Source organism: Astatotilapia calliptera, chromosome 15 (genome assembly GCF_900246225.1).
Source record: "Astatotilapia calliptera chromosome 15, fAstCal1.2, whole genome shotgun sequence".
Classification (NCBI taxonomy): Eukaryota; Metazoa; Chordata; class Actinopteri; order Cichliformes; family Cichlidae; genus Astatotilapia; species Astatotilapia calliptera.
This window is the reverse complement of record NC_039316.1, coordinates 33,117,852-33,240,888: the sequence shown is the minus strand read 5'-3', so window position 1 is coordinate 33,240,888 and position 123,037 is coordinate 33,117,852. Positions and strand designations below refer to the sequence as shown.

Genomic DNA, 123,037 nt, shown 5'->3' with positions numbered 1-123,037 from the left:
GAGGAGCAGCGGAGAGGGGGTCTCTGTCAGCAGGCGACCTTAAAAGACAAAACAAAACACCTCTCTGAGAGGTAAACTGCTGCTGCCCATGCCTGCTCATGCAGACAGAAAGGAGCTGGCAGACTGGAAAAACAAAGACACTTAAGAGATGCCAAAGCCTGGAAACTCCAAGAGCAGATGCAATGTTGCTCAGTCTACAGTGAATCACGGGATATTTAAGACGTCAGTGGTTTATAGACTTCTCGAATGCTGTAAAGTTAATGCATTTATTGTAAATGCACTTAAAATGTATTATCTCTGTCTGTGGTCTCAGCTGTGGTCTGGCGCTATAAAAGTGTCTGTGACTTCACCGTGTAAGGAAACAGCACAAAAAAATCCAGCCTTGTGCAAAAGTCTTGAGCCACCACACATTTGTTCATATTTTGCTTCCAACTTTCTTGTATTTAAGAAAAAATAAGACTTTCTGAAGGGTCTTCAAGCTTTTTCTTTGGACATTGGCTGCTTTTTCACTCATTTTCAGTCCAGTCGGTAAGCATGACCATTTCAGAGGAATCACTGTGTTTTTTTAAGCCACTTAATACTGACCTATGAATCATTCCAGCATAAAAAGTCACCTACACTACACACAACACTGGCATGAGGCAGTGTTGTGTCTACAATAACAGAAAAATTAACAAAGAACTAGTTGAAATTATATCTTTAGGCACTTTGTTATTAGTAGTCCGTCACGTATGCCTGTTTCTTTTGTCGAATCTACAAAAACAAAGATAAGTGTGACAGGAATGAAAATGGTACTTTTATTTCTACAGTGTTGTTCAGGAATATTTCAGCAAGCTTTGGAGTGTGTCCATAAAAGAATGCCCAAAAGCTAGAACAGATGAACAGTATCTTAAAGTTATCTTCTGTTCACCGAAGCTTTGACTTCATCAGGTATGCCAGATTAAAAACACACCCCAAACGCAATAAAACAGAACAAAAGGCAGCCAACATCCAAAGAACAGCTTTGAAAGTAAAGAACTATTCCTGAAGACTACATCACAAGAAACTGCGAGAAAGCTTGTCTGAGAGAGTTCAGGCTGTGCTGAAGAATAGAGGTGGTGCTGTAATTTCATGTGTGTTTGCACGTTTCATTAAATCGCTGCATTGATTCTTGCTAGCAAAATATAAAGAAATGAGGGTTGGTTCAAGACTTGCACTGTACATAAAAGTCATTATGAAGACATTTTCATGAGATTTTTAGCAGTTTATCAAACACTGAACTTGTGTGGTGGTCATTTGTTGCCATGTTGGTGACATCTGCACATCTACAGCAATACAGGTGTTGATGCACCGAGGACAAACTTAAAGAATCCCAGTCACCTTCTAAGATTACCTATGACCGATGACCTACGCAGACACACAGGACAGGTGTTTTCTTTTTTAATAAATACTCCCTTGAATATGCAAAATAATCAGATTTTAGTATGAACATGTCTCCAAAGTCTGTATTAAAGTCTTGAAATTTTATTCAGTCCACTCAACGGACTAAAGAATAATCCAGAATTAGGCGTCTTTGAGTTCTTTGGATCTTCCTGTTACCGGAATCTGTGTGTTGGATTCAAAACTAGCTTCTAACTAACTTTTTTTTTTTTACATAAGAAAGGTTTTATCCCAAGGTTTTCTTTATTTAAAATTTTTTTTGTTTTTTTTTTTCTTTTTTTCTCACTTTAGGAGCAGACAGGAAGTGTGCATCTAACTTCAAATTGTTGTTGTCTTATATCTGTTTAGTCTGACCCTTTCTAAATCTGGACCCTCCTCACTCCTACTCCTTTGTGGAGTTTAACAGGCATGAGAACACAGCACTCACCCCACTGTGCCACAGTTATAAATATGTAGATTTAAGGCAAAAGTTACAGCTGATTATTTGAGATGCCAGCGAGTCTAAACACGACCCACGGGACATTGTGGCTGGTAAACTCACTAACAGCAACAAATGAATTCCAAGTGATAGTTTCATCAAGCCCCACAAAGTATTTGGTGTAAAAGGCGTTTGGGGATTTTATAGGGGAGGGAAACTGAGGAGAATTGGACTCTGCTGTTTCCTGGAAGTGAGTCAAGATTATCTCCTGGGTCCCCGAAAGCACAAAGGAATTCAGAGTTAAGGTCAAGCCTTGCATAAGCATGAGCATAACATAAGCATTAGATTAAGTTAGCCACGGTAACAAAAATAAAAAAAATAAAATAAATATCAGGGAATCAAGGAAAACAAAATCACAGCCCCCACGGACATATGAAGTTAGCTGAAGTATTGTGTTCTAAATAAACGATGGAAGAATAACAGGAAAGCAAAGGCATTCATACTCCTAATATGAGCTCATGCAGTGGTGATGTTTAAGCGACCGCCGAGGTATGGCTGTCAGTCTCTACAGGATGTAGGATAAAAAGGAGAGCATTTATTAATATAATATAAAATTCTGTGACTGTAACTGGGGGAAAGCTGCCCATAACGTGGACAGAGTGGTTATCCAGATAGTTACAGTTAGTTTTTTCATTTTCATCTTCGTGCACCGCTGCAGTGCATTTTCAGTGAATTAGAAAAAAATAATACAGATGTGACTGAAGTGCAGACTTTCAGCTTTAATTAGAGGGTTTAATAAAAGCATTGCAATACCTTTTTAGGAACATTACATCCAGTTTTTATACACGCTTTCCTGTTTGCAGAGGCTCAGTAAGTAAATTCGACTCTTGACCGGCTACATGAAACATGTTCCTTTGTTATTGCCTGACAAGTTAAGGAGTAAAAAGGAGGGTCTGGCATTGTGTTGAACCTGAATTTGATAGCATTTTACTGAAATTGCCCAAAATAAGGTCCACAGAGATTTTGAAGGATGGTGATAATATTAGGCTGGAAAAACAAAATAAACGTATCAGAGAAACAGAAAACACTTTAGGAGAGCCTCAGCAATCTGAGATGAGTGCACAATGGTGGAACATCCCCGAGCAGATTCGTCCGATCAGACAGCGCTTCACACCGTAAACTGATATTGACCCCAAGAGTACTGATAAGAGTTTCTCAGGGCAAAGAAATAGTCAGTCACCTGATCTGAATCCAATGGAGCAGATTTTCAGTTATTAAATACAAAGCTGGAGGCAGAGAGACCCACAAGCAAGCGGCAACTGAAACCAGCTCCAGTGGAGGACTCGCAGAGCTTGTCAAGGGAGGAAACACAACATGTCCAGGGGTGATGTCATGTGCAGAGTCACTGACTGCAAAGGATTTTCATCAAAGTATTAAGAACAGTCATTATATTTTAAATGATCTTAGCTTATTACGTTTCATCCTCTGAAAACGTCAGACTTTGTATAAGAATGGTTGTAGCTGCTAAACTGTTAGTTAAACACCCTCTGGTGCAGAAAATACATTTTCCAAAAACGTATTAACCTAACCTTCTAGTCTGAGAGCTGAAATCAGAGCTGAAAGCTGAGCTGAAATCAGATCTCGCAATAGGATAACAATCCCAACAATACAAGTGCACCAGAGCGGAGAGGGGGGGAAACAAATCAAGACGTTGTAATAACCTATTCAAATGAAATGCTGTGCATAAATGAACGTCCCCAATTCTCATGAACTGGAGCGGCTTTATAAAGTCGGTGAAAATTCCTCCACATAGATGTAAGAGACTGCTCAAGTCATACAGAAAACAGTTACTTCAGGTTATTTCCTAGCTTTATAGTGTACACACTTTGTATTACTGCAGTTTGCACTGTTCTCTTACACAATGTCAGTTTTACCTTTACAGTTTGCTTGAAACTAACTTCACTTTTACTTTTTAGCTAAATCCCACAAAACCTGAAACTGCAGTTTTTTCTGTTTTTGTTTCTTTTTAATCAATTAATCAATTATACTATTATATTATTACTTGTTTGCTTGTTAGTGTGAAGTTTCAAAGAAAAAAAGAAAACCTGTAAGAAATTATGAAAGAAAAAAATCTTCAGAAGAAGAATAGGGGGGTCGTGTTTCTGGGATATATAGTCTTTTGTTTCATTCTCTGTCAGGATGATTCCAGACTTCTTCAACAATGGGGAAGTTTGAGGTCTGGGGAGGCCAATCCACTGCACTGGAAGTGTGTTTGAGATCTTTGTCATGTTGAAAAATGAAGCTGTTGCCAATCACTTGTTTTCCAGATGGTATTGCATCGCGGATCAAAATCTGAAGGTACTTTTTCAGCATTTATAATTCCATAAATTTTGACAAGCTCTGAAACAGCAGTGCCTGAAATACAGCTCCAAACCTCCACCATGTTTTACAGATGGATGTAAACACTCGCTGTTGTACCTCTCTTGACGTCCTTACCTTGTAAGGACACCGTTGCACCTCTCTTGGCGACAGTGAACAGTGGATGGATCAACTGAGGGTCCAGATGAAGGTCTTAACTCCTGTGTCAGGTCTTTGCTGAATTTCTCCCTATTATTAAGAAACATTTAGTCCATCATTTCTTCTTCATACATGATGTGCTATTGTGACAAGGTGCTAGTAACAAAGTGCTTAAAAATATAACTTAAAATGGGCTCTTTGAATAGTAGTGTAGAAGTGTTACGTGGCTTGAATGGTCAGGTACAAGAACTGGACTGAAATGATTAAATAAGCAGAAACAGATCTTCAGAAATCCCGGAGAATGTACTTAATTATTAATTATTAATTAATTATTAATTAATTTAATTATTTATTTCCAAAGACCAATTTTTGAAAAATACTACAAAGTCTGACTCGTTGAAAGCAAAATACACAGAAATGAGGGCAAACTCAGAACTTTTGCACAATACTATAACATTGCAACCAAACGTGTACTTTATCCTGATATGTGCACACCAAATCTATTCAGCTTATCCCCTTAATGCTCATGATTGCTGCAGTGACAGGGGCTGGGTATGTGACCCAGCTTTTTGAGTTTATTTTAGATTTGTGATTTCTTATATTATATTGAAAATATGTTAAGTTCTTGTGTTGTTATTAGTAGTTAGGATTTAGTTGAGTTTTGTTTTAGTTTTCTTTCACCTGTGTCTCCTGGTTTATGAGTCTTTTCCCTGTCCTCTATGTAGTTTGTCTTGTCCTCAGTGTTTTTTCTTTTAGTTATGCCCGTGCCTTCCCTTATCTGTTCTCATGTGTCCCTCCTTGTGTTTCGTGTCTCCCCAGTCTGTCATGTGTTCCATCATTAGCCGTTTCCGGGTCCAAACTAGGCTTCGGGTCCCAAATTCAAACGAACACTGCAGCATCAATGAGAGTTACAAACTGTCTAAATTCCTTCCATCCATCCATCTTCTTCCGCTTATCTGGGCTTCACACTCGGCTTCACACTCAGCTGCGAACCGTTCCAGTGCGAGCTTCATCATCTGATGAAACCAACAGAACCACTTCATCCTCAAAAAGCAGAGATGACATTCTGAGACCACCCAAGTGAAAGCCTTCTGCCACTTGGCCATGCCTAGAATAAATTCTTTCATTTTTAATAAAATGATCAGCGTTGCTGCTCTACCAGGTGTAACAATTAAGTCTAACATCCAGGCATACACGAAAAAGAATTTATGAAGTTTAATTAGCAGGGAGTTAGCTCGCTAGTTTTTATTTAAATATAATATACCATGTTCTGACTGAGAGATTTCTAAAAAAAAATAAAATAAAAATTAACTACAGCTTTGCTATCACTTCTGACATAAATGAAGACATAAAACTAAACAGCAGTGACATTTGTCGGGTTACTGCAGTTGGGCTAGCTGGTATATAATGATGGCTACCTACAGCTATGGTTACCATAATATAACCAAAGTGAAGCTAGAGGGTGAACGACAACTTTTTCCACTTGAAAAAAGTTAACGTGAGGGTTCCCGATGGTTAGGAGGTTAGGAACAAATGCAATTGCGTGGCAGGATGCTGTAAATGTACAATCAATCAATTAATCAATATGAGGTTAGTCATTAATATACTGCTGCATGGGCTGGGCTGTAGTTACAGCATAAGGTTTTAAAAACTAAGCTTTAAAACTTGCTGCAGATGAATAGTGGTAACAAAAACCAGGAGAGCTTGAGAGTGATCACTGACTTTTTTAGGGGCTTGTTCAGATGTGTATTTAAGTCCTGTGTCTCCTTCTGTTCCTTGTCGGGTCGTCTTTTTGTTTTCATGTCAAGTCCGAGTTTTTGATTCCCACTGTTCAAGTTTGAATTATTTCATTTTACGTTGTTGCACGTTCCTGTTCAGTTTCATGTTCTTGTCTCTTTTCATTGTCTTCATAGATAGTCATGGTTTTTCCCAGTGTAGATTTCAGTTTAGTTTCACCGCACCTTGTTTTTCTGGGTTTTTTGTATCAGACTCGCTTTTTGTTAAAAACACCAGTTCATTTCTCCTGTGTGTCCTTTTTGGGTCCGTTTCACAAACACACCGGCGTAACCTTGCCGTGACATGGAGTCTATCAAAGCAAGCCATTAAGTATACATACTTAATGACATATACATATAATTCTTTATTTATTCATTAAATAAAGACTTATGACACCAAACTGACCGCAAACATTACTCCTCTATTCATCAATTCCAATGAAAAACCACCTTGACCCACATGCGAAGCAATTTCAACTGAAAAAAAAAACAACTTTTGCAAAACCACATGTTGTTTCTGTAGCTTTACTCCATCTCGCTTACATTTATATAACAAAGAAAACTCCCTTTTAATCTCTCTGCAGCTCATATTTCTGTCAGCCTCTCTGTGACACATCATCCAGTTGTAACCATTATGATGTATTTAATGAACATGATTAATTTCTTCCTTAATCTTTGCATGCTCCGATGAGAGCGACACCACATGAAGACATTCATGATGAACAATGTAGTTAGGAAACATCCACCATAGAGCAGCAGATGAGGATGAGAACATCCGCTGAATCCATAAATGTGGTTCTATTTAATTCTTGTTGGGCTGTTTGAAAGATATTTTTTGAGATGATAGCTTAATCAAAAAAGCAAATCCCTGTTGTCTTTCAATCTCCAGAAAACCCCAGCCAGTTTTCCAGCACATTTCTACTGATGTGATCAACTTTAAAGAATACCACAGAGGTTTTACTGTGTCACTTCCCAGCAATGAGCCAAACAAATGTTTTTTGTGTTTTATTTTTATATAAAGGTCAAGACACAATTCAGAGTATATAAGTCATACCGTGCTCAGTTGGGCATTGTAGCTATGTAATGCGTAACTGTGGCTTGTAATTTAGGCGCCAACACACTTTTGTCAATGGAGGGCAGCTCCTACGTCTGTTGAAAAATTTAGACGTCTTCTTTTAATATATGAGATTAAAAACTGTGATCCAGTAGCGAACAAACATGAAGTGATGCAGTCTGCAAGACATAATTACTTAGAGAAACTTTTGTGCTGTCAGACTACTAAGTGTGTTGTTAAGCAGAGCACTGCTTGGTAAAGTCAACATGGCAACACTTTGGCTTTCAGCAGTTATGAATTTGTCTTGTTCTCCACATCGGCTTAGTGCGTTTGGTCAAGAAATAGACTGTAGATAAAAAGTGGCAGTAGCCACTGTATTAGTACCCATGGTGTAGACTTGATTCTGAAGTTCATCCTCATGTCAATTTACTGGAACCAAAACAGCAAAACCAGAACTTAACTTCCCAAAAATGGAGTAAAAACCTCTGAGGTGTTACACTGTTATGTTGTGTATGTTTTATAGTGCACTGTCAAAAGTGTAAAGAACCTACAATAATACAGAGAAAACTCCCTATGAGCAAACACTTGGCGACAGTGGGAAGGAAAACCTCCTTTTTAACAGGAAACCTCCAGCAGAACCAGGCTCAGAGGAGGGTTAGCCATTTCCCTCAAACTATCATCATTTCTCGTATGCACAGTGTCACCGATGTTTAACGTGCTGTTGTATTTTTGGAGGACTACAATCACGACTGTATAATGTAAATTCTGCACAGCGTGCAGGTATCGGCATCCTGTGTTAGTAAACTGGTTCCCTGAAGCAGCCACTCCCCTGAAAACTTTATGCCTAAATATAATTTTGCATAAGTGCCTACAGAGACTAAAATTTCACCACACCAAACAGGTGTTAAACAGATGTTTTGATAAATCTCAGTCATATGGCATCATTTTGATTTTGTTATTTTATCAAAGACTCCATTATTAAAATACAGACCCAACTCATTGGATTTTTGCAAATCGGTTGGGAGAAAAAATGCTGGAACTGCTGTTTTTCCGTTCCCTGACAGAGTAACACTGTGCTGTGTCTGGAATTCATTATTCTGACTTTTGTGATAACAAGATTAAGTGTTGGGGAAATAACACTGACTTTAATAGGGCTGCGGTGGTGTGAATAGCAACACTCCTGCAGTATTATGACGTATTTCTGTGCATGCCTTAAGTAAACCAGGTAAGAATGGAGTAATAGAAGGTTTAAGGGAACTTAACCTATATTCATCAGTCCAGCCGCTGACCTTTAATCTGGGAGAGACCATGGCTGTGAGCCAGCAGGAGGTGTAAATCTTTTTGAATTGCACGCACTACCAATTTGGTCACACCTTCTCATTTAATGGATTGTCTTAATTTTTCTGCTGTCTATATTGTAGATACAAACTGAAGACATCAAATATATGAAGCAAGAGGTATGGAATTATGTAGCAAAGAAAAAAATGATGAATAAATCTAAATATGTTTTATATTTTAGATTCCTCAAAGTAGCCACCCTTTGCTTTGGTGACAGCGCTGCAAACCCCTGGCTTTCTCTCAGTGAGCTTCATAATGTAGTCAATTGAAAGTAGTTTTCCCTTCACAGGTGTGCCTCGTCAGGGTTCATTTGGGGAATTTCTTGCCTTCTCAATGGGGTTGGGACCATGAGTTGTGCTGTACAGAAGTCAGGTTGGCACACACCTGACAGCCCAATTAGACTGTTAGAATTCATGTTATAGCAAGAATCAACCAGCTAAGTAAAGAGAAATGACAGTCCATCATTACTTTAAGTACTGACGGTCCATCAGTCAAAAAAAGAAAAAGAAAAAAAAAAAAGAACTGAAGGTCAGTCAGTCTGGATAATTGCTTTCAATGTATTCCCAAGTTCAGGCACAAAAACCATCAACCACTGAGCTGGCTCACATGAGGACCACCCCAGGAAAAGAACACCAAGAGTCCCCTCTGCTGCTGAGGATAAATTCATCCGAGTCACCAGCCTCAGAAATTGCACCTCAGATTAGAGCCCAGACAAATGCCACACAGAGTTCCAGTAGCAGACACATCTCTACATCAACTGTTTAGAGGAGATTGATCAGGCATTTATGGTCAAATAGCTGCTAAGAAGCCATGACTAAGGAAAAGAAACAACCGGAGAAGATTTGTTTGGGCCAAGAAACACAAGGAATGGACATTACACCAGTGGAAATCTGTGCTTTGGTCTGATGAGTCCAAATTTGAGATCTTTGGTTCCACCCAATGTGTCTTTGTGCGATGCAGAAAAGGTGAACGGATGGTCTCTCAGTGCATGGTTCCCACCGTGAAGCATGGAAAAGGAGGTGTGATGGTGTGGGGGGCTTTACTGTTGACACTGTTGGGGATTTCTTCAGAATTGAAGGCACATGGAATCAGCATGGCTACCACAGCATCCTCCAGTAATATGTAATCCCATTCTGTTTGCGTTTAGTTGGAACATCATTTATTTTTCAACAGGACAATGACCCCAAACACACCACCAGGCTGTGTAAGGGCTCGTTGACCAAGAAGGAGACTGATGGACTGCTGTACCATGGCCTGGCCTCCACAGTCACCTGACCTAAACCCAATGGAGATGGTTTGAGATGAGATGGACCACAGAGTGAAGGCAAAAGGTCCAACAAGTGCTCAGGAACTCTGGGAACTCCTTCAAGACTGTTGGAAAACCATTTCAGGTGACAACCTCATGAAGCTCAGAGAGAGAATGCTAAGAGTGTGCAAAGCAGTAATCAAAGCAAAGGATGGCTATTTTGAAGAACCTAAAACATTAAACATGTTCACTTTTTGTTTACTACATAATTCCAAATGTGTTTATTAATGGTTTTGATGCATTCAGTGAGAATCTACAATGTAAATAGTTATGAAAATAAATAAATATACATGATTTACAAATTTCATAAACCCATATTTTGGTCACGATAGAAAACAGAAAACATATCAAAAAAACAAAATCTCCTGGATCACCTGTTGAGAGAAGAAGAATAGAAAACAAGCAAAAAAAACCCCCCAAAAAAACCAAAGCAACATACTAAACACAACACCGTCGCATTAATCTAGCTAAGTGTAAACAGCAGTAAATACTAAATATTCAATGTTGTTGTGCAGCACGCAGGACAGACAGCGCACAATGTGCTTTGAAGTAGCAGCCAAGAAAGGTGTAATTTAAGTCTACGAGCAGTGAACACCCGTGTGCATACCTGTGTGGATCAGCGCGCTTGTATTCAAATGGTTTCCACATGTAATGGTCTGCAAGAGGATGTAGCGAGCCATAGCCCCGTCCCCCAGGGCATGAAGCAGGCATGGAGGAGATCCAGGCCCCAGACATCCAGAGGCCCCAGAGTGCAAGAGCCCAAGGAGGACCACCGGAGGGGCATCCGTGCCACCCTCATGGGAAGGGCTGAGGATCCCCAGACAAGGCGTCACCCAGTAGCCACCGAGCAGAAGCTAGAGGTGGCTGCACCGGCGTGCCCGCCGGCTCTGCCGGCAGCCAGCTGTGCCAGAGTGAACCGAGCCACAGGCCCAGAGGCCGGAGGCCCGAGGGCCCCCCGCACCCTGGAGGAGGCCTAACCGAGCAACAGCCCCGCCAGGTAGCCACCGGGAGTGAGCTGGTACATACCTGAGCGCCCAGCCCCGGACACCAAGAACCACCAATGCACCGACCCCTGAGGGCATCAGTCACCGGCAGGGAGTGTGGTGAGGGGAGATAGGCCTTGGAGGGCCTGGGAGTTCCCAGAGAGGTGGAGTCTAAGACCCGACCTGACATATAGACACAGACAAACAGGCACACACAGACACACACACACATGTATTCCCACCCTCATGCACACATATACAAACACTCAGCACTCACCCAACGTAAGGATTGACATAAATGGACATGTACACACAATCACACTCCCCAAACATACTCTATACCCCGGGTCCAGGTACCCTCGCCCCCAGAGGGGGAAACAGAACCCAGAATAATGTTCCTAAATGTAAAATAGCAAAGACTGAATATCTCCTCATCTACAATAATACCTGATGATATTACAGTTTTTCTCGATTGCTAAAACACATTTCTTGAAACTACGCCTCATATTCTCACAACAGTAAACACAAATCCATAACATCTCACTCAATTTCCCAAACATCCTATTTCCAGGTCAAAATGAAGCTCTACACTCAAAACTATTCAGTCTTGCTGAAAAACCAAACTTTGCCCTCAGACATCAAACACAAGCCCTCAAAAACACACACACTACAACAGAGTTTTGCACACTGGTACAATTAATTCAAAACAATAGTTCCAAAACAAATAGGTTGCTTATGGTTCTCCCCTTCAAAACCCTTGTCACATGATAAACACAAAAGACGCAACCAATGTATGTACAGTGGCACATTGTCATTCATGTACTATACAGTACAACACACACCAGAAACATTATCCCACCTCAGCATCTTGTCTTTGGTCTGGGTCAGGCCAGAGAATCTCATCCACATCACAGGCTATATTGGCCCCAGCCAGGCAGTGGGGGTAAAATCCTCTTGCATGCCTGATCCACCCCTGGCATGCATCTACTGATATGTCTAGGCAGGCCTCTTCCATGGCCTGAAGGAGGTGAACACGGACATAAGGTTCTCGGTCATACACTTTCCACCGCCATGCCGAAAATAACTCCTCTATCGGGTTTAGAAAGGGAGAGTATGCAGGCAGAAAGATATTAGAAAACCTTGGGTTATTGGTAAACCAGTCACGAACCAGAGCAGCGCGATGGAAGCTGACGTTATCCCACACAACAACGTAGTGAGGCTGCTCTGGCTGTGCTGGTTCCCTGTAGTGCAGCTGGAACATATGTTGTCTTAAACCATCAAGAAAAGCAAGGAGAAGCATAGTGTTATAGGGTCCTAGTACGGCATGGCGGTGGAGTACCCCTCGTTGGCTGATGGCTGCGCACATAGTGACATTCCCCCCACGCTGACCAGGGACATTTACAATAGCCCGATGGCCAATTATGTTCCTCCCCCTTTTCCTTCTTTTGGTCAGGTTAAAACCTGCCTCATCCACAAAGATTATTTCATGGGGAACAGGCCGTCCTTCAATCTCAAAGATTCTCTGCAAAACACATAACACAGTAGAGTCTATCGGTACCCTGAACCACAGTTCAAGAGTGCTGAAATGGCAGCATAAACTGCCATGCTGTGATGGTACACAATACTTTATACAGTATCAAAACTCATACCTGAACATATTCCACACGTTGGTTTTTCACTCTGTCAGAGTTTCGTTCGAAAGGGACTCGGTATGCCTGTTTCATCCGGAATTGATTCTTTCGGAGGATGCGGTCAATTGTGGAGAGGCTGATGGCATTTATGCCTCGAAAAAGATGATCATCCTCAATCACTCTCCTTTGAATCTCTCGCAGGCGGATTACATTATTTGCAATTACCATGTTTACAAGTTCCCTCTCTTGCTCCTCCGACAAAAGCCTTAACCTGCCTCCACCAGGTGGTCGTCTCTGTGTCCTACAAAAATAGAAGCACTCATTACTGTAACTGTCACACATTCATTTTACAGGCAAATAATGGAAACATACTGAAACTCAAGACACATAAGTTCAGTAACTTAAACGTTACTGTACAAAGCAGTCTTACTGCAAGTACACCTACCTGTTTTCCTCCCTGAAGGTTCTGATGATGGAGGCAACAGTGAAGCGACTCAAATTTGGTTGTACTCGTTGCCCAGCCTCCCTCATAGTCATCCCATGGACAAGGACATGGTCAACTAAAGTGGCTCGAATTTCATCCGAGACTGACTGTCTTCTTGCCCTTGCTCTTCCCCTTCCTTGTCGCCGTCGTTCTCCACCTCCACCTCCTTCACCACGTCCTCCTCCTCCTCCACCTCTCCCTCCTCCTCCACCACCTTCCTGTTGTCCTAGACCACCTCCTCCTCCTCCACCACGTCCTCCTCCTCCACCACGTCCTCCTCCTCCACCACGTCCTCCTCCTCCACCACGTCCTCCTCCTCCACCACGTCCTCTTCCTTTGCATCTCTTTGGATCCATTGTTTCAAACCTGAATGAGCTGACTTTGGCCCTTTTATCTATCCATCGCAGGTTCTGATTGGTGTGTGCTAAATTTTGACTCCTAGTGTTTCCACCTGGTTAATTGTGTGCTAATTGAGCTCAAGCTGTGCTGACTTAAGTTAACATTATTGCATGCTAGTGCTTTCTAAATGACTACATGGTGTAAGCACTGTAAAATGTAGGGATTTGTGTGTAGAGTTTTGCAGTAACAGTTCACCAAATTTGAGTCATGTGTCAAAGCAGGGAATAGTGTTTATAGTTCAGGGAAATGGGTGAGCTTTTTGGACAATAGCGTTACGGTTTTGAAATTTTAGTTTAGAGGCCTGGTTACAGTGTTTAAGCAATCGAGAAAAACTGTAAGAGAATCTGGAGAAATCTGTGCAATACTGGATGTCCGTGACCTTCAGGCCCTCTGGCAGCACTGCATTAAAAACACGCATGATTCTGTCATTCGTGGGCACAGAAACACTTCCAGAACTCCCTTTCTGTGAACAGATCACAGGTTAAAGCTCTATATTCCACCACTATAGTCTCTGGACCAAAGTTCATTTAAAATGGACTGAAGCAAAGAGGAAAAGTGTTCTGTGGTCAGACAATTTGAAATCTGAAATTCTTTGTGAAAAACATGAACACCCTGCCCTCTGGACTATAAAAGGATAGGGACAAACACAGGTTGTTAACTGAGATTTTGGAGAGTTCAAATTCCTGCATCTCTGATAGTATGGGTGTGCAGTAATACCCGTTACACATCTGGAAACACATAATCAGGTTTTAGAGCAACATATAGTCCCATCTAGATTAAATCTTTTTCATTGAAGACCTGACATATTTCAGCAAGACACTCCTAAACCACAATTTAGCTATCACAGCAGCATGGTTCCATAGTGGAAGAGTCCAGGTGCTGAAGTGAACTTCTTGCAGTCCAGACCTTTGACAAATTGAAACCCTTGGTGGATCATGACATGAAAAATACAAAAAAGAAGACCTAGCACTGTCGAACAGCTGGAATCCTGTATAAGGCAACATTCCTCTCCTAGAAGTTCAGCAGCTGGTGTCCTCAGTTCCCAGACTGTTGCTACAAGAAGAGAGAATGTGCTTTCCCAACGTTTATGAGACATGTTGCTGACATCAAGTTCAAAGTGGGCTAATACTATTCTTAAAATGGTACATTTAAACATACAATCTGTTTGCAGAGTTATATTGCAAATAAAATATGAGTTTTCTAATCATTCCATTTTGATTTTATTTACGTTTTACACAGCGTCCCAGCTGTTTTTTTTTTTTTTTCAGATTGAGGTTGTGATACTTGTTGTGCTTGTATGGGCTAAAACTTCACCAAACCTCTGATAATCCACTAAAAAAGCTCTAATCTAATTACTCGACTTTTTTTTTTAGTTCATCCGGTGAGGTTTTGAATCCATTTCATCTGCTCAAAGGGTCACACTGTTTCCACAAGACACAGAAGAACATGTAATCCTTCAAAGTTTAAGCATGAAACGCACAACTACAGCTGATTTGTGGGATGTGGGAAACACTTGATCGCATTGATCGCAGTAATATGATGGAGACTTATTGAGATCCAGATATCAAAGCTGCTGATGTATTTGCACCATCATTGCTGGCTTATGACGTCACTCTCCATTAATCGGAATGTAATGTTCCTGAATTTGCACTGTACATATGACCATCACCTCAGAGGACAAGCTGAATAAAGAGGACGTAAGTCCCAGCTGACTTTCTTAACCCCTGTGACTCTTGTTGAGGTTTGATGCACTTTTAGCACAGCGATATCAACTGCAAGAAACTTTGGCCTATATATAAAGTTACAATCACATGTGGTCTCAGTTTGGATGAGAATCAGCTCCAGTTAGCAGCACTTAGCCTAAATTAATGACTCACAGGTCTGGCATGACATCAACACCTTGGCATTTTGGTAGCCACTGAAATCATGTCCTCTTTATTTTATTTTAGCTGTTTTATGTGACTTTTGGAAGCTAAAGTAATGATACATTTAATCAACTAATTTGCTAGGTTTTTTTTTTTTTAGATTGGGTATGCTTAAATATTGCTACTTCTTCTTTAAAACAAGTTCCTCTGTTTAGGTGAGTATAAAGAGCAAAATAGGAAATTAACTTCAAATCAGGCCAAAAAAAACCAACACATTAATAAAACCGTCCCACCCCAAGGTTGAGAATTTGGCAGAGCCCAGCCCAGCATGTGTGTATGTGTGTGTGTACAAATGTTGGGAAATGTCAGCATATGTTATCCCACACTTGTTCTTATTAAAAGGAAACTTGAAACCCCCTCGGTGCTTTGATGACAGCAGTCCATGTGACCTTTTTCCTGCTTTTGGTGCTTTCTGCAGAAAGCCTAAATCCTATTAAATCGGGCACTGAATATCCTCCGGTTACTAAAGTCTCTAACATGATGCCAGATCTGCCAGTCCGATCTGAATATTCTGGCCTTTGTTTATGATTTCGGCTTTAAATAAACCCCTCTCATTTAGAAGAGATCTTGGGAAAGACATGTCTAATCTGATATAAAACTCATCCTGTTTTGGGTGGTTTTCAACAAATCAGTCTTGCTCCCTGAGAAAATGTCTGTAGTTGGATTAAAACCTCTTTGCTAACCTAAATATAATAATAAAAGTGCACTAGTTCATAAATATTTATTCAAGAAAGTGCATCACTTGCATTTTGAACCCTTATAAGAGGCAGAGCTTTCGCTAGAAGAAAAAGCATCATGATTTTTAAAGAATGAAACTGACAGGATGACACAGACTTGTTAAAGCATTGAAGTAAAATCAAATTAATGTTTAATACTGAGGGAATGTTTTCATTTTGAGGAATGATCCCCGCCCTTCGCAGGTCAGCACCTGTTTCTTTTTAAAATGAAATGAAAACTAGAATACCCAGAACTGCTGACTCGCATTCCCGTAGTCTTTCAGACTATTTTCCTCTTTATAAATTTAATTTCAGAAGCATGTGTGAAAGTCGGTGTGTCATCTCCTGATAAACTCGCCCACGAGGGAGTCTGCAGTCAGAGGGGCTTTAACGTAGGACACCGGATATTCAGGTTACTCATCAGGAGCGGTACTCAGCTTTAACAACATTTGAGTAATGAGTGTGACTGAAGGGAGGTCCTCAGTCTGACAAAATAAATATGATGATGATGTCATTGTGATGTCATCACATTTCATACTGAATGCTTAATGAATGAGTTGAGGGGCCACAGTGTACGTTACATAGTACTGTCACCCCTCGCTGGGTTATATTTGGCTTCCAGGAAGCCAGACTTCCTCTTCTCTTTTAAAGCGGTCTTTAGGAACAGCTCTCTGTGCTTTCTGAAGGACATTGGCCACTTTTTCATACATTTTCTGTTTACTCCATCTATCTGACCTTTTTCAGAAGAATTTGTGGAAATCATCAATCATTCAATTAAAAAATAAGAAGTTTGTGTGTGTGACACAAGTTTTATTTGTGTGTGTGACAAATAAAATTTGAATTTGAATTTGAATTTGAAAGAAGAAGAAGAAGAAGAAGAAGAAGAAGAAGAAGAAGAAGAAGAAGAAGAAAGTGCTCCTAGCTCAAGAGATGAATCTGTGCTGTCTACTTATAATAGACAACTTAGCAAATAATTACACAAGAACTGGACTGAAAATTAATGCTAACAGTTCACCGACTCCAAATTTGAAATTTTATGATTTGAATGGTTTTTAATATGTATGGCAAAGGTAAGGTGAGAGGTACAACAGGTATCTGTAAAATACAGTCAAGAGCAGTGGGCGAAGAGGACTCAATGGCAGAGCTCGGAGAGGTCAACTTAAGTGCATTTATTTACAGTGAAACACCCAGGTGATGTTACAAGTTGTGATGGGGAAACAGGGGCTCCTGGGATGCAAGGATCAGGGGCATCCAAATAATCCAAACTCTCCTCACTCAGCTCAGGCACTCTCTCCAAGCAATCCAGGGAGGGGGAATTCCAGGGAATGTCTGTATACAAAGGAAAGAACAGGGGGCAGGCAAAGAGCACACGCCACACTAAAGAGCTGAGGCTTTACTAACAGCATAGTTGAACAGTCTAGCAAAGAACAAAGCTCAGCCACTCGCCTCCTGATGAGCTCATCTGGAGCAGGTGATTGACTGTTGCAGGTGTGTTCAGCCAGAGGTGGGAACCCGTGATAAGTCCCACCCATGAACACAGACACACAAGCACAGAGAGAGGAGAGGGAGACAGAGAGTAAACAAAGCCTGCAGCAGGCAGCTCAGGAGGACTGAGGGACGATGACACGGTGAGACTGTTTGGTTTAGGGCTACATTTCAGCCGGAGCTGTTGGGGATCTTGTCAAAATCCATCTTTACAGAAAACTGAGCAAAAGGCAGCCAACATGGAAAGAAGAGCTTTGAATGTCCTCCAAGGAGTCTGGAGAAATATTTACTTCACCTGCTACCCTCCTGCTGATCGTCCCATAATCACCCCAGTGTGTATAAATAGTCCTGTCTGCCTCCTTGTCCTAGTCATACTGTTTCTATATTGTTGAAATCTAGTACACATTGTCATGCCTCTCTCAGTAAGGTTGTAATGGTCATTGCAAATCTACCCGCATCCTCCCAAATAGCAAACACTAGCTTAATGTTGTGCATATGGTAAACATAGAAAAACACAACAAATATCAGCATGTTAGTATTGCTCTTGTGAACGTGTGTGAGTAGTCTGTTCCCCCAAACTAATAAAAATGCTCAGAGTGCCCCTTTAAAATTAAAAAATGCACGCGAAGCTCTCAATTTACCGGTCGATCTACGTCCCTACCCTCACCTATGGCCACGAGCTGTGGGTAGTGACCGAAAGAACGAGATCGCGGATACAAGCGGCAGAAATGAGCTTCCTCCGAAGGGTGGCTGGCCTCTCCCTTAGAGATAGGGTGAGAAGTTCGGCCATCCGGGAGGGGCTCAGAGTAGAGCAGCTGCTTCTCCACATCGAAAGGAGCCAGCTGAGGTGGTTCGGGCATCTGACAAGGATGCCCCCTGGGCGCCTCCTGGGTGAGGTGTTCAGGGTATGTCCCACCGGGAGGAGGCCCCGAGGCAGACCCAGGACACGCTGGAGAGATTATATCTCTCGGCTGGCCTGGGAACGCCTTGGTGTTCCCCTGGATAAGCTGGAGGAGGTGGCTGGGGAGAGGGAGGTCTGGGCCTCTCTGCTTAGGCTGCTGCCCCCGCGACCCGGCCTCGGATAAAGCGGATGAAGATGGATGGACGCTGAGATACCAGGTATCACATTAAAGCTACATTTAAACCACAAAGCTTTAATCTGCCAAGCCCAACATTGTAATTAAAGCATTTTAATGAGGGGTCCAGACACTTGGCATAACTGAATGTGTCCATCTTTTTGTTGACCGACTTTCATGAAGTTCATGTTGGTAGTTTTTGCATTGCGATGAGTACAAACAGAATAACAATTTTAAACGAAGGGAATCCTTTTGTGGTATTATGAGGGATTACATAACATTGCAATTAATATTTCATCTACTTATTTCTGAAAACATATCTGTCTGATATGTTTGTAAACTTTTATCCTTATCTTTCCTTTGTTTTCAGCATTTGCTCTTTTCTGGCTTCTCTCAACCACCCTTCCTGCAGAGTTTTTCAGAGAACCTCAGCTGTTATTTTAAGAAAATACCACCCAAATCTGTCCTTGAGGGAAAGGCATGACCTCACATTCATCCCCTGAGAGGGAAATTACCATGAACTGTCTGTCCTTCCTATTAGACCTTCTTCAGTCTACAAGGATTCCCATGTAATTGGGCCTCCCAGCGGATGTTAATATATCACCAGTGAATCTGCAGCCTGACCTTTGACTCTGAGATATTGCAGACAAGCCAAGCAGCAGGGAGAGAGCAGAAACACACTCTGAGCAGGTGAGGTGGATCAAAGGTTTTAGTCTTCTGCTTTTAGATTCAAAAAATCTACAATACTACCAGAAGTACTAGAGGGATTGTTTTACAAAATACCTTTGGTTTTCAAATTCTGTTTTGCAGCCAGCAATTGTGACGGGCTCACTGTTTTCACGGGATCCTCTGTCCTGCTTGCGTTGATTTTCTAAGCAGACGTCATCGTGATGGAGACACAGCAAACGGCTGGAAGTTTTCCTGCGCTGAGCCAAACCACTGTCACAGCAAGTATAACAGGTACAAGTGTTTGGTCTCAGCTGACCGTAAGGTTCAAAGTTAATAATGTCAGTAAAGAGTGCTCCCTCCAGAATGACGCAAAGCTGCATGAAAGGCTAAGAATGCAAAGCGTGGATGTGCTTAGACTGTAAGCAAAGGCATATTTTACTGCTGTTCAGTTGCAGTGTGTGCTAAACGCCTCTGACTGAGTCTGGCTCTGGATCTATTTTCATCCAGGCTCTTCAAACTGTTTCCTCTAATCGCTGCACATTTGAAGCAGATACATAAAGCCTCAGAGACTAATTCAGTTCTCAGAAGTTATCTTCAGCTTTCACATCAGCTGCCCAGGTGAACTCCCTTCTGCTTGCTTATTTTTCCACTGGCATTGCATGTTGTGGCACACAGAGCTCATTTCCAGCTGGGCTATTTTGGGCTCAGCTGCCAAGATTCTGATCTTTATGGGATTTTAAAACTAAGCACCAGGAATAAACCTTTAAGTAAAATGAAAATCTTATGAGCTTTTAAAAACAGACTAGCAGTTCTGCCAAAGAGCCACTATTTACTTTAAGTTAGTGGGTCTAAATTGCACTTTCCATGCATAATATAAACAGCGCTGACAATATCACAGTATGTTTGGCTGTTAGTCCTAGCACAGTGAGTTTGTTGAGATTTGATGGGAACTGAAAGCTTTTGCAGGTAACGCTTTGTTTTGTTCTTCTGTTATGTCCTGTTCCAGCTGTGGGAGAAAAATATGAGCTTACACGGTGGCTGTAAATCATTTGGCACATTTCCAGCTGCAAGAAGCTTTCATGTGAAGCGGATAAATGTCTGTTTATGAGGTGTAAATTTCAACAGTTTAGGCGTTTCCATTTGCAAAGCAGCTGTGTGGTCAGCAAAATGACGGACCGTCAGAGGAACTTTAATCTCCGACAGTAGATATTACATAATCTTTTTTAGAGACGTCTTTGACACATTAACTGCCATCAAGAGCAATCATGATTTTATGAGAATATGATCACTTTAGACTGTAGCTCTCAAATAAAACCCACAGCCACTTTATAAGGTACACCTCTTTAACTGTTCATTAACACATATCTATTCAGCCAATCACACGGCAGCAGCTCGGTGCATTTTGGCAAGTAGACATGATCAAAATGAACTGCTGAGACTCAAACCGAGCATTAGAATCAAGCAGAAAGGTGACCTATGCGACTTTGAATGTTGGCGCCAGATAGTCTGAATAATTCAGAATCTACTGGGATTTTTCCCATATGGCTTTCTCTGGAAAGGAGAAAATATCCATAGAGCGGCAGTTCTGAGCAAAAGGGTCTTGCTGATGACAGAGGTCAGAGGAGACTGGTCAGATGCAAAGGGAGCCAAAAGCAGACTCCAAAGGCAGGCGGGAATAAAATACAAAGCACTTGAATGATGGCTAGTTTGCGATCCAAAATTAAAATCTGCGAAAGAAAAACTAATGTAATCCAATTTACTGCCAATAAATGGGAGAAGACAACAGAGACTCAAAGACAAAAAGCAAAAGGAAGGCAGCGCAATAAATACACAAAGGGTTCATTTGAGGAAATAGAAACGGGGGAAATGAGACAGCTGAAACCGACATGAATAATGACACAAAGGACGTGAAACTAAACGCAAGGACACAGGAGACAAATGCATACACACAATAACTTTACACTAAAGGAAACACAAGAAACTCTTTTTTTTTAACTAAGAGCATGAAAATAACTAACAAATCTTCTAAATAATCACAACATTGGGAAAAAACTCAAATAAAGAAAGCTTGTTACATAGTTGCATACAGTAGCTTGTTACAACCAAGCTACTGTACGCAGAAGAGCTCTGAACTTACAGTAGCAGACCACACCTTGGAGCCAAGAGCAGGAAACTGAACCACAGTTCACACAGGTTCACCAAAAACAGACAACACAAGACTGGAAAAGCATTGCCTGGTTTGATGAGTGTCAGTTTCTGTTGTTCACATGATAGGGTCAACATTTTGCATAAACAACATGAAAACATGGGGCAAACCTGCCTTATATCAACAGTTCAGGCTGCTGAACAGCTCGTTGATGTGATGGTGTGGGGGGGTATTTTCTTGGCACACTTTGGGCCCCTTATTACCAACTGAGCATCGTTAAACAGCCACAGCTTACCTGAGTATTGCTGCTGACCATGTCCATCCCTTTATAACTACAGGGTACAATGATGGATTTATGATCTTAAACTGGTTTCTTGAACACGAAAATGAGTTCTTGGTACTCAAATGGGCTCCACAGTCAGCACAACATTGCTACAACTGACCTAAAGCAGCTCTGCACCTTTTGTAGTTAATATTTTCTAGACAAAGTGCTTTACAGTTTCAAATAAAACACAAGGCACAGAAAATCACAAGTTTTAAAGCCATGTGAGTTGCAGCTGATCTGGAACAAAAGCAATTTCTGAATAAATTTGCAATTAAGATTTTCGAGAAATGCAGTCTCAGTGATTCTGACTTTAATCAGAAGAAAACTATGTCTTAAATTAAAGTATCTGCCAAGTTGCGAAATATTCCAAGACTTTCACTCATTCGAAGCATGATTCAAAGCTCTTGGGAAAAGATTCCGGTCTACGTTATCAAACACTGCTTAAGTCAGAAGCAGCTAAGAGCAGAAGAGCAAGTGTGATTAAAAAGATGTCGGACCCTGAAGTGAATATTGGATTTCATGGGCTGTAAAGTCCAAAGCATTCACAGATGTCTGTTATCTGAGCCAACAGAAGCAACATATTTCTAAGTTCTGATCTTATCCAGTTCTCTTTTTTTTAACGATGCTATGACTGCTCAGCACTGGTATTTTCCTACGGTGTAAATCAAAGTACGACAGCCTGTGTTAGCTGGGAAATTGTTACCAAGCACCCCGATGAAGGCCACAAGTTGAAACGGGCTGGTCAAGCAGCAAAGTTTATACCACGAGTGTTGCAGGAGCTTCGACTTCTTTAGAGGACCAAAACTACCAAATTCTCACAAGAAAACTATAAATCAGAACTGATAAGTTCATGAAGTGTGACACAGATTGGTAGTTCAACTTTTATTTGCCAGTGTAGCTATAACATCTAAATGTCATCCACTGTAGCCGTTTATAGCTGGAATGTGTGTCTTCAAATGAACACATAGAAATAAAAAATTAATATAGAAGACTTGCACACAAGCTGGTGAAGTGAAAGCTCCTTATTGATTTGATATGTAAAGAAACCCAACGCACCTTTCCTAGAGGCCTGAGCATGTCAGTGCAGGGGTTGATCTGACCGTGTCAGCAGAAATAGTCCATTGACAACAACAGAGAGGTGAGGCATTTCTATACCAACGGCAGTGAAAGCTACCTGGACAATTCTGCTAACACGCTTCCTGTTTAGTTGTGATGCACTTTGTGATCTTTGTCTCAAAAGGTCATATAGAAATAAAATTTTACTTATTTATATTGCTTAATTTATGTCACCCATAGGGCATGAGTGGAGACTGAGTGGAGAGTCAGTCATGTGCTATGGGCTTCACGGTCACCAAATGTCAGCCCAGCTAGACACTGGGCAGGTTTCTGGGCTGATCTTTTGAGAAAAATATCCTGCAGTCCAGCATCAAATCAAGCCATCAGATAGCTGCGGCTCCCTAAGCCTGGTTCTGCCAGAGGTTAAAAGGGAGTTTTTCCTTCCCACTGTCGCCAAGGGCTTGTTAGAAGGGTCATCAACTGCTTTGGGTTTTCTCTGTATTATTGTCGATTGTTTACTTTAACATATAAAACACATTGAGGCAACTGTTGTTGTGATTTGGAACTATAGAAATAAAACTGAAATGAGCTGAATTGTGTTGATTTCCCTTTAATTTGTTGCCAGTCTGTAGCTTTGTGTCGGTCTGTTTGTGTTCACCTTCGAACTAAACAGTGACTAAAATCCCGTAAAACTGTTACGTGACGCAAATGAAGCCGTTTAGGAGTCGACCTTTGCTACAGTCACACTTTTGCATTATTGCTAAATTACCTGTTTCATGTCGGGAAATGGATTGAAACACTGACTCGGCATCAGTTAGATGCTTGCTCTGCAGTTTGCTTACACACAAGGAACGCCCTGTGTACACATACGCATAGTTTTAGATACATACACACAAATATTTACTCATATAAACCACAAATACTGCAATCTTTGTAAACACATGATTTGAAGGCGTGCGGACATCAAATACACAAATACACATAGGTTTTAGTGAAATTGTGACACACAAACATTATCCTAAATCCGTTAATTAACCAAAATATACACATGTAAGAATTTCTGTGCTCTCACACAAATTCATCCTCATAATAATTTGACCCTTTATGTCCTCTCTTCGTGGTTCCCAGGGGCTACCATGGTATCCATGGATACTATGTCTCGCTTCCACGGGGAAGGAGTTCGCTACAAAGCCAAGCTGATTGGCATGGACCCAGTACCCGACGCCCTCGGAGAAAAGATGTGCAGAGACTCCATGATGAAACTAAAGGTAGTCCACCGCCAAAGTAAACTGACTTCTGTCTGCTCTTGATTAAACTGGTTGATTTCCTATAAGATCAATCTTCATTTTTTCACTTTATCAGAGAAAAAAATCAAAGATAAACACCAGACGTTTAATATTTCATGACTGCTGAGATTAATGTTATCATTTGGAGGTACTTGTATTTCACAGACCAATATTTTTTTAAGCATCACAGCAAAAGTATTTAAAAGCTACGTCAAGATCTGGGAGGATATATTTTTTCTGTCCTTCTGTCCATTTCGGTCAGCGCTCAGATGTCTCAATATCTAATGGAGGATTTGCATGAAAGTTATCACAGACATTTTTGGTTCCAAGATAAAAATGAAAAATAAGAAAGTCCTTGTTGTCTTGTGGTGACCCTTCCATCTAAAAAGAAAGGAATAAATCTTTAAAGTAAGTTAGGTGACAAGCAACAGAAAAGAAAATCATGTGCTATACTGTACTTAAAGATCCCAATCTTAAGTATTCAGATTCAGTGGTGTTGACAGTTAGAACTTACTTTCTGTCTTCTGTTTTAGTTTTTTAACCATAGACTGTATATAAAAGAAGGCCAAAGCCACTACACCGTTTGGTTTACTGACTCCGTTTTTGACTTGAGCTCTGCAGGTCATTATAAAGATCTGCCTTGCTTTTAAAGTGAAAACAAAACATCACATGTGTTAAGGTTAATTTACACCTCAGAGCCCTACTCTAAAAAACTGTCACAGCGAAAGAAAAGACACTAAACTGGCAGTTCAATTACAACTCAAACATTACATTACATTACATATAACATTACAGCTAACAAAGGCAGCTAGCCAACAAAGAAGAGCCACTCAGAGCTTCAGAGACAGAGAGTGAAAGTGGACAGTGTATCCATTTTTTTGTTTATTAATATAAAACCCATCTGTGAAGCCGGGGGCAGTACAGAAAGGACTCCCTTAGACTGCTTTTTAGTTTCAGTTTCCTTGTTTTCCACTGAGATATCAGTGTTATTAGTTAGCTAAATGTAAGTCTTTTAGCAGCAACACATCTGTACTGGCATGTGACGGTGCTGCACAGGCTCTAAAAACTAACTTTAACCACTTAAATCCAGCTCCATGCAGAGTGTTAAATCTATGGTTATTTTTAGAGGAAGCCTCTGTGATGTAAGTTAACACGTATTGTTTCATGCACATTTTTTATGCACTGTCTATGATATGAGTCATACGTAGGAAAAGCTCCTGATTGCTGTTTGTTTCAGTGGAAGAGCATGCATCAGTGAGTTCAGATCTTAAAGTTTTTCTTTGTGTTTGAGTTTATTTGCTAACTACAAGGTTTTAAATACTCACAGGCTGCAGACTGAAAACTGTCAGAAACAGACTCGATGTGTAGTTTTTGGACCTTTGTAGACCTTTCTGATGGCATTTGAATTTGACAAAGCATTATTATTAAATATTTTTTAAAAAGAAACTCTTCCTTAACACAGTTTTAACTCTATGTTTGATGAATGAGCAGTGTCTTTGTTTTTTCAGAAAGAAAATGAGTTGTGGGAACATTCCTGCTGTGGAAAAATGGCTTGTAATGCCTCTGACATCCTGTTGACTCCTGACGTGTTCTTCTAATCTCAAAGGACTTTGCATGATGCAGTGAGAGTTTGTTTGGAGAAGCGCGCCACAGCTTTTGTAAAAAGTCAAAAAAGGGGGGAAACAATAATAAACGATAAAAAGACACGGTCCACGGGGAACGGACAGAGCGAGGTCACAATCACTCAAAATTGTAATCACACTTGTGCGATCTGTCAAGACCGTCAGTGTCAGCATGCATCTAATGTAGTGTGAATAACTTTAAACTGCAATCAGCGATCACACACACACTGCTTTGAATATAAATGTTTATACCATACACAATACATTACAACACAGTTAGAAGAAACACACTACAGCACTGGTGTGAGTCACCGATCGCAGTCACAGGAAGGACATCATAGTAACGAGTATAAAAATACAGACGGCAGGAGCCAAACCACAAATCACTCAGCAAATAGAATCAAAGAGTGAACTTTGTGCAGGTGACTGTGGAGTAGCTCAGGATGTGTTTGACACAGATCTGACTGCTGTGAAGGCCAATTCAGGGTCTCTGGGTGATTGTTTGATAGCAACTGCAGAATCGCAGCTTTGCATATGAATAATGTAAGCTGTGTACAGTACTGTGCAAAGGTCTCGAGCCATGCCTGATGTTTGTCAAGACCAGTTTTAAAAAACCACGAGAACATCTGGCTGCTTGGAAGTGTGACTCAAGACTTTTGCACGGTATACTTGTTGCATGTTTTGAGACCTATATATTTTATACAATTTAAATATAATAATTTATCAATAAAATGTGTATAATGCTGAGAAGAGGACACCTTTATGAAATATAATATAAAAAGCAACCTGCGAAAACCACCCAAACCACACACTCAGCAATAGCAAAGACAGCTTCCAGTAGGAAAAAGTGCTTAGAAAACCTACCCAGATCGATTGGGACTGAAACAGATCCACTGCCAATGTTTTTGTGGCTGTAAATCATGGATTAAAACAATTTCACAAAGTAAACCATCAAAGAAAGCACTTGCTTTTTTGTTAGCAGCAATGATCTGTACATCCTGGTTTGTAAGAGGTCCTTTCAGCAGACCACTTCTGGCTGCAGATACAATGTTCCCTCCGGCTGTCCCGGCATGCTTACTGGTGGTGTTACATCAATCGTAGACACAATGACTGTGAAATATGTCAGAACTGCTCTGTCGGTTAATTCGTTTAGCTTTACTCCTTAATGTGAGATTCATCTCGCTTTTTATGTGTGCTCTGACTTATCTCATTGGAATATATGTCTGTCATTTCATGTTTACTTCTTATTCAGCTCACCTGTGCTGTGCTGTTGTGTGAATGTGTGTGTGCTAAAGGGCTTTGAGGTAGCAGGAAGGAAACAGGGAATCCACAAGAGGAGAATTTGGTTGAAAATTTCCTCCAGTGGCTTGAAAATTCTGGATGAAAGGACCGGGGTGAGTCAAGCAAGGGATTTCCCAACATGTGTTGTGTTGTCCTCAAATTGTAGCGCCCCCTTTAGGTTGATAGTTAGTCTTAAAATGACTGTGATTCTTCAGTGGACAGTTCATGCTTGGATTGCATAATAAAAGTATTTTATTACACTGCAGTTTATTTTCCAAAACTGGAAAATCTTAAGAGGTGGAGATGATATTTACACAAGTGCTGAGGATCAGTATCATAAAGCTGTTCTTATTTTGGTGGTTAGAGTTTCTTGTATAATAAATAAAAGATAAATCCTCATTTCAGGCTGTTCTTCACGACCATGAGAGGAGCAGGATCAGCTCTTTGACCAAAGATGAGTCTGACCCCAGAGCTCTGGCTTACATCTACCAGCATCAAGACAACTACATCCTCTTCTACATCAAGATGGCTAACCTGGTAACGAAACACAGTACTAAAGCAGAAACAGGTGGTGTTATTAAATACTGCTAATATTAATGCTAATACTGCTAATACTGCCACATAACATATAAACATTTAATAGATTATTATATAAAAATGATTTAATAAGTCATTTATTAGCAAAAATGTTTACTATAACTCCTCCAGTGGGCACATATAGCAAGTATAGTTGTTTAAGCACATAAAAAAATACTGAGCCACCGCAATGCAATTTAATGCTGACATGATTTATCAGCATTATTTAACTTCATTTAACCATCAAACCATCCATTCTCTTCAGCTTATCAGGGTCACAGGGGGGCTGGACCCTATCGCAGCTGTGAGAGGTGGGGTACAGAATGGACCAGTAACCTTCTGATATATTAAAAAAATTAGATGAAATTCAAATGAATTCAATTTTATTTATACAGCGCCAAATCACAACAACAGTCGCCTCAAGGTGCTTTATATTGTAAGGTAGACCCTACAATAATACATACAGAGAAAAACCCAAGAATCATATGACTCCTATGAGCAAGCGCTTTGGCGACAGTGGGAAGGAAAAATTGCCTTTAAACAGGAAGAAACCTCCAGCAGAGCCAGGCTCAATGAAAATATACATTTTCATGCAGGAGGCATTTTTTTGCAATTTACTGCTCACAGTAACAGTGCATGTTTGACAGATTCAGTCTGGACGGAGGAGAGAAACCTCAATTTCTGTGCAGTGTATTTATCTGTGTAGCATTAAAGTTCATTCTAAATAAATACAGTTAGCTTGCTCGAGCAGCATTCTAAACAGCTGGTCCGAAACTGTTTTTATCATTTACGGAATATTTCAAAATTCAGACTAATGGTGTCAAAGCCTGAACTTGAGATGATTATTCATGCTTTTATTTCCTCCTGTTTAGACTACTATAGTTGTGTCTTTTTACTTGTTTTGTTTTTTTCTTTTTTCTTTTTTAGCTTCTCTTTTCTTTTCTCTTTTTTTTTTTCGCAATGGGGCATCACACGCTGAGAGGCGTTTTTTCCATGACATGCAAACAAATAGGGTTTGTTTTGGTAAGCCCTCTGAGACTACTGTTCTGCTGTCTGCAGTCAGTCAAAGTCTTTATTGTGTGCAGCAATTTAACCACTAGTTGTGTTTATGTTAATGTTGGGTATTGTATGAAAACATGTCAGTTGATGATGAAATGCTTTAATTTAAGGGAGTTCATTTTGGGGGGATTCAAATTTAAAAGACAAAATGTTAAGAAGCACTAAAGAAATTGTCATGCATATCTACTTGTGATTTCTTCAGTACAGAGAAACCTTTGTGTTCACATGTTGTGGTGCTCAAGGGCAGGGAAAAGAGATAATTTACTGATACATATACATATGTAATACTGTGAAAAACTCTTGAGCCACCCTTGATTTCTTCATATTTTGTTGAAGAAATCAAGGGTGGTTTGGGGCAATAGCTCCTCAGGCTGTAGAAAAGTCTTTTAAAGATTTTCTTTGGACATTGGCTGCTTTTCCACTTATTTGCAGTCCAGCCTGTGTGCCTGAACAATGTCAGATGATTTATTCTGTTTGTTTTTTTGATCATAAGTTATAGAACTTATGTCTACACACAGCAAACAATATAGAAAGTACCGATTTTAATTTTTTTTTTTTTTTTTTTTTTTTGCCTGTCCTGTTTGGCTCTTTTGCCATCAGAATTGTTGTCTAAAGGCAAAGAAAGATGCCCAACGGATCTACTTTACCAAATTGACCATCCCAGCCTTGCCGTAATGGTCCATTTGATTCACCTTTTATTGTTTCTTTTATTTTCACTTACTGAATACGGGACAGACTTGACTGGGGGAAAGAAGGGGAGAAAGAAAGAGGGAAAGAGAAACAGCTGAGAAGAGGGACGGGGGAGAAGGGCAAAAGACAAAAACCAACAGAATGGGCAGAGAAGAAAAAAATGCATATATCAATCACCTGGGTCACCTGCTGAGAAAGAAAAAAGAAAACAAGCAGAAGAGAACAAGAGCAACAGAACAAACAACATCACAATGATATATGGGAATATGACAGCAAATACCAAATATTAAACATCATTGTGCAGCACATAAGATCAACAGAACACAGTGTGCTTTGAGGTAGGAGCCAAAAAAGGTGTAGTTTGTGGGTGTGATCACCCGTGTGTACACCTGTGAGCATGGACGCGCTTGTTTTTTGTTTTTTAAAAGGTTCCTTCTTGTAATAATCTGCTAGAGGGTGTGGGGGGGCCACAGCCCCGTCCTCCAGGGCATGAAGCAGGTATGGAGGAGATCAAAACTCCAGACATCCAGAGGCCCCCAGAACACAAGAGACCAAGGAAGACCAACAGAGGGGCAGCCGCGCCACTGTCCCAGAAAGAGCTGAGGAGAGTCCCAGATGAGGGCTCACCCAGCAGCTGCGGAGCAGAAGCCAGGGGGAGTTGCAGTGCCTCCTCTGCACCCTGGTGACATACCCCTACTCCAAGGTCCTGCATGTGTGGGTGGTTGTGGTGGAGCGGGAAGAGGGAGGCAGCTGGAGATGGGGAGGGAAGGAAGGGAGGGGCAAGTGACCCCTCCCTGGGGCCAGCTCCCACGCTGACCCCAGTAGGCACCCCCATACTCCGCGACCCACCAGGGAAAGGGGGCCCAGGCCCATCCAGACCGGGCCCAGTGCAGCAGCGCCTCCCGGCCCCACAGAGCCTGGGACAGTCCACCCAACCCCACCACAGAGAAAACTGCACCCACCCCACCATCCACTCATCTTCCAGACTACATAAGACAATAAACACCCAGGCTGAGATCTTCCTCCACCTCTCCTGTATCTCCCCCTCCTGCAGAGGGAGCTCCTGAGGAGAGGAAAGCTCCTGCAAGATGTGACAATCTCCCCCACCAGTTGAAGAGCCCCCCAGGTGGCTCGATGCACCGGCGGCACCCTGCTCCAGGGCTGGGCCCCCATGCACCCACCCGCCCACAACCCCGGCAACACACCAACCAGGACCCAAGCCCCCGAGGCCCGGTCCGGGTCCCAGCCCAGAGACGGAGCGCCCCCAGAACCTCACGCCCATCCCGGACCCACCCAGGGGCAGCCAGGCTACCAGGTCAGTAACCCACGTCCGTCAGCACAGACCCTCCCCTAGCCCCGCTGCACGCAGCCGCGAGGAAACAGTCACCTGAGAGCCAACAGAGCCCCTAACCGGACATGACCGCTACCCCGGGTTGAGCCCCCCAAGGAAGATGCCTCCAGGGAACCCCCCCGACGCCCTAAGCCTGTCCCTACCCCCACACCAATCACAACAGTGAAGGAGGGACCAAACTATGACCCCCCCACCCCCACTAGGTGATGGAGCTGATCAAAGGAGCCCAGAGCAATTGATCTGATGTGGTGGCAGAGGCTGTATCAAGGCTAATGTAATCTAATAGATAATTTCTATATTGGTTAGAATTAAGATTATTTTTATTTTTCCAGTTCATGAGGACTGTTTTCTTGGCTATGCATAGGGCAGTGAAAACCATATGGGCGATATTCTTTTCTGAAGTGACATTATCTAAGCTGCCCAACAAACACACTAAGGGGGAAGTTGGAATGTTACATTTCAGACACTTCGATAAGTCGTCACATATCTCGCGCCAAAACTTCTGAACTGGTGGACAGAACCAAAGAGCGTGGATGTAATTGTCTGGTGTATTGCCTTGACAGTGTGAGCAGTTGTTGGTAGACGTAAAGCCCATCTTGAACATCCGATGACCTGTATAGTGCACTCTCTGTAATATTTTGTATTGAATTAATTGAAGACTGGGATTTCTAATTAGATGAAAGGTTTTTAAGCAAATCTGAGACCAGAAGTTTAGGTCTAAGTTAACTGATAAATCCGCTTCCCATTTTGCAATAGGAAGTGATATTGATTCATCTGTTTTAGAAAGCATTCTGTATATTTTGGATAGTAATTTGGGGGGTTTAAGAGTAAGAAATTGAACCACACTTGGTGGTGTTTGTAGTTCAACTTGACCCGGTTTAAATTTCTTTTTTACTATGGATTTAATTTGTTGATATTCTAAAAATCTTTTCTTGTTGATCCCATATTGTGTAACTAGTCCGTCAAATGAAATAAATTCTGTTCCTTCTAGTATATGTTCTAAATATTTGATTCCTTTACCACTCCAATCTGAAAAGTTTATCATATTATTGTTTTGTAATATGTCAGGGTTGTTCCAGATAGGTGTACGTTTGCATGGGATTAATGAAGACGCCGTCAATTTTAGAAACTCCCACCATGCTGTCAGAGAAGAGCTGATGTTGATGCTTTTAAAGCATTCATGTCGTTGGATGTTTGAGCTGATAAATGGTAGGTCTGAGATCTCTAGATTATTGCAAAGTGCTTGTTCTACATCTAGCCAAAGTTCATCTAAGAGGGTATGTTTTAGCCATCCTGAGATAAACTGAAGCCTGTTGGCTAAGAAGTAGTGCTGAAAGTTAGGCAGTTCTAGTCCTCCTTTATCCTTGGTCTTTTGTAGTGTTTTTAAGCTTATACGTGGGGGTTTATTTTTCCAAAGGAATTTGGACATACATGAATCTAGCGATCTGAACCAATCTTGTGGCGGTTTAGTTGGGATCATTGAGAATAAATAATTTATTTTTGGTAAGACCATCATTTTTATAGCGGCAACCCTTCCCATGAGTGATATGGGTAGACATTTCCATCTAGCCAGATCATCTTCTACCTTCTTTAAAAGTGGGATATGGTTTAATTTAGTTAGATCTGCAAGCTTGGGAGAAACATTAATACCTAAATATTTTATATTTCCCGATTGCAGTGGTGTAGAAGAGGAATTATGGAAGGAGCAATTAATCGGTAGGACTGTAGATTTTGACCAGTTAATTGAGTAATCTGATATTCTTGCAAAAGAGTTTATCAATTCAATCAATTCTTTTTACTTGTTTTAACAAATCAGCCTTAAATCGTCTTCAGACTGTGCAGAATGCTGCAGCCCGTCTCTTAACAGGCACCAAGAGAAGATCTCATATTACTCCAGTTTTAGCCTCCCTTCACTGGTTGCCTGTAAGTTTTAGGTTTCATTTTAAAATTTTAGTTCTAACCTTTAGGGCCCTACATGGTCAAGCTCCCCAATATTTATCTGACCTGCTGAAACCACATTCATCTTCTCGAGCTTTAAGCTCATTAGATGAGAGACTGCTGGTGGTACCGCGCACTCGTTTTAACCCTCTTGAGGCAGGCGTTGCCGATTTGCAACAGTTAAAAACTAACAACCTGATTACCCCACAAACATATTTTATGAGGTTTTTTTTACTCAGAAGTACCACTGCAGGACTTGGTTGTGCATTAGCAACAAAAAGTTTAATTTGAGCCTGAGAGGGTTAAAACTCGTGGTGATCATGCCTTTCAGACTTTGGCACCACGGTTGTGGAATTCTCTTCCACTGTCTCTACGCTGCACGTACTCCATTGATTCTTTTAAAAAAAACAGCTTAAGACATTTTTATTTAGAAAAGCATTTGAATAATTTCCTCCTTTGTTTTTTTATTGTTTTATTGTATTACATTGCTGTTTTATTTACTGTTACATTGTTTTATATTTCCATTTCTTGTGTTGTAAAGCACTTTGTGATTTTTATCTGTGAAAAGCGCTATATAAATACATTTTACTTACTTACTTACATTCTCCTCAAAACAGGCATGCAAAGCAAACTTTAAAAAGCCAGCTCATCGTGAACGAGAATGATTGTCACTATAGTTTGTTTTGCATGTGGCTGCATTGGCCTGTTAAGAGTTTGCACAGCAGTAAGATGTTTTATCTGTGTCTCTCAGGCACATCCAGTGTTCCTCGACATCCAGGAAGTTTGTCAGCATGTGGACCGAGAGATCTCGCAGCAGCCTGCAGAGACACCAACACAAGTCAGAAAGAAGTTTTTTTTTTGTCCCTGTGCTTTTGGTTGGTTTATTTGTTAGCTTTCACTCACCACTGTTGGTTTTTTTTTCTGTTTCAGGGCGCTTCTTTACTGGTTCTACACAAGAGCTCAGCAGCAGAGGTTCATTATTTTTAATCATCTTCACTTTTTCTAAATGAAGGTGATCCCAAATTTAAACAAAATATTTCTGTGTTTTTATACATGGACTTGCTTACTTTACAGGAACCAGCTCTTGAAGATCTGTTCAGCCCACGGCCAGATGTTTCATCACAGCAGACAAAGCAGGTATAAAACAACAATACAAGTTTTTATGTGAGATAACAGCCATATTTCACATGAAATAGCTGACAAAAGCAAGTGTCCAAAGTTGGGTTGAAATGGTAGGAGGCTAAGTGGCTAAGGAGCAGTGTCTCCCAGTTTCTGATTTTTCCCAGGGGATCCTGAAGTTGTCCCAGATTAGATATGCGATCTCTCCAGTTGATTGTGGTTTTACCCTGGGGTCTCCAAACCTCCAAAGGGAGGCTTGTCCGAACTCCTCGTCCCCTCTCTCAGGCTGAGCGCAGCCTGCCTGAGGAGGAAAGTCATTTTAGACACTTGGGTTCATGACCTTACTCTTTTAGTTATTCGTGACTATTTTTAGTTTAGTTTATATTATTTTCACAGTTAGTTTCTTTAATAAATTGTGATTTTATAGTGCTATATGTATACATCTTTCTTGTATACTTGTATATGATATTATTTGTATATTATACTTTTACAGGTGCTCAGTGTGTTTAAGTTTAACTTTTTAACTAAAGTCTAGCTTTGATCCTAATTAATAATTTTTTTCACCCCCAGTGTCACTTATTAGTTTAGTAGTAGCTCATTATAATAGCTTTGGTGCAGCATTATGGAATCTCGCAAAATAAGACGATTGTAATACAACTACACTTCTGTCTCCTCACTTTTAGGTAACATGTAGGTGAGAATTTATATTTTATTCTCTCCTTGTTTCTGCCAGCAGCCCTCATCCACCAATGAGCTGATGGAAGTGTTTTCGACCCCACTGGGGGAGCCTCTGGCACAAACTCAGATCCCAGGTATCAGTAAACATAAGGACGCGTTCCTCTTAAAAACAGCAGATTTGTAATAACAGTACACCTCATAGTGTAGCGCTATTTGAAAAACAAAAACTATTTTTCTCCTCCGTCAGAGCCTCCACAGCAACAGCAAGTGCTCTCCAGCTCGCAGATTCTCTCTATGTTCCCCACACATCCTGTAGGTGGCTCTCCATACTCATCTCCCACATACCCTCCAGCCAGCATGCCTTGGGGCCAGCAGGTGCTTCCAGGAAACCAGTGGGCGGCCCCGTGGCCCACTGCGCCTGGCAACATTTCACCATGGGCACCACCAGGTGTCACAGTAGCCCCTACATTAAGCCAGGCTCCCAGCATGGCCAACCCTGTGCCCGGTTTCATGATGGGAGGAAACGCAGCCCCTACGCCCTCTGGTGTTAACAGCTACTCCACCCCTTTAAACTCCTTAAACTCCACCCCTATAGGAACAACAGCAGCGCCACTGTCAGTGTCCTCACCCTTGGAGAACCCCTCCCTCCTTTGAAATGAGTGTAGAAATATGAATTTATTGAGTTCATGTTTTGTTTTTAGAATTTTTAGTAAAAGAAAACACCACTACACACCTACAATGAAGCTCTAAATTATAGCACCAATATTCTTATATCATTCATTTTCTTATATATTTAACTACTTCAAGGGCTGCCATGAGATGAGAGGTGGAGAGGTTTCAAGTCCTTCACAGGGGCTAACAGAGATAGACAGACAACAGTTCGTGCTCATATCCACACCTACGGCTGATTTAGAGTCACCTGTAAACCTAAACCGACTCTAGAAGCCAGAGAGCCCATAGAGAACCACACAGGCACGACCATGAGCACGCAAACGCTACTCAGAAAGCCCCCAGACTGAGCCTGAATCCTCTTGCTGTGAGCCAACAGTGTTGACTCATTCGCCAATATTGTAAACTGAAGTACAGTTATGGTACAAAGTTTACATCCACTCAGCATGGGCATGAATATTGTGGTAATTTGGAGGTTTTAATCATTTATTTGAACAAGAATTGCGTGCACAAGTTTGAATTTATTTTGGGGCTGGGTTTCAAAAATATACATACACAACCATTAATATTTGGTGAAACGTTCCTTAGCAGGTTGCACTTCAATCAGACCCTTTTGGTAGCCATCATCAAGCATTTGGCATAATTCTGACTGGACATTTAACCATTCTTCTTGGCAGAATTTATAGACTTCAGAGTTCAGTTAATTTTGTTCGTTTCCTGGCATGGATCCACCTGTTGAGTGTAGTCCACATATTTTCAATAGGGTTGAGGTCAGGGCTTTGGGAAGGTCATTTAGTTAGCCTGCTTTATCCATTAGGATCATTGTCCTGTTGGAACATCCAGTTGTGTCCAAGTTTCAAGCATCTAACTGTTGATTAGAGATTAATTTGATGAGCTCAGAGGTAGTGCTTCTCCTTCATTATTCAATCCACTTTGTGTAATGTACCAGTACCATTTGCAGCACAACAGCCCCAGAGCATGATGCTACCACCACCATGCTTGACAGCTGGTACAGTGTTATTAGGCAAAAAAGCTCAATCTTTGTCTCATTTGACCATAAAACTTTTCTCCAGAAACTGTTTGACTTGTCCATGTGGGCAACTGCAAATTTCAGTTGAGGTTGAAGTTGCCAGTTTTGCAGCAGGAGCTTCTTTCTTGATCAATACCCTCTCAGACAGCAATACTCACTTTACTGTGGACAGTGATGCTGCTGTTCCAGACGTTTGCAGTTCATGGCAGGCTTGAGCCTTTTCCTTTCATCTGAGGGTGACAGTTTGGGTCTTCTTTAGACCTTCACAAAGGGATGATCCTGGGATCATCCCTTTGTGAAGGTCTAAAGAAGTTAGAAATGCCCCATTAAACGTCTGGAATAGCCTTCAGAAAGCCCCGACTTTAAACGTCTTGAAAAGTTATGGACTACTCTTAAAATCCAGATCTTTGAACTCTTGTAGCTCAACATGGCAACAGCAAATAAAGAAATAAATATTACAATACTATTACTAACATTAATAAAAGCTTAAACAGACTAACAGACAAACTGTACAATTTTTATTTCTAATGAATATGTAATAAAATGTTTGTGCTGAACAGTGAAATCTGTCAATAAATGCTCAGAACTTCCAACTTTATTTTTTCATACAAATCCTGTAGTCTGTAAATTTATGAGGACTTGATGTTGATCACTTACCATGTTCAGTTTTTTAAACAGGACTTTTTGAAATGGACTGTTTAACCATTTGATTTGTGAAATTTGCTGATATCAAATGAATTCCGACTTTCTGTCTTGTTGAAAGGGATTTTGGGGAAGTTTTTTCTCCTTCTAAATCAGAGTTTGAGGAAGTCTAATTTACACAATATAAAATCTTTTTAAGAAACTTGTGGCTTCCTCAGATTTTGGCTATGAAAAGACGGCTGACTACATGACGTGTACAAGATGAATAAATGACATAACGTACGAGGAAACCCCGCTCTTACTTCACTAAAATTCTCGTCCTTTCATGTATTTTTCAACATCTCCTCGTCTTATCTAAATAAGGTTATTTTATTCTTTCCTGCCCTAATTAATTTGCTTTTCTTCACTTCATGCGCTCGCACATAATCAAACACAAAGAGTAGATCAACAAAAGCACACAGTGAGATTAATGCCACACTTAGTAAGGCCCGGTTGGATGTTGTTGTGCACATTATGATAAGGCTGACCTTTCAGGGCGAAATGAAACAAAGTGGTGCGCCTATTATTTTCTGCTCTTATTCTTATGTTGTGTCACTATCAGTCACCCTCTTGCCCACACTGAATTGCAGAGCATTTCCTCATTCGCAGTAAGCTCAGTGTGGTTGTGCATGCAGCAGCACACACAGCTACATCGGCCTGGATACTGGTGTTACTACTAGACATGGAACGTTTTGACCACTAATAAACTATCACTGAAGGAAAAGATGGTAAGGCATTCTTATTTATTCTTTTTTTGAATGTACTAATGATGGACTAATTAGGAAGTCCTCCACTGAAGCTTACACAATCCTCTTCAGGCGCTGTGTGTTTAACTCTGACCATTTCCTCCTGACCACCAAGAGGTTTATGAATAACTAGACTTTTGTAGAAGGAACCTCAGCAGGTATTATTGTAACACTACAGGTCTAACCTCAGTTTCTATGTATCCTCCACTTAGAACAAATGTACTTTTATAACTGAACCATCTTTAAAACGTTCAAGTTTTGTAACACAATATCCACAAAACATGACAAGTATAGTTTGGCACAGTTTTTCTAAACAGCGTTTATTGGATCAGTTTCACAGGGGAAAAAAGGGGAAGTTGAAGAGAGGAAAAAAAGAAATGTTCATGGTCAAGCGGATGAAAGCAAGTTTTATTACAAGGCTGTTGCTGGTTAATGATTCACACTAAACTTTATGGCTACCTATTTTCTAATGTATCCGAATGTTAAGCACCCTAAGGCTTTTTGTTAGACAAAAAAAAAGAGTCATAGTCATAGGTTATGAACTCTTTTAGGAAAGGATTTTATTCTTCCATCACTTTTCTTGTTTCTTTTTTACTCATCAGCAGGGAGTATTAACCCTGGCCACTCTGATTTTACACATTAGTATAATTCTTGGGCTTCATGGGTGACTGAAAAGCTGAACTGGGGATAAAATAAATCAAGACATTTTACTTGTGAATGGTGTGGCCTTTAAACTGGACGTCATTGCAGACAATTGGTAATTATTTTAAAAAAAAAAACAAAAAAAAAACTTGGTTTTACCCTGACCATAAGAATGAAATTTGCAGTAGCATATGTATTTTTAACTGTCTTGTTTGTTACAGTAGAGTTACAGTAGTACTGTTTTCTCATTAGGACCTGAGTGCAGCACACCTGCACAAGCAGTCTGTGGTTTTTAAAATAATCTAGTTAACTGTGTCAGCCTGTGTTTGCTCTGCAGCAGGCGCGCGCTGACTGAAAGTGTGCGAGCATGTGAGTGTTTCTTTTTTTTTTTTTGTGGTTTGGAGGGAAAGTTTTTTGTCTGCTTCCTTTGTTCCCTGTAACAAAGGCGATGCTGCCGCCCCGAACTGCGAACGGAGCTTGCAGCTTATTGGTGCAGGAGTGACAGCAGCATGCGTTTCTATGGTAACCGGGTGCAGGATGCTAGCTGAGGTATGGAGGTGTGTGGTTGCGAGCACTTCCTGCTCTTCAGCTACTTTTTGACTTTGCACAGCTCACAGCCTGAACAAGTGACACTGAGTGATGGTGTGATTCGTTTATTGTTTTTATTTTGTCAACAGCTGAGATATTCATTCCTCATGTTTCACAGCTTCCGTTTCGATTGTATCTCCCTTACGGTTCTTTTGATGCTGTGAGCATTTTGAAAGGCCGGGTTACTGGGAAATAAGATTTAAATCTCAATGTGACTTTTCACCTGAATAAATAAAGGATGATAATAATAATAATGATCTCTAAAATGTTTCTCTCTCTATTTCCGCTTCTACCATCCAGCACTACGCAACCTCTCTTGATTTACTTCATAAGGATTCATTTAAAAACCCCAATGTCTACAAAATATTTTAAATATAAGCTTCACAGAGATGCTAATTATTATCCATTGTTTCATCCATATGAAACATTTTTTAAGAATAACATGACTAAACGTAAAATGCATAAAATGCATAAAAATCTTGAGGTTATAGGGGAAAAATAATATATTTATTTTAATTTTCTCATCTGTTTACTTGGAAATATTAATTAAATAATTAATATTAGTTTGCAGTTCTGTCCATTTTCATTTTCAGCCATTTGGAAATATTCAAATGCAGTGGATGTCTAGTTAAAACTGCCAGTATGATAGCAACCAGCTAGCAGCAGTGCGTTGTGGTTCACAGAGCGATCAGACGGGAAATGACCTCTGAAAAGCTGATTAAGCGTTGGGAGATCCGTGCTCAGTCACCAGCAAAGCAAAGCAAAACACCCTGTCATGCACAGATGAAGCGCATGCCAGTAACTTCTAGAAACTCGTGCACCAGGGTCACAGGTGCAAACCTCTCTGTCATCAAGGTGCTTTCCTGCAAGTCATATGATTGTTTTTGTGAGCTCTGGAAAACGTGCCAGTACCTTCCTCCTCTGTCCCTTGGCTTAAGCCTTTTTGCACCCCTACTTGGCTCATAAACATCTTACACAAAAGGTGAGCAACAACATGTCACATGTTGAAGACTGTCTGCCTTGGTGTGAGTGTTCTGTTCACGTAGAAAGAGACAACAGTAAGTACAACGTATTTATGTAGTATCCCAAAGTGCTTTACAGAGGTATCAATAAAAACGAACTTGTGCAAGGTTAACATGAACACACATGTAATGAATGTTTCAATGGCTCTTCAATGGCATGTGTGGCATAATGGTGCAAAGCATAAAAAAGCGGCTCCACCTTAAACAGTTCTGTAAAAAACGAGTAAATAAATAAATAACTTATTGGACAGTTGTAACCAAGATGAACTTGTACCAGAATGATGAGGAAAAGTATGAAGAAAGGGAGAAACAGATCATGATCCAAAGCATTATGTGTCAAACAGAACCATACTCTCTGCTCAGCTTAAGCCAAATGCTGCAGAAGCAATCAGAAAGCACCTCACTGTGAAAATAGATAATGACCCAAACCAAGCAACAAGAGTTTCTTGAGGCCAATTAAAGAATATTCTTCAATGGCCAAGTAAGTCACATGATCTCCACCGAATAGTGCATGCTTTTCTATTATTGAATACAAAACTGAAAGCAGAGAGACCCTCAAACAAGCAGCAGCTAACGGCAGGTGCAGTAAAGGACTAGTAGAGCAACTCAATGGAAAAAACAGCATTTGGTGAGTTGTTCTTTCATGCAAGCATTCAAAGGAGTATTTTTTATATATATGTTTAAATTGATGTTAGTTCACTAAAATGTGAAGGCTGTGCATAAAAGTGACTGTCAGTCTCAAACAGCTCATGCTAAATTTGTGATCAGTCATCAGTTCAGTGACATCTTTGTTCTTTGACATATAATCCACTGCAGTGGTGTACAGAAGCTACAACTACAATAAAATGTGTCTTCGTCCCAAATGTCACGGAGAGCGCCGTCCTCCTAGTTCTCAGTCTGGTCCCTTCCTCACTCGCCATGCTGACTTTTAAAATACAAAGACAAAATGAAAGCCTCGGCTAACAGCTTCAAGATGGGGCATTAATCAGTGAGTGATGTTGCAGTGATCAGGCTATGAGTAATGTACTTTTTAATTTTTCTTTTCTTATTGTTGTCAGAGCGATTAACAACATTAGTTTAACGAATAGTTTACACAGCACACGTTTAACTTGCATAAGTTCCCTCAGATCTGCAGATCTTGAGGTACAGTTTCCAAGAAGAAGTAAGCAGCTCCCTTCGTGACTGCCTTTTTCAGTGCAGGTGTCACGCATGACATCACATCCCGTGTTTGTAACACTAAATGTCTGATTAATGCTTGATAGTACATCAGTGAGATCTACTCACACTCACAAGATCTACTAAAAATGATTGAAAAACAACTTTGGAGAAAGATATTCTGATGTTTACGGGGTTTTTTCTCACTCAGTGGAAGCCCTCACTGGAGTCAGCAGTGTCTTGATATGTCTTGGCTTTACTTTTAGGGAGCAGTGAGGTCATCCACCTTTATAAATAGTCTACTGCCAGCTTGCTAGAGAACATGTGAAATACTCTAAACTGAACTGAATAAAGTGATGCAGCAGAGTAATTTACGATTTCCAACTCATTCCTTTTAAAAATGGACATTCACCAGCACACATAAATAAACCTTTACATTGATACATATATTTGTACATATATTTATTATTATTTTCAGATGTAGCCATTCTTGTATTTTGCTTGTTTACGTTATTGTATTTTGCACAACTCTGTTGCTTGTGAAGCTCGCACACAAGAATTTCACTCACATGTGCTGTACCAATGTACCTGCACATGTGATGTGACAATAAAAGTGATTTGATTTGATTTGATCCCCAGCAGGTTATATGAGGTCATGTGGCCCGCTGCATGTGGAGCAGACGAGGCTGAGAACTAAAGCTTTTGGAGTAACGGTGGACTCGCTCCCATTGAACTCCCACTAAAAACTTTGTTGTTGTGAAGCACTTTGCAATATTTATCTTCAGTCATCTTAAGTCATAATTTCATTTGTACTTACTTACTTAGAATAGCTGCAAGATGTGCAGTTTAGGTCTCAATACATCAACATTAAAATGACTTTAACCAGTAATGTGTTTGAGGAAGTGTTGATCCAAACAAATCTGCTCGGATTATGCTGCCATGATTGTCATAATAGGTTATTTTGCAGCATTGCAGGGAAACAAACAGATTACAAATATGGACAAAACAAAGCGCTGGTATCAGACTTGGTTTTGGCACTGATAACTTTATTTTAAAATGCACAATTGCAAATTGGTCCACAGTTTTGATGTGAACCAGTCCTATCCTATCTTCAGTCATCCGCAAAACCGCAACAACATTTTTCCAAAGTTTAAGCTTTGGAAAAATGGATTTCAAAAAACAAAAAGTCCTGATCAAAGACAACAGACCGAACGAGGTCTCAGCAGGATTTATACGTGATGAACGACATTTTAAAACGACCTCTAGTTCATGCAGGGAAGCAAGAATATGGGTGATGTGGCGTTTGGCTGCTGCATCTAAACCAACCAGAGGACTTAGAAACACGCATGAACAATGAGTTCAAATAATCGAGATGGGAGAAAATAAAAGTTCAAACTTGTTAAATGACAGCAGAGGTTTGATTTGTGCTTCTTAGATGAAATAAATGAGACTGGGTGAGCTCGGAGATCACGTTCAAAATTTAAATTCTTGTCAAAGATTTCAAGGAGGTGATTTGAGGTCGCCGGATAAGCTAAACACAGCCAAACACAACAAGGTCAGCTGTGATGGTAAAACTGAGGATTATTAATGGTGAAGCACTGAGGCACTACTGTTTATCTTCAATATAGCTGAAGTACGAATTAATGAGCCTGTTAAGATGACCCAAGGGTAAGAAGTAAAACAGCTGGTCCCAGGGTTGAGCCCTCAGTGCATAACATTGTGTTTTATTAGAAGATGCTTTCATTTAGCATATTTCTCAAGAGTGACAAGATTTTTGTTTTCCCCCTGTGTTTACTTTCACCAAAAATCTCGGCAAACAGGACTTTAGCTCACATGCTTTTTAAAAATGCATTTGTGCTGATCTACTTTTTTTTTTATTATTATTATTATTCTTGACTAACATCTAATAATAATTACTTCTCACATCATTTGGTTCTTTGGTGTTCAGAGTTCACCAAGAAGTTTCAAGTGCTGCAAAGAGAGCTATCAGTTCTGTGAACATCAAAACAAACCAGGAAACAGTGTTGTTGCACGCTGCATTCTCACTTTGTAAAGATAGCGTAGGGGTTTGATGTGTGTGTGTTTGTGTGCGTGGGGGGCATGCCTTGCTATGTGCTGCGCTGCTAACTTCCTGCTTTACAAGCAGAGCTGCTGCAGTTGAGATTCTGCTCTTGTGTTGTTTTCAGGGGGACAGCGTTGATGTCAAGGCTCTGAGAGCCAAGTTCAACAGCAAATCCAGCACCTCGGATACCAGCAGCCGGGACAGCGGCTCGCCGAAATCTCCTCGACCTGGGTTTGGGAGAGCCATTCTTCCAGTGGCAGAGAGCGAGCTGACACAGAGACTTTCACCCACGATTCCTCCTCATCTGGCTGGCCCAGGCCCGGTGAGACTCCCGAGAATTGAGCCGATGGCGGCTTCGATCCCTCCCAGACCGGGTTCGTTCCCTCGACCGCCTGCCTATGCTGGACTCAGAACCCCCATTCAGCCAACAGATGCTACCAAAGTCAAGCAGACAGGGGAGATGCTACAGAACATGATGCTGAGGCATCAGAAGTCCCCGGTCCCCCCGGTCCCCCAGGTACCCCAGGTACCCCAGGTACCCCGACTAGGAGCTGGAAGCTCAGCTCCTGTTCCACCTCCCACCTCTACCCCTCTTCCACTCAGACAGCAGCCTCGACAGAGGAGCGCGGGGGAAGTGACCCCACTGAGGAGGCCTCTGCCCCCTGAAGGACCGATGCCCGTGAAACCTAAAAGACCTCCGACTGTCAACTTGGAGCCGTTTCGGAGGAACAGGAGAGGGCTTCCTCCTGCTCTTCCTGCCCCGAGGACGAGTGATGGTAAGTCTGTCTGGTTCAGGTGTTCAAGTCCCTTAATAAGGTGCACCATCATATTAAGTTAACACAGTAAGTGAGACCATCTTGACTTGTTTGTGTCTGCTGTACTGTGACTGTGGCTGGTGTATAGTTTATGGTAAAATGGTAAATGGCCTGCATTTGTATAGCGCTATACACTACATTCAGTCATTCACCCATTCACACACACATTCACACACTGGTGATGGCAAGCTACATTGTAGCCACAGCTGCCCTGGGGCGCTCCTAACTGAACTCCCAAAAATACAAATAATAAAATGAATGATGACTAACTTCCTTTGAGCTGCTCAGTTAAGTGGACCTGATGTTCTTCACGCTGTCATGTCCTGTCACGGAGATGGACAGAAACATAACCGTGTCTTTAATTTTCTTGCTACAATGGCTGAAAATGTCAGAATTGTCCAAATCAAATCTAAAAGGGACAACAGCAATCTGCGGTGAGGTAAAGCTCCGAACGTAAATCAAGCATTAAGTCTGATTTATTGGAAAATAAATCAGACTCTTAAAAGGAGGAGAGACTTTTAAAAAGAATCTGTTTTCAAATCTTGTAATGAGACAGATTCTGACACTGACAGTCCTCAGTGTGCTTTGTCAGTGACAAAAATGTGCTAAAAACTTGATTTGTTCAACCACTTTAAAGGAAAAAGCAGAACACTCAAACAGAGCACCAAACATCGCGTGTGTAAAGCAGTAATTTCTGCTGTTTGTGTGATTGCTTTTTGTGGGATTACACTTCTTTCATCCATTTCATTTTGTCGTAACGTCATTGTGCAAAGATTTTTTTCTCTGCTACTCTTTGTAGGCTCAGGAAGCAGAAGGATGTCTTTACCTGTAGCACCACCGGCAGTGGTCAGTCCTCCAAAACCTCCACAACGCTCTGACAAACCCAACAGACTGCAGCGGCAGATTGCCTCTGCGTAAGTATTTGGGTTAACACAACGATGATGTGAAGCCCTGTTATGTCTGGTTTTGAGCCTCTTATGTAAGAGGCCCAGTGCTGCTGAACTGATGCAAAGGAAACTGTGTGAAACTCTTAGTGTTTTAAACCAAGTATTATAGGACACCTTAGTTTCAGCTTTCAAATGACTTCATTTACATCTAGTGCGGGCAAGAGATGCTGAAGAATTACGAAGCAGAGGGTTTACCGCTGCTGCAGTCGTGACCCGAGATTAGAAAATATGTGCAAGGATTCGCCTGTTGCACAGCAACACTGTTTCTCAAAATGCATTTTGAACACACCTAAGTATACTTTCAAAGAAAAACCTTATTGACTGGATGATGGTTTTAACAGTCAAATTAAGCTTTTTCCTACTGAGTCAATACAGATGTAACAAAGCACTTGCTGACCAGTAATCAGAGAAACCTGTCTGATTGTCGATTTCAGGGACCTGGACGAAGACGAACAGGATCCCTATGACGATATCGACATTGACAAAAATGGTGAAGACTTGTTTTGTTCTTGAAGCTTCTCTGACACATTGTCTGAGCTATAGTCACTGCTTGGTATTTTTAACATTGTGTTTTCTATTAGAGGACATGCCCTGTTTTCACATATCGGTTTATAATTTATATTTTGCGTTACTTTACAGAGAACTGCAGCGAACACAGTTCACAGTGTGTTGATGGGGTGAGTAAAGAAAAGCAAAAACGAAAAATTTACCACCGTGGAAGTCTCGCTTTGCAAGAACATAGTGCACATTTCCCTGAATCTGTTAATAGACTAGGTTTAAAACCAACATTGCACTCTTAGAAAATAATAAGGCACAAAAAATAAACAGCTCTGATCATTTTTTGATTTAAGCTTTGAAAATCTACAAAAAGGCACTCTTTTATCAGAAGTAATCAGAAGTGCCGCTTTTATCTAATAATCCCGTACAAGATGACTTGTCTTTGCTCTTTACGGGTACAAATAAAAGCTTTTCTCTTGCAGGATGATGACGACGAGGTGTATGAGATGATTGATGAGTAAGTATGAATGTTCTGTCTTCCCCATTAAACCACTGAGTCTCTATTTAATAGAAATGTGGCTGCAGCTGCATGAACAGAAAGCAGTCTACAGTTTCTATTGTTTCTGTTGCTGCTTCTGTTATTTTTGCAACTCATAAGTGATCTGTGGTGCAGTATTTAAGTTACAGTGCAACAAATGGTACCTTGGTACGATATCTACATCTTTATTTATCGTTTACTATAAAGAGTAAGTCACACTCATTTCCTGTGATTCAACATACAGAATTTCCTGTTAAAGCAAAAACATTGTGACAGAATTCAGGCAACGTCTGTCGAAATGTGGGAAGACTGGAGAACTTGAAAAACTTTTTGTGTAAAACGCTTATGTGTGAAACATTTATCTGCCCAGAAAACGAAAAATAAAGGCACCTAACTCAAAATCTGTGAAGGGGGAATTCTTTTAAAAGGTGGCCGGTCTTCGTTTGTTTATTTGATTCTTCTCTTATAGGGAGCAAGAGAAAGCCACCATGAAAGAAGTTAAGAAGAAACAGGAGAAGGACATGAAAGAGATTCAGAAAAAAATGAGTGAGCTCAAGAAGAAATTTCAGGTAAAGACACGGAGAGAGAAAAGATGACTTTTAAGTTAGCCTGAATGGTTAATGGTTAAGTTATCCTGCTCCGCCTCATCCCTTTGGTGTAAACATTATATCTTTCCCCCATGCAGTTACAAGGAGAGATAGAGGTTATTCACACCGCCAAAGTCCGGTACGACTGGAATGGGGAAGGGAAACTGGACCTGAGCGTGCACCAGGGGGACAGCGTGGAGATCCTCCGTGTGACGGGTAACCCGGGAGGCAGATGGTTGGCACGCACTATGAATGGAAACTGTAAGTTTACATTTCAGTCAATCACATAAAGAAAGCCTTTGAATAAATTGACTTGTACCAAAATATCAAAAGAAAAAAGAAAGCAAACAAAGTAGAGACTTCTGCATCAAAGTTTTCCATCTGAAACACTGGTTATTGTCGTCGGTGGTGATATTATCGTAGCTGTGGTTCAGGAGATGAAGCAGGGCGTCTACCAATCGGAAGTCTTGATGGTTTGATCTCCGGCTCCTCCAGTCTGCATATCAAAGTATCCTGGTGCAGAGTGTGTGTGTGAGAATTAGGCAATAATTAGGCTTAGAGTGAAGGACTGTATGAAGGTGTGTGTGACTGGGTAAGTGAGTTGCTTGGTGAGGACCTCTTGGCGTCGTATTTTAGCACAAGGTCCCTCTTTCATGTCAGATTTATTCAGTTTCTTCCTACTGATTTTATTTTTTTTCATTTGTTCATCAAAAAAGCAAAGTAATGCCAGTAACTGACAAATGAAAACTCAAATAATGCAGCTTTCGCACTTTTTCCCCCGAAAGTCGTTAATTACGGTACTTCCTTCTGTAAGATATTTTTTCTGTTCCTTACTTCCTCAAAGGGCTCTGGCAACAACTTTTCACTTTATTTATTTATTTTACTATGTCCTCAAAAATATAAAGTATCTGCAACTGAGCATTTGAGACCATAACGTCTAAAGTATCACAAAGTTACAATGTAAACAAAATGCAGTTAGTGTGACAGAACTTTAGCACATTATGGTGTAAGCGTGCTTATGTAGCAGGAGAGTGATGCTGTTGCTCCCTCTGCACGGATTCATTTAACAATAGTTGAACTCTCATATGGAACTGAGAAACAACTGCTTCCTGTGTTAATGTTAGAAATGCAGACTCTGGATATAAATATACATTCACTGCTCACTTTGTTAGCTACCCCTTTGGATGTGCCTGTGATCTTAGAATATCTTTAATTCTTTGTGAAATTGAGTAGAAATTCAACACGACTCCTTGGAGATTTTGGGGCAGCTGATCCAGATTTGTAGCTGTGCATCTGTAATGTCTCCCATTCAATCACATCCCAAAGGTGCTCTACTGGATTGACATCTACTGACTGTGGAGTCTATCTGAATACAATGAACTAATTGTCATATATTTGAGCTTTGTGACTTGTTCCTGCTGGAAGCACCAAAGAATACTCAGTTGGTACTCAAGATCCCAAACTGTGCCCCCACCATGAAGAGAAGCCTGAGCCATTGATACAATCGATCCATGCTTTCAAGGTGTTTATCCCAAATTCTGATTCTACTACCATAACGTGGCGGCAGAGATCAGGACTCATCATCAGACTAGACTTTTATCCAATCTTCTGTTGTTCAGTTTTGGTGAGCTCGTGTTAATTGTGGCCACAGTTTCCTGTTCTTAGCTGACAGGATTGCCAACCAGTGTGGTCTTCTGCTACTGTACCCCATGTGCTTCAAGGTTTAACATGTTGTGTTGAAAGATGCTCTTCTGCATCCTCTGATTGTCATAAGTGGTTATTTCCATGACTGTTGTGTTTTTATCAGCAGTCTGGCTATTCCCCTCTGACCTCAATAAGGCATTCTCACCCAGAGGACTGCCATTCACTGGATATTTTCTCTTTTTTGGACCACTATCTGGGAAAATCCTGGCACCAACAACCATGCCATGTTCAAAGACACTTGATTCATCTTTCTTCTAGGATTCTGTGCTGTGGCTATTTAGCATAAATCTAGTTTTATTAAGTAATAAAATAAGTAATAATCATCTAATATACAGATCAGATTCTGGGTATTAGATGATTATGTGTGGCTAATACGTATCGTATAATCATGAAATGTCACAATCAAGCCACAGTGCTTCATTTTGTTGTTGCACTTCTCTGCAGATGGATACATCAACAACTCGTGTGTGGATATTGACTATGAAGCAGTGAAGATCAAACACGGGTACAAAAAATCAAACTCACAAGCGTTACCTCCACCACCCCCGGACCCACCACAGATCTTTAATATGGACTCCGACAACAGAGACAGGTGCAGGATAAGAGATTGCTAATTCTGCTGCAGCTTCACATCTGTTCAGTTGAATTTCATTTTCAGTTTTACTCACGTCTCTTCCAACTAAACCCTTGTTTGTATGTTTCCTCTAACTTGCAGCCTGATTCAAGATGAGGGTAAGTGACTGCAGACCACAGTGAAGTGCAAATAACAATCTATGCCAAGTTAAGATGATATAAAAATACAAAAGGATTTTTCTCTTGTATTTTTCTCTAGTGGAAAAATGTATAGGGATATATTTGGTGCCTAATTTGTCTTTTCTAGAACATTTCTATGAGCTACTTGGCAATCTTGCAGTATGCAAGTGATAGCTATGTACTTTTAAAATTTTTTAGTTTTAATGACAAATATTTGAAACAGTTTCTTTCATCAGATAATATTTATTATTATTTCTTATTATGTAGCATTTATTATTTACTATTATTTATTCCTTTTAGCATCTGTTTTATGGACTTTTTTTTGGTTCTCAGATGACTATGATGATGTCCAACCACTACCTGAAGATTTCCCACCTCCGCCACCTGAAATCAGGTATCAGTTAACCCCCAATTAATTTGAAGAAGGCTGAGATATTGATGACTAAGTATTAGTGAATTTTCATCATAAAAATAACTTTTACGTGTGCAGATCTAGTCACTGGTGACATCAGATGGTGTTAAAGAAAAACTAAATTTAACAATGAGAAAATTGATAATGAATTCATTTGTGATTAACTGTTATACCATATTATATTTTTCAGCATAGACCCCAAAGTGGAGAAGGATTTGAAAAAAAAATTTAAGGTAAACCTTTTTAAAAACTTTGCAGAGTGCCATCTGCATTGCAATCAATTCAGATGTTTGTTTGTTTTTTACTCATGCAATGGGAATCGCCCTTTTCATTATTTTTTTTAATTCGACCACTGTGACTGTTTCCCAGTATGATGGACCACTCAGGGTGCTGCACACCATGTTAGTGGATCCTAACTCCATCATAAAGAAACCAGGAGCAAAAGATCTGCCTGTAACACAGGGAGAGATTGTGGATGTCATCCAGCTCACCAACAGCAAGAAAGCTCTGTGTCGCAACAGGTTTGGGAAATGTATGTAAAACCATCAGCATCTCATTCACTTTTGTAATTGTAATTTGTAGAATTTGCAGTTCATTGGTTTAAGAAAACATGAAGTACTCTGGGATTTTGTTTGTTTGTCCTTTTTCAAATATATGATGTCATGAGCTTTTCTTACTGTTCTTTTCATATGTCGTTCATTACGGCCTCTGGAAAAAGAAATAAAATTCCTGTAAAAGATGTACGCATCTTCTAAACCTTTCGCAGAAGAGGCTTTATAATTAAAACATTTCAGCCATTTGTATGTTTATGTGTTTGAACATGGCCCAGATGGAGTCAATGGTGACTTAAAGACAATATTAAAAACAAAGATTAGACAAGAAACTGCTGTGAAGATTATAATAATAATAATAATAATAATAATAATAATAATAATAATAATAAGAGCATGCTGGAAAAACAAAACAAAACAGTGCAATCACATTCCCAAAAATATTAATTAACTAAATAAAAAATTACCTCAAATGAAAGCCAAATAAAACATTATTTCTAGTAATAATAAAAGGGGATGTCACACAGTTTTAGTTTATTTCTTTATTATTTATAATTATTATAAAATGACATCTTCTCTCTCTACAGCACAGTATTTGCTGAATATGTTGATCTGCTGCTGCTTGATGAAAGATCAGGCCATTGACATTTCTTCCTATATCCTTTCTTGTTGGTTAAACCTGACCCAAATATTACCATAAAACTTAAGACATTTCAATTAAACACAAATTTGTGCCACAGAAAGATAAAGCCAAGAGAACAACAAAGTTACAAGAATTTACTCCTTTATAATCACTGATGTTCAATGAAAGTCTTTAAAACATAGTGTCACAGTCACAGCAAAGAGGGATCCAAATGCAGGATATGCAGACAAAGTATAAAAAAAATAACTGTTAATTAGACTGACGGTAGAAGTCTATGGACAAAAGAAGCAAAATTCACAGTAACACATAAAAACAGCAAACTCTTAAAGAAACACATGAAGCACACAATTATAACAACAACAACAACAAAAGAAAAGACACTGACAATGACTGTAGTGAGACTAGTGATCTATATGCACTAATGAGGTAATCAGGGAGAATGGAAACACTAGAGTAACAAAACACAGCTGAAGCTAATCAAGGTAATGACAAAGAAAGAAAAATGAAATATAAGACACGGGAGACAAATGCCTACCAAAATAAAAGAGGAAGCGTTATTACACAGCGACAAGGACTTGACAACATGACACAAGAAGATTAAGATTTGACAGGATACAAGAAGATACAGTACTAGTGAGGATGAACTAACATATGCCAATACATGAATGAACTCCACAGAGAACAATCCCTCTAACCTAAGTAAAGATGTACTGGTGGACTTCACCTTGATTTTGAGGTCACGTCACTGGGATTCGAACTCGTTTGAGATTTTTAGTAGCTACACCTACGCTATATAAATTTGAAACTCCTACGTCGGCTCGGTCTCAAGCTATCACATTCACATCGCCTGCCAGCCCAGCAGGGCAACAACAATACCCATCGGCCTTTTAAGTCTTTATGGAGTAATAAAAACACAACACAGATCATTTTTGTGTAGTAATATCAGACAATAATTCAAAAAGTATTTCAATATTTCAAATGATGATAATAAATAGTGATAATTTCTGTGCTGTCTCCTGTTTCACAGATGGTTATGTGTCCAGATCTCTTCTTCTTCCAATGTAAGTGAATCCTCCTGACTTCATATGTGACTGACTATGTCAATGTACTTCCTTAAAGTGTAAAGAAGTAATAAATCACACTAAATGTGTGTTTTTTGAAGATTGTCAAAGATAAAAGCTTAGTGTATGAAATGTATAATATAAGGGTCATTGATGTGCACATCTGTGTGTCCGAGTGCATGATACTGTTTAAAAAGATCTGTTGAAACTAATTTAATCCGATCATTGCATCTAGGAATTTATTATATAAATTCCCATCTTTGAAATTAAAACTAACACTAATGTAGTAGACAGTGTTAGAGGTTTAAATAACATTAATTTAATTGCATTTTTTTTTTTGCACTTTTTTCGTGCCTCCTGAGTTTTGCAAATATTTTCATTTTATACAGGCTGTTACTTGAACACCTGTATTGAAGGACAAAAGAATTTGAAATTTTATAACTAAACATATTCCTAGTTTTACATTGGTTGCCCCCCGACCTGGCAAGTATATTTGCATGTATACTAGATGTGTGAGGACACACGCTGTCTGTGTGCATGCGAAGCAATGTGCAAGCTAGGACTGTGTCGTTTTTTCATTACAACATGCAGAACAGGAAGTAGAAACCTTTTAAGTGGAATTCAGGTACACACAAATGTGCATAACCACCTAAAAGTTTGATTTCTTCAACTATTTACTGATTTATATAATTATTAATGTATTGCTAAAAGTGCATTAAACTGCACCTCTCCTTTCTTTAGCTTTATATTATTCTGGGTCCTATTAATAGGTTGAGACAGATTCTTCAACATTAGGCAGTCGATCACAGTAACAAATAAGATTGATAACAGGGGAAAGAATAATATCCTCTGGAAGGGGAAACCTCACTTAAAGTGTAGAGTGCCCGTCTAGATGAGCTGATGTTTCCCTTCCCACAGCTTCAGCAGCTTCCACAATGCTTATTATCCACAGCAGATTTCAGGCATTGTCTTTTTCCCCCGATTCCGGCTCCTCTGAGCTTTCACTTTTCTTCTATTCTTCTTGTTTCTGTGTTTATGAAATAGGAGTACATATGAATGAGGATCATTTTATCACATTAAATCGTTTTGTTATCAAGCAAGAGCCAAGATGAAAAATCATAAATAACCATTAAAAAAAATGTAACAAAAGTTATTACAGTTTTGTATTTTCTAATTTGTTTTTAGCTTTATTTATTTATTTATTTTTTAATTTTAACTTAAAAAAAATTTCAGTCTAGCTTCAGTTCATTTCAGGAGCCAGTTTGCTTGTTTCAGTTTAGTTTCAATTGCTTAAAATGTTTAGTTTTGCTTCAGTTTTTATTAGTTTCAGTGTTCGTTTTAATCCTTTATTTAGTGTTTCTGGAGAACAGAAGCAAGAGACAGGAAACCCAGTAAAACACAAAAATCCAATACACACAAACTGCCCATCAAATCCTCATCAGCCAAATGCTAATAATACGTTTTACAAAATGTACAAGTGCTAAAACTAAAGATACTCGCTTCATGTTTTTGTTTTATTTTAGTTGAATAAAATGTTTTTTTCACATGTAGTCTTTGTGAAACTGTCTTTTACAAATCTTATCTAAATATCCAAACCTTGTTTTTGTCTGGGCCTCAGAAGCATATATTATTATTGGAAATCTATTCATGTATTCATAAACTAACATTAAAACTGAAATTATCCACTCAGTTACAAAAAATATGCACGTCACAGCAATGGCTTGTATATAACCATCTTTTCTGCTTTTAACTAGTTTAGTTTAAACCTTGTTGATGAAGCTTATGGAATATCACAAGTTCCAAATATTCTTTTGCAGGGAACAAGACATTTATGATGACGTCGACTATGCAGATGGTAAGTTTCCGTTTTTATACTCTGCAATAAAATCCAGTCAGACTGAGCTTTTGTCATTTGTAATTGAAGTGCAAGTATAAAGGCGCATTTTCTTTCTCTGTTTTGTTTCAGATGTCTACGACAACGATTCTCTGTAACATGATTATTAAAGTGTATCAAACTAAACATACAAGAGAGAAAAGGAAACAAACAAACCAAACATTTTTTAGCTTTATCGAACTATAACCAAAAACTGGATGCTAGAAAATCAAGTAAAGACAGAATCTGTCTGGATACAGATGCTTTATTTGATTGCACAAACTTCAGAAATGTGTTGAAAAGTCACAGGTTTGTAGAGTTTCTGTAGATTTGTTTGTGCTAAGCTGTATAAAAGTTCAAACTTAATCCAACTGTGTAATTATTCAAACTGACAAAATCAAACGATATATCAAACTTAAATATAAATATAATAATTTATAAGGACTTGGGGGTTTTTTGTCCACAAAAGGTCACTCATAATAAGACTGTGTAAACAAACTTACTGTAAACCTTCACTCACCTGCCACTATATTACCTGCTCAACGTATCAACACGTGATGTCACAGAGCTCACTCTACTCAAATGGCCTCCACAGTCACCAGATCTCGGTCCTGTTCATGGACTCACAGACTCACAACATGGATGTGCAGCCAACAAAATCTGCAGTGACACTTGAATCTCTGCCATAAAGAATTAAAAATGGTTTGAAAAACAAAATGTGGGCTGGAACCTTATATTAGTAATGTATAGCTAATAAAGTGGCTGGTGAGTGTAAGTGCACACAGATTGTCGAAGGTCAACAAACTCATCAGTGTTTGTCAAAGTGCTTGTATAGAAAATAAATACACTATTACTGTTGATGTGTGTATTTTTCACCCTCTGAGATAATTTAAATAAAATAGTTTTTATCTGATGATTGATTGTTTTGTTTTGTTTGTTCCTTAATAAAAAATAAAAACAGAGCTCAACTAGTGAAAATGTTTGATTATGTTTAGTCAAATGGGAGTTAAAGTCCTTTCCTGCTGTGGTAAAGTTTATTTTCTAGAAAGACTGAGAGGTTTGCCATCACTAAGGTGAGGACAGCTACACATTATCTGTCTGGGTAGGTTTACATCAAAGCTGAAATAACTCAGCAGTTCTATTCAATTCAATTTCATTTATACAGCTCCAAATCACAACAACAGTCTCAAGGTGCTTTATATTGTAAGGTAGACCCTACAATAATACTGTTATGATATTTTGATACCACGGTAAGCATTTACAGGATATTGTTTTATACAGGAAAACTGTTACTCAATAAGGCCCATATACTAGTTGTTTTTCTCTTTCTATGTGACCCAAGAATTAATGTGTAGGACTCACAAGCTGGTACCTCAAGGTCGAAAACACCACAGAGATGAGACCACTTCCTTACTCCCATCCTCCCTTTTTCTTTATCTCCTGGAAAAGGCTCGTTAAAGGCTAGGTGGTTTGTTTCAGAATTCACTAATGAAAGAACTCTGTATTTTATGTCTAGGAGTGTATTTTGCTGGGATGATCATAAATTGTAGCTGAACTGATAAACTACACAAGGGATACTTTGCTCAGAAGGCAGGAAGACGTTTCCTTATTTGGTCTGTACCGGTTTGAACTGGGAAAGCTGACACACGAACCTTTTTTCATCTATATAAACTGCTGTGTATCAAATAAACCTTTGAGTTGATTCTGGGAAAGCAATCTGAACAGTTTCTGTATCACTTTGTTCTCCTAACTGCTCCCGATATCGTAACTAACCCCGCTGAACGGCATACCTGAGTGTTACTTTGAATAATTAGGAGTCTTATAAGGAAAGGACAAACTCTGCTTATCGCTCCCGCCACGGAGGAAACCCGGGAAGGCAATTTCCTTCAAATACATACAGAGAAAAACCGCAAAATCAAATGACCCTCTATAAGCAAGCACTTTGGCAACAGTGGGAAGGAAAAACTCCCTTTTAACAGGAAGAAACCTCCAGCAGAACCAGGCTCAGGGAGGGGCGGCCATCTCCCGGGACCGGTTGGGGTGAGAGAAGGAAGACAGGATAAAAAACATGCTGTGAAAGAGAGACAGAGATTAGTAACAAGTATGATTCAATGCAGAGAGGTCTATTAACACAAAGTGAGTGAGGAAAAAGCGCCCAGTGCATCATGGGAATCCCCCAGCAGCCTACACCTATTGCAGCATAACTAAGGGAGGATTCAGGGTCACCAGATCCAGCCCTAACTATATAACTTAGCAAAAAGGAAAGTTTTAAGCCTAATCTTAAAAGTAGAGATAGTGTCTGTCTCCTGAATCCAAACTGGAAGCTGGTTCCACAGAGGAGGGGCCTGAACACTGAAGGCTCTGCCTCCCATTCTACTTTTAAATACTCCAGGAACAACACACAGGCCTTTGTTTCTGTTTCCATCTTGTGGTGAAACCTCTCACCTGCATCCTGCAGAACACTCGAGAAGCGCTTTGCAGACAGAATGAGGTTTATGTCCATCTCGTCTAAAATTATTTTCCTTTCATCCACAGTCATAAACCATAAATATTTATAGATGTTTGCTTTTTATTAAGAAATGCTTAGTTTGTACTGATACTTATTTATTCTTTAAATTAAACCCTCCTAATGCAACAATATTCATAATGCTGAAAAAAAAACTAACAAATATTAAACTGTATTTGAAGTCGTTCAAGTTCTTCCAAAACTGATTTAAAGCTCATCATTTATGTCAACAATGCATGTGTTTAAGCAGAGACACTGAAGAACAACAAAAATATTCAAAATGTCCAAATACTTACAGTCTGGGCTGAATATTTGTTCTTTAGTTTTTAGTTTCTGTCCAAATGCTTCTACCAGTGGCTCTTATTTATTCTTATTTTTATTATCATTTTGTTGGTGCTGGTTGAGACAGAGAAATGTGGAAAGCCCAGTCACAACAAACATACAAACAAATCCCTCCTCATGCTAATAAAATAAAAATACAGCCATATTTTGGAAATCTTTAGAAAACTTAAAGTAAAAATGATAGCACTATTTATGAAGTTAATAACAAACTGAATTTACTTTTTCATCCCCTAAGCCAGCCCGCTGGACTTTAAGACAACCATGATATCAGACTACTAATTTCATGTTTGTTATGTGACGGATGTGTGAAGGCAGGAGAAGGACCCAAAGTGCAGACTCCGGAGAGTAACTCAAAACACAGCTTTAATGCTGAACTCAAAAGGGTAGCAAAACTAGAAAGACACTTACACAGACAGAACACACAGCTAGATAAGGGTAGATCACAACACAGACACAGAGAAACACAGGGCTTAAATACACAGAGGGAGCAATCAGGGAATAGGTAACAGGAGGGAAACACAGCTGGGGCAAATCAGGCCTAACGAGACAAAGGAAGCAAAACCAGATACATTAACATCAGACATAGACCTTCAAAATAAAACAGGAAACATAACACAGACTGAACTAAAGACACAGACTCACATGCAGGCACTGCAACAAAGGGAACAAAGACATGGTACCAGGGCAGACAGACACTGACTGGACACGGGGATATAGCAACTAAGGATTACACAGAGACATAAACCATAAGACATAACTCTAACGAAGAAACCAAAGAATAGAAATGATACCGTTTTTCTCAGTCGCTTTGGTGCGTTTCTCAGATCAGAATTGAAATTCTCATAACTATTAGTTCAACCTCCACAACACTCAGTCATTTGTGCACATCATAGTAGCAATTTCTCCTCTCTCTGAACAAACTGCAAATGATTTTGGACATGAATCAGTTGCTTCCATACATTTCCCTGCTGCTTTCTGACATTTCCATTTGCTTATGTCATGTCAGTCAAAAGTAATCATACCTATGGATGCTGAATAGTCGTTCCCAATAAAACTAATAGTCATACATCCATTGCTTGAGTCATCACACACAAAATTGTTGAACTAGTTATCACATGCCAAATATTGGCCATCTGTCAAGCAAATCCTATACCTTTCTGTATCATTGTTCCTGGAAATGTCTCCGAAATTGAACAATTGATCTCAGGTGAATTACAGCTGTCACTCATGAGGAGGCGTGTGAAAGTTTAGTTGTAACCAATGACAAACAACTTGTTCACTGTCAATAATGGATGAATCCTGTGAATCCCCAATTGGCAAGCATATATAAACTGCGCAGGAGCTAGTGTGTACCATTTCTACACTTCTGTGACACAAAATGGAAGGTCAGCACCGTGGAAGAGGGGTGAGGATGGGGGGAGGAAGGGGAAGGGGAAGAGGGAGAAGAGGCAGATATAGGCGGATTCCTAATGAAATAAGGGCTACAATTGTGGACCATGTTGTCAATCACGGCCACACCATGGAGGAGGCTGGTCGAAGAGTGCAACCCAATATTGGAAGAACTACTGTCAGTTCAATCATTCAAACATTCTGTAGGGAAAACAGGTATGCAAACAGTAATACACTGTACTGTACTGTGCCATCTCAGACACATCACATGTTACTGTACTGTATTTGCAATTTCACAAAAAGTTCACTCTGCACCACATAGGATTGTAAGACAACCTCGCGGAGGCGGAAGAGGGCCCCTTTTTACCCCACAGCAAGAAGAAGCCATTTGTGCAATGGTCATTGCAAACAATGCAATAAAGCTGAGAGACATACAAAGCGCTGTCATAGAGAATTACACGGTATTTGGCAATATTGAATCTGTTTCAATTTCAACAATTGACAGAGTACTCAAGAAAAATGAAATCCACATGAGCAAATGGCCCTGCTAGCAGCCATGGATGCAGCATGTGACGACATCACAGCAGGGTCCTGCAGAGGATGGATTCGCCACTCCAGGAGATACTTTCCTCGCTGCATTGTGAGGGATAACATCTGTTGTGATGTAGATGAAAATATGTGGCCAGACAGACAGGAACGTCTGGATGTGCAAGAATGATTTACTGTACTGTTACATGTGCTGTTTATTGTTCACATTAGTGCACAGCTCTACCAAATGGGTGATTTTATGTTTACATGTATTCTACAGTGAACAAGTGACTGTAGCATATTTTTCTTTTGCACAATTCTGTAGGATTACAAACACTTCTACACAATGGAAATGTGAAACGTACGTATTCAGTGTCTCAGTTACTCCCAAGACTCCCATAACATCTACAGTAACTTTACTGCACATTTCAGATGGCTGTACAGGTAGGCCATAGTGCTGTCGTCAGCATTTTCAGGTGTCACCAATTGTTTTTGCAATGGGAAACACTGAAATTATAAACTGTCATAGTGGAAACATGACAATGCCATTTGACTATCTTGTTCATAAAGATGGTGTCAAGACTTTTCATTTTGATGGCACTGACAGTTTCATTGACATGGATACTTGCTTTTGAGGTATGGATAATCAATTCTGTGCATGTGACGTGCTTTTGCAGGCTATCCACTAGGTTTTGCGGTTTGCACTAATTGTTTTGGGAAATGCACTAACTGCTGTGCAAATGTTAATGGTGTTCTAAGAAACGCACCAAAGCGACTGAGAAAAACACAATAAACTCAAAACCCTGGGTCAACGACCCAGGCATCCTAACAATGTTCAGCAATGAAAGTAAGTAACTTTAATTTCTTCATCAAAACAGCAATAATGTTGTGCTTTACTTTATTTCACGCTTCTTCGTTTTGTTTTGGGGGTTTTTTGGTTTGGTTGGTTTTTGTAAAACTGTAAATTTGAAAATTCATGGATAATAACTATAATAATATTTTATCGTTAAAAATAAAATTTCAATTAGAGCTTGCACGTGCAAGTGGATTAACCATCGCAGAAACAAAAATATAATTACAGTACTGTAATATATCACAGATAGATAGATAGATAGATAGATAGATAGATAGATAGATAGATAGATAGATAGATAGATAGATAGATAGATAGATAGATAGATAGATAGATAGATAGATAGATAGATAGATAGATAGATATGTTTAAATGTTTCGTGGTGGTTGTACTTGCTTTTACTTAAGTGTGCTACTTTAAAGAAAATGATTTTAATTTGATTTGCATATTTGCAGACATTTAGTATATTTACATTTGACATTAATCCACAGCATAACATTGTGTCAGCCCCACAGTGTTGGGGAGTAACGGAATACATGTACCGCCGTTACGTATTTAGAATACAAAATATGAGTAACTGTATTCCGTTACAGTTACCGTTTAAAAAGGTGGTATTCAGAATACAGTTACTTTGTTGAAATAAATGGAATACACTGGGGTACTTTCCTGTTTCATTTTGTCGCGGGTCAGGACTGTTTGGGTTTTGTTTGACAGCTACGTTCTTTTGTTCCAGGCGGCAGCGTTACGGTTGCCATGGTTACAGGGCGACGCTCTCTCTCTCTGCGACTGTGTGTTTCCTGGGTGAGAGAGCGCCTTTTCGTTGTTGTTGTTGTTGTGCTAAGCTAACAGGCAGAATGCTACAAGCATAGCTCTAAAGAATGTAGCATCATGTTCAGTGTAGTCCGTGCTGCTGGGAGAATGGACTGCCATACACATTATGTGTCTGTGAGCGCTAGGAGGGAGAAAAAGGGGAGTGGAAAGGTACGAGCAGTCATCGAGCAAAAACGGGAGCTGGAAGCATGTAAATATAATAATAACCACTGCAGCCAAGAAGAGAGCCTGACGAGCCCAGTTGTAAGTAAGCTATTAAGACTCGACTGTACACTGTGTTCGTGTTTTCCTCCGAAAACAACAAGTTCCGTTGGAGCAGTCTTTCAACGCCTCTCTCTGTCTGTCGCAAGAAAAGTTGACCCACACAACAAAGTAGAGCTATTTTTCGGCTACCAGCCGACAGGGACCCCGCCGTATTATGCTGGGCTTACACTGTGCGATTTTTTCAGTCGCGCGATTCAGCTCCTGCTCAAACTGTACGATTGACTCGCAGGGGTTAGAAGTTCATAGGTCACGATGCAGGGTCTCACAATATACGGCCCGATGCTCTGATGCGACCTGAGTGCTCACACTGTGCGTCCATAAAAATGAAGGTTATAACAAAAATTCTGTCGTTCGCTCTCCCTCTCCGTCTTTCACTCACACAGACACACCACCACCATCAACTTTGCTAAATTGCTAATGAAAAACATTGGTCAGGCAGCTGTGATTGAGCAGCAGTGTCGATCCAACTATTTTCACGGTTGTTGTGGTCGTGATAATTTTGTGAGGCCACATCGAAAGGGCTCGGATGGTTCTACAGGTTGTGCCTCCATCGCTTGTGTCCAGATCACACGCTGCACTGCCGTGCTACGCCGTCTTTTTCGCTGACATTTGTGTTTGCGCGTGCGCAGTGTGGCAAACTGCGGTGACACCCTCACGACCAAGCGATTGATGATCGGGAGCTGGTCGTGAGGTGTCAATCGCTTCTCGTTACCCCACGTATACTACACGATGCACGACGCACGATGAAGGCCAAAATCGGGCCGATCGCCAAAACGATCGCACGACTCAAAAGTCGGCTCAAAATGGGCCAAAAATCGCACAGTGTGAGCCCAGCATTAGTCAGAGGTCCCTTTACTACAGTTCGGAGTCGCGGACCTTCAGTAATAGTAATAAATCACACAGCAATAGTACATTCACGTTGTTGTAAAAAGCATGATAATATTGTAGCGGGTCAGGGCTGTTCGGGGTTCTGCTTGTACAGTTATGTTTTGTGTATGTTGCCATGGTGACGGGTGACGCCCTCTCGCTGCGACGGTGTGTCCTTCCGGGGTCAGAGGGCGCCCTATGTGTGTTGTGGTTGCCGCGCTGAGCAGTTAGCTAGTGGCAGTGTGTTCTTCTGCAAATGTAATAAACGGCTGTGCTCCCTGGCTAGCTCACGGGAAGCAAGACCAAACGATACCTCCGTCTCCTCGTTGTCTGAACTCGCCACAATATATTAAGTAATCCAAAGTATTCAGAATACGTTACTGTCATTGAGTAACGTAACGGAATAGGTTACAGAATACATTTTGGGGCATGTATTCTGTATTCTGTAATGGAATACATTTTAAAAGTAACCTTCCCAACACTGCAGCCCCACCCCACCACACACACCATTTATTTATTTATTTATTTATTTATTTATTTATTTATTTATTTATTTATTTATTTATTTTTAATCAATTCCAGCTCCTGGCCGGACGAAGGAGACGCTCGATTGAATCGACGATCTTCTACTTGAGTCTGCTTTGGGTGCTTCCTGTTTCAAAGTCCAGCTGGGGGAACAGATCACGAGCAAAAACAGCAAATCTAACTGGAGATGGTGTTGGCCTAATAGATTTTCTTATAAATCTAGCAGCGCTTCGACAGAGCGGAGCAGACATGCAGCGGTGTCTGGAGTCTCTGGTGCAGCTGCTGGAGTCCTACAGAGGCAGAGATAAAGTCGTGAGTATTCACTCGGTCACATTGTATCTGTTTAAAGTGTTTCACTCGGTATAAACCATTAATAAAAACAGTGGTTACACGCTTACGAAGTGGATGCCAAGTGGAGACTGATATGTAAGTACTAGACTGTGGTTCTATAGAAACTGCTCATATTTGGTGTTGTTACATTACTTAAGAGCAATGAGCAAACATGCTCTGTGTTAGTTAAAATTAAAGCATCAGCCTAGTAAAGTATGTCTGCCTGAAGTCCACACATTCACTAAATCTCTGACAATAAAATGTCCTTTCTGATTTTAAATAATAATAATAATAAAAAGCTACCCACAAGTCTCTGTTTGTCTTCTTTGCAGATCAGGACAGTGTGTTATGGATCCCAGCTGGTTGGAGGAGTTCTTTCCCGGAGAGCAGAGGCAGATGTCCGGTCCCAGCGGCTCGGGAAAAGCCTGCTGCTGTTTTCTGCTCAGCTCAGTCACTGCAGGACGGTGCTCAGGTTGTTCGATGACCTCTCCATGCTGGCCTACTCCCACAGCTACGGGTTTGGAAATGGGGTGATTCACACAGCGTATGCACTGCATCACTCTGTGCTAGCCTGTAAATCCCACTGTAACGCTTGTTGCACGTCTTTCCAAGGAGGAGGACGCGGCCGTGCGCTGGATATCCGTGCTGAACAACGTAGCGGACCAGCTGTACTACCCCTGTGAACACATCGCCTGGGCCGCCGACGCTGAGCTCATCAGAGTGAAGTCCGATAAGTGGTGGCTGTTCAGCACAGTGCTGTGGGGAACCTCACTGCTGCTGGGAATCCTCAGGTGAGATCACCTGTTCACATCCATACATTACTTTTCTAATGCTGCCTTTATGGCATGCTTTTCTTATTTTTGTTTTTTAAAGGCCAGAAAGAAGGAGTCTTATGTAGTTTTTCTGCACCTGTAAATGTAACATATGCAGGACATCTGCTGGCCAGAGCTCCTTTAAAGAACATGCATAGACAAGCAGCCCGTATCTGTCTCTCTGTGTTAGCCCTTTTTCTGGTGAATTTGTGCCTTTTTCAAATCCATAAATCTTCAGTGGGAACTGAAAGGGGAGGGGGATGTGAGAGGAAAGTCAGAGAGAGATTAAGTCAAGCACTTCTACGTCCTACTTACATAATGACCAGAAACTCCTTAATTTCATTATCCCATCTCTTTTTTTCCTCAGCTTAGAGCTTTGTTTATTTTCCAGACCCTCTTTCTTTTTTATCTCATCTGTTATTTCATGCAGTTTTTAGAGAAACCTGTGAAGCATGTTTTAAGTCTGAGCACTGAAGCAGACATCAAACCCTTGCAGTGTGAGTTGATGTACGATGTGAATCATTTGTCCTTTAGATCGCTCCGAGTTCTTCTGCTGCTGAGGAAGAAGCTGAAGAAGAGGCACGAAGGCAGAAACAGGTATTTGATTCAGTTTTCTTTCTGTTGTCTCGTGTGTTTCTAAGCACAGTTACAGTAACATAGAGAGGGACTGACCGGTTATGAAAGGTTAAACCACACGTTTTCTCCTGCAGTCGCTCTCAGCTCCGCCGGCAGATGCGAGGGGAGCTGCTGTCCATCCTCAGCAGCATGGCTGACCTCAGTAACGCCATTCACTGGATGCCGCCCGGCTTCCTGTGGGCAGGACGTTTCCCTAACTGGCTGGTGGGGCTGATGGGCACCACGTCCTCTCTGATTGGTTTGATCCAGATGAATGCCGGTAGCGGTGATCAGTCAGACACTACACAGTCTTCACCAGAGTGAGGAAGAGATGGCAACACTAAACGACTGACGGATTTATGGATAATAGTGGAAAATGATTAGACTCCAGTCAGACTGTCTGTGGAGATTAACTGCAGTCCTGTAGCTTGTAGCAACAGGAACATAAATTAAATTGTGGCCTATTACTGCTTTAAAAGCAAAAAAAAGTCACTGCACTTGTGCTTAATTAGGAGTAATTAAAGATCTCTTGATGAATTTGCCAACCCATATTCAATTTAGTAGCTTTTGATTTACACTTGGACATTTTAGTCATGAGAAATATCATTAAGCTCTACTGTTCATTTCACTACACTAAACATGTTCAGCAGTAAATTCAAGCCCTAACGACCCTGAGGTCAACAAGAGGGAACTTCTGCTGTAAAACTTTTTTCTTTGTCTTTTGTTTTTAATGATTTTGTCTAAAGAATCATCAAAACAGAAGAAAGGTCAGGCAGGTCACAGTTTGATTCTTGAGGAAACACCAGTGGTAACATAGCCTTAAAGTTCCTGTTTAATGGTCAGCTTCACTCTGGAATACGTCCACCCAGCTTCTTAACTGCTTATCCAGCTCAGTTTCACCAGGAGGCTGGAGCCTCTCCCAGTCTGCACTCTGGAATGGGATTGTAAATGATTGCCTTTAAGACACACTCCACGAACCTGGCTTTGAATATAGCATAGAATCATACAAACTGTGAATATAGTATTGCGTGTTATGAATGTGGTGACTGAGCTGTTTCAACTTCAGTCCCGCATTCAGTCATTTTTAAAATCTGTTTTTTTCCAACGCGTTACGTCCTCGAGTTCACACTGTATCAACCAGGTTGGTTAATGAGTTTCCCAGGCATTGAAGAGCTGTCACAGAACTGGAGAAATATCTCAGTTTCATTAAAAAAAACAAAAAACAAAAACATTACCACACAGTTACCACTGAAAGTCCAAATGTTTGAATGTGGTTTTGTCCGCTAACGATGATGTTTGTATGACTGGTGAAATGAAATAGAATGTGTCTGAAATGTGTTGCTAATTTAAATGTAATATAATTTTATATCATGGGAACAAAATTATCTGTTTTTCAAGAAATAAAATAAAATGTTAAATTGTTTGTCTTCTCAGATCATTTAATAAAGTACACAAGTTCTCGTGGGGGTAGATTTTGGGCGAAGTTTCCATCCCTTTATTTTGTGCCACTTAACCAGGATCTGAGAAGTGGCAGCAGTCTAACCCCAAAAGGCCAGGCACTCCTGTAAATACATTTGTATAGAATTTCATTCATTTATGGGCCAAATTGTGTGTGTGTGTGTGTGGGGGGGGGGGGGGATAAGCACTTGAATTCAATAGCTTTTCATGATGTCTCTTATGTGACCGGTTTAAGTAAAATCCGTTTGAAATATAAACTCAAATGCACGTAAAATAATTGTAAGTTTCCTTTTTTCGCGATCAAAAATTCGACGTTTGATTGAGCGGGACTTGAACGTAAATCCCGTTGACGTCAGCGTAGGTGAGCGTTGCTTTCAAGTGCTAAAGAACAATAAAATAAATGAGTTTGTAACTACTACACTCCTACATATAAGATTAATATTTTATTCTGCCACATTAGACCCCAATACTGCATAAACTGTATTTATAAACACATTCATATAATATTCCAATTACTTCTACGTCGTTAGGTTTTTGTAAGTGTCGTGTGTTTAATTTGGTTAAAGTACACGGTTTGTTTGTGATCAGTTGTTTAGAAATTTGACTGTAGCCCTTCGTGGTCCAGTCATTTGTGTAGACTTGCACAATTTGCAAAAGAGGAAGAAGAAACTAAAAGAAGAACAAACTATCTCGTGGCGATGTGAGACGCTGCGGTAGCACGTGAACGCAGCACGACTACAGAGTCAGCCGATAAATAAAAGCTGTCAGTCGGCAACTGACGGAGCAGCAACAATGAGTAGCAAACTCTGCTTTAAACACTAAAAGTGTCTCATCTTCGGAGTATGTGACATTGCTGAATTTAACAGTGTCGGTATTATTAGTATGAAGAATAAAACGAAGCCAGAGTTTTGGAAAACGTTCAAATTCCAAACCACGTCAACTCATCTGTCGTGGCACCTACGGGAGTCTGAGTGTGGACACAAAGAGAGCGACAGAGATTTAAAATATCAGGTGAAAACTTCTCTTTTAGCCGCTTGTACTCTCATATTTTGATTGAAGTGTTGAAATATTAGTACTGCTGCTGTTAAGCAAATGCTAGCTTTGCTGTTAGCCTGAGGCTGCTTCAACTGCTAACTTCGGTTAGCCAAACTCATGTCTTTCTCGCACCCTGAAAATAATTTTCGCTTGTTTGTGTGTTTTACCCTGCTGTCAGTTGTTTGCACTACCGCGCCAGTGTTTTTAATAACATGCCATGATTATCTGATCTAACGGTGGATTATTCACGCCATGAAAGATGCGTCGTCGAAAAGATCTGATCTGTGTGCTTATCTGTACAAGAAGGAGGGATCATAAACTTTTCTTTAATGCACGGCACTGCCAGATGGATCACGTACATGTTAAATATAGTGAAAGACTTAAATATAGTAGCTGACGAGTCCCGAGTCTTGTTTATTAAAAACATTTTACCAGTAAGGACCATAATTAATAAATATGGCATTTATTAAATTAGGTTTGGTGTGTTTTGATATTACCATGATGCTAATCTTTATGGTGTAATAAATTACATGGTTGTTATTTATAGTTGTTTGATAGTTTTTATTTCTAAGATACATGGATGTGAAGGACTGTGCTCCCTGAGCCTGTTGGATGTTGCACTATAGGCCTGCATGCTCTTCGAGTGCATGATGTTTTCTATAAGCCTGAGACGGATTTTTCTATTTCGGTGTTTGTGGGTAAATGAGGACAAGAGGGTGCATAGATGGTGCATACTTTTTCGCTAAGGCATTCATGCTGATGCAGCCTGGAAACTATAAACACACTGTGTAGATCTGATATTTAATAACGGTGTTTTGGAGGTAGCTCATGTGAATTGTGAGTCTGGTTGAGGCTCGGCATAATTTTATTGTATTGTTAGGCAGAGCTGCTCTGCAGTCATGAGGTATTTTAATGGAGAGAAGCAACAGATAAGCAAGGTACAAAATACAGAAAGCAAGAGCTAATAATAATTTTGAGCACCATGTACCCCACAAAGTAACAACGCTATGATTTGTTCTTCTGAGTGATGGCTTCTGGAACAAAGCTATTTTTAAACATGGTCGTTTTACACAAAACTATCATCAAGAAGGAAGAACTGAAACTTACAATGGAAAGGGTACGATTCGTCAAGAAAAATTAAATCGGCGAACCACTGTAAGTGTCTGGTGTTCAGGGATGCTGTGGTTCACCAGTCAGCATGTTGGACCACTTCTGTCCTTTACAAACCTCGAGCCAAGACAAGGATAAAGCAGATTGCAATAAGAGCACATTAAAAATAAAGTCATAATGATTCTATCAGTGTAGAAATGATAAAGCTTTCTTAATTTGCTTTGAAATTCACCTACTGTTCCAAGATATTTATAACACTGAACATGTTCCACCATCTGACCCTTAATGGATGTGACCTCTTGTACAGGAGTGCATTTCTTAGAGTCAGTGACATATCTTAGATATGTTTAATTAAAGGTGCGACTTGTCGTCATCCTGGAGCGGACTGACAATAACTGAGTCGTCTGCACTCTCTAAAATGACCCTCATCTTAGATCTGCTTTGATCAATATTTGTGTACAGGATAAAAAGATAAATATGGAGCCAGCCAGACTCTTTAAGTAAAAAAAAAAAAATCAATAATTTAGATTTTTATTGTAATCAAACTGTTCTAAAAGCTTTCTGATTCAAATATGAGGCTCAATTGTATTGAAGGCTGAAGAAAAATCAACAAGCAGTAATCGTGCATGAGCATCTTTTCCCTCCAGCTTTTTAATAACCAGGTTCAACAACGTGCCATTATCCACTCCTGTGTGTGGAAAACTGCATGGGGATAGGCGCTTGCTCAGTTTGGCTTAAAATCTCTGACTTCACCAGTTGTTCAGCTCAGTAATGCCAGTTTTTCTCTGACAGGCTTTCTTACAGAATGGACTCAGACTGCCTCCCTGCATCTACAGACTCCCTGCTGTGTGATCCGGTTCCTGTTCATGGAGCCTCGGGGGTTGAGGTCAGCAGTCTGGCTGCAGTAGCTCTGCCAGGTTCAGAGGCAGAGGATCTGGATTCGTACAACCTGATCGAGCCTCCACCTTTAGACTGGAGGTCAGACACCTCTAGCGAAGCTGGTTCAGCAGACGATCTGGATGATGCCAGCCTTCCCACCTCAGCTGACTGTCTCGACAAGGCAGATCTGGGTGAGTCAGTATCGCTTCCTTTGGTTGAGAAAAACATTTTGACTCCAGTCGACGTGAACCAGCTGGATCTTGTCGGAAACGTTAAACAGCCTGCTGAGGATGTCGAGGCGAAATCGACAGACGAGGCTGAAGCAGGTGCGGGAGTATTGAGGGCTGAGGGCTTTAAGGACGCAGAGGAAGATCAAGCAGTGGTGACATTGGGGGATGTTGATCTCCACAAGAACAAGAGAGGTGAAGAGGAGGCTGCTGAAAGGAGATCAAATGATGAAGACCATATGCATATCCACACCCTGCTCAGTCAGCTCCAACTAATGGAGGAAGAGCCGCATCCCAGTCATCGGATGCCATCAAATCATCATTACTCTAGGCGGTCTGAGCTGGAAGCATGTGCTCCTTCTTCAATAAAAGAGGACAGCGCTGAAACCAAAGGGCTGCTCTTCTCTGAAAGCCACCAGAGAGACCTGCTGGGGATGCTGCAGTGCACAGAGATAGGCGCAACACCCCGCCCTACCTCTCTGCCACACAGAGGGGACGTGGACGCCGTGGTGTCAGTTTCCTACAGCCAGGAGGATGCACAGAGGTTCTGGAGGCATCATGGGAATGGTCAGCAACAACGGCACAGGGATGACTCCCTCACTTCACTGCCTGATGATGAGTATCCCGAGCCAGTGTGGATGAAGCTGGGAGAGCAGCCTCCAGAGGAAGAAGCTACTGCAGAGAGCGAGCAGGTTGGTGCTGTTACTAAAACTAATAATAAGGGTGGAGACGTTTGGTCATCCATCGTTTTTGTTATGATGAGTTAACTAATCCAATATTTGCTTTTTATTTATTTTTTTTCAGCTGATTAATGAAGCTATATAATGTCAAAAATAACACAGTCATCACTGGTTTCCAGAGCTACCACACATCTGTCCTGACTTCAGCTGTCTTTGGTCTCTTAGCAACACTAAAACGATAATCAGAATACTTTTTTTTTCCTACCACCAGCTAACCCATCACTGAACTTATCTGAAGCACGTTCAGTTTTTCATGGACTTAAATTCACTAATTTGCTGTGCGTGCCTTCTTTGCAGAGTGCTGATGACCAGCCTTCATATAAAGATGGTGAGTCACTTATTATTATTATTATTATTATTATTATTATTATTATTATTATTATTATTATTATTATTATTATTCACTGAAATTTGACATTTGTCAAATATCTAATGTAATATGTGCTAATGTTTTAGTGCCTGGTCCTTGTGATCCTGAAGACCTTTTGGATGGAGTGATTTTTGGTGCCAAGTATCTTGGCTCCACTCAGATCAAATCAGAGAGGAACCCGTCTACAAACGCTCGTATGGCCCAGGCTCAGGAGGCTGTGGACCGAATAAAGGTGCTTTAAAAACAAAATAACCAAATATGCACCTTTTATCATGATCTGGCTGTGCAATGCATTGGTTGATGATGTTAAATCTGGTTTTATAGTTGTAGTGAAGGATTTTTTTTTCTTATTAAACATACCTGTTTTAAAGTAGGTGGGATGTCATTATTAAGTTAAGGATAGACATGTGGTGTACCTGTCCTCTAAGGTTAAATATGAGAGTGTTTTCTGTGGTTCTTTTAGGCTCCAGAAGGAGAGTCCCAACCAATGACAGAAGTGGATCTGTTCATTTCTACTCAAAGAATCAAAGTGCTCACTACTGACACGCAGGTACTGCACTCATCTGACCACATACATTCATTTTCCTCTCTTGTATCTCCTCATATCATAAGACCTCACTTCTCTCTAAGACTGTAGACCTACCTGGGGCCTACCAGGCTCCTGTCCTGTGGAATTAGCACCCAGTTTGGATTCGAGAGACAGAAACAGGCTTTAAACTGTTAAAGCTCATAGTTTGATGATGGATCAGGTGACCCCGAACCATCCCTTAGTTAACGCTGCTGATGCACTGAGCATTTTCCTCTCGCCTCCTGTCACTCCTGTTTATACATCACTACTGCATGCCATTAGTTTTGTCTTCTGTCTCTCTGTTTCGTTCTGGTTTGGCCGCCCCTTCTTGAGCATTGTCCTGTCGGAGGAGGTCTCTTCCTGGTAAAAGGGATTTTTTCATTCCCAGTGTCGCCAAGGGGGTCATCAGATTGTTGGGGTTCCACCCTAAATCTGCACAGTCTTTAACTTATAGCATAAAGCATTTGGGGAAATGTCTCTGGTAGCACTAAAATCCAATGATGGATTTCAGCAAAAGCTCAGTTGATTCTTGGCTTCATGGAACATGAAGACAAAAACCTAAATGTACTCTGAGAGAATGAACTTTAGCTAAATGTGTTAAAAAGTTGTCAGACTTGAGGTTGTAAACATCTGAAAACATACCCAACACAGCTGGTGACTTTTTATTACACAAAGCAGCATTGCACTCCTTGATGTTCATATTCAAGCTGAGCTCTCGCTGCAGGAATCCTTAATATAGAATTGGGTGGTGATTTAATATGAGGCCTCTAGTAGAAGCTATTTTTTTTTTCTACTGAATTGTTAGGAGAGTAGAAGTAGGTCATCTACTGTCATTGCTCCATTTGCATTTGCTCCATTCTGCAGTGATGGATGTGAAGATGAATGGTTTTCTTATTCAGTGTTTTTACTTCCAAGCGATATATGTTTATTATCCAAAGTTGTCATTTAGGACACAGATGAGGCATAAAAAGTAAAATGAAAATTGCATTTATAAATTACTTTGATGTAAAACAAAGACAAATATTTGTGGAAATTGCACTTCTGATTCACGTAAAGAACGCTCCACTAGCTTCCATGTTAACAAACAACAGTCTTTACTTTCATTTTTTCAGAATTCTCATCCAAGTTAGTTTCGGTCCTGAATTAATCTTAGGCGCCTGGTTTGTGGTTTGCCTTCGGTCTGTATGTTTGTCTGCTAGGTCAGTGGTTTGGTACATTAACTTGATAACATATTTGGCCTGGAGAAATGGTTTTGATGAGGTGAGGGTGCACAGACAATCCTGCTTTGCTTGAAGACACAGAATGAGGAACTTCCTTAATTTCAAATTTACTTTGATAAAGGCCTGGGCTTCCCTTTGGGATGTGCTCTCTCAAACACACCAATCTTTATCATATAATTCCTGTAGTTCTGTAAAAATGTCTTTAACAAGAGAGGCTTCTAAGAGGAAAAATGTTAAGTAATACCTATCTGCAGGAGGTTTAAACTCTATGCTGGTTCCAAACCAGACCTTCGTGCTCGCTCTCCCTGTCTTTGTTTCTTATCTTAACCACTGTCATGTCCTGTTTGCAGGAAGCCATGATGGATCACGCTCTGCAGATGATCTCTTACATCGCTGACATCGACAACATCGTGGTCTTGATGGCACGAAGGAAACGTAAGGGGCAAGATGGTGACACCGACTCAAACTCTTCGTCATCATCTGCAAAGAAGTGCTTGATGATCTGCCATGTGTTCTCCTCTGAGGATGTGAGTCAGTCAACTGGAGGGTTTTATATGGTGTTCATATACTAGAAGTGTGCAATCAGCATGATGCTTTCCTTCTTAGCACTCATATTTTGATTTCTGGATTCCAAGCAGAGCTTTTCAGGAAGCTTGGTTGCTGGCCAAACAGCTCATTTACAAGTCCAGCCAGGCCTCATTGTTATATTGGTCTTTCATTTCTAATTACACAGTTTTGCTGCATGGTTACTGCATGTTTAAACACATTAAGCATGCAGTAAATAAGGTACATGGTGAAATATATGGCATTAAAATGTGTCTAAGATCGCTAAAATTGACATTGGACTCTCCCAGAGCCCCTTTGAACTCTTCCAGATTTCCTAGTCACATACTTTTGCCCACAGACTGGTTACCGCATGTCCTTGCGGAACACCCTCACTCAAACGGCAGCGCAGTATAATGTAAATAGATGTAGCGTTCAGTATCTTGGCATCTCCCGCCCTGCACACTCTTGCATCTCTTATTAAATTGCCAAGTCGGTTGCTGACAGCAGTTTCAGCTTCAGCTTGGCTGGCCTGGTTTCCTTCCTCAGACAACCACTGAGTTCTCCTCAATGTCAAAACCGTCTGGCTCTCGTCCCAGTTTCCCAGTTGGCGACACTGAATGGGAGGAAGAGCTTCCTTTAGAAGCTAATTAGCTCTGGGATGCTGAAGGCTGTGACCGCGTCTGCTCAGAGCTTTTTCAAACTGAGCTTATTTAACGTGTTTAAGATCATTTCAAAATACTTTCATTAACTCATGTTTACAGCAGATGCTATATGTGTGTGTAGCAAGAACTTCTCAGAGAAATTCAGATAAAATGCATTAAAGATAGTGTTTTGTGTTGATGCTCTGGTATCAAGTTGTATGACCCTTTGGCTGCTTGTCTTTACAAACGAACACATTTGCTTTGATTTGTTAGTATTTAAATGGAGGATTAAGGAAAAGTCTAGGGAAAAATTTGTTTAACAAATGCCCCTAGCATTTAAATGTAGAGTAGACATGACTGTAACAACAGTGCTGAACCCTGATTCAGTTTTGTCTGTCTCCTCCTGTTTGCAGGCTCAGATCATAGCCCAGGCTATCGGGCAGGCGTTTGGAGTGGCTTACCAGCAGTTCCTCCAGGCCAACGGTATCAAGGCCAGCGATCTGAGGCCCGGCGAGTACAGCGACTACCTGGAAAGTCAGGAACTCTACAACGGAGACTTGGCCCACTTCTCTGACTCTCAAAACCTCAGAGAAGTAAGCAGGAGGGATTGTGGTTGCAAGGCCACCCACACAAAATACAGCTGACTTATAATTTTGGCTTGTGTAGTTAAAGGACTAACCAAGGCAGCACACAGAGCCAATTAAAGGTCCAGGAGAGAGTGCAGGCAGGGTGGAGCAGGTGGAGACGAGTGTCAGGGCTGATTTTTGACAGGAGGATAGCAGCAAGAGTGAAAGGGAACGTTTACAAGGAGACCTGCTATGATGTATGGTTTTGAGATGGTGGCACTGACTAAAAGGTGGAGCTGAAGGTGCTCAAAGTTTCACTGAGATAGACCAGTGACTAATTAGCCAACGTGTTCAATTTATTCCAAAGCAGGCCCCCCTTTTACTGCAAATCATGTATCAAAATGCCCAAATGTGTCATCATGTTGTCCTAAAGTAGCACAAAGGTAGATTTGGCAAATTTGCAAATACCTGTTTGAACAGGTATTTTCAACACAAGAGTCAGAACCGTGCAAGATGCATTCACAAATCTTTAAAGGTGTGCAGCAGAGTTTTAAAGCAAAGACTGGGTTTGTGGGTGATTATGGTCTGACAGCCAGAGATGGGCAGTAACGCGTTACGCGTTACTGTAATCTGATTACTTTTTTCAAGTAACGAGTAAAGTAAGGGATTACTATTGCAAAATCGGTAATTAGATTACCGTTACTTTCCCGTAGGAACGCTGCGTTACTGCGTTACTAAAACCGTGATTTTTTTTGCGAGAATGTCTCATGACAGTGACGTAAGCAAGTGCCACGTTGGTGACAGCAGCTGTGTGCAGATCAACAATGGATAATATATCGAGTGCGGGAGAGAGTATGAGCGTGCAGCGTTTAAAGCGTGGAAGTACTGACCTTACTTTGAGTTTGATTCCATAAAAAGTGACAAAAACATTAGCGTCCATCGTGCGTGGGAAGAAAACTTCTTTTTACAGCGAAAAAAAACCCTAAACTTCCAACAAGCACCGAGTAGCTACAACGTAATGGGAAACTCACAGAGACACTCGCGCGGATTCTTCAACTGACCGCAGCACACCTACACCAGGGTAAACCTCCGCCTACCCTGCTCCTGCTTTACAGGTGAAAATAGAGCAAAAGGACCGCTGAGTCTTTGACTTTATTTATTTTCTGCTGTGTTTTACTTGCATCTGTTTGAAAGAGTGAGTGAAAACACAAAAAATATTTTATTTTATGTGCTGGAATGTGTAGAAAATAGGTTTAAATGTTAAACTAATTTATTCAAGTCAGAGAATGTTGCATATAATTAAATGTTTTGCTTGATGCATAAAGTTAAAAGATTAAAACTGATAAAACAAGTTAAAAAAAGAGACTTTTCCATTTGATTACATTTTGTATGATGGATTATGTAGAAAAAGTAGAATTGGGCTGAAAGATCTATCACTTTATCACCTCTTCAGGTTGTAAATCGTGTTTTTAAAAAGTAACTAAGTAACTAAGTAATTAAGTAATTAATTACTTTTGAAAATAAGTAATCAGTAAAGTAACGGGATTACTTTTTGGGGGAGTAATCAGTAATTAGTTACTGATTACTTTTTTCAAGTAACTTGACCAACACTGCTGACAGCTTGTGATGGGATCAGCAGGTGTGATCCCATCACAAGATGGTCTGCAGTTTGCTTCAGACTTCACACTTCAAAGTGTGTGTTTTATATATGCACAGCTGTTTGTTATTTATATTATCTGCACCTCATCTATTATTTCCTTATCTCGTCATGTTGTTTAGAAGTGTGCAGGGGCTTTCCTTTAGTGGTTCTAATTATTAATAGAAGGTGTTGCAGGAGAGAAAAAAAGACAAGCCAAAAAAATAAAGAGCTCTGATTAAAACAACCACTGATATATTACAAGTCTCTCTGTGTCTGTGGATCAGGTAATCATGACCAAGGCTCCGGGGGAGATCTTGGGACTGGCGGTGGTTGAGTCGGGCTGGGGCTCTATCCTCCCCACAGTGGTGGTGGCCAACCTCCTCCACGGAGGCCCGGCTGAACGCTGTGGTGAGCTCAGCATCGGGGACCGCATCATGTCCATCAATGGGACAAGCCTCGTGGGTCTGCCCATCACCACCTGCCAGAACATCATCCGCGTAAGTAGGACACACAATGACACAAACTTCAAATTTCAGTGGTCATAATAAAGATGAGAAGAAAGGCATCAACAACAACAAAAGAAACATATTGTGCTGCAGATTAAATGCCTTTATTGTGCTGTATATGCAAGTTAGGATCACCAGGTGGCACTGTAGGTCCACACAGGACCAACATTAGCATCTGTCAACTTAAACTGTTAAAGCAAAACTTGCTGCTGATATTCAGTGTTTCAAACATTTTCGTTGTTTCGAGTTGACAGAAGTTTATACCTTTGAAACACTTAATCAAAGACACAATACGATAGTTACTTAATGCTGTGCAGTTTATCAACTTTAGTTTCCTTTATAATTTTGGCCTCCACTGATCATTAAACTAAAGTAATGAAGATAAAACCCTTATTGTGCTGCAATCCCTGGTTTCACCTTTCTGCACATACTTTTCCTTCAATTTGACCCCAATAAAATGTCCAATGTTAGGCTTGTAATGATGAAAACATGTCGTAAACGTTCACAAAAGTTATTACAAAAAGAAATAACTTTTGGTGAAAAGGTACACTTGGGTGAATAGTTTGCATATTTTCCTCAGTAAAGTTTTACTGCTCTAACTCTGGATCGCGCCTCCCTTTTTGTTGTTTCACCTTTTTTTCCCCACTTAGGATCAGAAAAGCAAGAAGTATGTGAGGCTCAGCATCGTCCACTGTCCTCCCGTCACCATGGCAATTATCAGGAGACCAGATCCGAAATTTCAGCTGGGCTTCAGCGTGGAAGATGGCATTGTACGTCCGCATCCATATTTCACATCTGTCATTATGTGATGTACCCCTTCAGCTTGGCGCTGAGCCTGCAGCAACCAGCAATAGAACAACAGTGTTTTTACCAGATAGCTTTAAGAGATTAACGTGTTTGGATTAAAAGGTCGGTAGCACTCGGTACAAGTAAATTATTCTGAACTATAAACATGCAGTTTTCTGTCCTTGGGTTGTAGATTTGCAGTCTGATGCGGGGTGGTATAGCAGAGAGAGGAGGAATCCGCGTCGGGCACCGCATCATTGAAATCAACGGGCAGAGCGTCGTTGCAACGCCCCATGATAAGATCATCCAGATTCTGACAAACGCTGTAGGGGAGGTGAGACGTAATCTAATGCTTACATTCACAATAACATAATCAAGTTCATTACACTTTAAAATGAGACTTCTCTCTGTCTGTGCAGATCCACCTGAAGACGATGCCAGCTTCAACGTATCGACTGTTAACAGGACAAGAGCAGCCAGTGTTTCTCTGAGCACTTCCTGTTTCACCTGGACAAAAATTCTTCAGTATTCAAACTTCATGAGCTTTTGCCAAACTGAAAATATTATGCAAGTGTGTTACATGCTGTTGTGACACCACTGAAAGCTGCAAACCGGATCAGTTTTGCATGTTTTTAGGACAATAAGAACATCTGAATATGAAAGTGCGATTTTAAAATGACAGGGATAGATAATAGCTCTTCATTTGTATTTATCACATATTTACATTTCAGGCAGTAGCTGAGATGCAGTAATGCTTTTTTTACTTTGCTTACGTACTTAGTGGTGAGCAGCGTCAGAAACACTGTACTTCATTAGTCTTCCAGCCTGTCGTGTGGCACCAGTGTGCCTGAGGTAAATTTGCTTGAAGAGGGGGACCTCGCTGAATCAGGACAAAGGGTCTGTGGCTGTCATTGTGATGTACTTCCAGCCCCTCACATGCACATACATTAGCTTCTCTGACTGTGTCGAACATGAAGCAGATATGCAACATTAAGAGACTGCCTTATTTGATAGAGAGATGCATATATTTTTAAGATTTTACTGTTCTCAACATTCATTAAAATGATCTATAAGAAAATATCTTGATATGCTTTATTGAATCATTGATGGTCAGACGTTTACATAAACTCATCACAGGTATAAATGTTGTGGTAATTTTGGGCTTTGAATTAATTCTTTGCAGTGTTCTTTTTCCAGAGTAGAATGATTGTACTGCTTATATCTCTAATGACTTATTGAATTTTAATTTTCTCTGATCCACAAGGGTCAAATATAAACATACCCACTTAAATCTTTTAAGAAGTGCAGTGTAGGGTTCTACAATGTCTAACAAATTGAGAAGGTCAATACCTATTCTTGTTAGAATTGTGATTAAATACAATTTGGAGTTTCTCTTTGCTAGCCTAAGGATTTGTTTGACAATACTCTGGTTTGATCATCAGTTTAAACAACTCTAAGTACAGGTTGTTTGGCTGTGTCATGGCTTTGCAGAGGTCTGGAAGAAGACCCAAATTGCCACTTTAAGATGAAAGGACACAAAGCCTGCTATGAATTAGAAATGGTTGGAACGCCAGTGTCCACAGTGGCATAAGTTTTATATCACCATGGACAGTTCAAGCTCAACTTAAATTTGAAGTTGCCCACATGGACGAGCCAAATGCCTTCTGGAGAAAATCTTTAAGGTGAGATGAGACAAAGATTGAGCTGTTTGGAGGAGCAAAGGTGAGGCTTTCAAACCTAAGACTACTACCAGTTGTCAAGCGTAGTGGTGGTAACATCATGTTTTGTTGCCAGTGGTACTGGTACATTGCAGAAAGTGGATGGAATAAATTCATCAACTTCAACTCAAATCACCAGCTAGACTGTTGAAACTTGGACACAGCTTGGCGTTCCAGGAGGATAATTATGCTTATTTCCAGAAAACCAACCGTTTTAAACGACCTCTACCAATTCTGCTAGGAGGAGTGATAAGTATCCCACAAGTTGTTTTTATGGCTACCAGAACCGTCTGGTCAAGGTGCAACTCTTTCAAGAAGTCTGCACATACAGACATATGCAGTGGCACAGCCCTCCGAACTAAAGAACTCATAATGGACTGAAGGAGGCACAAACAGGGTCACTCCCCACTAAACATAAGTGGAGATATTTCTCCATCTTCCGATTTTTGGGCATCCAGCCGTCCGCCAATCGCATCTGGACCCATAACACCAACGCCCTGGTAAAGAAGGCCCAGCAGTAGCTTCACTTCCTCCATGTGAGAAAGAATAACCTGGACCGGAAGCTGCTGCTGCTGGTCTTCTGCCGCTCATCAGTAGAGAGCATGCTCTCCTACTGGGTGTTTCACCTGTTGAACTCTGGTCGGCATGTCAGGTCAATCAGGTCTCACACCTACAGACTCACAAACAGCTACTGATTCCATAAAAATCAATTGGATGCTTATACACTGGTATGCCACTTTAAAAATGTCAGCAGTGCAATGTCTAGTGAAAATGAACTGGTGCCGTTTATGAATTATTAATTGTGATTGTAATGTTTTTAATAATGTCAGGCTAAAGTTATAATGCTTTGTTGCTTGTATTGATAAAATATCCTTCTTTATGAATTACTTCTTGAACACAAGGGAACGGTTCATATTACTTAAAGCCCTGTGAACCTGTCAGTTCTCTTTTTTCCATGTTTCTTCAGTTACGAAATTATAACAGTAACCAATCGGATTCTTAACCGGCTTTTACGGCCACGCCCCTTTGAATGTGTTTGACCAATCCGCTTCATGTGTGGGCGGAACTTTACGCTGCTTACAGCTGCTATCGCAAACACTGGGAAGTCAATGTCAAGCTGTCGGCCGCTGGAGAGGAGCTTTAAAATCATCTTTATTACACAGAGGTAATCATTAACATCTGTTTTACACTGAGATAATCAAATTGGTTTCTTTTCACTGTTTTCGTAAATGAGCTGATGTACACAATAGCAACATCACTGTATAGGATGCTAAGACAAGGAAGCTAATGTTTCTTCAAGCTTTTGTAAGCTATTGCCCTTATATTATAAGTTTACGCTTAACCGCTAAATATTGTTGTTGATAAACTTGTAGTTACAGTGTACTTTTGATTTGATTTGATTTCTCTAACATGTCTACTTTAAGAAAAGAATACCTGATTGAATAACCTAATTTCATTCAAGCAGTGCAAAGTTGTAACTTATGTGGATGCGTAGTTTCTGTGTTATGGGAGCATGAAACGTTACTGTACCTTGTTACAGCAACACTGCATTAGCTACCTGCTAATGTTTTCCTGTTCTCAAACAGGAAATAACAACCCCGTGAGAAACCTGGCGGTCAAAATAAAGAAAAATATATTTTTTTAAAAAGCCGGCTTTAATGGTTATAAAAACTACATCCTACACCTGCACTGACATGCGCAGAGATGCAGACTGTTTTGTAAGGTTTGCAAAGGGAATTAGTCAGAGCAGTTCTAGCTTTACTTAAACAGCTTTATGTTGTTTTCTAAATCTAGAAGAGACCATATTCTGGACGAATGGTTGAGCAAAAGTGAATGCCTTACAGTGAGACAGGTAAGCTGTTTGGATCAGGAGGATTTCAGGATCAAGCATGGGATTGTCTGACTTGAGCAGATCAGAGTGAGCAGAGAAGAAAACCTTTACTCTAAACACACATAGTAAGGCTGGCAGGTCTGTAACTTTTTTCTACATAATTTAAGTCCCCACTAGCCTAGACCTATTGCAGCAGAACTAAGGGAGGGTTTATTGTCGACTGATCCTGTACAAACTTTAAGATTTATCAGAAATTACATATTTAAACCTTTTAATCTTAAAAGGCTTAGGCTCTGTCTCACGTTCTACTTTTAAATGTCCTAGGAACCACAAGTAAGACATCAGAGTGAAGTGCACCATTTAGGTGATACGGTACTATGAGGTCTTTAAGATAAGATCTGGGCTGATTATTCAATACCTTGTATGGTCTGTCTTCACTAATAACATTTATCATAGTTATAATTTTTTATCATGATAACTATCAATTTATCATCACCTCGATTTATCGATTTATCATCGCCTCTGTCAGTGCGCCCCAGGGCAGCTGTGGCTACAATGTAGCTTGCCATCACCAGTGTGTGAATGTGTGAATGACTGAATGTAGTGTAAAGCGCTTTGGGGTCCTTAGGGACTAAGTAAAGCGCTATACAAATACAGAGAATATACCATAGTTAACATTAATAATGACACTTCTTTTTCCTTTTAAGAATTTTCTATATCACCCAAAAGGGATAATACAAAAAGGCATGGAAAGTCCTGACACCAGCTGAAATCAGTCATTAGTAATTTGCCACTTAGTGATAATTAATATCAGGGGCCATAATTTGGAAGTGGAAGGTACATAATTTCACCAGAAACAGGGCATGACCAGGTGCTCCTGCAAAGTTTAGACAAGCCTGTGAAATAAAAGGAGAATACGGTCTGTTCAGGTTACCGTACTTAGAACTTTAGTGAAGTATTCAGGACTTATTTTACCTGCTGTGTTTTTGATTGTCAATGATTGCAGTATTGGCTCTGTCTGTCTTTTCTCCTTTGCGTACATTTCATAGTTGCCCTGATGAACTTGTCCTCTTCTCCCCACCGTTTTTCCAGGATCACGTCATGGTCAGGTAGGAGCGATGGGTTTTTTCAGACAACTGTTCCTCCTGCTCTGGAAGAACATCACGTACCGCAGAAGGAACAAGGTGATCACATCTTCACTACTTAGGATAAAAAGCAAGAGATTGTTTGATTCTATAAGGAAGCATAATGAACGAGACACAGACTGCACAGTACATGAGATCATTCTTCAGTTTTCCGGTGTATACATCACCATCTGAAGTATCACAGCACTTATTTGTCAGTTTCATTGCTGGCTATAGTCCTGGCCCGTAAAGGTCACTGATCGTTTGACCTACTGTTAACACCTCTTATGCTCTCCTCTTGTGCAGATCCAGCTCATTATCGAGCTCCTCTGGCCTCTCTTCCTCTTCGTCATCCTTATCTCTGTCCGTCATTCGCACCCTCCTTACAAACAGAGCCAATGTGAGTGATGCTGGGATATTTGTGTCTCTTCACAAACACGCTTATACGTCTTAAAAATGGCCTTTTGCCAACTGGTTAAAGAGGATTAACTCACTCAGAGTGAGTCTTGTGCCACACACGCACATTTGTGTTCTTGACCTGCTTTGATTAGTTCTCTATAAACATGTAGTGACATAACTGGTAACCTAAGAAAACACAGCATGCCAGCTCAGAGTGTAATGGGCAGTTAGTCTGTGCATGATAAAGTTACATCTCACTAACTTTGAGTTTAAGAAGATGTAAACTAGACCAAACTAGACTAGATCTGTATCAAATATGAAACCTACACGAAATGTTTCCAAGTGCCTCCACTGGACCACAATCAGTAAGGCTGAACAAAGTTAAAGTTTTACATATATATACAGCCATGTGAGAAAGGTCGTCACAGGACTTTATGCAGTTCGGTAAAAAACTAAGCCCACCCATGACTCCTTAGCTTGTAGGTCCACATTTAGCAGCAATAACTTGAAGTAATCATTTCTCTTAGGGTTGTGGAGAGATTTTGTCACACTCTTCACAGCATTGCTGTTCATCACCTTTAGCGTCAATAAAGGTGGAGAACTGAACAAATCACCACCTATGAAGTTGAAGTTTGTTCAGATGAAACTTTACAAACCTGAGTTGTTTCACCATCTTCTTTTTATGGAAAAGAGGCTTTCTCGTGGCAACCCTTCCAAAACAAGACAAACTGTTTCAGTCTTTTTTAAATTGCACTAGCATGAACGTTAGCATTTAACACGCTAACTGAGACCTGTACAGTATGAGATGTAGCTCTTGGCTGTTTTGCAGTTTCTCTGAACATTGCATAGTCAGACCTTCCATTCAATTTTATTTATATAGCACTAAATCACAGCAACAGTCACGTCAATGCTCTTTATATTGTAAGGTAGACCCTACAATAATACATACAGAGAAAAACCCAACAATCACATGACCCCCTATGAGAAAGCACTTTGGCGACAGTGGCAAGGAAAAACTCACTTTTAACAGGAAGAAACAGGTGGATTTGCTGGGATGTCCACTAATGGGAAGATTGTGGCACTGTTTTAACACACAGCTGAATCCTAGGATAGGATGTTAGGATTATTGCTCAGTCTAGTACCTGGTGGATGTATTTTAGGTCACTTCTACAGTATTTTCATTGTTTTGTGGCTCAGGCTGATCTCCTTTTCTTTCCTTGTAGGTCACTTTCCAAACAAAGCCCTGCCGTCAGCAGGGACCTTGCCCTGGATTCAGGGCATTATCTGCAACATCAACAACCCTTGCTTCCACAGCCAGACACCAGGAGAGACACCCGGCCAAGTTGGCAACTTTAACAACTCCATGTAGGTAGATCGGAGATTAAAAACATGGCCAACCACCTAGAGTGGTGCAGTTTAGAGTAGGATCATTGCTTTAACGGTACAGTACTAGTACTCTGATTACAAGTGTTCTGAAACAAGAAAAACTGTAAGTAAAAGTATATTTTAGAAATAAAGCAACCTCACCTGCATCTTTCAGCTCATTTGCAAAAATGTGCATACATTGCACGACTTTATATAAACACATCCTATAGGAATAGTTTTAAAATATTTCTGAAGGAAATCAGAACACTTGTCTTCAGGCAATATGACGTAAAAGCTCACAGTTTTGCATTCTTTTACTGTACACAACAGTGTACAGTAAAGTAAGGCAAATTTAGGACTAGCAGGCAATATGATTGAATAGACTTGGTCTGTATACAAACATGAAGTCAGTGTTTGCTGTCATTAAGTATCACACACACTCTCAATCTCACTGTTGTTTTCCTCCAGACTGTCTCGGCTTCTAGTGGATGTCCAGGCCGTTCTGGCCTACAGTGGTAATCAGAGCTTCGCCGGCTTTCAGAAGCTAATGGAGAGCGTCCGGAAGCTGGGACAAAGAAGTGGAGCCCTGCCAAGTACTGCAGCTTGTTTCAATCTGTTGAAGCATTGATCCAAGGAATACATATTAAACTGAGGGCAAACTTTGAAGAGGGGCAGTTTAGAATTTCTTTCTTAAATGGGCACCATTAGCCAGAAAGAGTCATGAATAAGTACAGTCATTGTGGCAGAACATGAAGCTTTACATAAAGTCAATGTTTAGCTGGGGGTTTTTCTTTAGGTTTAGTTGCCATGTAGCTGCGCTTTATTCCCGCTTTTCACACAAATGCAAAAACCTTCTTTGTTTTTAAAAGAAATAGGGGGGAAAAACAAGAATTTATACAAAGAAAGGAATGTTGGATTAACTTTGATGTATCTGAGCAGGCCTTACTCAGTATGTGTACGTGTGGTTTAAGCACAGCTGAATGATTGTGTCTTATTGCTGTTGTGAAAGCAGGACATAGTGATTGCTTAGCTTGCCCTGCCTCGGTCATATTGAGTTACTTCCCCTGTTGAACAAGAGACTGAATGAAAGCAGGTTGTCAGTGTTTTGTTTTTCTACAGCAAGGCAAACATTAACATGTGCTCAGGTCTTAGTTTAAAGAACCTGCTGCACTGTTTCATTTGGGTAACTGTTTGGAAGGATGAAATTAATATTTAGTTAAACCTCACAGGAGACAAGTAGAAGAGAAAAAGAAGGTTATTCTTGGTGAACCAGTTTTAAATTTCTAGATAAGAAAAACAAAAATATAAGGAAGGAAGTTCAAATGATGAAGCCTGTATCGATGAGTTTATGTGAGCAGAAATCATACAAGCAAACAATGGAGAAAGCTGCTGCACTGTTCTGTGACCTGCAAGTCATTAATAATGAACCAGTGACTGGAACCGGGCTTATTCTATTCTGCCTCCCTGTAGCTGGTCGCATTTTAACTTTATGAGTTTGTAATTGTGTTTTTTTACTCTCAGCAGCAGGAAAAATCGTTTTTTTAAAATAGAAAATAAGGCTAAAATCTATCAAACACGTCAGTATGAAAAGGAAGAAACTATCGGACGTCATGTGCTACCTGAAAAAACTACAAATTAACTGTGCTAACTTTAAGTTTAAAGTGTTGATACTGCAAACTCAGCTGCAAGCTCTATTCTAGATGTTAAGTGTTGATTCTAGCTTGGACTTTGATTTGTGGGGCTTTGTGGGGTTTTGGCTGTAATCTTAATCTGTGTATTTCCACTGCAGATCTCCCAGTAAAACAATACCTGAGACCAAATGAGACATTTTCCACCTTCCTCCTGACCAATGCCAGTATGTCACCTGTGAATGTGGACACACTGCTGAATGCTAGACTTAATTTTCAGGTTGGTTACCGGCTTAAATCACAAATAAACCCATTATCTGCTCTGTAGAACTAAAACTCTTTTGGCCTAAGTGGTTAATCCCTTTTAGGATTAAAGATATAAACCAATCTAATGTAAAATTTTACACAGAATAAATAACATTTATTACAGAGAGAAGAAGAAGAAGAAAGATATAATCCAAAATGAAAATAAGATTTCTGTCACTAACAAGTCTTTGAGGTGTTTGCTGCCACCAAAGTTACATTATGTGCTGAAAAGCAGTTACTGTAACTTGTTACAGGAAAGTCATGTAATTTGTGATGATATTTTAATGTAAACTGTTAGTTTTCCCTTTAAGGCATCACTGAATTTTTTTGTTGGGTCAGTAGCAAGCATATTACCTTTGTATTGTTTTTGTCTGATGGCCAAACATCCTTAAAAGAACGTTTTTGTCCACCCCAGACTACACTGGCTGTAGCGGAGATGCAGCTAAAGGACATGGTGTGTAATAGAAGTGTCCTAGAACAGCTGCTGACGGTGGATGGAGGAGAAACCGCCATGACTGATCTTCAGACCCAGATGTGTTACTTACCAGCTGATGTGCTGCAGGAGACCGAGCGCCTTTTCCTGTCTCAGCTCGACTTGACCAAGTTCTTGACGGTAAGCATCGGCTGATGGAGAAACCAGCGCAAAATTTAGTGAATTCAAAGCAGCACGAGTAACATGGGCCACCTCTTGTCCCTGTCAGAGAGACCGTCTAATGGCCAACGCTGGAGAACTCAGGGCCATCAGTCAGGCTGTCACCTCAGTTTCCCAGGAGCTCACTGCCCTCCTGGATGATGTAAGAGCACATTAGATTCAGTCTATATCTCTATCACACTGGACATGATCAGTTCAAGACCATCAGACCTTCATCATTTTTTGTCGTATTTCTCTCTCACCTGTTTTCGCCCTTCATTTCTGCCTCTTCTATGCTTCTTGTTTCTTCTTCACTTCTTTCAGATCTCCTCCCTCTCCAGTTTTGCAGACATGAGCGCAGCTCTTCGTGTCCTGTCTCCAGAAAATCGCACAGCAATGCCCAGAGAAAGTTTCAGAGCTTTTTCAAAGATCGTGTGCGGTCACCATGAACTTGACGGTGAACGCATCCCGTCCCTTAACTGGTATGAAGACAATGACATCAAGTCCTTTTTGGGCAAAAATGGCACAGAGGACGTGAATGTGGAACACAACAACAATACAAGTAAGACGCTGTGCAGTTTCTGTGGCAGGATGTTAATGGCAATATGTGCAGACAAGACCTGGCTTGAGGCCTTGATCCTTCTGTACTTCAGGGTGCACTTGCACCACTTAAATCAACACAACCCCACTGAGAAACACCTGTGTTGTTTAACGATTGTCCTGCTTGGCGGGTTTTTTGCTTCCTGCAGCTCCCTTCTGTAAAAATCTGATCCAGGCGCTGGAGTCCAACCCTTTGTCTCGCATTGTGTGGAGAGGAATCAAACCTTTGTTCATAGGAAAACTCCTCTACACACCCAACACTCCTGCAATCCAGCAAGTTATGAAAGAGGTACAGCAATCTTATACTCACTGTTTTATAAACAGAAGGTGTCTTCAGACCAGGATGTTTTAGGTTTTCATCCACAAAATTCAAACAATTTCCACAGTGTTTTTTTTTGTTCCTGTCTTCCTCCCCCCAACACCAACTACTCAGGGCACGTGGTTGCCCCTCCCTGGAGGTCTCTTCCTGTTAAAAAGGAGTTTTTCCTCTCCACGCTTGCCAAGTGTTTGCTCATAGAGGATTGTCTGATAGTTGGGGTTTTCCTTGTGTTATTTTAAGGTCTTTATCTTACAATATGACATTATATGAAAAAAAATTAAATTAAAAAGGAAACCTTGACTAATATTACCTTCTGTAAGATGTGTCAGACGTGACTTCTTAAGCTAACTTTAAGTTCGGTTCCGCTGAAGGTGAACAAAACATTTGAAGACCTGCAGATTATCCAGGAGCTAAATGAAGCCTGGCTTGAGGTGGGACCACAAATCAAGAGCTACATGGAGACCAGTGTGGAGGTTAAGATGCTACAGGTCAGACTTTCTCTCACTACAAGAGGAAAGAGTGAAATATATAGCATTTTTCAGCATTTTTCAGTCATAATAATGTGTCTGTGTATGTGTTTGCGATAGGATTTGTTAAGGCAGCCAGAGATTGCAGTACTGGTTAACCTGCGTTTGGAAGACACACCCTGGACAGCTTCACGCATCGCACGCTTCCTATCGACACCCTCTCCAGATATCCCACGGAGGCCCGGAGCGCCGCTGACCTGGCTGGACATCTACAATGACATAAACCAAACTATCTCCACTCTTGCACAAGTCACAGAGGTTCTCCTCCTTTGCTGTTATTTATTTTTAAATATTAATAAAATAGAAAAGTGAAGTTTGCTTAAAGCCTAATTCCACCTTCCTTGTGATTGTCTGTTTATATCTTCTGCATGTTTTCCTTCGTCTCCTGCAGTGCTTCTCTCAAAACAAACTGGAGGGGCTGGAAACTGAGGGTCAGCTGATTGAAAGAGCGCTGGAACTACTAGAGGACAGGCAGTTCTGGGCAGGTGTTGTTTTCCTGCTGCCCAACACTTCCTCGTCTGAGCTGCCCCCACATGTCACATACAAGATCCGTATGGACATTGATGATGTGACCCGCACCAGCAAGCTCAAAGACCGGTACTGAGAAGTACTGTTCCTGTTATAGTTCATTACTATCAGCAGTAGCTTATTCCTTTTAACCAACACTTTACAGCAGTTAAACACAGGGCTGCTCCTGCTGTTATTGTTTGTTCTGGATAATGCTGTAATTAAACTAACCATACTGAGACAGCCTCATCATGAAACAAGGAAGACCTTAGGACGGTTTCTCTAGCACTTTAATTCTTGATTTCATGATTTCTTTTAACTTCAGGTTTTGGGATCCGGGTCCAGCTGCTGACCCCTTCAGTGACATGCGTTATATTTGGGGTGGTTTCGTGTATGTTCAAGACCTGGTGGAGAGAGCGGTGAGCCGAGTGCTTACCGGGATTCGACAGACTACCGGCATCTACGTCCAGCAGATGCCCTACCCCTGCTATGTGGACGATGTGTGAGTGGCGTGCAGTTGTAAATGGATGTTGTGAACTTTCTTGATCTATAGTCGAGTTTTTCGTCTAGAGCAGCTGTAGGTGAGGAGAGAGAGTTATGCTGGATCCGAACAGAACTGAGAGGTCTCTGTTTAACCTGTCAGCCCCTGTCTCTGTGTTTCTGAGATAGCTGAATCTGCTGTCCTTGAGGGGAAACATTAAGCCATGACAACGAGGAAAATCTCTTTCATATCTCAAATTTATTCTCTTCCTTTTCAGTCATTCTGTAGATTTTTGCTTGGGATCATAAACTCGTAACTCAATTTGGGCCGAGCTTTAGCTGTAAGCAAATGGCTTCACATTTGACTCTAGAATACTTTGGTGGAGAGATGAGTTCATGGTCAACCCGGTGATTGCAAGGTGGACAGGCACCGTGACTACCAAAAAAGTGTAAACCACTACTCCACCATCACCATGACCAGTTGGTTTAAGGTGTTAGTGCTGATGTGCTGTGTTTGGTTTTTGCCAGATGTGGTCCTGTGCATCGTGGCCAAACATCTCCGATTTGGTCTTTCCAAAGGACATTGTTCCAGAAGTCTTGTAACTTTGCAAACCAGCTTTGTGCTATCATCCCTTCCAAACAAGCCACACTTGTTCCATCCTTTTCTAATTCTGCTTTTATAAACTAACTTAAGCTAACTTATAAACTAATACTAAATGTATTAGAAAAATCATTAGAAGTAGTAGAACTAGTAGTACCTTTACTAAAGAAACCTGCTGAAGAGAGAAGCTGGAGAATAAACATGGACGAAAAGATAATTATAGGCACGATCCAAACAGAGTTAAAAAAAATGTATAGAAAAAACCCAACTTAATATTTTACAGTGAGCTTGGTTTTTGGAAGCTGAGTATAATATCAGAGTGCAACAAGATCAGCTTCTTGTAATAACAAGTTGAGTGTCTGGGAGTTTCCGAGTTCATTTGATAGGGCTGTTGGAGTGCAGCTCAGGAAAGCCTTCATAATTGTCACATTTTTGTGTTTAACACTTGCTGCTGTAGCCTTCCGTGTATCACTGGTTTAACATCAGCACACACATTTCGTCTTTGGTTATTTTCCCCACAGTTTTCTTCGAGTGCTAAACCGCTCTCTGCCGCTTTTCATGACACTGGCGTGGATCTACTCTGTGGCCATGATCATCAAAGGTGTGGTGTACGAGAAGGAGGCGAGGCTGAAGGAAACCATGAGGATCATGGGTCTAGGAACTGGGACACTTTGGTTCAGCTGGTTCATCAGCAGCATAGTGCCATTCCTGGTTTCTGCGGCACTGCTCATCGCTCTGCTCAAGGCAAGATGATGATCCGTCATCACACGCACACTACATTGCAACCCTGTAGGCTGAACAGGAAAATGTGAACATCACAAAGTCTGCAGTCATATTTTTTTTAAGTAATGAGAGAATTTTTCTAGTGGAAATGATTTGTGTATTAAAGTGTTTTATAGTTTCTCGTGATGACTAACATGTTTTGGTTTTTTTTGCAGTGGGGCGACATCTTGCCGTACAGCAACCCAGCCGTTATTTTTTTCTTCCTCACAGCTTTTGCCACCGCCACCATCATGCAGTGTTTCCTCATCAGCACCTTCTTTTCAAAGGCCAACCTGTCAGCTGCCTGCGGGGGACTCATCTACTTCGGACTCTACCTGCCTTACGTCCTGTGTGTCGCCTGGAGAGACCACCTCAACAGCACACACCGAATCTTAGCTGTAAGTAAAAAAAATGATAGGGTGCAGTCATCAGGGAACATTTTATAGGGAAAAGGAATCCCTTAATTGTTAAATATGAGCATGGGCCTTATGTGAGAGTGCTTAGTTTTATTTATGAATGTCAGTCAATGATTTAACAGGGTGTAATGTGACTGTCTGTTTCTCTCAGAGTTTCCTTTCTCCTGTGGCCTTTGGCTTTGGTTGTGAGTATTTCTCTCAGTATGAAGAGCAAGGTGTGGGCATTCAGTGGTACAACCTGCACTCCAGCCCTGTGGAGGGAGACCGATACAGCTTCACTGTCTCCATAGTTATGTTGTATGTGGATGCCTTCATCTATGCCATCGCTGCCTGGTACATCGAAGCAGTGTTTCCTGGTATGGATGTTTCCTGCTTTATCTTAGCTATGCTGTAGATATTTTACATCTGTTTATCTGTTAAAAAGTGCGAGACGACCACGGTCTTCTGTCCTGTGTCTCAAACTGGAAGCTTTTGTTTGTGTTTCACTTTATGTGTTTAGTTCAGAGACAAACTAAAGTTGTTCAGTGGCATAACATTGTAGCCACCACTGGCTATCTTTTTAAACACTGTAATGTTATCCTTTGGATGAATGTGTGCATAAGTTTGTGTTTTATACACCAGGTGAGTATGGGATCCCCAGGCCATGGTACTTCATCTTTCAGCTCAACTACTGGGGAGGTGTTCCCCTTGAAGCAGGCATGCCGATCCCCCCTGCACCTACAGAACAGAATGAAGGTACTGTTTCATTTTGCACTGCAGGTTCCCAAAGGAAGGCTCATTACTGTCACTTATCGTTTATATAAGGTGCTTTTTTATTGGGCAGAGTTTTAGTAACCTGTCATCCTGCACCGTGATGACTTTTGAGCTCAGCTCTTTATGCCAGTTTAAAGACATTCCTGGCAAATTTGCAGTTTTAAGACCATTAAGTACAAATCAAGGTAATGAGATGAGACTATAAACCAATTAATTAAAACGATTTTAGAAAACAAGGAGACTGAAGTTGAGCCTAGACCCATAATCCTTTTCAATTTGTTTTTTGTGTTCTTGCATTTGTTTTGTTGTTTTAAGGCATAATAATGTGCCGTTTTCCCTTCGCATATTCACAGATTTAATATTGCCTCTTTATACCTGTAATTAGATCACATTGAACCAGAACCCAGTAACATGATTCTGGGCGTAAGCATCAGAAATCTGGTGAAAATCTACAAGAAGGGGGGGAAACTGGCCGTAAACCACCTGAACCTGAAGTTCTATGAGGGGCAGATCACTTCTTTCCTGGGCCACAATGGAGCCGGCAAAACCACCACCATGTAAGAGCAGCTAGCTGAAAGTTAGACTGTGGATCACAAACATAATTTACATGCAGAATTTTTGGAGCTTCATTAACTGAAATGTGGTTTTACAAACAAAGCTGTGGCTGTGCGGCTTCAAATTTTAAAATCATATTAGAATAAATGGTTAATGAGAGATGTGATTGTAGTTTCATGTAGATGGCACGTTGGGTCAGTATGTTTTTTTTTTAATGTGTCTGATGTTTGATAGATCTGTCCTGACCGGTCTGTTCCCACCCACCTCTGGGACCGTGTACATCAAAGGGATGGACATCCGCCATGACATGGACCTCATCAGGAGGACGCTGGGAGTTTGTCCCCAGCACAACGTCCTGTTTGACATGTAAGGCCTGCTCACAAGCTCTGATTGCAACTGATTTTATGTAGCTTGCATGTAGCTTCTTAAGTGGTTATTGTAATTTATTAAATTTATTTTCCTGATTGTTTAATGAAATGAAACACTTTAATTAGGAAAGAAAACTACCAAATTAGCTGTTTTGGCTATTCTTTAGCTTATAAATCGTTTCATGTTAGCTGAAAGTCAAAAAATTGAAATTTAATGAAACTTGTTTTACATCATTTGCACTCAGGTGCCTTTTAGAACTTGTTTTTTCACTTGTGGTTGAACATAATTTAAAAAGAGACAACAATGTACACTTCACTTGGGAAGGAATTGAGCTGTGAAAATTCTCACAGCTCTCTGTAGATGCAGATAAACTGTCAAACTGCATTTACAAGACTTCAAGGGCTATGTTTGTGACACGCGTCGCCTTTCATCACGTCACAATTGTAAACCAAAGTAAACGGCTAACATCATGCTGAAGTGGCCTCTGATTATCTTCGGGTGGCCCAGCCAAAGACTTAATCCCTATAAACATTGATGGCAAGACCAGACGATGGCACTTAACAGATGCTTGAAGACATCTGCCAGGAAGAAGAATAAACAGCCTTTATTGAGACATACAAGGCCCGAGCTGCAACGTGTTGAAACAACGTTCAGAATACCTTTTTTTTTTTTATAGTGTAGACTGTTTTGATCAGATTTCTATTAAAGAGATATTTTCATATTTTCTCCTTCTTTCAGGCTGACGGTAGAGGAGCATGTGTGGTTTTATGGCTGTATGAAGGGTTTGTCTGAAGCAGAGGTGAAGGTGGAGCTGGACACTTTGCTGGAGGATGTCGGCCTCCTGCACAAGCGACACGAACAGACCAAAAACCTTTCAGGTAAAGTTACTAGTTTAACTCCACTGTGTTGAGACTTTATGAATGAAAAACAACAGGTTTGTTGTTCAGTCAGTTTTCTTTTCAAGCTTGAAATTTTCCATTTGTCAGGCGGCATGCAGAGGAAGCTGTCTGTGGCGATAGCGTTTGTCGGAGGCTCAAAGGTGGTCGTCCTGGATGAACCTACAGCTGGGGTTGACCCGTACTCCCGCAGAGGGATCTGGGACCTGCTGCTCAAATACCGCAAAGGTGCTGTGAACAGTGTTTTCTGATCAGGGTTTGAGGGTGAGAAGAAAGCACATTTTAGCCAGGAGACTAAACGGTCATTTGTTGGTTCTTTGTTTAAAGATAACATTCTTCTTGTTATGTTTAGTGGGAAACATGAAACCAAAAAGCAGACTAGCAGGCAAACTTAATAAACAGTAAAACTAGCCTTTATTTAGGCGAGACATAAAAATCCAACAAGCAGCAGAAACACAAAGGCTATTGATTCAAGTGGGGTGGAAAACACAGGCAGGCAAAGATGTGATTTAAGTGCACACTAGGGTAGTTGATGGCAATGGAAGACACCAGGGAACACATCTGAAACTAATCAGGGGAAAACAAGACAAAAGAACTAAAACTAAATACAATGCACACAGGACAGGACAAATAAAACGGGAAGTAATTGAGCAAAGGAACCTTGATCCACATCTCTGTAAAGCCTGGATATGCTTGTCTTTCTTTCGAGATCTTTATTCTGAGACTTATAAGAAAATAAATCCCACTAACGTGCTCTCTTTCCCCCTCAGACCGGACCATCATCCTGTCCACCCACTACATGGACGAGGCAGAGTTGTTAGGTGACCGGATCGCCATCATCTCTCAGGGGAAGCTGTGCTGCTGTGGCTCACCGCTCTTCCTTAAATCCCAGCTGGGGTCTGGCTACTACCTCACTGTGGTGAAGAGGGAAGGACTGGACACCAGCACTCCCAGTAATTTCAGTATTTCCACCAGTACCAGCTCCAACAAGCTCCCTCCTCTCATCAAGGTTTGTTTTCATTTATATTCATCATAAAAATGAAAGCAAATTTAAAGTTTTAATTCTTTATCTATTACCTTGCTGTTATATAGTTTTTATAATTTGCACATAAGTTTAAAGAAAGCACAGAAATGTGGAGTACTGAAAGAACCGTTCTCTGCTCTATGTTTCAGGACAGCGACTCGTCACTGAGTGAAGACACCGGGCTGGGAAGTGAGGATAGCAGCTCATGTGAGTGTAAACTACATTAATTGATCATTAGCAAGGTTGAGCACCAATGTAAAAGCAGACGTTTTAGTGGTTTGTTGGTCTGGAGCAAAGAAACTGCAATTATCATTTGCAGATGAGACCGAAACAAAAATATTAGCGCCACATTTGCGAAAACAAAGCACAACATTTCAGTACAAACACCTCATATCAACTGTCAGCACAGTGGTGGAGGGGTGATGATTTGAGCTTATTTTGAAGCCACGGGATGTGGCCATCACACCAAAAGCTTGGTCAAAACAAGAAAATGATCTCAGGACAACAGAACAGCTGAAAAACTGAAGAATCGAGGCTTTGCACTCGCCAAGTCCAGACCTCAACCTGAATGAAATGCTGTGACCTGTGCATAAATGAATGCACACAAACATCAATGAACTAAAGCAATTTTGTAATAAAAGTGGGTTTAAAATTCACCCACAACAATTTGAGAGACTGAGTCTTATAGGAAATTGTTATTTCCATTTCTTGCTGTTAAGCTGGTTCTACAAACTATTTAGTCGTGGGCTGTGTCCGTGGACTTCCTCCTGTTTTGCATTAAACCTCTGAAGTTGCATTTTGTCGGGTTTATGTGTAGCTTTAAATATGTAGCTTACAATAGGAGAGACTGAAAATGTTGAGTACATGTTTGAAAACATCTTTAGAAGCAATTTAAAATCACATTCATCATCATCTTCATGGCAGATTTGGCAGCTTTGCTGTCGCTGGTTCAACACCACATCCCTGGCGCCAGACTGGTGCAGGAGTCTAGACGTGAGGCGGTGATCAACCTGCCACAGACGGCCGCCAAAGACAGCAGCCTGGCCATCCTACTGATCGCACTGGACCAGAGACTGACTGAACTGGGAATCAGCAGCTACGGGCTGTCAGACAGCACGCTGGAGGAGGTGAGACAATGTTACAGTTACATTTCCCAGTTACATCACTGGAAAATATGAAACTAGGTCAGTGAGTGCTTGGTTGTGATAAAACTAGTATAAAAATCTCCTATTACACAGTAATCGATATAGTGAATGCACGGTCCACAAGGGTGACGTAAAAGTAAACTGATTGAATGGCGTATTATCCGTCTCTTCAGGAAGGCTGGATATTTGTGGAGCTGCCAGTAACAGGCTTAATATTAGCCTTCGATTAGCACTGATAGCAGATTTGTGGAGCCTGATAAGTCACATTTGCATGATTTACCTTCTCACTCTCTGCTCCTTTGCAAGGTTTCTGGATGCTCCCTTCACTGCCACCTGCTGTCTGCAGCTTACACCGTTAAGGAAATGCCTCAGTTTGAACTTAAAATTGCTTTGGCTGAGTTTTTATAAGAAACTCCTGCAACAGAGTGGAGTATCAAATGTCCTTTAACCCTTGTATGGTGTTCGGGTCTGTGAGACCCGTGTTCAGTTTTTTTCAAAAGAAAAATTAAACAATTAATTATTTTTTCACGTGTAAATGTGTTGTGTCTTTCCACTCACTCCACTTGATTATAACTGATTTATTTATAACATTTTATATAAAAGAAAAACGAGAAGCACATTAATTCATAAATGTGATCTAACAAAGGTAAAGGGAAAAAATTAACCATGTTTGCTGTTCATATGTCTTGTAATTGGGATGAAGTAAACATCTGTTGAGTAATTTAACATAAAATTGTTTGATAGTGTTAATTTGGAAAGCCAAAACTCTAGCGGGTCCACCAGACCCATGAACACTGGCTGAGTAACAAAAATACGAACACCACACAAGGGTTAAGACATTGTAGATTTCCACTGTTTCCACAAATAAAATGTTGTGGGGTTTATTTATTGTTTCTTTGTTTTCGTTTTCACACTCTTTGAAAGAGTGCCTTATTGTGCATGTACGGAGGATTTAAATTTAAAGTATTTTCCAGATCTTTCTGCGGGTGGCCGAGGAGACAGGTGTGGACACTGAAGCAGAGGTGCAGCCTGAATCACCCCACAGCCAGCAGCCGTCAGGACAGGGAACTGATGGCCATCCTCTAGATGAAGCAGAAACAGGTGTGTGTATACGCACACAATCACACACATATCACATATCATGCACATGTAAGTGTTCTGTTTCCCCTTGTGACTGTTTGTTTCCAAAATGCTGCCAGGAAGGAAAAAGCCTCATAGAAAAGGTACTCTCAGCTCGCAATTGGCTGAAAATAATTATTAGATGAGATTCATTTTTTTCAGTAGAATTTAAGTGAAATGCAAAAAAAGTAGACGTAAATTATGACATTTCAGTTTTTTTCTCTGGTTTATTTGGATGTGTCTAGGTCCAAGTATTTATCAGTTAAATGTACATTAACAGTCCAGGTTCTCACATTGTGTTTTTCTTGTCAGCAGAACCTCAGGAGACAGACCTGCTGAATGGCGATGGCCACGGTGGGGTGCCTGCAACTGGCTGGTGGCTGACATGGCAGCAGCTGAGAGCGCTCTTCATCAAACGCTGGCTTTACGCTCGGAGGAGCCGTCGGGGAATCTTTGCCCAGGTTAGACTATCTGTCAGCAGCTGACTAAAATATCCACCCACTTCTACCGCTATGCCTTTTTCTTTGAAATTAGCTGCTTGTCATTAGCTACATGTTGCAGAATGATAGTTATTCTGAAACATAGACGGATATCTTTAAGGACGTCTCGATTTGTGCCTCAGATCGTTCTCCCTGCTGTATTTGTGCTGATCGCCCTGCTCTTCAGCCTTATTGTTCCTCCTTTTGGGAAGTACCCTGCCCTGCAGTTGCATCCCTGGATGTACGGCGAGCAGTACACCTTCTTCAGGTACCCCACATTGAGTCGTAACTGCCTACAAAAGCTCCCTCGGCATTTTGTTTCTGTTATTGAGCATATTATTGAGGAATTCTTTCATCTGTGTTTTTATATTCACAGCAACGATGATCCTGGAAACCCAGCCATGGAGAATCTGCTTGAAGCTCTCCTTGACCAGCCTGGATTTGGTACCAAGTGCATGGAAAAGGAGGACAACATGACGTAAGATCATCCCATTGAACTGGTTTCAGTGGTATTTATGGAGGCAGTAGTAAAGATAGAAGGACTTGTGGTGCTGAGACATCATGATGTTAAATACAGTGTATTAGGCACCAGAAAATATTTATTTTCCTTACACAGATATTACTGCTGTGGCTAAAATGTATGCACGTTTTCCTCAGGTTTTCAGAAAGTGTCGGTTTTAGTTTGGTTACAGAGTGGTTAGACAATATAAAACCTCCAGTGGCATTCAGCTGAAATTGCATCTCTCTATAAGTAAACATATAGATTTGAGTAAATCTGCGTACTTTTTTTAATATTTTCACTGCACATCGATGACTATGACACCAAAACTGTCTTCTCCCTGCAGGGATCCTCAGTGTGAAGCTGGGCGGGGTGGTTTATTCATGAGGCCACAGTTATCTTACTCTACCTGGGACATGTTCAGCAGAGGCAACTGGAGCAGAGACAGACCCTCACCTGAATGTCAGTGCAGCACAGAAGACGTCTACCGAATGCTCCCCGAGTGTCCTGAGGGTGCTGGAGGGCTTCCGCCTCCACAGGTCAGCGCGGGCTCAATCAGGACTGATTTACTGTAACACAGTGATCAGATCTCTGCACCATCAGAAAATATCACCAGTTAACTCATAACAGAACCAACATTATCTGAATTTTTGTCATGAAATGTTTGTTTTCGTTAAATACTGTAGACTATGTCTGTACTGTACTGGACCCCAGTGCTTTCAACTGACCCATTGCAGTTTTTTATTTTTCAGATTAAAAGGCCGACTGGAGACATCCTGCAAAATCTGACAAGTTATAACATCTCAGATTACCTGGTGAAGACCTACTCTCAAATCCTTAAGAAAAGGTACTTCATTAACTCAACACAATAAAAATATACATATAGCTATTAGGGGTGCAACGATACACAAAATTCACAGTTCGGTTCGGTTCGATACTTTGGTGTCACGGTTCGATATTTTTTTCGATACAAAAAAAAGTTCATGCCTTTTTAATTTGTCATTTATTAAAATTATAAATATATATTTTAACTCAAAAGTACAGTTTTTAAATTTAATGTTGCTGAAACAAAAGTAATTAAAAAATCTGATTGAGGAATCACTCATCTTTGGAAAAGAGAGTTTATTACAGAGAAATGGCTCTTTCCAAAATAAAAGTTATACTATACGCTTCTTCTGGGCTATATTCTCAGCAGCATATTGTAGCGGGTCAGGGCTGTTCGGGGTTCTGTTTGTACGTTATGTTTTGTTTATGTTGCCATAGTGACGGGTGACGCCCTCTCGCTGCGACGGTGTGTCCTTCCGGGGTCAGAGGGCGCCCTGTGTGTTGTTGTTGCTGTGCGGTTGCCGCGCTGAGCAGTTAGCTAGCGGTAGTGTTCTTCTGCAGATGTCAATAAACGGCTGTGCTCCCTGGCTAGCTCACGGGAAGCAAGACCAAACGACACCTCCGTCTCCTCCTTGTCTAAGCTCGCCACATTGGTGTCAGAAGTGGGATGATGGTTCTGACCCCATGTTCTGACCCGAGTGACTTTTCCCCCGCGGGTCGTGACCGGCCGGTGCGCCAAAAGAAGGCACCTGGACATTTGCAAAGTGAAAGCAAAAAACAAGCGCAAAGTCAAACGCGATTTCAATATGTCACATATTGACAGTGGCTCACCGATGCCAATGACATAACTACCCAGCTACATTTCCGAAAGAATGCAAAAGCATTGACATATATTTTTCTTCCTACAATAGCCCGATGGGCAGGGCAGAGATAGATTTTGGTAGCCCGACTGGAAAAATCGCTAGCCCCGGGACATCGGGCTAGCGATTTTGCAAGCCCTGTGTTACAGGCATGGCCCTTTAAGGATGAAGCCTGATGGGAAATGTATTCGGGATGTGTGTTAGCGGGACTGCCTGGTGTGTGTGTGTGTGTGTGTGTGTGTGTGTGTGTGTGTGTGTGTGTGTGTGTGTGTGTGTGTGTGTGTGTGTGTGTGTGTGTGTAGAGAGAGAGCGGAGAAGGGGAAAAAGTAACGGTTAGCTACAGAAGGGAAGAAAATAAATAAAAGGAATATAATAACTCCCTCGACAGCCAGAGTTGTGTCGGCGATGCTCGCTGTGAGTAAACTGTTTCAGCCCACTGTACGCGGTGTTCGTGCCTTAGAGAAGAAATAAAGTTCGGTGAAGCAGTTTCCTACGCCTCCTTCGATCTTTTTGCTAGCGGAGTTGACCTGTATAGTAAGCTGTTGCCGGCTACGAGTCAGTTACGGAACCTTCAAGTAACTGCCAGAGGTTTCCTTACTACGGTTCGGGGCCGCGGATCTGGCGCGGTAACACCTGTATCTGATTGAGGAATCACTCATCTTTGGAAAAGAGTTTATTACAGAGAAATGGCTCTTTCCAAAATAAAAGTTATACTATACGCTTCTTCTGGGCTATATTCTCAGCAGCATATTGTAGCGGGTCAGGGCTGTTTGGGGTTCTGTTTGTACGTTATGTTTTGTTTATGTTGCCATAGTGACGGGTGACGCCCTCTCGCTGCGACGGTGTGTCCTTCCGGGGTCAGAGGGCGCCCTGTGTGTTGTTGTTGCTGTGCGGTTGCCGCGCTGAGCAGTTAGCTAGCGGCAGTGTTCTTCTGCAGATGTCAATAAACGGCTGTGCTCCCTGGCTAGCTCACGGGAAGCAAGACCAAACGACACCTCCGTCTCCTCGTTGTCTGAGCTCGCCACATTGGTGTCAGAAGTGGGATGATGGTGGCAGCCCATGTTCTGACCCGAGTGACTTTTCCCCCGCCGGTCGTGACCGGCCGGTGCGCCAAAAGAATTTACCTGGACATTTGCAGGACTTTGTGTGGGGCAATGGGGTCGTCGGGGACGACTGACCCCTTAGGTGGGGGCTATGTAGCGGGTCAGGGCTGTTCGGGGTTCTGTTTGTATAGTTATGTTTTGCTTATGTTGCCATAGTGACGGGTGACGCCTTCTCGCTGCGACGATGTGTCCTTTCGGGGTCAGAGGGCGCTCTGTGTGTTGTTGTTGCTGTGCGGTTGCCGCGCTTAGCAGTTAGCTAGCGGCAGTGTTCTTCTGCAAATGTCAATAAACGGCTGTGCTCCCTGGCTAGGGAAGCAAGACCAAACGATACCTCAGTCTCCTCCTTGTCTGAGCTCGCCACAATATTAAACATATCAGGTCCCCATAAGGAGAATCATGTGCTAACGGCTGTCTAAATGACCCGGGTAAAGTTTGTAGCATGCATGCTTGTTGTTTTTGTCTGCTAACACTTGTCTTTGCACTAGGATGATGTCAGCGTAAATGTGCAGTCATATTCGTTGTGTTCCCACTAGTGCTGTCAGCGTTAATCTCGTTGAAATGACGATAACGCCACAACACGGCAAATCTCGGTTAACGAGCTACCCCTGCGTGGGGCTAGACGGCTAACACGTTAACGAGCTAACTGCGCGCTAACACACTAGTTCCCACCCATGTAATTGAGCATTGCGTGGCACATCCAACATACTGTTTTACTTTAGTCCATGACGCGCTTACCTTCAGGGTCATATGTCACATGAAAACCAAAATAATTCCAAACGCCAGATCTGAATGAGGGTGGGGGAGGTTCAATTTGCCATGTTGCAAGGAGAGCTTAACTTCTGTCTCACTAGCTTGCCCTGCGCTCTTCCTTCTGATGATGCTGTCTGTGTTGAGCGCTCAGTGGATCTGCGCTCGACAGTGCAGCCTAGGCCGAGCAGTCGAGCGCAGATTCACTGAGCGCTCAACACAGACAGCATCATCAGAAGGAAAGTTGATAAAATAAATTGCAAATTTTGTATTGTTCGATACATATGCGTACCGAACCGAAAGCACTGTATCGAACGGTTCAATATCAATACGAGTATCGTTGCACCCCTAATAGCTATCATTAATTTTGATCCCAATTGACCGAACACTTCACAGTATTCATAAATGTCTTTATAAACTTTGACTGATTTGCATTTTTCCATCATGAATATAACTCTGTGATCGCTTCTCTCTCTCTCTCTGCCTTTAATAGCCTAAAAACCAAGAAGTGGGTGAATGAATTCAGGTAAGCTGTTAAATTACACTAATATACAAAATATCTGCTCTATTTAACTGTGATATTTCTTTAAATGCTTTGAACTGTTTTAAATGAACTCGGTTGAACCACCTTTGTATTATTTCTAAAATGTATCACAGATACGGAGGCTTCTCCCTCGGAGGTAGAGCTGTATCTCAAACCCAATATCTCCAAGACTCGGTCATGGCCATCAGGACTCGTTTCCGAGTCCCACAGGTACAGAGAGCCTTGAGATGAGTGCTTTAATAAGACTAATTTTTTTTTCTACCTTTACAGAGAGAAAAGCAGGGAAAATGGAAGTAAAATATTTAAAAGGGCTGGAAGTTCTACTGCTGGTGCCAGGAAAAGCTAGTCCTGACCAGAGCACCGGCTAATAACAATAAAAAGCTTCACCCACCATCCCCCACACCACATGATTCCCCATTAAAGCCGTCAACACTGAGAGTCTGCTTTTTGCGTCATCACAGAACAGTTCACTGGGAAACCTGCTGCACAGACTCCCAGAGGTCTTAGGAGGGCTGAACAGTGAAAACAATGTGAAGGTAAATGAGCGTCTTTTTATCTGTCTTTGTGTCTTCTGTTTGTTTTTCCCCAGACTTTAAAGAAAGCGATGTAGGTGATGCGTCCAGATATTTGTGTCTGCTCAAACGCTCTCTTTTCTGTGCTCAGGTGTGGTACAACAACAAAGGCTGGCACGCCATGGTGTCATTTGTCAATGTGATGAACAACGGCCTGCTGAGAGCGAGTCTGCCGCCAGGTCCTGAGAGGAGGAAGCACGGCATCACTGCCTACAATCACCCACTCAACCTCACCAAGGAGCAGCTCACTGAAGTAGCCATGTTAGTTCACTGCTGTGGAGAGTTCAAGTTCACCAGTTTGGCTCTTGTGCTAGTTGTATTAGTTCTGTTTATGTGAGGGGGAAGATTAGAGTGGATTTAAACTCTGCACTGTTGTAAAAAAATATTTTTTTTTTTTTCTTTTAAAATAAAGAGGTCCACAGTCCTCTGATGTGTTTTTCTCTGCTTTCTCCTTCAGGATGACTACATCGGTGGATGTCCTGGTTTCCATCTGTGTGATCTTTGCCATGTCCTTCGTGCCGGCCAGTTTCGTCCTTTTTCTGATCGAGGAGCGAGTCAGCAAAGCTAAACACCTGCAGTTTGTCAGCGGGGTCAAACCGATTCTCTACTGGCTGGCCAACTTTACCTGGGACATGGTCAGTACAGCTCGAGATAGAAGAAGTTAACTGTCCTCACTCAGACAGATTTGTATGCATCAGTGTAAGTCAGGAAGTTTCATCAATCCATTTACTACTGTAAAGGGTACTGTCACTGTAAAGACCATTACACACAGCATTGAGCAATAATGAGCTGGTCCTGATGTTTCTGAACAAGACAAGGAAGAAACTGAGATTTCACGGTTTGATCCAGGAGTTGCAGCTGTATCACGGTGCTTTCGCACACATTTCAGGATGTCGGTGGGACAGTTTGAGCTCTCGTTGGCTTCCACATCTGAGGAAGCAGAGACATAAGTTCAGAGACCTGATTGACCTGGAGAAGCGTCTAGCTGTGTGTCTGAAGTAAAATAGTATTATTTTACTGTTTGTGGATCCAATACATGTTTTGAGCTACGAGCGCTCTTGTTGCCAAATGCAGTGGTCAGATTGATCAATGCTGTTTATTCAGACCCAAAGAAATCAGAAAATTCAAGCTCAGTATGAAAAAATAAATGTCCAGGGAAATTACTGAGCATGAATAGTTGCATTGAGAATCGTCCCAGAAACATTTTTAACACGAAATATTTGTACAGATTTTACATGTCAGGTGTGTAAAGGCCTTTAGACTATCATCACATACTTGACTAGATAAAAATCCAGGCTCAGGATAGTTTTCCCTTTTTTCTTTGTTTCCAGTTAAACTACACCATTCCTGCTATCATGGTGGTGCTGATTTTCATCAGTTTCCAGCAGCAGTCATACGTTTCTGAGACCAACCTGCCCGCTCTTATCCTGCTCCTCCTGTTCTACGGGTGGTCCATAACCCCTCTTATGTACCCAGCATCCTTTGTGTTCACTGTCCCAAGCACAGCTTATGTATTTTTGACCTCCATCAACCTCTTCATTGGAATCAACGGCAGCATCGCCACCTTCGTCCTGGAGCTGTTTGTAGATGAGGTAAATTTTACGCAGGCGTGAAGTTCAATTACTTCTTCACCTGTGTTCTAGGAATAAGTAAGGCATAAATATATGTAAATAACAGTAACTATGCTTTAACCCTCTTGTTTTACATTTTCTTAACTAAGGAAATGTTCCTTAAAATATTTCTCTGCAGTAGAAACATAATTTTGTTTAATGCACCTTTAACTAATACATCATATGTGAATGATTTTGTCTTTCCAGTATCTGAACGAGGTGAACAGAATCCTGAAGAAGGTGTTTTTAATCTTCCCTCATTTTTGTTTGGGACGAGGACTTATCGACATGGCCAAAAACCAGGCCATGGTGGATGCGTTCAAAAGACTGGGTACATACTAGTCAGCCTCAAAAGAGTTATTTGCTCTTACAAAGACTAAATATAGATGTAATGTCTCTCCTCCAGGTACCAAACCAAGCCTGGACCCCCTTCAGTGGGACTTTGTAGGAAAGAACCTTTTTGCAATGGCAGTAGAAGGTGTCGTCTTCTTCATCTTTACCATACTCCTTCAGTACAAATTCTTCATCCGCTACAGGTAAAATAAATAAATAAATAAATCTATTTTTAACGTTCTCTGCACTCGTTTCTCAGGTTGTTTCCCTTTTCCTTCCTCTTATTGCTGCCGTGCAAGTGTGTCAGTTTAATGGATAGAAATTCTAAAATCAAATAAAAGTGGGATCTGTGAGTTGGTTGCTTGTGTGTTTGTTCAGGCCTTGGTGGACTAAGCCTGAGTTGCCTCCTCTTGGTCCAGAGGATGAGGATGTTGCGAGAGAGCGAGAGAGGGTCAAAAGTGGGAAAGCACACTCAGACATCCTCACCATGATCGACCTGAGCAAGGTACAACGTGCAGGAAATGTAAACGCTGAACTTGTTTAGGTCACTAATTAACTCTACTGCAGCTAAATGTTTCTCATTCGAGAGACTCTCACTGATGAGCTGTCCTCCTCCTACACTGACACAGAGTGGTGAATTTCAGCTTAAAAGTGTAACAAATAAGCTTCTTGTTGTTCAGGTTTATAAAGCCGGCAGAAAGCCAGCCGTAGACCGTCTTTGCCTCGGGATTCCTCGCAGCGAGGTGAGGGATCTGCGCACCAGTGATTGTGAAGACACACACACACACACACACACACCCCCTTTGGCTGTCAGCTCTGTGTTCTTTATCCATGTAGTTACAGCCACATTATCACAGGGACTGTTTTATGATATTGTAAATGCAACTTGAGGTACTGCTTTTCACCACTGTAACTGCTATTTATACTTTCACATGTAGTCAGAATCAGAGAGGGTTTTATTGCCAAATGTTGAGCAGATTTACAACATTAGGAAATTGCTGCGGTGCTTCAGTGCAAACAAACTGTCATAAATTACGCTTAAATAGACATGAAAATAAAAATAAGAATTAAAAGTGCTAAGTAGATAGATATATACATGATATATACATGAGTGCAGGTGGTGATCAGTGCCAAACATGGAATGATGCAGTGAACAGTGTAGTGCTGCAGTATCTAAAAATACCATCGTTACTAGCAATGGACCTACTTTTTCTATAGTTGCTTCTGCTAGTAAAAGCTTCTGTTATCTTATGACTTAATAACTGAGCTGTGTGTATATAAATAGAGATGTTTGTAGCATACTGCTCTTATGTCTCTGCCGTCCAGTGTTTTGGGCTGCTTGGGGTCAACGGAGCTGGGAAGACGTCAACATTTCGGATGCTAACTGGAGATACACCTGTCACTCATGGAGAGGCTTTCCTCAGCCAGCACAGGTACAAAGCGTGTCTGCTGCAGTGACTTCAGCCCCTACAGAACTACTATTGTACCAAACCACAGATATTGCATCAGCTATTTCTCTGCTCTCAGTGTGCTGACAGAAATGGAGCGGGTCCACCAGCTGATGGGTTACTGCCCACAGTTCGATGCCATCAGCGACCTGCTCACAGGTCGGGAACATCTGGAGCTGTACGCCCGCCTGCGGGGGGTGCCAGAGGAGTTCGTCTCTAAGGTGGTGTAAAATTCCCAAGCTAAAGTTTTATGAAGGAAGATATGCTGAAGAGTTGGTGTTTTTATTTAGCTAAATATGTGGCCATTGTAAAAATCTAGGTTTTGTCATCTTTAAATGTTATTTCAAGAGGTGAAGTATCAAGTTTGGCTACAGTCAGCAGTTTCTCTGCTGTTCTCTAGGTGGCACAGTGGGGTGTGAAGAAGCTGGGGCTTACTCAGTATGCCGATCAGGAGGCTGGAGGCTACAGCGGGGGCAACAAGAGGAAGCTCTCCACAGCCATCTCCCTCATCGGGTCTCCACCTGTCATATTCCTGGTGATGATTCAGCTTAATAGAAAAGATGCGGTTATTATTGAATGACCTTCATCCTTAAAATATTCCTAACTTATATCTCACTCCGTATCTCCTCTATGCTCCCCCACCACCTTTTGTCAGGATGAGCCTACCACTGGCATGGACCCAAAAGCCAAAAGATTTTTGTGGAACTGCATTCTCAGTGTCACCAAAGAGGGAAGAGCTGTAGTGCTAACCTCACACAGGTACCAGTCAGTTCAGCTTTATTTCATTCCCGATGGAGTTTTGTATTGTAAAGGCAAAATATTTACTGCCGTCTCTAAATGTTTGTATTGTCAGCATGGAGGAGTGCGAGGCACTTTGCACCAGGATGGCCATCATGGTCAACGGCAGGTTTCGGTGTCTTGGGTCTGTGCAGCACCTGAAGAACAGGTAAGCAAACGCTAGTGCTGTGCGATACAGCAAATATAGGCATACGATCCGATACCAGCTAAACAATATCCACTTACCTCTACGAGCCGCTGCACTTCTCCCCGATTTAATGTCTGGTGTGTTGTCTACATTAGACAGGCTGAAAGTGCATCCTGTAGTGTTTTGCATTTCACCCCCAGTTCTGACTTAATACTGAAAAAAAAAAAAAAAAAAAAAGTACTGAAAATAGCCTTGACCCTTTCAAAACAGAATGTGAACAAATTCGTGAAGAGGTCAGGATCAGAGAAGTTTATCTTCTCATGTAACAGTCGTGAATCACGTGCTTCGTTCCTTCCCGTCTTTCAGGTTTGGTGATGGATACACCATCATCCTTCGTTTGGCAGACACCAAATCGGACCCCGACTCGTGTCCCGTCAGCACCTACATGAAGGAGTGTTTTCCTAGTATTGAGCTGAAGGAGCGGCACCAGAATGTGCTGCAGTACCAGCTACCTTCGCACGCCTGCTGCCTCGCTCGAGTCTTCGACGTGCTGGCAAACAACTACGAGGAGCTGGGCATCGTTGATTTCTCCATTTCACAGACCACGCTGGACCAGGTGAGGGCTGTGATGAAGGTTTAAAAAAAACCTCTTTAGTGTTTTGGAAAATGACTATTTCTGCAAAATGGGTGGTGTAAGTCTCATGGCCTATGATCCCGTGTAAGTGGAGCCAAGTGATTCTTTCTTAGTGATTTTCTCCACATGTGGCGCTGCGATACCCGATCTGCCAAATCCCACTTTAAAGCTTGGTCATAATTAAACAAGACTTGGGTCAGTAAAGAAAGAATAAGTCTCAGTGATACTAAAGCCCCTTACCTTTTGTAGGTGTTTGTCAACTTTGCCAAGGATCAGACTGATGACGACTGCCTCACAGATGTGGTCGTCAGTAACGGGACAGCACAGCCAAACGCACCCGAGCACAGAGTTAATCCTCCCGTCAATAAACCACAACCACCAATCGTTCCTCCTCAACCAAGCAAAAGTCCACACCTGCCTGGGAAATCATCTGACAGCAAGTCAAAGGCGGGTAAGCCGAAAAAAGAAAAATCTAGCAAAGGCAAATCTGGCTCTGTGGCAATGCGTGCACTACCACATCCAGAGGAAATGGCCCGGGAGGTGGCTACGGTGAGCCGCAGGGCCAGCACTGAATCAGACGGCAGTAACAGCGGTCTTCAGGGAGAATCAGGCAAATCTCGTGGGTCGAAACGCAGAGCAGAGAGTTCCAGCAAAGATCCCTCGGTTCTCTTTATAGTCGGCGGCAACTCAGAGGAGAGCACGCTATGAAGCGGACTGGCACTAAACGAGCGGACCAAAGACAAACAAAAGCTTCATCTTCCCCTCTGTATGTCATTTGAATGCTGCAAAGTCTTCACAGGGACATGAAAAAATGAGCACTTTAAAGTCCATCAGTAAGAAAACGCCAGTGGACAAGTGGACTGAAATGTTACTGTCTGAGAAAAACAGAGTAGAAGCTTTAAAAGAAACAACCGAAGGTCCTTTGTGGTAATGACTTCGGTGCCTTGCTCAGCTCTTTCATCTGTAACTCTTTACCCTCCACAGCGAGTAAAATAAGTACAGAAAGCATCAGTTTTCTGAGTAAATATATTTCTAAAGGTGCTGCTGAAATCCTCACCAGATGACAGTAAAACTATACCATATCAAACAATAGATGTCCACAAATTATGTTTTGTGTTATAATGAGAAATTACACAGGGAAAAAGTGCTGAACACAGTTACTGAAATTGATTTAATACTTTGTTTTAAAAAAAAAGGATGCATATAGGCCATCATGGATGAGTGCATCCACATTGTACCTGCTGATTTCAGGTCTTCTTGCAGATCTTGGAGAACTCTTCTGATCATCCTTTTCGCTCCTCTGTCTGGAGTCTTGCAAAGAGCCACTGGTTGTGACTGGTTTGTGGTGAAATTATGTCCTTTCCACTTCACGATTATGGCCCCAACAGTGCTCACTGGAACCGTCAGTAGTTTAAAAATTCTTCTGTAACAATCCCATCAGTATGTTTAGCAACAACAAGCATGTGAAGGTCTTGACAGATCTCATTGGTTTTACCCATCATGAGATGTTTCTTGTATGACAGCTTGGTAATGAGACACATTTTATAGGCCATCAGTTAGAACTGAACCAGCTGATATTCATTTGCACTAAGTGGCAAATTACTAATGACTGATTTCAGCTGATGTCATGACTTTTGCCTTTTGCATCTACTTTTTCCCTGTGTCATTTCTCATTATTACACTTAATTTATTATTAACTTGATTTATTATCATCTGTGGTTTGATTTATTTGCATGTGTGGATTGGATGGGTTGTTACTGACATCTGGTGAGGATTTCATGCCGATAGCACCTTTAGAAATAGATTTACTTCAAAAATTGGCGACACGTTCAGAACTTATTTTACCAGCTGTATATGGGTTGATTAGTCTTACACTGTGTTTTCTCTTTCTGTGTCAGTGTCATCACTCCTCATTGGTTTATTTGTCCTGAATGAATGTTATGCAGGGGTCGCTGCTAAACCAGTGAGCAGTGTAGCTCAGGATTCAGTCATTAGACCTATTACAACCTCATCTTTGTTTTACAAAAAGCATTCTTTCAGTCTGAATACTGAAATATTCAGACTGTATGTTTTATGTTAATTCTCAAGGTGGTTTTATAGGTTAGAGGGCATTTGAGTGGCGGGTTGTTTCAGGACTATACAGTATCTCTTTTGAGGAGAGAATTTACCTCTTATTGTTTTGTAAAAAACAACTTTATTATATCTTTTATCTGAATGTTTTTTTATTTATCCAAATTTTTATTATGCAGACTAATCTTATTATTTATGAATTGGGGGGGGGGGGGGTTCTTAACTTTGCTTGCTTTTCCTTAAAAGAGCTGGAAACCTCGTGATAAATGAGATACACGGGTGTCACTGTAGACGTTAAATTCATGTCAAACATGCCAAAAATTCCACGTTCAATCAAAGAAGTAATATTTAACAAAACAGAGCAATCAGTGAGACAAAAACATTGCCTTCAGTCAACAACTGTTTTTATTCTGAACTATGTGTTTGTTTCTTTCTAACAAACGACACACTGGCTGCTGAATGTTACCGTACTGTAATGGCATTTTTTATACATATATATATATATATATATATATATATATATATATATATATATATATATATATATATATATATATATATATATATATATACATGAGACAAACCTGACGTATCAGAAGGATTTCATTCCAAAATGCAACCTGTTTTTAACAATGTGGGGCAGCTGGATGGGTGAGTGATTAGCACACGTGCACTACATGGATAAAAGTAGTGGAGCAGCCAAGGAAACCAAAGCCATGTTTGGAGTTTGACCTTCTGTCATTCTCAAACACTTCCTCCACTTACAGCTGATTGTGGGATATCTATGAGAGAAGAAATGTCACAAACTGCGGCTGTGGCGTCCTGTTACTGCACCAAGCTCAATTTCAGTGAGCTCTCTCCAACAGCACATTCTTTCGGGAATCTTTGTAAAGACAGACGGCATGCTAGCTGCTTTAATTCAACAGTACAGACTTACTCCCAATACTTTTGTCCATGTAGTGTAACCTTAAAGGCTTCTACAGCTGCGTGCTGTAATTTCCCAGCTCCCTCTCTTATATTTCCAGTCTAACTCTGGAAAAAAGGCAGAAAATGTTTAATAAAAGATCAACAATTATACTAAAATGCCCTGAAATACTGCAGAACTGAAACTGTAAGCTGGATGTCTCATTTTGGAATGAATATGCTGTTCTACTTGAATATCAGCTGTAAGATGTACGTTATTTCCTTGAAGTATGGTAGCTTAAAAGAATGTCTGGTGTTCTGAAAAAATTAAAAATATCTGCAAGTTATGTGTGGTTGTTGAGTCACTGCGGCGTCTGAGCAGTCAGGTGGTTTGGCTGCACCATCCTGAGGAAGATGAGAGGCGCTTTGGGTGCAGGATGAAGTGGAGGAAGGCTCATCTGTCTGTTTACCCTGCAGGCACCAGGTGATCTGTCTTTTCCAGCTCGTCTGTTTTAAAGGAGAAAAAAATGTAGAATCAAATTTTACCGTTTATTTGGTGTAGATATTTATGTGTACACACACGAAACCTGCATAAAACTTGCTCTTGTGATAATATTTGTTCAGTTCAGCTTGGAGTATTAACACTAAATTTAACTAACTGACATGATTTTATGTGTCACTGACTGTCAACAGCTCCTGTGGATTACGTACTACTGAAGTCAATAAAAAAAATAATTTTCTTAAAGAAATAATCGACACAAATAAATATCAGCATTTAGAAGACATCATACTTCTTGGGGTAAATAAAGTATATTTAAAAAAAATTAAGGGAATGCTCGATCATCACAGTGTGACACAGAATCAGTTAAACTTCAGGGATACCAGTGTGTCCAGTTAGGAAGCAGAAACCACTGTGAATCCTCCTGGTTTGGTACAAATGAAAGCAACTCCATGAGGATGCCGTGACCTCCTGATGTCCTTCAGCGGGACCTGAAGGAACATCATCCAGCAGTCCCGGGTTTACAGTGGGTCAGTAATGGCCTGAGCAGGCATATCGTTGATGAAGGCCAGTCAAGCTGCAGGGTGCTAGACTGTGAGAACAGGACATCAGGGCCCTGTGGACTGCATTTCTGGCAGTTTGATGAAAAATCTGCCCGTGAACAGCCCACTGGAGGTCATTCTGTGGGGCTGTGGCAGTGCTGTCCCACTTCAGACAATAGTCTGCCCTTCTACTGCCCTGTCCAGCTCTCCTTGTGCGAAGGCCCATCTCCTGGTATTTCCTTCAGTCTTGAAACTGTATTGAGAGAGACAGCAAAACCTCTGACCACATCTTGAAGGAGTTTGACTACATGTGTAGGTACTGTCTCATGCTACCACTAGTGACAAGGACATGAAATTATAAAGTAGAGGAAAAACTAGAGAAAATCCCCTACAAACACATCCCCTTATTGTCTTATTGTTGCTGCTATCTAACTGGACAGACTGCTGTCCCTGAAGATTAATGGAAACTGTAACATCCATCAAACGTACACGCTGCCCCGCTTCCCATCCTGCTGCCCGACACTGCTCTGATCTGTAAAGGCCACGAGGAGCTGATCAGTCCGGTCTTGTCTCCATAGTCCTTCCTCGGCCCCTCTCCTCTTCTTCCTCAGTCTGTATGTGACAGTTTGCAGCAGTGCATTCAGGCTGGACAAGGTGATGTCAGGAAGCTGAACCTCAGCCAATCTCTGCACAGAAAAGAACAAACTCAAAATATGGGACAATCTCTGAAGCTGTGGGGCGGGAGGGACAAAGGATAAAAATGCTGTGCAGTCCCATATAAAGACAGGCATATGCTCATGCTAAATAAGCCCTGACTGGAAGCCTACATTTCCCACAATCCAATCTTTAAGCTGCCAACTTCTTTTAGACATTGTCCCAGCTTGCTACATGCTGCGTTTCTTTTCTGATGCTCAACATCTACTATTTCTACAGGCTCTGAGGTGCTCCCCCTCAACCCTTCACCTGTGCTAAATCAGTAGACTGCCTCTTTAATGTTTAATACACTTCCATCAAGGACAGGAACCACTATGTTCAGAAAATGTCCCAGTGAATGGATCTGAAACTAACTCACACTCTTGGAGAACAGGGGATTGTCTATCCAGGGCCTGATGTCTGAAGCCTGCGCTGTAACTGCTCCACTGCCTCCAAAGCCTTCTGCTCCAAGCTTTGCAGAGCTGGTTGTTGCTTGTTGATGCACAGTGATGGCAGGCAGAGGAGTGAGACAGCCTGAGCTCTGATCAAATGGTTTTGGTTCGCTTATAGGCGGCGGCAGAAATGGAGAAGTCAGTGAGAGTCTTGCTTTGGTTGTTCTCTCTGAGGTTAATCCTGACTGGAGGTCAATTGCGTTTTGTTTCTGTTCCACTAGTTTGCTGACAGATGGGTCTCTGCTGCTGGTTTCTGTTTCCTGTCGACTCATGGAGGTGTTGCTTTCTTCTTTCTCGTCTTCCTCCTCCTGCTCAGTCTCCTTAGCCAAGGTTAAAACCGGCATTAAGTTGACACAAAGCCTCATTATGTTCCCTGATATCTCACATGTAGTCCCGTCCTTATCTGTGGTGGACCTGCTGTCCAATGTGATCTTCTTTATCCTCTTCTTTGACTTCACTGTGCTCATCCTGGGAAATTGCTTCTTTGCTTCTATATTTAGTGGGAAACCTGGTTCTAGTTTTACTATCACTGTGTTGTTCTCTTTCCCCATCTCACTTAATAAATATACATAAAAACACCTTTGACCACTTCCTATGAAATTATTCAGACATATCCCACAAAACTTTATTGCATAAAAAACTTCCCTCTCTGATCTGTCAGGCTGAACTCCTCTCTCTCCAGCAGCAGTGGGAAATACTGAGAACAATTGGAGGTCTCTGTGGCTGGCCCATTAAATCTGCTGTTATGGTAACGAGCACACAAACTGCTGTCACCTGAACTTTAAGAAGAAAGAAACCAAAGTCAAAGCAGGAATAATGCCTGAGCTCAAAGCTCTCCAACATGGAGGGTTTTACAGATGATGGAGGCGCTTACAGAAATTATGACAGGAATTCTTGTTTGCTGAGGTGGAGCAAAGATCGTCTATGAGAAAGATGCAAAACGACCCACTAAGGAGACGTTTAAAAACAACAACAACATCAAACCATTTTCTTAGAAATAAATCTGAAAGCTTTTTTTCAGCTGCTTTCAAATGTCTTTGTTAAGAATCATATGCACTTAAAATTATAACCTTTAGGTTAAAGTGAATGCTTCAGTTTTAAACAGATACTCACTGGACAATGATAAATTTTGCTTATTTCTACACTCTATTGCATCAACGAATGTTTTAGTAATAGTCAAAAATAAAATGTTTCCAAACAAATTCATGGTCCATGTTTTATCATTCATCCTGAAGTCTTGTGTTATGAAGGATTTGTCCTCCAAATGTATTGTATTCATTTATAGTCATGTGAGACTACAAACTATGGACGGAGTGAGTGCTCTCTATATTTTCCTCTCTTTGTTTGTGGAAAAGACAACAGCCTACTGTCAAGCTAGCAGTCAGCAGCTAGCTGCTGACCTGATAATCTGTCCGGTTTTTATATTTCTTGTGTCAACTGTATTGATTTACTTTGTTCTCGATCTGTAAAGATACAGACAGTGGGATCTTTCCGCCTATTTTTTCTGGAATAAGATGGTCGTTTTGACAAATAGCAATGAAGAACAGGATTATATGTGAGTAAAAAAAACAAAAATACGAGTCTGTTTCGTTAGCTGGCTGGCTAATTATTAGCCGGTAAAATAAGTCATATTAACATAAATAGCTAGGTTTATTTTCAGGAGTCGTTGCTTGTATTAGTTGTATTGCAACGTTTCCTGCACATAAAAATTTCAATACACTCTGTAGTTGGTTTTGGTTATTTAAGAGTTAAAGGGCAATTTTAACACTTGTCCTTGTGAGCCTTTTAGCACCTAACTAGCCTTCCTGTAGCGGAGTCTAAAGGTGAGAGGCGGTTCTAATGTTCAAAATCCTGTTTTAAGCCAGAAATCGCAACACCGACCATAATAACTAATACGCGTTTTTAAGGTTGCATTGAAACATGTTTCGTTAGGTCTTACTTATTAAACTAAGGTTTGGATGCCAGAGGGAGAGAATGGGCGAACCTAAATAGTCCAGGCACAGATTACATCATATTATGTTGCTAATAACCTGCAGAGCTCAGGCTAAAAATGGCATCAGCATGTTGACAACTGAGCTCACAGGAAGAAGCTCCAGCAGAGGCGGTCCACACAGACACCCACTGACCTACATCTGAAGCTGCTGTGGGATGCTCTGCTCTGTTCTGACCCAGTTACACAGAGAAACCAGAGGAGGGAAAAATCTGCAGCTTTCATGGGTGTATTTTCAGTTTTAGTAGGATAAATGTCATCTATATGCTTTCATCTTAGTTATTCCTCAGATAAGGTGATTACATGGCCATCCATGTAAATATGCGTATTTCAATAGATTTTTACTACAGCTGTTATTACATGTCGTTTCAGGGTGAAATTATTATTGTGCACCTGTACTAGGTGTTGTGCAGGAAAGGCTGTAACACAATAAATAAGTAAATAGTCAGTTATATGTGTTTATCCTGCTAAGGGCTTCTGTGAACCGGGCCTGTTACAGGGTACACCTTGCTTTTACTTTCACATCTGAGCATTTGAATAGGTTTAAATAAAGCAGCTTGAGGAACAAGTAAGCTGACTTGATTCCCTTGAAATTCCAACAACTCAATCAGATTTTGAGATTGGAAGCTGGAAATTCTTCTGAAAGATATATCAACTCAAACTCACTAAACTGATCCACTGTGCTCTGTTTTTCCAGCCTGGTAGAGGAGCGTAAATGCACCTCATTGCCTAGCTCTCCTGCCAAGCGAGTGTCACCCACCAAAAAGAAACAGTTCTATATCAACCAAGCCATCCGCAACTCTGACCTCACACCCAGGGCCAAAGGCAAGAAGAGCCTCCGCCGACAGGAGAACAGTAAGCTCTCATTTTACGTAAATTAAAAGAACGGCGTCAGAGACTGCAGGCTGAGCAATGCTGGGAAAGCATTGAAAGGATTACTTTGGGGAAGAGTCTCTGTGTGCAAGTTCAAAATGTTTTATAGGATGTATTTGAGGCTCCCGAGGCTGCTGGGCAACATTTTTACAAAGAATTCTGACGTTAGTGGCTTCAATACCTTAGAGGATGAGAAAAACGTTTACATTAGTTATAAAGTCATAAACCTGTCATTGCTTTGCTCATTTATCTCTCTCTAATCTTCTCCTTTGAAAATTAGCACGCTACCTTGCTAATCTCCTTGAGAAAGATGAGTGCTCCAAAGACGATCTGGAGGTTTGCAGCAACCCAGCCATCCCATCCATCTTCTATGAAGTCTGCACCAATGGAAACTATGTAGAGGTACACAAATTAGTGGCATTTGTTGCAAAAGTGCGAACGGCTTAAGAAAAGATTTATAATTTCACCGTGTCATGTTCTCAAATTTTATGTACTGTGTGCGCAAATATTTACCTGAGAGGTCCCACAGGAAACTGCCGCTCAAAAACCGTGTTTGTGTGTCCAAAGAAATGTAAACTGTGTGGTTTGGCTTGTGCGAGGTCTCACAGGGCACAGGGTTTTGAAGATCAGGAACGCTGTCTAATGTCATTTCTTGTCTTGTTGTTGTTTTAGCCGTGGAACGACTTCATGAATTGCTCTGGTGAGGAGCAGGAGAGGCTGCTCTCTCTGTTGGAGCTGGAGGAGGCCAAGAAGAAAAACACCAACCAGCTCCTCAAAGACCAGAGGAATGGTAAGTCTCACCCTTTGAGCCTTTAAAGTGAAGCTGTTTGTCTGACTTTGTCGTCTCTCTCTGCAGTAAATCCTGCCTTCACTGCTCAGGACTGCTTCCAGAGAATTGATCGCAGGTTGCGAGCAACTCTGAGGCGGAAACAAATCCCCATGGTGAGTGTCTTCTCTGCTTCAAATCTCTCACTGTTTGGTCAGTGATTGCATCACTCATGTATTTGAAGTCGTTGTCTTTATAGTAAGTAGGGGTGGGCGGTATAAACGGTATATTAATTTGGCCAACGGTAGAGATTTTGACTATACCGCTCTACCGCGATAGCACATTTTGTTGGTGTCAACAAGCTGCGCCTGTTTTGGTCAGTAAGCACAACCAGAATTCATACATATGGCACACTGTCGATTTTTGAGAAAATTAAAGGATTTTAAGTGTGCCCTATAGTGTGTAAAATACGTTATACAGAAGAAAATAATATATCGTGATATATATCATTACCGCACATGCTTCAAATTATACCGTGATATGGATTTTTAGGCCATATCGCCCAGCCCCAATCCGGTTGTTCAGTGATGACGCAACGAATCCTACTTCCGGGCCTAAAGTAGTCTGCGTTTAATATGGCTTTTGTGTTGTTAACATGTTTAATGTTATGTATTTTCTTCTATTTAATCTCAAAAAGCTCCTAAAACAGTCAGTGATCACTGTTGACCTCCCTCGGCTTTTATTACCGCTAATTATTTATTTAAGCTCAGTTTTTAAAACCTTAGGATGTAGCTACAGCCCAGCCCATGCAGCAGTATATGAATGACTAACCTCGTATTGTGGATGGATTATCTCAGTTGTTCTCCTGGCTGAAGTTTGGTCCTTTTACAGCATCCTGCCATGCGATTACATTTGTTCCTGACCACCGAGAAAACTCACGTTAACTTTTATCGAGTGGAAAAAAAGTTAGCTTGTTTATATTATGCTAACATAGCTGTGTCGCTAGCGGTCACGTAGCACATCATTATATACCAGCTAGCCAAACTTCAGTAACCCTACAAACGTCACTGCTGTTTAGTTTTCTGTCTTCATTTATGCTGGAAGTGATAACAGAGCTGTACGTTTTAATTTGTTTCCAAAACCCCGCAGTCAGGACATGCTATATTGTATTTAGATAGAAGCTAGCGAGCTAACTCCCTGCTAACTTCTACCTCCGTTAAATGTCATAAATTCCATTTTCATGGATGCCTGGATGTTAAACTCAATTGTTACACCTGGTAGAGCAGAACGCTGATCATTTTATTAAAGATGAAAGACTTTAGACAGTTTTTCAACTCTCAGTAATGCCATAGTGATCGTTTGATATATGGACCTGCAGCGGAGTTTAGACCCAGACACGGCTAGTGATGTCAGACTGAACAACCGGATAGTAAGTTCAACTCATGTTAGTTTTATGTAGAGCCAGTTATCTCTTAACCACCACTGGCAGGTCCTCTTAATAGACCCATCTGCTTGTGGCTTCGTGCTGCAAGAGTTATTTCCTCATTGATTAATCTTCCTATTTTTTTATGTTTTATATAATGTTTGAAATTTGTGAAAAAGAGGATGTTCATTAGCCTTCTGTTGTATGAATGTGCCCAATGAAACACTGAAGAAAATCAGAAATTATAAGATACTCCTAATCATTATCAGGGACAAAGATGATGCGCAGGGACATGAGAGCAGGACTCCCTGAGATCGCCTGCTGAAGTTTAGTATTTTTCCCAAACACAAACTATGAATTTTGTGAGATCTGTGGTTTCTGCTTCTCTCAGGGAACGCTGGAAGTTCTGGAGGAAAACCTTCTGAGCTTCTTCAACGCTCAACCTCACTCAGTTTACACAATCAACCTCAGCAGCAGGTAGAAATCCTCTTCTTTCAGTTGGTGTGTCTGTGCTTCTTCAAAAGCTTTTCATTCACTTTAGTCTTTAATTGGTTAGACTTTGATAATGGACAGTGGAATTACACCTGTGGGAAGTGGTCTGGAGAGCTCAGTGGAATGTCATTTGTCAAGTAAAATCTGAGCAAATTACGACCTAGTGATCCTCAGTGCATTGCTTTGGCACCTCATTAATGTGTTAATTAATCTCATCTCAACAATGCTGCTGTTTGGATTGTTCTGACAAACATGCAGGTTGAAAACATGCAGGTAAACCTGCTGTATTAGATTGCATCAAGTCTTTATCGTCTGTCACCATAGCGACAGGAACAGGAGAAAATAGCTTACAGCCGGTGGTGAATACACAGTCTCCCTTTGTCGAGATGTGCGGGGAAATTTGTACACTACACAAACGTAGTCAGTTTGAATCAAGTGGGTTAATAACTGTCACATTTCTGTTGTTTGTGTTCGTCAATCAGCTTTGAGAGGCTGCTGCTTCACGCCATCTGCCAGTATATGGACCTCGTCTCTGCAAGTGAGTGGCAATAATGCATAATGGCTCAGTCACACTAGGGTAAAATTAGGATGGTAGATTGCCAACATGTTGCAGTCTGAGTCTGTCTGTGTCGATGAGCACAACTCTTCTGTGGCGTGTCTCTTTGCAGTAAAGGTTCGACTCAGCCGATTAGTTATTTCAGCTCATTATATTACTGTGTAAAGGGAAGGTCGCTGAGCGCCTGTGTCAACCTATGAGCTTCTCATTCACTCATTTTATTTCTGTCTGATTGCAACAAAGCAAACAGTATTTATATATATATTTATTAGGGGTGCAACGATACTCGTATCGATATTGAACCGTTCGATACAGTGCTTTCGGTTCGGTACGCATATGTATCGAACAATACAAAATTTGTAATTTATTTTATCAACTTTCCTTCTGACGATGCTGTCTGTGTTGAGCGCTCAGTGAATCTGCGCTCGACTGCTCCGCCTAGGCTGCACTGTCGAGCGCAGATCCACTGAGTGCTCAACACAGACAGCATCGTCAGAAGGAAGAGCGCAGGGCAAGCTAGCGAGACAGAAGTTAAGCTCTCCTTACAACATGGACCTCCCCCACCCTCATTCAGATCTGGCGTTTGGAATTATTTTGGTTTTCATGTGAGGTATGACCCTGAAGGTAAGCGCGTCATGGACTAAAGTAAAACAGTATGTTGGATGTGCCACGCAATGCTCAATTACATGGGTGGGAGCTAGTGTGTTAGCGCAGTTAGCTCGTTAACGTGTTGGCCGTCTAGCCCCAGGCACGGGGCGATCAGGGGTAGCTCGTTAACGGAGATTTGCCGTGTTGTGGCGTTAAGGTCATTTCAACGAGATTAACGCTGACAGCACTAGTGGGAACACAACGAATATGACTGCGCGTTTACGCCGACATCATCCTAGTGCAAAGACAAGTGGAAGCAGACAAAAACAACAAGCATGCATGCTACAAACTTTACTCGAGTCATTTAGACAGCCGTTAGCACATGATTCTCCTTATGGGGACCTGATATGTTTAATATTGTGGCGAGCTCAGACAAGGTGGAGACGGAGGTGTCGTTTAGTCTTGCTTCCCGTGAGCTAGCCAGGGAGCACAGCCGTTTATTGACATCTGCAGAAGCACACTGCCGCTAGCTAACTGCTCAGCGCGGCAACCGCACAGCAACAACAACACACAGGGCGCCCTCTGACCCCGGAAGGACACACCGTCGCAGCGAGAGGGCGTCACCCGTCACTATGGCAACATAAACAAAACATAACTGTACAAACAGAACCCCGAACAGCCCTGACCCGCTACAATATGCTGCTGAGAATATAGCCCAGAAAAAGCGGATAGTATAACTTTTATTTTGGAAAGAGCCATTTCTCTGTAATAAACTCTCTTTTCCAAAGATGAGTGATTCCTCAATCAGATACAGGGCTTGCAAAATCGCTAGCCCGACGTGCCGGGGCTAGCGATTTTTCCAGTCAGGCTACCAAAATCTATCTCTGCCCTGCCCATCGGGCTATTGTAGGAAGGAAAAATATATGTCAATGCTTTTGCATTCTTTCGGAAATGTAGCTGGGTAATTAGGTCATTGGCATCGATGAGCCACTGTCAATATGTGACATATTGAAGTCGCGTTTGAATTTGCGCTTGTTTTTTGCTTTCACTTTGCAATCGCGCGAACTGTGTATAGAGAGCGACAGCACTGATTGGTGAGTGATGATAATTTGTGCACCAATTCCTCTGACATCGTCTTATCAATCGTTAGCTTACTATGCAAACATGACAAGTGAAATCTCCCGCAGCTTAAACATGTGAGAGGTTGATCGCGCAGAGAATCGCTGACCGTTATATGTGTGTGTGTGTGTGTGTGTGTGTGTGTGTGTGTGTGTGTGTGTAAAAGCAGGATGATATATATTTTAGTTCTGCTGAGCCAAATAAGACAGGTCAGGGTGAAGAAGTGACAGCCAAAGAAAAGCTTACCACAAAACGGAAAAGTAATGACAAATCAGACTATAAGGCGAAAAGAAAGTGCAGCTTTATGGTTTCATGGACAAAATAATTTCTGTGGCTGCAATATGACGAGCTATATAACCGGGGCTGCACATAAGTGGTCCGCAGGTGCGCATTCGCTGTCAAAATAAAAAAAAAAAAACGCGCACAAGATATGAAGTTGCAACGCATGTTTGCATACATAAGATTTTCTGGAGGAGGACAGACATTTGTTTAGAACTCTTACAGATGTCGAAGAAGCTCCTTTAAGCAATTACTTTGATGTGTTTAAATATATGTGTATACATATATATATATATATATATATATATATATATATATATATATATATATATATACACACAAAAGAAATAAATGAAAAATGTAAACATCTATGTTTAGTGAACTTTGCAGTGTTGCTCTGTGGTGCAGCTACGACACCGTAGCAAAGTTTACACACTATGTCTACTTGATCCACGTCTGACTCCACGAACCCATAATGTTTCCACACCACTGAAGTTTTTTTTTTTTTTACCTCTCTTTTCAACCAACAGCAGTCACTCTCCTCTCCAAATAACTTCTGCTTAGCTTTCCGAGCTTCCCTCGGGTCCTCTTAATTGTTGTGACGCGTGTTCGAAATGCAGAGAGGTGCGCTCGATTTGCCACACGGAGCAGCGCGAGAGTAAAGCACGAGGGAGGTGCTAATAATCGGCTCAGTCATTTTTAATGATCATTGAAAGCCCAGATCGTAATCGAGATTAAAATTCGATTAATTGAGCACCCCTAATGCAATGTATTTTTTACAAAAAAAACCCCCCAAAACTTACTGGCATGTATCATCTTTTCATCTCATTAAAATTGGAAGATTTTGAGTTGTTATCATTATAAATGCTTCTGTCTTTACATAATCGTACTTATCCAATCCTGGCTGCGCCTGCTAAGCCAGTTTAGTTTGTTTCAATCACATCACAGTGATCAAAATCTATTTCTCGCTTGTTGGGCCTCCAGGCAGCGACTACAATGGCTTACGTCAGACTGAAGTGGTGAACAAGCAAGAAGAGTTCCTGCCTCCTGGACTCCTGCTGTCTGCCTACCTGGAGCAGATGAGTTGAGGACAGGACCACGCCCGTTTCTGGTTCTTCCTGCTGCAGACAGGAGCTCTGAAATGTAGATATGATGTGCAGTCTTCACACGTTGTTTGTAATAACCACCCAGCTCAAATGTCTGCTTCTCTTTCTCTCTGTCAATTTTCCATAAACTAGATCCAAAAACGCAACAGAATCGATCACTGGAGCGTTAGCTAGGTTAGTTCGTGCTTAAAGTTGAATGTTAAACTGTTGGTTGGGTAATATGTAGTGAGTATACAGCTCAGCAAAGCAGGGTCTGAACACAAAGTCGCATCTGAGGCTTACAAACTGATACCTGTTTGAGGTTGGTAACTTGACCTCTCCTGTCACACCGTTACATTTTCTACCCCACGGTGTGTGTACAAGCAGCACAGGAAATCCAGCTGCTGAATTTTACTAACAGTGGACTTAACACTTGACAAAACAGGCACAGTAAATTACAGCAGTAAGTCCTGAAATAGAAAGCATACTGTGTAAGGTCTGTGAGTAGTCTGCAGCGCTGTGTGTGTGAAGGTTTTAGGACCGTTCTTAAATGAAATGCATCACCGCCTGAAACAGTAGCCTGCATGAAGCATGAATTTTAATCTCTTTATTACTCACAAGAAAGAACACCTCTTTCATTGCTACTTGCAAATTATAGTTACTCTCTTTCTATTGTGTGTATTATTTAGAGGCAGATTGAGGCTTTGAGGTGGGTCTGAGAAACCCTTACAGTTCAATCAGAGGCATCTTTTGTGACAGCTGAGTAGCGGCTTTATGAGTTCTGCTTCCAGTGCATGTGTGTGCCATGTGGGCATTAGGTTCAGTTTTCTGCATGTGCAGCAGATCGAGCATAGATGCTGACAGACTGCTGCTGTCACTGCACACTGTCAGTGTTATGTCAGTAATAGCCAACATTTAGGATAAGAAACTATATTATTCTATGTTTTGGTGCATCAACGTACAGAGTGCTCTCTCGGTTTACATGAACACACAGCTTTTAACTGCTAACACAGATTCAATGTATACTGTACCTACAGTAAATGGGGGATAAAACCTGCTGAGCTTTGACTCTCAGGTATGTTAAATCTCAGTATTTGCATCCCTGGAAAATACTTCTGCCTTATGAACACAGTTTCTATGTTTTCTCTGTACAATTTTCTACTTTGTACTGTACTTGGGTTTTGGAAACGTGTATCCAGGTTATTTAAGGAAAAAGAGACTTTATTTCTGTTTTCTTTTTATAATGACGGCAGCAGAGTAACAAAACTTGACCTGTTGGTGCATTTTGTCAACAACCAAAGTGTGCGTGTGAAAATCCAACTTCTCAGGCTTTTGACTTGTCACTCTGAATGTCATGTAGTGCTCATTTCTGTGTACTGTGTAGAGCCCAGCCTGTTTTTGAATAATGTTCACCTCGGGGCCATGTCAAATTTTCCATTACATGTACACATAATTGTGCCAATCATGTTACATTTAATTGACTTGTGCCAACATTTGAATTGAAAATGCCCAAAAAGTTTGAGAGCTTTATACAATAAACTGAAAAATCTTTGTGTATGTGTGCATATTTATAAGTATCGCTGCAACTATTAAATGATTTAAGTTTTTTTTTTCCATTTTCTCATTTTATTATCGTCAGAATGCTGAAAACAAAATCTGTGTGAGTGCTTTAAATAAATGGAAGTTAAAGTGTTCATTCACATTTGTAATATTGACTTAAAATCAGACCTAGTTTTATTCTTGAGATTGTTCTCCTTCTGCTAACCTAACAGCACAGGTATACGCGAAGGCTAACAGCTCTTCTCCAGCATCATTGCTCCAGTTCAACAACCAAATCTGTGTGAGATCAATATCCTTTTTTATCCATGTTTAAACTGAAATATCATCGTGCAACATTATGCCTTTGGACCACTTTTCTAAGGGTAATCATCATAGTATAAAAGTTTTATGTATGTGTTCCTTAATTCCTTCTGGATGAGAAGAGCAATCTTGATGAAACTTTGTATAAAGAAAATTAAATATGTAAATCACATATTAAAAGATTTTATACAAATATATATTTGTACATTTAACAGGTCAGCTGTTCTCCACCACCCCTTTTTCAATCCTGGCCTCTCTAAGAGTTCTCCCTGCACTGACATGAGTAGCACAGGGGGACAAAACCTTGTGGTCTCTCAGCAGCCTTCAAGTTGCAAAAGAGAAAGAACGCAGAAAATCAGTTGCAGTTCCCAAAACTCGGAAGAATTTTCTCAACAAGAATACGTCAACGCATCAGCCAACCCATCCTCCTCTAAAGATGATCTTGAAATATCTAAAGAGACCCTTTTGGGAGATCACTACGAGGTTGAGGGTTTCCTTGGAGAAGGGCGCTTTGGTATTGTAACCAAATGTCGCAATACAAAAACCAACGAAGTTGTTGCTATTAAAGTCAACAAGAGAAACAATGAAATTCTGCAACAGGCAAAAATGGAAATTTTCATCCTGGCGCAGCTACGAGGCTTGGATGCTGATAGATGCAACATTGTTCAATGGAACGACTTTTTTGTTGAAGGTCACCGCATCTGCTTAAATTTTGAACTCCTCGATCAAAGCCTGTGGCAGTACATGCGGGACCGGGGGAACCGGGTTCTCCCAATAGGAGAAATCAGGACAATGTTATTTTGGCTCGCAAATGCTCTGTTCCACCTGGGTTCTTTGGGAATAGTGCATGCTGACCTCAAACCTGGAAACATAATGGTTGTGGACTGCTATGAGTGTCCCATCAAAGTCAAACTTATAGACTTTGGATTTGCATGTCCCGCATCTACAGTGATTCCTGGTGACTGTGTGGGGACGGTTGGTTATAGAGCACCCGAGGTTATGATTGGTAGTCTATTTAATGAAGCAATAGACATGTGGTCCCTGGGGCTGGTAGCTGTGGAGCTTGCTACAGGGCTTCCTTTCTACCCTGCGAGAAACAATTATGATGTTTTGAAATTCATCATACAGACCCAGGGACAGCCACCAGATCATGTTTTAGACTCTGGCTCATACACTGATAACTAAAGGGAGTGCAGAATTATTAGGCAAGTTGTATTTTTGAGGAATAATTTTATTATTGAACAACAACCATGTTCTCAATGAACCCAAAAAACTCATTAATATCAAAGCTGAATGTTTTTGGAAGTAGTTTTCAGTTTGTTTTTAGTTTTAGCTATTTTAGGGGGATATCTGTGTGTGCAGGTGACTATTACTGTGCATAATTATTAGGCAACTTAACAAAAAACAAATATATACCCATTTCAATTATTTATTTTTACCAGTGAAACCAATATAACATCTCCACATTCACAAATATACATTTCTGACATTCAAAAACAAAACAAAAACAAATCAGCGACCAATATAGCCACCTTTCTTTGCAAGGACACTCAAACGCCTGCCATCCATGGATTCTGTCAGTGTTTTGATCTGTTCACCATCAACATTGCGTGCAGCAGCAACCACAGCCTCCCAGACACTGTTCAGAGAGGTGTACTGTTTTTCCTCCTTGTAAATCTCACATTTGATGATGGACCACAGGTTCTCAATGGGGTTCAGATCAGGTGAACAAGGTGGCCAT

At 41.0% G+C, this 123,037-nt stretch overlaps 7 protein-coding genes and 1 long non-coding RNA gene across 16 annotated transcripts; 6 read left to right on the top strand and 2 right to left on the bottom strand.

Moving 5' to 3' along the window:
* Positions 1-17,525: 17,525 nt before the first annotated feature.
* LOC113007168 (disabled homolog 1-like) lies at positions 17,526-36,654 on the top strand. 3 transcript variants are annotated; one of them, XM_026143643.1, is made up of 11 exons: positions 17,526-17,782; positions 19,068-19,216; positions 19,337-19,486; positions 23,851-23,990; positions 26,926-27,024; positions 27,317-27,448; positions 33,277-33,363; positions 33,456-33,497; positions 33,600-33,662; positions 34,378-34,456; positions 34,570-36,654. In XM_026143643.1, the coding sequence occupies exons 3-11, from the start codon at positions 19,417-19,419 to the stop codon at positions 34,974-34,976; spliced, it is 1,119 nt and encodes a 372-aa protein (XP_025999428.1). In that variant the 5' UTR covers positions 17,526-17,782; positions 19,068-19,216; positions 19,337-19,416; the 3' UTR covers positions 34,977-36,654. The 3 variants fall into 3 exon arrangements, with proteins under 3 accessions (XP_025999428.1, XP_025999429.1, XP_025999430.1); XM_026143644.1 differs by having other exon boundaries at positions 17,545-17,593; XM_026143645.1 differs by lacking the exon at positions 17,526-17,782 and adding an exon at positions 18,550-18,569.
* Positions 36,655-37,173: 519 nt separating this feature from the next.
* LOC113007074 (FYN-binding protein 1) lies at positions 37,174-54,179 on the top strand. Its single transcript, XM_026143435.1, has 16 exons — positions 37,174-37,430; positions 43,042-43,693; positions 44,532-44,646; positions 45,114-45,169; positions 45,319-45,356; positions 45,660-45,694; positions 46,185-46,284; positions 46,401-46,563; positions 48,451-48,598; positions 48,722-48,738; positions 49,093-49,153; positions 49,362-49,404; positions 49,541-49,703; positions 51,393-51,426; positions 53,244-53,281; positions 53,393-54,179. The coding sequence occupies exons 1-16, from the start codon at positions 37,428-37,430 to the stop codon at positions 53,416-53,418; spliced, it is 1,692 nt and encodes a 563-aa protein (XP_025999220.1). The 5' UTR covers positions 37,174-37,427; the 3' UTR covers positions 53,419-54,179.
* A 5,797-nt stretch (positions 54,180-59,976) lies between these two features.
* pex11g (peroxisomal biogenesis factor 11 gamma) lies at positions 59,977-63,712 on the top strand. Its single transcript, XM_026142622.1, has 6 exons — positions 59,977-59,991; positions 61,462-61,716; positions 62,067-62,264; positions 62,347-62,525; positions 63,081-63,143; positions 63,257-63,712. Exons 2-6 carry the CDS (start codon positions 61,654-61,656, stop codon positions 63,483-63,485), a joined length of 732 nt encoding a protein of 243 aa, XP_025998407.1. The 5' UTR covers positions 59,977-59,991; positions 61,462-61,653; the 3' UTR covers positions 63,486-63,712.
* Positions 63,713-65,309: 1,597 nt separating this feature from the next.
* Positions 65,310-76,532, top strand: LOC113006571 (amyloid-beta A4 precursor protein-binding family A member 3). Its single transcript, XM_026142621.1, has 11 exons — positions 65,310-65,630; positions 67,557-68,562; positions 68,908-68,938; positions 69,067-69,212; positions 69,444-69,530; positions 71,119-71,295; positions 72,369-72,548; positions 74,445-74,657; positions 75,317-75,436; positions 75,646-75,786; positions 75,872-76,532. The coding sequence occupies exons 2-11, from the start codon at positions 67,570-67,572 to the stop codon at positions 75,941-75,943; spliced, it is 2,160 nt and encodes a 719-aa protein (XP_025998406.1). The 5' UTR covers positions 65,310-65,630; positions 67,557-67,569; the 3' UTR covers positions 75,944-76,532.
* A 1,709-nt stretch (positions 76,533-78,241) lies between these two features.
* On the top strand, positions 78,242-106,348 carry abca7 (ATP-binding cassette, sub-family A (ABC1), member 7). Of its 5 annotated transcripts, none has more exons than XM_026194347.1 (49): positions 78,242-78,335; positions 80,094-80,185; positions 80,432-80,525; positions 81,748-81,889; positions 82,358-82,482; positions 83,679-83,797; positions 84,239-84,436; positions 84,525-84,617; positions 84,779-85,016; positions 85,204-85,343; positions 85,745-85,861; positions 85,961-86,158; positions 86,292-86,497; positions 86,733-86,909; positions 88,010-88,232; positions 88,427-88,648; positions 88,818-89,022; positions 89,288-89,401; positions 89,805-89,976; positions 90,209-90,340; positions 91,082-91,221; positions 91,330-91,467; positions 92,010-92,248; positions 92,413-92,470; positions 93,188-93,390; positions 94,383-94,509; positions 94,608-94,631; positions 94,843-94,988; positions 95,150-95,274; positions 95,383-95,484; positions 95,852-96,044; positions 96,258-96,352; positions 99,534-99,566; positions 99,698-99,794; positions 100,046-100,120; positions 100,248-100,417; positions 100,614-100,791; positions 101,488-101,748; positions 101,974-102,097; positions 102,173-102,302; positions 102,478-102,604; positions 102,780-102,842; positions 103,426-103,532; positions 103,627-103,768; positions 103,948-104,082; positions 104,203-104,306; positions 104,401-104,493; positions 104,839-105,088; positions 105,356-106,348. In XM_026194347.1, the coding sequence occupies exons 2-49, from the start codon at positions 80,120-80,122 to the stop codon at positions 105,812-105,814; spliced, it is 7,119 nt and encodes a 2,372-aa protein (XP_026050132.1). In that variant the 5' UTR covers positions 78,242-78,335; positions 80,094-80,119; the 3' UTR covers positions 105,815-106,348. The 5 variants fall into 5 exon arrangements, with proteins under 5 accessions (XP_026050132.1, XP_026050131.1, XP_026050134.1 ...); XM_026194346.1 differs by having other exon boundaries at positions 94,840-94,988; XM_026194349.1 differs by lacking the exon at positions 94,608-94,631.
* LOC113037360 (uncharacterized) lies at positions 104,308-106,408 on the bottom strand. Its single transcript, XR_003274620.1, has 3 exons — positions 106,345-106,408; positions 104,571-104,685; positions 104,308-104,482 (listed from the first exon to the last, which is right to left on the bottom strand). It is a non-coding gene; the product is annotated as an uncharacterized LOC113037360 (long non-coding RNA).
* Positions 106,409-107,727: 1,319 nt separating this feature from the next.
* On the bottom strand, positions 107,728-111,397 carry LOC113037357 (uncharacterized). Of its 3 annotated transcripts, XR_003274619.1 has the most exons (4): positions 110,193-111,397; positions 109,610-109,806; positions 108,962-109,373; positions 107,728-108,586 (listed from the first exon to the last, which is right to left on the bottom strand). XR_003274619.1 is itself a non-coding variant. In XM_026194344.1 (3 exons), the coding sequence occupies exons 1-3, from the start codon at positions 110,814-110,816 to the stop codon at positions 109,289-109,291; spliced, it is 906 nt and encodes a 301-aa protein (XP_026050129.1). In that variant the 5' UTR covers positions 110,817-111,397; the 3' UTR covers positions 107,728-109,288. The 3 variants fall into 3 exon arrangements, 2 of the variants coding, with proteins under 2 accessions (XP_026050129.1, XP_026050128.1); XM_026194344.1 differs by having other exon boundaries at positions 107,728-109,373; XM_026194343.1 differs by lacking the exon at positions 108,962-109,373.
* An 85-nt stretch (positions 111,398-111,482) lies between these two features.
* On the top strand, positions 111,483-120,989 carry r3hdm4 (R3H domain containing 4). Its single transcript, XM_026142904.1, has 8 exons — positions 111,483-111,820; positions 112,953-113,110; positions 113,409-113,530; positions 113,801-113,918; positions 113,985-114,070; positions 115,709-115,794; positions 116,292-116,347; positions 119,336-120,989. Exons 1-8 carry the CDS (start codon positions 111,780-111,782, stop codon positions 119,437-119,439), a joined length of 771 nt encoding a protein of 256 aa, XP_025998689.1. The 5' UTR covers positions 111,483-111,779; the 3' UTR covers positions 119,440-120,989.
* The last annotated feature ends 2,048 nt before the right edge of the window (positions 120,990-123,037 follow it).

Coding starts and splice junctions, on each gene's coding strand:
- LOC113037357 (XM_026194343.1), bottom strand. CDS start 110,816: ATGGGGAAAGAGAACAACACAGTGATAGTAAAACTAGAACCAGGTTTC. Junction 109,807..110,192: donor ATCCCCTGTTCTCCAAGAGT/GTGAGTTAGTTT, acceptor TTTTCTGTGCAG/AGATTGGCTGAGGTTCAGCT. Junction 108,587..109,609: donor GATGGGAAGCGGGGCAGCGT/GTACGTTTGATG, acceptor CCTTTAAAACAG/ACGAGCTGGAAAAGACAGAT.
- pex11g (XM_026142622.1), top strand. CDS start 61,654: ATGCAGCGGTGTCTGGAGTCTCTGGTGCAGCTGCTGGAGTCCTACAGA. Junction 62,526..63,080: donor CTGCTGCTGGGAATCCTCAG/GTGAGATCACCT, acceptor TTTGTCCTTTAG/ATCGCTCCGAGTTCTTCTGC. Junction 63,144..63,256: donor AGGCACGAAGGCAGAAACAG/GTATTTGATTCA, acceptor TTTCTCCTGCAG/TCGCTCTCAGCTCCGCCGGC.
- LOC113007168 (XM_026143643.1), top strand. CDS start 19,417: ATGGAGACACAGCAAACGGCTGGAAGTTTTCCTGCGCTGAGCCAAACC. Junction 23,991..26,925: donor ACTCCATGATGAAACTAAAG/GTAGTCCACCGC, acceptor TGTGTGCTAAAG/GGCTTTGAGGTAGCAGGAAG. Junction 27,025..27,316: donor TTCTGGATGAAAGGACCGGG/GTGAGTCAAGCA, acceptor TCCTCATTTCAG/GCTGTTCTTCACGACCATGA.
- abca7 (XM_026194346.1), top strand. CDS start 80,120: ATGGGTTTTTTCAGACAACTGTTCCTCCTGCTCTGGAAGAACATCACG. Junction 89,977..90,208: donor GCCGGCAAAACCACCACCAT/GTAAGAGCAGCT, acceptor GATGTTTGATAG/ATCTGTCCTGACCGGTCTGT. Junction 100,121..100,247: donor ACAGTGAAAACAATGTGAAG/GTAAATGAGCGT, acceptor TTCTGTGCTCAG/GTGTGGTACAACAACAAAGG.
- LOC113006571 (XM_026142621.1), top strand. CDS start 67,570: ATGGACTCAGACTGCCTCCCTGCATCTACAGACTCCCTGCTGTGTGAT. Junction 68,563..68,907: donor CTACTGCAGAGAGCGAGCAG/GTTGGTGCTGTT, acceptor CCTTCTTTGCAG/AGTGCTGATGACCAGCCTTC. Junction 68,939..69,066: donor CCAGCCTTCATATAAAGATG/GTGAGTCACTTA, acceptor CTAATGTTTTAG/TGCCTGGTCCTTGTGATCCT.
- LOC113007074 (XM_026143435.1), top strand. Junction 45,357..45,659: donor GTTCACAGTGTGTTGATGGG/GTGAGTAAAGAA, acceptor TTTCTCTTGCAG/GATGATGACGACGAGGTGTA. Junction 49,154..49,361: donor CCTCCGCCACCTGAAATCAG/GTATCAGTTAAC, acceptor TATATTTTTCAG/CATAGACCCCAAAGTGGAGA.
- r3hdm4 (XM_026142904.1), top strand. CDS start 111,780: ATGGTCGTTTTGACAAATAGCAATGAAGAACAGGATTATAT. Junction 113,531..113,800: donor CCAATGGAAACTATGTAGAG/GTACACAAATTA, acceptor TTGTTGTTTTAG/CCGTGGAACGACTTCATGAA. Junction 116,348..119,335: donor TATGGACCTCGTCTCTGCAA/GTGAGTGGCAAT, acceptor TTGGGCCTCCAG/GCAGCGACTACAATGGCTTA.